The 144,179-nt window shown below is 46.5% G+C and overlaps 1 protein-coding gene across 1 annotated transcript; it reads right to left on the reverse strand.

The window, feature by feature from the left end:
• Positions 1–47,796: 47,796 nt before the first annotated feature.
• On the reverse strand, positions 47,797–114,087 carry LOC108933179 (transmembrane protein FAM155A-like). The gene is made up of 3 exons (XM_018750060.2): positions 112,301–114,087; positions 50,429–50,600; positions 47,797–49,960 (listed from the first exon to the last, which is right to left on the reverse strand). The coding sequence occupies exons 1-3, from the start codon at positions 112,973–112,975 to the stop codon at positions 49,665–49,667; spliced, it is 1,143 nt and encodes a 380-aa protein (XP_018605576.1). The 5' UTR covers positions 112,976–114,087; the 3' UTR covers positions 47,797–49,664.
• Positions 114,088–144,179: the final 30,092 nt, after the last annotated feature.

The following is a 144,179-nucleotide window of genomic DNA, read 5'->3' on the forward strand; positions in this document are numbered from 1 at the left end:
TTCAAGTGCATGAAAAGACATCAGTTCTGTTTATCACGCACTTGCTGAAGTGTTGGAGTGTGACATTCTAGTCATGGTGGAAATGGAGAACACACTTTGTTTCCAAGGAACTGAAACACTGCAATTTGTAACCTCTGTACAATTACACTGTATATCTGATCACCTTTGTGGAAATGATGGATGGATGTAAGAATACTACTTCCGCTGGAATCTGAGGATGGTTTCTCAATGCTTACTTGAATCTGGAGACCAAAGGGGGTGTGTTTGTGTCTGGGGTTAATTGTGATTCATTCTTTTCACACACACACACGCACACACACACACACACACACACACACACACACACACACACACACACACACACACACACACAGTGTCTATAACCGCTTGTCCCGAGCAGGGTCATGGCGAACTGGAGCCTAACCTGGTTACACAGGGCAAAGACTGGAGGGGGAGGGGACACACCCTGGACGGGCCGCCAATCTACTCCAAAGCACCCCAAGCAGGACTCGAACCCCAGACCCACCACAGAGCATCCCCCAGTCAAACCTGCCTTGCCACCACACCCCCATTTATCTGTTTCAATTAACTTTAAGAGCGAAATTAATATCTCACACTGACTATAGTATGATCCATTTCTAGTATATTAATATTGTCTGGTCTACTTTACAAATAATCAAAATAAGACATATCAGTCAGAAAATAATTAAAAAGGAGGAATTAAAATCAATCTGTCAATCCCTTTGAATCCCCTGCCATGTCACTTGTTAATTAGAAGGGGCTTCAGGTATTTCTACGGAGAATTGCGTATGATTAATAGCCTTACAGATGACATTCTGAACTTGTGCACAAACCCATGAAGGGGTTCGATACAAAACCCTGGAATTCTAAACATGACATTTTACATAATTATAGAAATCTCTCTGAACATGAATGCGTGCGGAAGAATAAAAAGCGGCTGGTGGTAAAATATACATTAACTGTGATACATGGTGCAAAAAGTGAATAATGGCATCAAGTCAGTAATACAGCCAGACTAACCTTGACAGATGGAACCTGAGAAGGTGCCGAAAGTGTGCATTTGCTTGTAGACCTGCACACTGTTGCATATTCTATTTGTATTCTGCCCCTGTCCTCAGACAAGGCTGCAATCTTCATCTCATAACACTAAGCGATTTCACATGCCCTCATACAGCATCCGTCCCTTGTGTTATGTTTGTAATTATCTTTGTAATGCAACAGAGAAAATGGCATAATTGCCCTTTGTAAAGCTGACACAAAATTTGCAAACAAGTAATATTCTGTTTCATGTACAAGAGAAGGAGGTTACGTAGCTGGATCATAATTGTGATATATATGACGTGTAGTGCTGAGTGGCTTTGGGTAATAGGTCACCCAGAGTTTGATGCAATTCATTAAAATTACAAAAAAAACCCTTTAATGGTACAAGCACTCAGAAGAATAGTGACTTTCTTTTTAGTCAAATTTGTGAGCATTTAACTCAAGCTTTTGAAATCTGAGCCATTAAACTGGAGAACTCAGGAGACGTGTAGAGGAAACGGGCCCTTGGTAAGTTGGAATCCATTGTTCTCATTGCCGTGGTCCCTACTGGAACAAAAACCACCATGTGAAACGTGACTTGTCGCATCTCTTTCCCCACACCCAGATCTCTCCCTTCTAGACTCTTTGTACTTAAACAGATTGTGTGTGCAGCTGTGTCAAAGCAGCACACGCTCACTGTTATTAAAGCTGGACTCAGGCATTGCTAGTGTTTAATATCCTCCCTTACAAGTCTGTCCCCCCACTGTGTCAGTGTGTGTGAGGCTATACAGTAGACTGATAATTTGATGTGCAAATGAACATACAACATAATGTGGTGAATGGCTGCTCACTCTAAAAGATGTTTTTTATTCTTGTATCAATGTAATGGTTATAAATAACTTTGTGGAATTCACTCTCCGTTGTTAGATCCCTACAAATAATCAATGAGCATCTGCTGATTTATTGTCCTGCACTGGACATGATCCTTTAACCTCTGACCAAACTATACTAGTTCTCATGGCTAAAGGTGGCAAAAAATGCTTCTCAAACCGGAAACAATATATGACAAGTTCTGTGTGGTAAAAAGGATATATCACCATATGGGAAATGACTCACCTTCCAGGATGATGCCACTAAAGAGTTTTTTTTTTAAATGCACATTCTGTTGTAACTGAAGTATGTCAGTAGGTACAGTTCCTTATCATGCACTCAAGGGTGTTTATACTTGCCTGTAACAATTTGCAGAGGAGCACTGAACACTTTTTATTACTGTTTACAATGCAATAAATATTGTTCATATATTGCGGCTGGTGTACTACTAGCTTAGTGGCCATGGGTCTAGTATAGGCTTTCGATCTCCATGGCCTTTACAAGGAAAAGTGCCTAATGAAAGTGACCGGAAAACTTTGTTTATTAAATATATTGAGAACGTTTTGTTCAGTCAGATGCCCTTCATCTAGTAGTATGCTTTGGAGGGTCAAATTAAACAAATCAAGAGGGGGGGTAAATAGTTCTTCACAGCACCTTTGCTCTTACTACCTTATACTTACAACATCTGTGTCCATTTGTGTGACTGCTGTTGATCTGGTCCTGTAATGTAGGGTCTGGTGGTGGGATTGTGGACCCTCACAATGGGAAATGAATGTTGTGCCATGGTAGTTGTAAAAGAGGGCGACCAACAGAGGAGAAGCGCCACCTAGCTTCTCATCAGTCCTCAACCACAGCATTGCCTCTATCCCTCAGCAGCGGAGAAGAATCCATTACTATGTGCTAATTATTTGGAGCAGTGTTCTTCCACAAACCTGGGTAACTGGCAGATCATCATGTGCTGCTGTCCCCATTTCACTGAACACCTGCTTCGGTTCCTATGACGAATCTGGATTGTCAGTATGATGCTGAATTTAGAAGGTGCACTTGCTACTTGATGGTTTGAAGGTGTGTTCTTCCATATATTAAGCAACCCTGAAGACCACCTACAATACCAAATAGTTCAACTTTGGGTTTTGCTTCCTTATGGAGGATCACTGTTTTAGTTACTTGAAGTTGTTGTCTTATAGCAAAGCATTCTTTAGTCTTTAAACATAATTAGACTGAAATTCCTTCTGACATGAGTGAATTGTCTTGGGCCATTGTGCTATTTTTCATTATGGTTTTACCAGGTTCTTCTTTAAGATGGATGTGTCGGTCTTGCTTTTGGAATTTTCGACATGACAAACACAGTTGTGCCAAGAATATGCCTGTTTCTATGAAACTAAAGAAACAAATAACGGCACTTCTTGACAGTTTGGTTTGTGTGTTGCTGCGAGAGAGAGAGATGGAGTGTGTCTTGGCAGATTGAAGCAACACTGACTGATTACAGCAGGTCAAACTGGCACAGTCAGAACTTCAGCACCAGGCCAAAACTCTGCTTCATCAAAACCTTCCCCAACTATCTGCTCCAGCATTTTTCTCCAAAAATTAACCAGATATTATAATTAACAAACAATAACTTAACTAGAGCTCTGCAGCATCTCTGTGCTGTTGGTGGAATGTGTGAAATGAGCGGAGTTGCCATGACAATGGCAGAAGTCGCAACTTGGTTTGTCGGAGGAGAGGGTAGTGACATAAGGGGGACAGGAAGATGGTTCTCTGCAGCATGAAATATTTTGATACAATTACATTTCCATTCATATATTTAACAGATGTATTAACTGTCATATTTTTTAAAAAAAATGACACTTGTAGAAACACACTCAACTCCCTATAGTTGTTCACCCACCTATACAGCAGAGCAATGTATAACTCACTCTCACACCTCTACACACTAGACAATTCAGAATCACTAGTTCACCTGAAACGTCTTGGGACTGTACCGGAATGAATACGAGAACATGCCAACTGCAAAATACCTGAGCTGAATTTGAATCCATGCCCAAATGCATAATCCAGGATCTGCCAACCATTGTGCCACAAACTGGTTGAAAGAAGGCATTGACTAGGAAGATGTAAAAATAGCACTTCTGTAAAATAAAAAATATTTAAAGTGAGAGCAGGGTCTGTCCTTTGAGTAGACTGGCCTTGGATTTAAAATACCATGAGCCTCAAGGTGCTGTTTACATGCACATATGAACAATTTCAGAGGACTATCCCCTGGCTCAGCTTAGCCTCCGCATTTGACTATTGTTAGAGATTGCATTTAATTTTACCACAGTTCTGCAAACACAAAAACAGCCAACAATACCAGTTAGTTGTTAGGTCTCTTCCATTGTCTTGATCATTTAGTGCATTTTATGACTCAAAGGAACTGAACTCTCTTCAGGTCTTGAATTCTGTGCCTCCCAAAATATTCCGTACATGTTAAGTGGTGCGTCCTGTTAGTTTTTTCTATTATGTCGACAGTTCCTGTTATCTCAGACTCAGTGCTACTGACCTGCACTTACCTGTAGTGATGCATTACATGTATGGAATGCTGCAATAGATGATGCCATTTACCTCTTGCATTAGAGGTGTCTATGAAATGGATATGTGAATAACAGTGTTGTCTCAATTTGATGGCAATATCCTCAACCTTTGGCATGAGTTCTAGTTGCACCTTCATGGTCTCCACCTCACCTATCCTTCATAGAAACCGTTACTTTATAGGATGTCATATATGACACAGGTCCACAGATCGAGAATAACTGTGAACGGAGAGGTCTTAACACAGATGGGGATAAAAAGCCTGCATACAAACCTGTTCTTTCTGCCTTTCTTGAGATGCTGCTGTATATCTGACCAGGTTTGAATTCATTGTGGTTGCCATGTATCCGCCTTAATTTTTAAATGTATGCTGACATCAGTAGAGACCCACAATGTCCGCAAGAAGGACACGTGCAGAATGAGAGCAGGAACCCCCCCTCTCACCTTCTGCTTCAAGTGAGATCAGTTAATGCATTTGCTTTCTTCAGGTTCATGTATGTTGTGCTGCTTGTGGCAGGCCCTAAGGCAATGTTCATATAATTCATTCTAACAAATCTATTTACCATGGATTCTTGTCAATAATTTTAGAATAGGGTGCGCCGTCTGCACAGACGACTAATTGAGTAGCAGTGCAGTTGTGCATTTTTAAAAGCCTGGGTGCAGGTATGCTGACAGGCTCCTGCGGCAATAACATGGATGAAAAATCAATTACCCCTTCCCTTCCTTGGAGTCTTGCGGAGTCTCATTTATTCATTGACATGCGGGAGCAATGACATGCTGCTCCATTTACGATCCAGACTGTCATCTCAGTTGCAGTTCAGACAACTCTGATGGGCCTGAATAACAGTTTGCTATTCAGTGTTTATGTGGTTTAAGTCTGCAGGGGGAGCATGTGTTTGGTGAGGGACGTAGCTGAAGGAAATTACTTTTCCCATACAGAGTAGGCACAAAAAAATCACTGCAATATGAGGCAAGAAGAAGTTGGCTGCTGAGGTGAATGCGGCCCAAAGCAGGAGCAGTCGTACATCTGAGGAAATGAAATAAATGACCTGATCGTTCACCCAGTGCCCAGCAGCCCAGCTGCCTGATTAATGTCTTGGTATTCTCCAGCAAGCTCCGCCGCACTGACTGAACCTGGTTGCCATGACTCCCCAATAGTAGGGTCAGAGGACAGAGGGATGAAAAACCTGAGCCAAAATCTTAGCACTTCTAATAAGCGTCATATCAACTAGCAGCTGGGTAGACATGCAGGGGAAAAAATTGTGCTGCAATTCCAATGTATTTAAGCTGATTTCAGAAGCAACTGTGCCATTGTTTGATGTGCCTCTATTTGACTGCTCCCCAATAAAGATGTTAAGGGCAGTATTCTGCTTGTACAAATTTTAAATGAATGAAAGCTTTATTAATTCCAGAGGGAAATTGCACTTGGTTGCAGCAGCTTGCAACATATACAGTATATCATGTTAGGTGATGATGGAATAAGTAAAATGACACAAATTAGGCACAACAGAAGGGGAAGAGAACTACAGTGACACAGACAACTCAGCAGCACTAGGGAAGCAAGAGGTCAGTACCATCCCAACAGTGTAAGGGCTCATTAGAGAGTGTAGTTGCTGCTGGTAGGAATGACCCCTGGTAGCAGCACAGCTGGACTAGCTCACTTTTAGATGTGCTTCTCAGTTTAATCAGCAGCTAAATATTAATAAAAGTCAAGTTTTCTAATGGTTGTTTTCCTCATGACATAATTTTTTGATGGTATTGATTTTAATGCTTCTTGACTATGGTCCCATTAGGATGGATGCTGACTTGGGTAGCACAGTGCAATAGAGCATAAAGCTGTGTCTGTTGAGTCTCTTCACACCCCCTCTACCATCAGCACCATAGCAAGAAGCTGATTGACCCCTTCCAGATGTCTGACCCCTCTGAGAGAAGGAAAGGAGCATATGGGACCTTGTCTGTCTGCTAGGGCCTGGAGGGGTGGTGCTGAATGGACAGCTCCCTGTCTCAGTTGAAGATGTTCTGCAGCCCAGTGTGATGGGAGAAATAGGCTTGTGGTGACAAAATGATTGAAAGGAGATGAAACATACACACTCACCTCTCCATTTTCGCTTGTTTCTTTCTTCATGTGGTTACTTTCATTAAGTTTGTTCCTGACCAAAAATTTTAAATTTCATTAAATCAATGTGTCATGCTTGCAGACAGGAAGAGAGGCAACGGACCCAATTGTAGGTGCACCATTTATTTGGAAGCGTGGACAGACAAGGGACAGGTGAAATAACGTAGTCAATGGACAGGCAGTAGGTCACCGAGGAGCTGATGTTGTTCCGAGGAGAATCCAAAGTCGTGGTCCAGAAATAAAGCCATGGGTCAGGATACCAGGGAGATGTAGGCATGGGGTAAAGAGACAAGGGAACAGAGACACCGGAGAGCTTTGCAGAAACTTGCTGCCGCTGAGGTTGAGATGTACTCAACTGATGTTCCGCAATCAAATGTGTTTGGTGCAGCTCTTTTAATACCCCTGCTCCCCGATCTGCTGCAGGTTTTTCTGCTTTGTGCGGTGGCATGACAGTACACCTCCATGAGTGGCACCACTCATTCTGTGGATCCTAGGATGCCCCCAAGGTCTGGGGCTGGCTGATCCAGGTACTGCCCATGGAAAGTGCAGACAAGGATAGGATCAAACACATGTACCGGCACCCAGTATTCATCAGGACCATAACTCTCCCAGTCTACCAAATACTGTAACTCCCCTTGCCTGTGGCAGGAGTCAAGTAGTTACCATACCGCAGAGGCAGGCGTGCCACTGGCCTCTACAGCGAGGGTGGGGTGGTGTCTAGGGGTTGTTGGTGTAGGGAGGTGGTGCAGGGCTTTAAGAAGGATCCATGAAACGTCGGGTTTACCCACAATTGTGGGGGCAACTGGAGTCAATAGGAGACCTGGGTGACCAGAGGATCTTGAACGGCCGTATGTATCAGAGGCTGAGTTTCTTAGCAGGCAGCTTCAGCCGGAGATCCCTAGTAGATAGACAGACCCTCTGCTCTGTCATGAAGGAGAGTGTTTGCTGGTGGCGATCTGCCTGTTGCTTAGACCTACTGATGCTCCGTAGAAATAGTCGCAAACTGCTTGCCAGGTCTCCGCACTCTCCTTGTACTTGGCATCGACCACGGGCATATCACTTGAGTTGGGGTGCCATGGGAACAATGGAGGCTGATACCCTAGGACACACTGGAAACGTGAGAGACACATGGATGTGTGAGTCAGCATGCTGTGGGCATATTTGAATACATGTAAATCTCCATTGCTTTGGAGAAAAGTGTCTGCTAAATGAATATGTGTAAATATTTTGCCCAGGGTAAGTACAGGGTCCATTGGTGGTATTTGTGTGCACAATAACCACAGAGGAAGCGGGTGATGTCCTGTTGCAGTCACTGAACTTGCCAATTGGCCTGAGGGTGATAGCCTGATGTAAGACTCACCAATACCCCCAGCTTCTGCTAAAAGGCTTTCCACACCTAGGAGGTGAACTGGTGCCCTCCCTTGAAGACGATGTCCTCTGGTAGGCCCAAGAAACAAAAGACACGGTGGAAAATAAGTCCTGTGGTCTCTGTGGCTGTGGGGATTTTGGGGAGAGAGAAAAGATGGCAAGCTTTGGAGAATGTCAATTACCATGAGCACTGTGGCCTTACCGTTTGATGGCGGGAGGTCAACAAGAAAGACCAAGGACGGGTTAGCATTGGCAGGGGTTCGAGGAACCCTGCTGGCTTTTGGGTTAGCGTCTTTGATTGGGCACAGGTAACACATGATCGGACGTAGACCCAGACCTCCACTCGGAGGGAGGGCCACCAGAACTGCTTCTGAAGGAGGGACAGCATTCTACTGAACTCTGGGTGCCCTGTCGCTGGGGAGTCATGGGCCCGCTATAGGAGTGTTGGTCACATGCGTGTCGGGACGTACTACTTCCTTGCAGGCTTCTTGGGGGATCTGGGCTGTGCTTCTTGGGCTTCCTGGAAGAATTGCCACTGTACAGGGGTGACCACACAATGCTTGGGCAGAATGAGTTCTAGGGCATCCCAGGATGGGGAGCCTTCGTATATCTGAGACAGGGCATCCGCCTTGGTGTTTTTACTGCTGAGTTTTTTAAGTCACTGTGAAGTGGAATCTAGTGAAAAAAAGTGCCCACCTGGCTTGCCTGAGGTTTAGGCGTTGAGCCATCTGGAGGTACTCCAGGTTCTTGTGGTCCGTCAGCACTACGGAGGAGTGTATAGCACCTTCTAACTAATGTCACCACCCTTCAAGTGCCAGCGTTACGGGCAGTAATTCTATTGCCAATGTTATAATTCTATTCGGCCTTGGACAGTTTTTGTGAGAAGGATGCCTGTGAATACAACTTCAAGGGGTTCCCATGTCGTTGGGATAGCATCACGCCCACCCCAATCAGTGATGCATCGACCTCCACCATGAACAATAGTGTAGGGTCTGAGTGCTGGAGGATGGGCGCTGAGATGAACTGTTTCTTCAGTGACTCAAATGCGTTCTGGGCGGAGTTGGTCCAGGCGAGATGGGGGTAGTCTTACCTGCGGTGAGAGTGGTGCAGCGATGGAACTGTAGTCCCAAATGAATCGCCTGTAGAAACCGGCAAATCCCAGGAATCTTTACAGAGCCTTCACTGCCTTCGGACAGGGCCAGTCCGTCATGGTTTGGACTTTTCCTGGGTCTGTGGCCACCCCTTCCTTGCTCAAGATGAAGCCGAGAAACGTGATCTACTCTTGGTGGAACAAGCACTTTTCGTCCTTTACAAACAGGCGGTGAGACAACAATTGTTCTGAATACTTCCCTTATCTGCTCAACGTGTTGTTCCTTGGACCTGGAATAGATCAGAATGTTGTCCAGGTACACAAGGGCACAACTGTTCACCAGGTCCCCCAACATGTGGTTTGCAAAGGCCTGGAATACACTGGGGACTTTAACCAAATTGAATGGCATCATGAGATACTCGTAGTGGCCGAGGGGGTGCTGAAGGCAGTCTTCCATTCATCAAACTTCTGGATCCGGATCAGGTTGTATGCTCTGTGGAGATCTAATTTGGTGAACATCTGGGCCTCGTGCGCCAGTTCCAGTGCTACGGTGATCAGGGGTAGAGAATGGGGATATTTGACTGTGATGCTGTTTAGGCCTCGATATCTATACACAGATAGAGTCCTCCTTCTTTCTTACCAATTTTATTTAAAAAAAAAAAAAAAAAAAAGAAAACGGAACCTGGCCAGGGAAGTGAAGGGTCGAATGATCCTAGCTGCTAGTGCTTCAGTCACAAACCGCTGCATCACCTCCTGCTCCGACAACGAGAGAGGGTACACTCAGCCTCAGTGTGGCATAGTACCAGAGAGGAGGTCGATGGGGTGTCAGCACTGCTGCCTACTCTTTACGGAAGACCTCCTAGAGGTTTTGGTAGTCCAACGGGACCTCCACCTGTTGAGGCGTACCCGAGCACTCCACCAGGGCAGCTCTGCATGGCAGGGACAGACACCTCTCACTGCACTGAGGACCCCAAGCGACCAGCTCATCTTTACTCCAACAAAACACCGGGTTGTGCAGGGATAGCCAGCGGCAACCCAGGATGACGGTGACCTCTGGAGATGCGATCAAGTAAAACCCGAGCTGTTCCTGATGGCACGCCTTTACTCTCAGGGGTAACTGTTCTGTTCAGGCTTCCACGACCCCATTTTCTAGAAGCTGTCTGTTGAGAGCGTTAACCCTTAGCATTATATCACATGCATGCTAGGACACACGGTGCACTTTGGTAAAACTGCTATCCATAAAGTAGCCTGCAGCTCCCGAATCCACCAGAGCATGTGTGCAGACCCAATCCTACCCCATGACAGGGTGATTGGAACCATGAGTTGTGTACCCATGTGGTAACCTTGGATCCTGGATGGGCTGGGGAGGCTGCTTGGCAGTGGCCGGGACCGCCACAGTACAAGCGATCCCAGAAACAGTGCTGTCTCTCCTCCAGGGTCAGATGCCTGTGCCCAATCTGCATGGGCTCCAACACCTCATCCGGGGAGTAGGAGGCAGGTGAGGGCTGCGTGTGCCGGGGGTTCCGGTTGCAAGTAGATTGTTAATGGCCACCGCTGTCTCGATGAAACGGTCCACCGTCCAGTCTCTCCTCAGTACGCAAGGTCGGCCTGTATCCAAGGGTTCAGCACATACCGAAAAACTCACCAGGAGGGATACCTCATTCCAACTGCTCTGCTCCACCAGGGGCCGAAATTTGAGGAAGTAATCAGCTATGGAGCAGTTTCCCTGTTGGAGCTCCAGTAAGTGATTGCTGGCAATGCAGGCCAACGGGGGTGCCCGAACACCATCTGGAAGCGCTTCTTGAACTCCCCGTAGGTGGTTTTGGTGCAGTCTTCCCAACTAGCGATTGCCCATTGGAGTGCCAGGCCTGTCAGCAACGTGAGAACGTAGGTGATCCTGCTTTCGTCAGATGCCTACGCATGTGGCAAACTGGCGAAGATGAGCTCACACCTCATGGGAAATCCCTGACACCAAGCACGGGAGCCATCGTAGCGTTCAGGAGTCACAGACAAAGATCCTGCTCCGGAACTGGAGGGACGGACTGGGCGGGCACAGCTGTGGCTCACTCCGTGCTGTTCTCACTCAGACAGGTCCACAGCTCCCTTCTCCTTTAATGCCTGGACGAGCCCCTGAAACACCTCCAAGAGCCGGTTGAAGGTTTGCTTGTGGGATCCCTTTAGCGTGCCCTGGGAGGCAAGGGTGCGATGTGTTAGAGCGCGTACTGCTGGGTCTGATGGTGAAGAGGAATCTTCTATCATGCTTGCAGACAGGAAGAGAGGCGACGGACCCAACTGCAGGTGCAACGTTAATTTGGAAGTGTAGGCAGACAAAGGACAGGTGAAATAACGTAGTCAATGGACAGGTCACCAAGGAGCTGATGTCATTCCAAGGAGAATCCAAAGTCAGGGTCCAGAAGCAAAGCCGTAGGTTGGGATACCAGGGCAACGTAGGCATGGGGTAAGGAGACAAGGAAACAGAGACACCGGTTGCTTCGCAGAAATGTGCTGGTGCTGAGGTGTAGTGTGATCAACTGAGGTTACAGAATCAGATGTGTTTGGTGCAGTCCTTTTATAGCCCTGCTCCCCGATCTGCTGCAGGTGCCTCTGCTTTGTGTGGGGGCAGGGGTGTGACAAAGGAAACTTTTTTGAATCCCTGGTTTGACAGTTTACATGCGTAGTCCTATGTTTTCTCATTATTCTGCATCTGAGGTTTTTGGTCTTGTCATATCGACTTGGGGACTCAGACGGACCGAACACAAGTGCAGAGCTCAGGTTTCCGGGTTTTAAGCGTAGGCAGGCGAAGGTCAGGCGATGGGCGAATGTCATACAATGGAGAACATAATACTCATGGTCAAGGAACAGGCACCAGAGGAATCCAGAGAAACAAGAGACTTACAAAGAACACACGAAGGAAGGCAGTGGTAGGTCTTTGCAGAGGTTCCGCAATATGAGAACCAGGTGTCACTGATGGGCCAGCCAATGGGGAAGCGACAGTAGCCCCCCCCGACAGGCGGCACCGGACACCTTACGCCCTGGACGATGCCCCCGAGGATGAGGCATCAGCCTCTCCGGTTTGTCCCTGTGGAAGGCAACAATGAGATCAGGGTCCAAAATGTTTCGCGCATCCACCCAAGACAGTTCCTCTGGGCCATACCCCTCCCAGTCAACCAGGTACTGCAGCCTTCTCCTCCACCGGCAATAATTGAGCAGAGCTTGGACAGCATATGCTGGGTCCCCATCGACCTGTACCGGTTGTGAGGGGTCTGTAGAAACAGCAGGTTGGTGAAGGGAGGTAACAACGGGTTTCAACATAGATACATGAAACGTAGGATGTATATGCATGTCAGGAGGCAATTGCAATTTGTACGTCACTGGGGTTACTCGTTGCTACACTTTAAACAGGCTAATGTAGTGCGGGCTCAGCTTCTTCAAGGGGAGTTTCAACTGGATTTCCATGTTGAGAGCCGGGCCCTTTGACTGGGCAAAAAGGAAAGGGTTTTACGGTGTTGATTGACCTCTCGCTTGTAGCGCTCGGTGCTGTTCTGCAGGTGTTCCTGGACGTTCCTCCAGATATTGTCACTGTCATGATGCCAACCTTCCACGGCCAGGACTTGGCTAGAGGGGGTCTGCCATGGGAACAGGACTGGTTGGTACCCCAACACACACTGAAAAGGTGACATCCCGGTGGCAGAGTGTGGCACGGTGTTGTGTTTGTATTCCACCCAGGGTAAGAGCAGGGCCCACTTGTGTTGTCTCCTAGCACAATAGGATTGCAGGTACTGGGCAATGTCCTGTTGGAGCCGCTCCACCTGGCCATTGGCTTGGGGATGATATCCAGATGTCAGACTCACCTGGATGCCCAACCGGTCCCAGAAGGCCTTCCAGACTCTTGAGGTAAACTGAGGGCCTTGATCTGAGACAATGTCCTCCGGTAAGCCGAACAGCTTGAATACCTGGTGGAATACGACCTCAGCCATCTCCAAGGCAGGTGGGAGCTTGGGAAAAGGGATTAGACAACAAGCTTTAGAGAATCTGTCTATGATGGTTAGAATTACGGTCTTTCCCTTGGAGACGGGGAGGTCCACCAGGAAATCGATCGCGATGTGGGTCTATGGACTGGAAGGCGCAGGTAGGTGTTCCAGAAGCCATTTAGGCTTCAGAGTAGGCCTCGGGAATAGAGAGTACAGGCCTCCACATAATCCCGGACATCATCTGCCAACGATGGCTATCAGAATCGCCCCTGAAGAAGTGATAGGGTTCTCCGGCTGCCAGGATGCCTGGATTCAGGGGAGTCGTGGGCCCGCTGCAACAGAGCGGACTGTAGGCAGGGAGGCATGTACTCCTTTATATTGGGTTTGTCGTGAGGAGTTAGTTCCGATGCTTGAACCGCCTGTAATTCTTGAAAAAACACCAGTGAACTGGAGCCACTATGCATCCATCAGGTAAAATACTCTCAGGGAGGTCCTGGGGAGAATCAGGGTCGTGAATCCGGGACAAGGTGTCTGCCTTGATGTTTTTTGTTCCTGGTCGGTATGAGACGGTAAAACGAAACCGGGTAAAAAACAGAGCCCATTGAGCTTGACAGGAATTCAGCTAATGACCCTTCTCATTAGGTACTTGAGGTTGCGATGGTCGGCAAGCACCAAAAACGAGTGCACCGCACCCTCACGCTAATGCCACCACTCCTCGAGTGCAAGTTTTATGGCGAGAAGCTTGCGGTTCCCAATGCTGTAGTTGCGTTCAGCCAGTGACAATTTGCGTGAGAAGTAGGCACAGGGGAATAGTTTCGGTGGGGTCCCCTGTCTTTGGGATAACACTGCTCCTACTCCTACCTGTGAAGCATCCACCTCGACACTGGGGCTGACGTGAAGCGGTCCTTCAGATCCTGGAAGGCTTTCTCTGCGGTATCGTTCCAGGGCAATCAGGGTTCCTTGGAGGCAGTCAGAGCTGTGAGTGGGGCGGCAATGGCGCCAACACCTCTGATGAAACGTCGATAAAAATTTGAAAAACCTAGGAACCGTTGGAGTGCCTTCACCGTGGTGGGTCTGGGCCAATTAGTAATGGCACTAACCTCCTGAGGGTTTATAGCCACCCCGTCTGGGCTCAGAATATATCCCAAGAAGGATTTGCGGTTTGGTGGAATTCATTTCTCACCTTTCACATATAACCAGTGGCTGAGAAGGCGATGGAGTACAGCTCGTATTTCTTTGATGTGTTCCTCTTGGGTGCGGGAGAAGACCAAGATGTCATCCAGGTACACCAGAACAAAGCAGTTGCTGAAGTCTTCTAGAACATGGTTTACAATGCCTGGAACACTGAGGGAGCATTCGATAAACCGAAAGGCATTACCAGGTATTCATAGTGTCCCAGGGAGGTGCTGAATGCAGTCTTCCACTCATCGCCCTCGTGTATGTGGATGAGATCATAATCACTCCTGAGATCAAATTTTGTGAAGGTCGTGGCTCCATGGATCCTTTCCAGGGCAGCTGTGATCAACGGTAAAGGGTGAGGATAATGGACGGTTATAGCATTCAAACCCCAATAATTGCTCCAGGGACGGAGACTCCCATCTTTCTTACTAATAAAGAAAAACCCGGCAGAGGAAGGTGAGGTTGAAGGCCTGATGATGCCTGCCTCCAGGGCCTCCTAGATGTATGCCTGCATGGCTTGCTGTTCAGGCAAGGACAGGGGATATACATGGCCCCTAGGAGGGTTGAACCTGGCAATAAGTCTATTGCACAGTCCCACAGCGGTGGTATCTCGGATACTCAAGTCTCATTGAAGACCTCCTGGAGATCCTTGTATTCCCGCAGGATCTCTACAGGAGGAAGCCCTGCGACCCGTTCTACTGATGTAGCCCAGCGTGGGAATTGCAAGCACGACTGTCGACAACTACCACCCCAGGACACCAGCTCTCTTGTACTCCATTGGAATGATGTCAGACCAGCCAGGAGAAACCTAGGATTATGGGGGTGTCTGGGGCTCTGATCAGATAAAAAAAACCAGGTCCTCATTGTGACACTCCCTGCTTGTGAACCGCAGGGGCATTGTGCAGGTATCAACCACACCGGACCCTTATGGTTGACCATCCAGGGCACTGACCCGTAGCCTAAAATCACAGTCCCGACCCGGGACATGGTTTGTCTGTGCGAACCCCATGTCCATAAAGCAGCCAGCAGCCCCTGAATCCACTAATGCACGAGTGAATATTTGACTGGCAAGTGGGGGTCAAACACCACCTCAAACTTCTTGCAAAATAGCGGTGTAGGTGGTTCTCTGCCACATGTGCCAACCCACCTTAGGCTACGTACGTGCCGGACCAGTGAGCAGTGACACCAGAAAGGCTATTTTAGCTTTATTAGACTGGTACAGGTGGGACGAGCTGTTGAACACCAGTTCGCACTGCATTAAAAACTCTTAGCAGTGCTCTGGCGTGCCATCATACCTTTCTGGCATGGTGACGTGGGGTCCCAGAGGCGGGGTACTCGGAGGTGCAACAGCAGCATTTTCTTCTGGGGAGGTGGTCGACTTGCTCACCTCCATCATCTGGAGGACTCCCCCGTCACGGAAGGCGTGGATGAACACATCCAATGTGTCCTCAATCTGCTTGAGAGTTTGGTCGTGTGCTCTGAGTAGGGTGCTCTGTGATGTGAATGCGCTGCGGATCTGGTTGAGCTCTGCTGCATCTGTGTGTAAGGCGGAACCTTCTGTCATGTCGGCTCGGGGACTCAGACGGAGCGGACACAAGTGCAGAGCTCAGGTTTTCGGGTTTTAAGGTTTCAAGGAGCAGGCAAAGGTCAGGCTATGGGCGAACGTCATACAATGGAGAACACAACACTCGTGCTCAAGGAACAGGCACCAGTCAAGGAATCCAGAGAAACAAGAGACATAGGAAGAACACATGAAGGAAGGCAGCTGTAGGTTTTTGCAGAGGTCCCGCAATGTGAGAACTTCTGGGGCTGCCTTTTATTGGCAGTTTCCCTAAGTAGCACCAGATGTCGCTGATGGCCAACCAATGGGGACGCGACAGGTCTTCATTAGGAAATGGATATCTAACATGATTGCTACTTTTTCAAAGTTTATAGGGTCAATAGGGTAGCTGCAAGCCATCTGTAGAAATTTAATTTTCATTAACAGCCCAGTGTATTATGTATTGTGACATATGTAATATAGATATATTTTTTACTTTTCCAAAGCATTCTTCATGTCCGTCTGTCCTTACATGTCCCATGATTTATTTTTCCTGCCAAAGGTAATTATTTCATGTAAGATTCTAAGTATCGATATGTGCTTTCCAGGTAATAACTGTAGTTTGTATCGAGGCATTTGACCTTGCAGAGATATCCTAAAATATAATTAGCATGTGTTTATAGCTTTCAACATGTATTTCATTACATGACTGCATTTTTTATGAAGTATAGATATATTTGGCATTTATGTTCAAATACATATACATTTTTACAACTATTTTCCACCATTTCTTTAAGAAATCACAAGATTTTTTGTCTTTTAGTAATTTTTTGGTATAACAAAAAATAAGCTCCAGAAAGATATATCCATAACTTCCACTATACGTTTAATGTGATTCATCCTAAAGTGTCTGTGTCTATTATGTGATTTGCAATAAAGGTTTTTTTAGTGAAGGAGAAAAGTATTTTAAAAATCAGAAAAATTTTTAAGAAACGCTCTATACTCAGGACTTTCTGACATTCTCTGTGCAATGAAGCCTAAGGTTGAGATACAGACTCCCCTCCACAGTTTTATCAGTTACATTTCATTTATTTATTTTAAGTAAGAATGAGGATTGAGACTTTCAAAAGGGAGCTCGTATCCAGAAAAAAGTGGCATTTGTCTCACTGTTCCTTTGTAGTCACTCAGGACCACTGTCTTAAAAGGAGAAGCAGCAGCTACAGTGGTTATATTTTGATTAAGCAATTTGTATTCTCTAACGTTTTATTCCATTAGAGCTAAAGAGCTTTCCTCAACCTGTCCATTGCTCTGCACACCTGTATCCTGAGGGATAAGTATCTAAAACAGCAGTGATATTCTGAGGTTTGTCTCGTTGATTGACCGGTTCAGGATATCTTTTCTTGCTTGTGGCACTTTTCTGTACTTCAAAAGTACATATTATGGAATGTCATCATTTAATACCAAACAGGACGTTACTCATTGGGAAGCAGAAGTACATTGTCAGGACCATTTAAAAAAAGAAAAAGTTTAGACATTAGTGCAGCACCCAGTATGACTAGACAGTAGCCCTAAACCCAATAACAGTCTTGGGCAAATCTGCCTCGGAAAGTCGGAAAATTAAGAAGCTTTTGCAAAATGCTGAAAGTGGTAAATACTGAATGTAGTCTGTGTAACTCAACAGCACTTCATCTGGGTTCTGTCCCAGACAAACAGCTGGGATGGATCCTGGTTCGGTCACAATCTACTGAGGAGAGCAGAGATGCTGCGGTAGAATGGCCGTTAGGAACCATGTAACATGAGCTCCAGTGAAACAATCTTCAAACTGTGAGAAACGGAGCAGGCGTCCATGTGCCACCCTTACTGAAGGGGTACGGAGCAGCACACGAAGCCCTGTGCACATCCTGTGTGCCAACATTTAATTTAATGTTCACTGTTCACGATCGCCTTGGGCTTCAATAAATACAGAAGGAACAGGAAGTGAGGTCAGATACACTCCGTTTCTAGGAACGGCGTCAAATTTCATCTGAAGTATTCAGATTAGTCTGTTTACATAAAGTAAAAGGGTGAGATGGGGGCTACTGGCCATGCACTCCTTGTCTTGCTTCGTTTCATTTATAGTCACAGTGGTGCTCTAAATGCATAGGGTTCTCACACAGTGCAATCAAAATAAAATTTTAATTAGAGTAATAACTCCCCCCACAGACACTCTGCCTTAACCAGGTAATTAAATTGCTTCAGTAACAGCATCCAGCTAGATGAACGGGTGAAATTTAGCATTAAGACGTGTTTGTCACTTTTGGGAAGAAGGGCTGGAAAATAAACTCTACTGCCTGCACAATCTGGAAGGTGTGGTGTTTTTTTTTTCACCTTTATTTGAGCCAGAAGACATGCCTGTCAATGACCCTTATGTGTCTGCAGGACTGAGAAATGACACAATCCTAGAAGATTTGTGAGTGGACTCTTGCATGTTTGCATGAGGGTAATCACAGTAATACCTGGCTTTTACTGCACAGTCCAGTAGATGAAGTTTAAATCAATAAGTCCCTTTGGCTTCTCCTCCTTTCTGGCAGGGTATTTTTTTTTTTTTTTTTAAAAAAAAAAACCTACATAATATGATTTTACCTAGTAAGCACTTTATCCAGGGCAACTGGAGTCCATCACGGCTGAATGCTTTTGTAAAGCTGAATAATTCCTGGAAAATGATTGGAGAAGTTTCTTACTCAAGGTCACAACATCAGCACTGCTCCAGGGATCTTCAGTATGGCTGAATTTCCCTACAATTGCTCCACTCAGTTTATCTCTCCCTCCACGCTGACAGAATGAACCAAGCTCCCTCCGTTGTCCCGTATTAGCTGCTGTGGAGGTTTTCCGTGCTTCAGTTTCTGAAACGGTCCAGAGCAATCACTCTATCGGCAACGCTGGTAATTGGATGAGAAGGGAAGCTTGAGAAGGTTTCGGTGCAGGGATAACACAATTACAGGGACCGGCAACGCTTAAATGGAACCCAACCGATTCTGTAGACTTGAGCTCTGCATCCAGGATTAAGCAGGGGGTGGAGGGCTGGCTCATATCCAGCCGCTTGTGGCCTCATACTGCTCCGTGAGGTGTGAATAGGGCTGTGTAATTCAGACCAAGGTTTAGCTGATGGAACAGTGTTTATGGATGGTGGCCTGTTTCCTGTGGAAAGGCACTTGACCCAAATTCAATTTATATGTTTCAAAGCTGCATTCTTAGGAAAGGTGAGCCAGTTCCAAGGGGCGCAGGTCACTTTGCATAGAGGAACTAACTTGCATAATGTGACGTTATGCAATGCAACCTTTTGGTCACTGGTCCAGCTGAACTTAGAGATGTGAGCAGGAGCTGCAATGAAGTTCACATAAAATTTGTTTTTGCGAGAAGACTGGGTTAAAGCAGAGCATGAGAAATGTTGCCCTTAGGTTTAAAGAAAAAAAAAAAGCAAGGGGTTCAGATTAAGTACTAACACAGCATATTCTGCAAATTATAAAACAAGATTTGGGATACTGATGCCAGCACGGTTTCCATCGGTTGGTGCTTCTCTGCCATCAACGGCTCATGTCTCTGATACTGCCCACAGTGCTTGAATGAACACATTCCGGAAGATTAATTAGCGATAGCTGAATCAGATCTGATATAGCTGGCGATCGGGATGCCAATGTGGAAGACTGGTTAGTGGCCGGGCCTTAACTCCTCCGTCAGGCACGTAGGAGGCAAAACCTCGAGTTCCAGTAGCACAGCTCTCAGTGCACATGTTCATTCTTTCATGTTATGCACTGTTTTGTTCCACAGGTCACTGCTCAGAGTTAGTATAATGGGAAACATCACATTTCTGCTGTAGGAGACTTGCATGGCCTTTTCCGCATTTCTGTATTTATGATGCTATTTAGGCGTGGGAGTAGGGTTAGGGTGAGAAAATCTATTTGTGTTTATCATTTTTCATCATCCTCCACAGGCTCCCGGTTTACCTTCTAAAGTGCCGAGAACCTCTGCATGTGGAAAGCGTGCTACTGACAAAGGCGTATAGAGGCGCCGTGTCAGACGGCCTGGTCTACTGCTATTTCATTGCGTTTACTGTGGTGGAAGATAGAAAATATACCAAGCCTCAGATGTGGTGGCCAAGGGGGGTGACCCATGAATCATTTAGAAGCTTCAACAGTCTTCTGTCTGTGTCTCTGATGTTCAGCGTGGGCAAAGCTGTACCTCTAAACCATGGAGCAGAGACCGTGTTTGTGTCTGTGTGTTTGTGTGTGTGTGTGTGTGTGCACGCACGCACATGCATGCAACAACTGAGTGTGCTTGTGTTTTCAACTATTCAGTGTGTGCACAATAGGGTAAGGTCAGAAGCTGGAGTGCTTGGCATTATTCATTCTCAAATCTTAGTTTTATATCTATGGTGAGGTGTGTGCATACACACATACACTGTATATATCTTACCCAAATAGTAGAGTATATACTGAAGCAGCTCATCTCAAGTCCCCAGCTGAAGGTCTTTGCAATAGACTCAACTCCATTTGCATGGTTACTACACCACCCGCAGATCTGCCTCTGCAGGGAAGCAGAATGAGGCGGTCAGCAGTCGATCTCGGGGCCGAGAAGGAGTCTCTGACGTTCCAGCCTTGAGTTGCTGCAGGAATCTGATGTCGTTGGAAGAACTCGAAGCTGCAGATTTGATAAAGATGGGATGAGATGTTTTCAATCTAAAACCACATTCTGGGATTAGTGGAGGGTCCATCTTCATAAGCTGCTCTGCACATACTGCCCCCAGAAGGCTTCTGGGGCGGGGAGGGGGGGGCATCTGGCAGAAATGCTGCCAGAATCAGGGCTGGAGACAATAGTGGAGGAAATGAGGGTTCGGTGTGCTGAGGGGAAAAATATGCACAGTTGTGGTGTAAATGTGAGAATCTGGATTTTATGAAGAAAATTTAAATTTTATTCCACCAACTGTTTGCGGTGAAAAATATGCCACATAGTTTTGTTCCTGACAATTGATCATGATTTGTGTCATAAAAGAAGCATGTACATCTTTCAGATGTAAAATGTTTCAAGTCAGACCTGTCAAGGCTGTGTAATATATGGGACTCATTACCGACTCCACTTGAGAGTGGCGGGACAGGACAGCGTGGGGTTCGATAAAAAGAGCCAATCGCATTTCATCACGGTGGCACATGAAACAGATAAAGAAGCAGCACCAGTTTCCCTTGGTCAATATGTTTAACTGAGTATGTCTAAACTGAGATTTCACCTTTGGGGGGAGAGAGTTGTCAAGATGAACTGCAACCAAGTCTCATCTATCTGAGACACAAGGAAGGAACTAATTCAGTGATTCATAAGGAGTCCAGTTGCAGTACCTTTACATGTAGAAGTTTACAACAGATTTTTAAGACTTTTAATCTTACTCAAATATAGAACGTTCCTTAGGAGCCTATATAATTTTGCCAACAACGGACCACACTCCACCAGAGAGATTTTGAAAATCCCTGAAGATTTTCTCATCATACTGAAGTTTTTTTATGATTTTTTTTCTATTTTAAATGTTATTTCCTCTGTCATTTTCATGAAATTCTCATTGGCTACAAACACTTTTTTTATTCCAGTGCATAAACTCTGTCATGGTTGCTCGGAGGAAAAAGGCAATGGACTCGAGCTCGGGTTCCGGGTTTTTATTGTTGTGGAGGGATTGGGGGAAAGAATAGTCAAGGGACAGGCAAAGGTCAGGCAATCGGCAAATGTCTTACATGGGGAGAAACAATACTTGTTGTCAAAGGAACAGGTAAAAGGTCAGGAAATCCAGGGAGCAGGAGACACAGGAAACAATCGATGGGAGGCAGCGGTTCTGCATGGAAGAACTTCCGGGGCTGCCTTTTATCTGTTGTTCCCTCAAGTGGCAGCAGGTGTCTTTTTTTTAAAAACAGGTTAAAGTATAGAATTCACTACATTCTTCCAGGACTAGTTTTGTTTTTCTGAGATGGTTCCCCAGTCTGCGTCTATGTTCCCAACCTCATGCAGACTTTCCCTAGTGTAGTTTCCCACCCCAGAAATGGTTTTTACCAGTGTATTTTTTGCTAGGGATAAATTTCTCAACAATCAACCAGTCTTTGGACTGTGAGAAGAAACCAGAGCAGCTGAAGGAAACCCATACAGACACAAGGAGAACATTTAGACTCCACAGAGCCAGGCCAGGAATTGAACCCATGTCCTCTCACACAACCTAGGCACTGAGAGAGAGCTATACCACCTGTCACACCATCCTTTCCATTATATGCACCCTTTCAATGTGCCGTTCCATGACACCCTTTGGGTCTGCTACACAGACTGTGTCCTCATCCTTTTCTGTCCCTCTTCAACAACTTTGTATCCCAGCATTGGCTGGCAAAAGGGATATTTGTCTTTGTTTACTCTGACAGCTCTTTCTTGCAAAATTTCTGACATATTCCACTTTTTTTTCCAGTGTTCAGTGTCAGCTATGATTAATATTTCATCTAAGTAACAGACAACTGTGCAATGGTTGTGTAACACCTCATCCATAGTACACTGGTGTACCAGCAACCCTATATGGTCACTGATGTGTTATGAGTCATGGTGAGGAGTTCTTATTATGAGCACAGCCCCCTCTGTTGGTAGGCTCTCCTAAAGCCAAATTTGCTGAAATATGTGCTGCCAGGCAATGCAGCAAATAAGTCGTACATTTCTCAAACAGGGTATTTTCCCAGTGCTAAATATAAGTTTATGATGGCCACAGATTCATCCTTCTCTTTTTCAGAATGCACTGCAATGCTGGCCCATTGTATACACTCTGCTGGTGTCAATTTAGCAAAATGCTGGGGTTCTGTACACAGTTACACATTTTGCCTAATGAGTGTGATGTATTTTCAACTCATGGCCCGATTAAGTGTATTTCAGTTCCTACTTATACATTTCGAACCCTTTCCTTTCGAGTGTTTAACTTGTTCGATTTGGTCTCCACACTATCACTGGGATCTAACCTCAAAGTGGGGCTGAATTTCATCTTCACCTTCTCCTAAAACTATTAAAACATGTTCGATCCTCGTTTGCGCAGTGTATTTGACATTAGACTCCTTCCTTCATTTCTCTGGAAGTCTATGGTTCTGCTGATGTTTGGCGTTCAGTCTCCTTCAGACTGTCCAATCTGCAGAGCAGTTTTCTGGTGCCATACCGGTCCTTTCAGGGGAAGCTGCCACCTTAATACATGCACTGTTTTCCTGATCTGCTCCTACATGTTCACCCCAGGTGACCCTTCTTTGCTGCAGGTGCCAAACTCTTCAAAGTTGCAGGCCAATGGTGGATTTCCACCGTCCGTGCATTCATTACATGTGCTTGTCTTTCCTCAGCAGATCCAAAGCTGCTTTTCTTTTTTCCCTTTCTTGCACGCTATCTACACAAACAGGAGGTTTTGCCAAAAGGTTTTCACGCTGACTGTTTACAGGCAGTTCTTCGGAGCTTAGTCCTTGGCTCCTAGCTACTTATACTATGACCTGGTCTAATTTGGTCTTAACTGTTCAAGTGCTGCAACCAAGAATTTTAGATGTACTGCTAGAAACGGTTCCCCCGACACTGTGTTGTTCACGTACCTTGCCCTTTAGAGCTCGTTTTTTAATTTGGAGAGCAATAGGTATTAAAACAGTCACCTGAGCAGCATGTCTTGAGACTGTGGGAGGAAACCAGAGCACCCAGAAAAAACCCACACAGACATGGGGAGAACATACAAACTTCACACAGACTGGGCAGGGATCAAACCCATGTTCTCTCACAGCACCTAGGTACTGTGAAACAGCAGTGCTACTTGCTGAGCCACCGTACCACCTCTGTTCTTTTAGGTGGTGTCACTAAAATTCCTCCAGTGAAATTACCCAGCTGTATAAATGGGTAAAAAACTAAATAGATTAACCTTGTAAGTCACTTTGAAGAAAAGCATCAGCTATATAAATAAATGTCAGTGACAATGTTCATTGTTTTACATCATTGTCCTGCATCGACTCCATGCCACAATAAAATGTGATTGTTGGTGTCTCCCACATCTGTGTAAAGCCTGGCTTCACTGGTAATGAAAATTGTATGCAATATTTCAGAGTGACACCACCTAATAGAACACAGATGAATGAAGCAACACACCAGTACTTACTAATAAAATTTGCCTGTCCATTTGATTATCTGCTAATGGATGTTGTAACAGAACGAAAAGATGGTGCTTATTCCAATTATTCTGTTCAGTGACATTAAATTACTTGTGAATAATGCAAAAAATGAGCATTTTGAAGGCCAGTGATTCGAATGTGTGTGTAATAGCAGGCAATGCACTTTCTTTTCCAAAACGAAATGAAAATTAACGCAGAAAAGGCACCTGCAACTGTGAGTATTACAGCAAAAAATGTCCATTGGGTAGAATAAATTTTCATGCAAAATGTGACAGCCACCCAGACATGAATGACATGAAATATTTTGTTCTCCTGGGACTCTACAGGCATACATACTTCATACCATATTATGTATAGCGATTGGTACCATGGTGGTACCACAGTGTGTACCAGCCACTGATAAGTACAAGAGGGAGACCTCAGTGAAACAGAGCACTCTGTATTTTTCTTGTCACTTTGACACATTTTCCAAAAAGGATCGCTGCCAAAACCGGCGTGTCATAAGGATTGTTGTTCTTGGTGATGTATGCCCAGAGAACGGCTCAGACGTTATGCTGTACTATACATCAGTCTTACCGTGGCTTTCCTTAATTAAGAGGATCGGCCACACGAAAAGGTATCTCCGTTTCCAGCGCGTTCTCCACCGGCTTCCGAACATCCCAGGATAAACCGCTATTTAACTGCGGCAACGTGTTCATTTGACTGTGTCATTCCAAGATGTTGTTGAAGCTCAGAGAACCAGTTAAAAACAACTGGACCTATTTCAACAACAGTGTGTGAAAGAAGGGAGTTGAAGAAGGAGGCGGGTGGGAGGCTCCGGCAGCGAAAAGCATTATTCTGTGTGTCCTTCACAAGATTTAGAGCCTAATATCCCAGTGTTGCTTGAAGTAAAAAAAGTTAGCCTTGATTTCTTCCAGAAAACACTCATATATTAGCAAAAGTATGTTTTTCTTTCTATCAGGTGCAGGATCTACAGAGAGGAGGCCTTCAATATGTCATATCTGTCTTATTACATTTCTCATCCTCACTAATACACACACATACTGGGATCCTTCCGAAGGTACCCCAACAGATTAAATCACCTCCAAACAGATAATTGCCTTTGGTTTAGCTCAACATGCTGTCCTTGTCATGGGATGACTTGTTTACATTTTTTTGCCAGTTATTTGCCGTTATGCCATTATTTTTTTTTTCAATTCGAAGCTTCCCATCGCTTTCCATTGTGTCCATTTACGATTTTTGGGTTTGATACTTTCATAATGAGGGCGCATGGTGGCGCAGTGGGTTTGGCTTGTGCTTGATCTCTAGTGGGTCCTGGGGTTCAAGTCCTGCTTGGGGTGTCCTGTGACAGACTGGTGTCCTGTCCTGGGTGAGTCCCTTACCCCTCCAGCCTTGCGCCCTGGGTTGCTGGGTTAGGCTCTGGTTTGCCGTGACCCCACTTGGGACAAGTGGTTTGTGTGTATGTATGTGTATACACTTTTATAATTGTGGTACATTTCATCTGGCTTTTTCCTGTAGCTTATGAACAGCAGTTATAAAAATAGGGACGTACAGAATATGCTTGAATCGGAGTCGATTGCTTCATATTGGTGTCATCACTGGGAAAATTCTGCAGGAATGTCCCTTGCTATTGATCTGTAAATTTCACAACTATGTCTACACACATTTCAGGCTTCCTTTTGCCTTTTTATGATTGGTTTTTGTTTATATATATGAAAAATAAAATGAATTCAAAAATACACGTTTTAATTGTTAATCATTATGGGATGAAGGGGTTCAGCGAGTGACTAGGCAGGGAATGAAGAGGGTTCATTTACATGCATTTTTACTTCTTATCCATACATGCATGCAGAAATACCTAAACAACCAGCTAGTTCTCATCCCTCAGTCACTCAGAGTAATTAATACTGCATGGTAAGGTACAGCACCTTTTGGGTCCTACAAAACTCAACATTTCCTTAAACTAAAATTACAAATTACAAAGTCCGCAATGCCAGGCCTTAAACTCTCCGTCTCTAATAACTTCACTGTTATATTTATTATTATTAATGATTATGATGGTTTATTAAGCTTTGTCAGTCTTGAGCTCTCAAGAGTATCTCGTTTGTGTCCAACCACAGACACACACACACACACACACACACACACACACACATACATTGTTGTTTATTAGTCCATCCCAGGTATGTCTGTCAGTTTGGGTGCAATCATATTTTCCACTTGCCACCTGTCTGTACCTTCCACGCTTAATTTTCGGTCATGTCCTAGCCCGTGTGTATTTAAAATTCCCACTTAGTTTGTTTTCAAAATGTTAATCCTCATGACGACCACCTCACTTGGACTATGGATGCAGAAGAGGGGGAAAGTGGAGACTAATTCACTTGAGTCAGAGCACAGAGTGCTGGATGAGTATTTTCAAGCAGCTTAACCTGGAATGTCAACCCGAATGAACACCATTCTGAAAGTTGTGAGAAACTGATTCTCAGTGGAAACTTGAGCACAGTATACCAATACACTGAGCAAGAATCCCACATTTAAATTTAACTGATGCTTTTCTCCAAAGCAACTTAGAATGTTTGGGTTACAATTATTTATGCATTTTTACAGCTGCATAATTTTAGAGGAGCAGTTTAAGGTAAGTATCTTGCTCTAAGGGAACTATAGCCAGAGGTGGGGATTGAACCTACAACCTTTGAATCAAAAGGCTTTAACACTAACCACTATGCTACCCGTTGTCCCATGAACACAACTCAGCATAGCTACAGGATACCATGTAAAGAGGTGTAAAACCACACTGTTCAATTGGTTACCTTCCCATAGTATTTGTACAATGACCTTTTTTGTCGGACAAATGGCGTCGTAATATATTTTTGCTGGGTTAGCTATCATGAGCATATTATTGTACAATCGCATGTTTTCTCTGATTGATCTCTCAGGTGGCTGGCTCTTATTGCACAAAAATACAAATGACTATCAATGAAGAATCAAGAGTGATTAAGGAAAAAATCTTCTAAAAGTGAGATTCATTGACAAGTTGCACAAGTAGGCAGGACCAGTGCTCATGAGGGAACTTTGCTGAAAACCCAGTCAGAGATCCTAGCAACAGAACTGCTGCTCTACCCTGCATCGTAATACCTGCTTGTATAAAAAGGGAAAACTATCGATCGTAAGACCTGTAAGTTGCTTAAGTTTGGAGGAAAGTGTTTGGTGAGCAAGTTTTGACAAAAGTGTCTACTAAGCATATTAATAATGTAAGAATAATGTATCGATGCCCCTCTATGTCTATCGTAACTTCATCTGGAGAGCAAGGCAGCTGGCCAAAGTGTATGAGAAATTACGGAAAATTGTTTCCATCAATAGCGACCTTAGGAAGGTCTGCAGATTCCGAGGCACAGAAAGGAATCTTCTTGGCTTTTGTACAAGGTGAACAATAAGCCTTCAGTTTTCTGCTTGTTGTAGATGCAACGTGAAAGCTGGCTGGACCATGGAAAAGGTGGCAAAAGGTGTCCCCGGTGTACCCTGTCTCCAGGAGCACTAACTGCCTGTTGTCGGAGTTAGACTTGAAACCTTGACACGGGTTGTGGTGTCTGTGGAGAGGGTGTGATCTTGTTACTGCTGCGGGGAATTCGGGGGACCTAGTGAAACAGAAGCCCTGCTTCTCAAACTCAGACGCACGGTTAACTACTTGTGAAGGTCCTGTGGTTCCCTTCTTCGGGCTCAAACACAAGGGAGACTCTTCATCCTCACCTCCATCCATTTTGCCATAGAGATGTTGGTACCTTTTCATACACTGCCAAAGGACTCTCCGACCTGGCCTTATTAGAGCTTATCCACTGGAGTAAATGGGGTCCAAGCCCACTGAAGGTCTTTCACTGTGAGTCAGCTGCAGCTTCAGCTACAATTGGACCTTTTCTTTCACGAGGGCTAAGGCTGAAGCAGCATGTGGAGCTTAGCAATCACACGGTGAAGAAGTAGGAGATGTAGATGTTGTCTTTGAACATAAATACAGTGAGCAGGCTATATCAATCTTCCTTCAATCCAGGCTCAGATGTGAAACCAAGAGCACAGAAGCAGCTCCGAATGTGGGCTGGAGGCCAGCAGTGCCGACTGGAGAAATCCTGATATCCTTCTACTGTCCATACCTGGTAAAAAAAGAAAAATGAGGAATGAATGTGAGATAGGTTGTGGAGATAGTCTGCTGGAGGTTGTGAATTGGTTAGAAACCTACATCCAGTGTCCTTTGTATGGAGCACTTATAGTGGTGGTTCAGAGCCTATCCCAGAAATATAGGATGCAAGGCTGGGCTCACCCTGGATGGGACACCAGTCTACCGCAGGGCAATTGCACACACTCCTTCACACAAACATACACACACCATAAGCAATTTATTCACAGATTATCCTGAAATGCTGGTACATAGACTGTGGGAGGAAACCAGAGCACCTGGAAGAAACCCCAACGGAGGAAAGCGACCAAAATTTGCACCCATATCTGAACCCAGAGCCCAGGAGTCATCACACCCACTCCATAGCGTGAACCGCACTATATTTAAAGCACAAAATAGCGGATCCTATGAACTCAGTTTCCTGGGGGAAATGTTTTGTATAAAGTTGCTTAAGTGAAATATTCCCTTTGTTTTTGTATATGTCCTGAAATAGGAAGTGGTTCAGAGAAGCACCTGGACTGAAGCAGTAAATAATTGAATGCATTATATTTGGTCCAGAGAGGATGAGGCCCCCCCCACTGGCTGCCAGCACAGTCTCCTGGAACAGGACCTCAGCACCTTTGGCAAAATCCAGCCAAGCTCAGCCTCTGGGCCCCGGCTCAGCACAGACTACAAGGGGCTTTGGCCGGAACTCTACCCAAGTGCAGCATGAAGAACATTCTCCGCTTTGAAACTGCGATTTTGTTTCTGAATTCTTGCACTTTTTCCCCCCCCAAAAAAAGAGGATGAGTCATTGGACACAGATGGACAGCTAGTGAGAGGAACTAGTGATTGGAACTTTAATCTGTGGATGTATTTTTGGAAAGTTCTTAAAGCTGGTAGTGTGGTGGTTAGAGATACTGTCTTTGAACTGAAAAGTTGCAGGTTTGAATGCCACCTCCAGCTGCAGTATCCCTGAACAAGTTGCTTACCCTAAATTGCTCCGGCTGCATAAATGGGTAAAACAATTGTAGGTAGATTAACAGTGTAAGTTGCTTTGAAGAAAACGATCAGCTAAATGCAAAAATGTAAATTAAATAAAATCTTATTCATACCAGAATGTGTATACATGAGACACTATTTGCAGGGAATGTCTCTCAGGGAGGATGACCCCAGGAGAACGTACACCTACGCACTTTCGCAACGCGCCAACTCGTGTCATCGGGTCTTCATGGGTGAATGCGACATTCCCTCTGTCAGCTGTTTGCCCAGGTGTGAATGTGCCAGAATGTTCCGGGGGCATTACCATCATCATCCTCCTCCTCATCATTGCTGCGGCTGACGTGTGCATCTGAAGGAGACTGCTACAGGATTTGGCCAGTGATGCAGCGAGAATGAGTCATGCCATGGAAGCACATTGGTGCAGGGGGTAGTGTCGGTGCCTCACTGATCCTGGTCTAAGGGTCTGAGTCCACTTCAGTCTGTGTGTGAGTAGCGTTGCTATTTCACAGAGCCTGGGTGGTGTGAGAGGACATGAGGTTGATCCCCGCTCAGTCTGTGTGGAGTTCACATGTTCTCCCTGTGTCTGCTTGGGTTTCCTCCGGGTGCTCCGGTTTCCTCCCACCGTCCAAAAACATGCTGTTCAGGTTCACCCACAATGTGTGAGTGACAGAGAGAGTGTGTTTCACTGATGTATGGATGAGTGACCAAGTGTAAGTAGTGTGTCTAGCAGTGCAAGTCACCTTGGTGAATAAGGTGTGTGTGTGTGAGTTCATTGGAAGTCGCTTTGGAGAAAAGCATCTGCTAAATAAATGTAAATGTGTGGTGTTTGTATGTTCTAGGGGGCGTGGTGGTGCAGTGGGTTGGACTGGGTCCTGCTTTCCAGTGGGTCTGGGGTTCGAGTCCTGCTTGGGGTGCCTGGTGACAGACTGGTGTCCTGTCCTGGGTGTGTCCCCTCCCCCTCTGGCCTTATGCCCTGTGTTACTGGGTAGGCTCTGGTTCCCTGTGACCCTGTATGGGACAAGTGGTTCTGAAAGTGTGTGTGTGTGTGTGTGTGTGTTTTCTCCCAGTGTTAACATGGGCTTCCTCCCACAGTCCAAAGACATGTGTTAAGGTGAACTGGTGGTTCTTTGTTAGCTAGTGTGTGGAGACTCCCTTTCCACAGACTTTGTAGAAGCAGAACTCTGTTTGTGTGTTAAATTAGTCTCTTGTATAGGTATTTGTAAGTAGGTTAAACTCGTCTGGCATCTTAAGCCACCATGGACAGGGGTATCAGCTAAATATACATTTATAGTAAATCCATGTGCACATTTACAAGGTGATTAATATATAAACAGTTTAGAACTGGAGGGGGGCGCAGTGGTGCAGTGGGTTGGACGGGGTCCTGCTCTCCGGTGGGTCTCGGGTTCGAGTCCCGCTTGGGGTGCCTTGTGACAGACTGGTATCCTGTTCTGGGTGTCCCCCCCCCCACCAGCCTTACGCCCTGTGTTGCCAGGTTAGGCTCTGGCTCCCCGCGACCCCAAATGGGACAAGCGGTTCAGAAAGCGTCAGTTTAGAACTGTATATTGGTTTTACTCCTTTACCTGAGAAAGGAATGTACAATTACTTGCACATTTATAGATCTGCTTGTTTTTCACTCAAGAACTTTTGCAGTGCAACTTTTTTCTTTTTTTTTCCACTAGTGATTCAGAGTTAGCACCTTGATCCAGGGTACTGCAGCAGGAGCTGGGATTTGAACCTGGGTGTCTCCTTTTTAACCCACCAATTGCAAAACCTACCTCTTTATTGTTTTTTTGGAAGCACTGATGCATTCCATCTTTTTGGTGCGTTTCTAAAATCGATAGCTGCTCCGCATCACATTTCACCACATTTTTGACCAAGACAAATTGCTGGACTGAATGAGGAATGTCGGAATGTGTGGCTAACGGAAAGGTGACTGTGGCGGCTGTGGGTGGGGCTCTGCGCCTCTGGTGTCTCGGACAGAGTTTCTGTCTCCAGGGCAACAGTGATCTCCAGAAAAGGTGCGCTAGTCCTCCTTGAAGCAAACACACTATCAGCAGAGCAGTGGCTCCGGGCAAAGGCCGTGGACACTGGAACCTAATGGTCTCTGACAGGATCCCTGGGCTTAACCCGAATGATGTGAGTGCTCGCTACATTGTACCGCCTGCCAAGCCAACGTACATTCTCCCTGGGACTCAGGAAGGGCTCCAGTGACCTCTGTTGGTCAGCTCAGGAAGCACACTGGCTGGCTCCAAAGCCAAAGGCCAGGATGGTAAACATGTCCAGAACTTGTCTTGGGATAGGACTCTCCACAAATGGGCAGAACTTTTACATTTATCTGATGTCTTCTCCAAAGCAATTTAGTGTTAATGTACTTACAACTATTTGCCCATTTATGTACTTCAGTAACTTCACTGGAGCAATTTAGGGTAAGTACCTTGTTCAAGGGTACTGCAGCTGGACGTGAGATTTAAATCCGCAACTTTTGGGTCCAAAGACGGCAGCTTTAACTACTATGCTACCAGCTGTCCCCTGAACTTTTTTTTTGTGTGGCCAAGCCTCGGGAAATTCCTCATGGAGACCGCCAAAAAGTTCTTTCACGGGTACTGTCAGACTCCTACCGACTAAAACCTCAGCCTGTTGCACAATTTTTCAACTGTGTTGTAGTGTGCAATCAGCATGCTAAAAGTGGGCTAGGTGCCCTCCCCGTTACGGGGATGACTTCCCAAAGGGTTTGGGTCACCCCCATCATGCATCCCCCCTTAGTGCCAGCAACATTTCGTTCTGGTCCACGGTAACCTGTGGTAGGCATCTTAAAAGTGTCCGCTATGACTATGCTCCCCTCCAAGGCCTTTACTTCCAAGACATATATACTTTCTTTGCTTAGTCCAGCTGTCTCATGAAAGAAGTCTAAGCTTTGCTTCCTGAGGGGTTCTCTCCAGTCCAACACCGAGGCTCCTACACTGGCTCCTTGCTCAGCACTTTCATCACCTTCCATCTGCTATGCTTTTGTTATCGCTATCTTATCGTACTTATTTTCTTTGTAGGCTTTGCTTAGCATATTGCCTAAGTGGCCATCGGCGGTAATCACACACACGCACACATTGTCTAAAACCTCTTGTCCCAAGAAGGGTTGCAGGGAGCCAGAGCCTAACCCAGCAACACAGGGTGTAAGGCTGGAGGGGGAGGGGTCACACCCAGGACAGGACACTAGTCTGTCACAAGGCACCTCAAGCAAACTTGAGCCCCAGACCCATCGGAGAGCAGGACCTGTTCCACCCCACTGCGCCACCGCGCCCCCTATCATTAGTAATAATAGTGTCAATTATGACTCTTTTATTTTTGTTGTAACATATTAAATCAGGGATTCTAATGCCAGTGCTTGATCCTATGTGGGGCTCCAGGATGGCTTGGTAACCTCTGGTTATATTTAAATCTACGAGAGCCTTGTTAATGTTCTTATGTCTAAAGACCTGTTTGTTGTGGACCCTGCTGCAGGACTGCATAATGTGGCCCAGACTTTCTGAAGCATTTCAGCCTTCGCTGCACTTGGGGGCTGGTCCTCGCCTTCTGATGATTTGCTCCTTGGTCTCATATAGGTTACCTGTTATTTTATTGCCTTGATGTAATTTTCTCCGGTTAGTAATTTTGTCTCATTACTAACTAGGGATGCAACAGATTTTAGACCTAAAGTACTGTGCAAAAGTCTTAGGCACTTAGATGTTTCACAAAATATTTGTTTTAGACGGTTATGTAATGTTTTCTGCATTAGTGTCAATGGGAAAGAGCATATTTCGCATTTCCAAGCATTCCTTTTGTAAAAAGTTACAGTATTATAGTAAGGGTTTTGCATGTTGTTAAAGAAAGAAAGTATATACACACACACACACACAGTCTGAAACCACTTATCCCCAGTGAGGTCATGGCGAACCAGAGCCTAACCAAGCAACACAGGACGCAAGGGTGGAGGGGGAGGGGACACAACCAGGAAAGGATGCCAGTCCATCGCAAGGCACCCAAGCAGGGGATGAATGGTAGATGGCATTTAGCACCGCACTGGGCCACTACGGATACTTGGACATGTCTTTTGGATTAGCAAATGCTCCTTCCAAATTCCAGGCCTTTGTGAATCATGTGCTTGGGGGCTTTAGTGAACCAATGTGTTCTAGTTTATCTCGACAACATCCTGGTGTTCTCATGCTCCATGGCTGAACATGTACTGCATGTGCAACAGGTGCTCAGTCGCCTGTTGGAGAACAGCCTTTTTGTCAAGGGGGAGAAGTGCCTGTTCCACCAGGAGCGTATGGCCTTCCTGGGCTTCATTCTTGGCATGGATGGGGTGGCAACGGACCTGACCAAGGTCCAGGCAGTGCTCGATTGGCCCCCTCCGACCTCAGTGAAGGCTCTACAGTGGTTCATAAGATTCGCAAACTTCTACTGCTAATTCATTTGTGGGTTTGGTAGTATCACCGCCCTGCTCACTTCGCTCCTCAAAGGAAAGGGGTTACCTGGCAACTGGACACCCTTGAGGCTTTCCAGAAACAACGTTTCATGACTGCTCCGGTCCTTCGGCACCCCGATCTGTTGCTTCCTTTTGTGGTTGAGGTAGATGCCTCAACAGTGGGGGTAGGGGTGGTTTTATCCCAGAGACAAGAGACTCCAGGTAAACTCCAACCACCAAGCATAACTACACACACACACACACACACACACACACACACACACACACACACACACACTTTCAGAACCGCTTGTCCCCTACGGGGTCATGGGTGAAACCGGAGCCTACCCGACAACACAGGGCGTAAGGCCGGAGGGGGAGGGGACACACCCAGGACGGGACGCCAGTCCGTCACAAGGCACCCCAAGCGGGACTCAAACCCCAGACCCACCGGAGAGCAGGACCGTGGTCCAACCCACTGCGCCACCGCGCCCCCGCGCCCCCAAGCATAACTATGATATCAGAAATAGGGAACTGTTGGCCATCAAGTTAGCATTAGAGGAGTGTAGGCACTAGCTGGAGGGAGCCACTCACCCGTTCTTGTTCCTTACGGACCACCATAACCTAGAGTACCTGAGAACAACCCATCGTCTAAACCCTAAACAAGCCCATTGCGCCCTCTTTTTTACCAGGTTCCGATTCATCGTCTCGTATCATCCAGGCTCCAAGAACACCAAGGCTAAAGCTCTGTCCCGGCTGTATGACAAGGACCCGACCCCAGACTTGCCCAAGACCATCCTGTCAAATACCTGCTTTGTGGCTCCCGTGCATCGGCAGTTCATGCAGGAGCTCCAGATGGCCCAAACAGAGGAACCCGGTCCAGCCAACACTCCCGAGGGCAAGGAGTATGTCCCTGCCAGTATGCATCCCAGCAGCTCCATTAGGTACAGGATGTCCCAGCTGCTGGCCACCCAGGTTATCAACGGACTTTCTCCCTGCTCGTGAACAGGTACTGGTGGCATTCCCTTAGGGAGAATGTGCAGGATTTTGTGGAGGCAGGCGAGGTTTGTACTCAGGTTAAGACCCTGAACCAGAAACCTGCAGGGCTATTGGAGCCACTTTCGGTGCCATTCTGGCCCTGGTCCCACGTAGCAATGGACTTCTTGGTGGACTTGCCTCCCTCTGCAGGTTATATGGTAATCTTGGTGGTGTTGGACAGATTCTCTAAGTTGTTTTGTTTGCTCCCTTTGCCCTGACTGCTCACTACCTTGGCCTAATTTCTTTTTCAGAACATGTCGCATTCCTCCACAGGCCTCACCCCTTTTCAGTGCGTCCTCGGGTACCAGCCTCCTCTGTTCCCTTGGCACCCGGGTTCCTCTGATGTCCCCGCTGTGGAACAGTGAGGTGGCTTGGCAGGAGGTGCGGGAACATCTTTGTCAAAGCATTTGCCGATATAAACAACAGGCCAACCGACACCGTCCCACCCTTCTCTTCCAACCTGGGGAAAGGGTGTGGCTGTCCACCAGAGACATCTGTCTAAGGCTGCCCCCCCAAAAAACTCAGCCCCCGATTCATTGGTCCCTACAAGATCCTCCGACATACCACTCCAGTCACATGCCTGTTACAGTTACCTCCTCACCTACGCATCTGCCCCACTTCTCATGTCTCCCTGCTTAACCCTTACAATACCTCCCTGCTCAAAACCACTCGAGGAGACCTGACACCCCTTCCAGCGGAGGTGGATGGGCCGCCAGCCTATGCCATCCGTGCCCTCCTGGACTCCAAGTGCCAGCATGGAGGCCTATTCTACCTTGTGGACTGGGAGGGGTACGGCCCATAAAAACGCAGCTAGGTGCCGGCACATCATATACTCAATCCATCTCTCATCGTTGACTTCCATTGGGAACATCCAGATAGGCCAGTACCCTGTTCCAGAGGCTGCCCCACTTCTAGGCGTCATAGGGCGGCTACAGCTGCCCATGAGGTGGGGGGTACTGTCATGTCCACACCCGCACCACAATCAACAGCACCTGACGTCGATCGAGCACCGGATGACGTCAATCGAGCACCGATCAGAGCACTCGCCTTTAAAAGACCCTCCTCAGCCCCTTCACACTCGTGGAATCTCACTGAGACAACTGTCCTCCTTTGCACTCATGTCCCAATCTCCTTCACTCCTAGTCCCTGTTTTTCATTCCCAGCTTCTGACCATTCGCCTCGTCTCCTGACTACATCCACGGATCCTTGTTCCCACTCTGACCGCCGATTGAACGGCTCTTTGCTCATCCCCGACAATGAGAAATCACCTGACCCCTCAGTTCCCAATAAACAATCCCGCACTTGGGTCCAGCCATCTCCACGTCCTCTGTTCCACGTGACAGATGTCCTCTTAGATTGCTTAGTGCACACTATCTTAACTCGTAATGTCAAAAAGTGTGCCACATTTCAGATTATTGGTGAGCCGAAGAACAAATCATGGTACTGCAGCTTGTTGAAAATTGTAAACATGGGGCAGGAACTGGTGCCCTCAATAGATAGGGATAAACTTCAGCACCTACTGCAAGCAAAGCCAGACCTGAAGCCTTAGGAAACATGTTGCATAAACTTAAGAAAGCCTCGTTAAAACCCCAACAGAGAATATTTCTGCTAAGGACTTGTGCTGTGCCAAAGATATTATACCATCTTGTGCTTGGGAAGGTCACAGCAAACTGTTAAATAAATATGGCAGTATGACCAGAGCCTTTGTAAGAACAGCACTTGGGCTGCTCCATGATACACTAAATGGGTTCTTCCATTGTAATATAACAGACGGGGGATTGGGTGTACCCAACCTAAGGACGCAGATCCCCTACCTTAGGTTGAATACAATGCAGAATCTAAAGAAGATTCTAGATATAGACACTTACAATATAAGAAACACGTACAAGTTTAACATCATACTACAGAAAGATGCCCAGCTGATGGAGCAGGGGACAACAACAGTAAATACTACGGCAGCTTATAGGGACTACTGGGCCCTACAGCTCTTTAGCAGCCAGGGCGGCTCTGGAGTTGGAAACATCACCCAGTGCCCGCAGGCCAACGCTTAGACGTCTTTGAGATGAGAGTTGTTCTGCTGTCTTCAAAATTTTCAGGAGTTGCCCTTGTTAATAAGACCCCATTAAACTAAGCCAAAGTTCATGGCTATTGATATTCTTTATGTGCTTGTTAGTTAACCCATCTGGCCCAGGGGCCTTGTTGAAGCAAATGGTTTTAACAATGGCTTCTAATTCCCCTACTGTGATTGGGTTCAGCATATCGTAGCATATGGTTTGAGGCACAATCTGAGGCTTGGGGTCAGTGATCTTTTCCCCCTTAAGTACCCTTCTCCAGAACCTGATTTTATTTTCAGCTGGTATTTTGGATTCGACCTTGTCATGTCTCCATCAACCAGCACATCGGCGACACCTGCTGTTCACTGATGGGAACAGGGATAAAAAGGGACACCGAGGAGATGGCAATTGCAGAACCTTGTTCAGCGACTTCTCTTGCATTCCTAATTGTGTTTCCTGTAACTCCTTCCGACCTCGACCTTTGCTTGTTTGTTCTTTGGCCGAGATTATCGCCTTGTCCTGTGTATCGTGTTTGCCGATCGCCCGACCTTCGCCTGTCCCCGACTTCTTTTGGATTACACCTGCCTGCTATAATAAACATCGATTTGAAGACTTCTGCACTTGAGTCTGTCATCGTGTGGACCGAAACCATGACAGAAGGTTCCGCCTTATATCCGGACTCAGCAGAACTCTCCCAGGTGCGCAACGCACTCGCCGCCCAGGGGGCGATCATCGATGCGCATGAGCAGTCACGGGCAAGACTAGAAGACACTGTCAAGCGGCTGCATCAAGCCCTGCAGACTGCAGGGATTCTCCAGTCCCCTGTAACAACCACGCCCGTGGTTCCACCCAATCCTGTACCACCCGCGCCTCCCGAGGAATCTGGACCTGATACAACCATCACCTTACCTGAGAGGTATGGTGGCTCACCCGATCAGTACTAAGACTTCCTGATGCAATGTGAATCGGTGTTTGAATGCTCCCCACACATATACCAGACCGAGGAAGCCAAAATAGCACTTGTGCTGTCTTTATTGGTGGGTCCGGCTCATGCCTGGGCAACGGCGGGGTGGCCTACCCGCCAGAAGACCACCTACACTGCTTTTCGAGAGAAATTTGAGGCAGTGTTTGACCACCCTCACGCAGCTCACTTGGATGGTGACCGTCTCTTGCACCTGAACCAAGGAAACCAGACCGTAGCTGAATATGCACTTGACTTCCGTTCCCTTGCTGCAAGGAGCAGGTGGAACGCCTGCAACAGGACATCGCTTGATACCTCCGGGCTTTATTGTTCTCAGAGACCACACCAATGGGCAAGCTACCTGTCATGGGCGGAGTACGCCCACAACTCCGCGCCACACTCATCCACAGGGATCTCACCCTTCCAGTGTATTTTAGGGTACCAGCCTGCCATATTCCCCAGGGAGACCCTGCAGATCCTGGTCCCGGCAGTAGAGTCCTGGCATCAGGAGAGCGACTGAGTGTGGCGTACAGTGCGGAACCACCTGCTCCACTGTTCCGAAAGATACAAGCGTCAGGCAGACCGACACCGGCGCACTCTATCCTTCCTGTCTGGGCAACGAGTGTGGCTTTTGACCCGGGATCTTCACCTAAAGGTCCCCTCAAGAAAACTCGGGCCCCGCTACATAGGCCCGTTCAAGGTCCTGCACCGAGTGACCCCGGTAACCTACCGTTTACAGCTGCCCCTGGATCTCCGGGTGCACCCGACCTTCCATGTGTTCCTCCTGAAGCCAGTGGGAGTATCCCTTCATCAGCCGCCAGCTGACGCAGCGCGATCCCCCCCGTTACCGATTGATGGGGACCGGACATACACAGTTCGGGCCCTGTTGGACTCGCGCCGGCGGCAGAATCAGCTGCAGTATCTGGTCGACTGGGAAGGATATGGCCCGGAGGAACGGTCCTGGGTAGCAGCAGCCGACATTGTGGACCCCTTGATCATTGCAGACTTCCACAGAGACCATCCCGAGCGTCCGGCCCCTCGCCCCAGGGGGCGCCCGCCGTCCCGGCCTTGGGCGTCCGGAGCCACCCGTCGGGGGAGGGGGGTACTGTCATGTCTCCATCAGCCAGCACCTGCTGTCCACTGATGGGAACAGGAATAGAAAGGGACGCCAAGGAGGCGGCAATTGCAGAACCTTGTTCAGCAACTTCTCTTGCATTCCTGATTGTGTTTCCTGTAACTCCTTCCGACCTCAACCTTTGCTTGTTTGTTCTTTGACCATGATTATCGCCTTGTCCTGTGTATCCTGTTTGCCGATCACCCAACCTTCGCCTGTCCCCGACTTTTCTTTTGGATTACACCTGCCTGCTATAATAAACATCGATTTGAAGACTTCTGCACTTGAGTCCATCATCGTGTGGAACAAAACCATGACAGACCTCTTTATCCTACTCACCACTGAGGATGAAGTCGGCTGCCCTCTTTCTGTTCTTCTTGTAAAAGTTTAGGATTTTCACGTATTCAATACACCTGAGGGCAATATTTCTAGTAACATTACAAGTATGCTGCCTCTTACTAGGTTTTCTACTAGAGGAATTGACCTTATTGCCTATTTTAACTTTACCACATTCTACTAGGACTGTCCTACTGAGCAGTTCCAAGCTTCACAATTCTATGTCATTAGTTATGTAATTTTTGTCCATTTTAGATTTATGCTTATATCGAGACTTAAAGGCAGGGCTTTGGTTGTCGAAGGGTGTAGAGTCCTCTACCCACTGGGTGATGTGCTTAATCTTAATGTTCTCTTCTGGCAAAATAGTAGCGGGTTCAGCTAAAGATGGAAAAAACTGTTATTCCGCTGGAATCCTAAGGCAAGGGGTCGTCTTCGCGGCTTTTGTCGACTGTTGTACCATCTTCTTGGTCGTCTTCTTTGATGGTCCCCAGTGTTTCTTTGTAATGGTTCTTCTGCCTCACTTTCTTGAAGAATTCCACTGTTCACTGGGGCCACTCCTTGTGGATCAGAACATTGATGTTACAGATTGGCTTCCCTCCATGTTGCTTTCTTATCTAGTATTGGATAGGAGCAATCTTTGACAGTTCATCATCCTCCTTGTCAAAGTGCTTCTATCTTGTCTCTGCTTCGTGCTCCTTGGACTTAACCGAATGGTAGAATTGGGCATGTTGATAACAAACGTGCAGGGAGTTTCCTGCTTTAGAAGTGAACATTCTGTTGTAGTGCTGACGCTCCATCGGAGATGGTTCAGGCACTCCTCCCATGTTTCCTTGAGGCTTTTCTGTGGACAAGCCCTCTTGAGTCTTTGAGTTCGCAATTGAGAAGAAAACCTCCTGCGGGTGATTAGCCCACAGGATTTGCAGAGCTCTTGTTAGCCCATGAGACATGATTGCCCGACTCTCTACCTCGAGGAGGTGGGGGCTGACAAAGAGAGGTGCAGTTATACTGCAGTGAAAATACTCACCTTTATAAATAGAACTAGTGGTAAACTTTAGGTGTCGGTTTTGCTCTCTTTTCTTTCTTTGTGTTTATTGTTGTTATTATTATTTGTTTCATATTTACTGCATATTTATTCACTCAACAGAAACATGTGCTTTGAAGCCAAATGGCAAAGTTTATTTTTGGTCAGCCTTGATGCTCCTCCTATCCAGCTCAGTCAGAATGGATTATTTCTGAGAATTAAAATATTAAAAATTAATATTTTAACATTATTAAATATGTAATTTTTTTGAGAATTAAAAATGCTCATGTCATGTAAGTCAGTGGTGGTAGCAGGCCAAGGTAATGGAACATGTCATTGGGGAAACTGAAACATGCACCATTATCGCGCCTTTACTGGAACGTTTACTGTGCTTGGACTCATTTCAAGGGTGGACTGGCTAACCAATCAACAACTGAGAATAATAAAATAATTGGTAAACAAAGTTAAAATCCATCTTTGAGTCCTACAGTGCAGTGCCACGCCCCCTCGAAACACCTGTTTCAGAAGTGTCAGTTTTTACAAGCAACACCTTGCACAGCTCTTAGTCCTCCTTGCTGGGGTTCAAATCCATGTAAACCCATTGTATCCTCATCTTACTCAGTGTGAGTCCGTCATTGTGAGACTGGACACACACATCTGAAAATGTGGTGCTCCTACTTCCTTGTTATCATACCTTAATTCTTCTTTCTTTGGACTCGTACTGGAGGAAGTGTAAGGGAGGGGGTCTGTGTTGTCCCCAGCTTTGTGTTCAGCAGTGGGTGTTCTCCTGACTCAGGTGAGCTTACCTGCACTCTTATCTCTCTTTCTCTCTCTCGTGCTCACACACACACGCAGTGTTGTTTCAACAAAGTCTGTGGGAAAGAAGTCTCCACACACTTCCTTCGTTGTGATCACCTCTCAGAAATGAGCTCTTATCGAGTAAGTCAGATATTTTTTTTATTTAATTAAATTAATTAATTTATTTTTTGGTTGCCAGTAAGGAAGGAGGATTTGGAAAGTGAACTGACAAAACCTGCATGCGAAATTGACATACACGCATTCATATTTGTGATGAGCCGCTGACAGTACAGCCAGTGAAGACAGCAGCAGCTGAGCTGAAGGCTGAACCCACGCCGTTCCCAACTCTGTGAGACAAGAGGACAGTTGGGGTCTCAGGGGGTTGATGGGAATCTGTCTTGACTCGACCGACTCTGCATCTTGCGGCACCAAGGCAGCGGTGCCTCCACCTGTCCTGAACAATCAATGTGTGTGTGTGTGTGTGTGTGTGTGTGTGTGTGTGTGTCTCTGCATATGTGTCACATGCTGTTAGCCTCAAACACACACTGTGGACATTCCCTTTTGGATGAGTGCGTTGAGGAAAGTCATTTATCTGAAGCATTAAGGCCTGCAGCCAAGACCACTAGCACCAGGTAGACATCGGGGTTCATTCCTTTACATGGCAAGAAGGTCCAGCTCAAGGGGCCACTGTAGTAACACCACTGCAATCATCTAAAGGCGTTGTTCCCGAACCTTGAGCTGAACGAGCATTCCGATGGGTGTTCCTGAGAGTCATGGGGGTGGTACTTTGATCGTGGTAAGCGAAAGGGAAATACACAAACCACTAAACTACCTACTGGCTAATGGTTTAAAATGCATCTCTGAATATGATGTCTCTAAGACTGTCCTGAGCTGTGCAGTCTCCTGCAGCCCTGGACTCCCTGGAAATGGACCCAGTGCCACCAGGAACTCCACTCCAGTCATGATAGAGGTAAAACAGGGTTCAAGAGGGGAGGTGAGCAGCACTTTGGCACTTTGCTGCAAGGGAACTTGTGCTGCTCACCTCCCCACTTGTGCTGCTCCACCTTAGATGAACTGCGCTGCCATTTGCACCTGGATGCATTATTAACCAGAGCACTCGCTCATTGTTTTGGTGCCGGTGACATTTGCGAGTTGTGGTACCTGCCTCCCAGCAAACTGTGTACGGGGGCGGATGGTGAGAAATCACCCCTCCCCCACCTCTAGCTGCCCCTTCCACGGGGGGGCAGAGCTTTCCAATACACGAGTCTGCTTAGCGAGACCATAGCTGCCTCCACAGAGGATTGTGGGAATGACCAGAGTCTGTAGGACGTAGCGGTCCCTCTGATTCTAGTGTCGTTCTCGGTTGCTGAGGCATGAGAGGTGACCATACAGGACAGAGGCCGTGACTGCAGTGACGGCAACCTCACAGAGGCATGCACGCTTGGTCTGTATCAGTCCTGTGGCCCCAGTTAACCGTGGAGCAGCAAGATAAAGCAGTAGGGACGACCACCCGGTCCACTGAGGACAGAGAACCGAGATCGCAGAGGTGGCACCGAAAAATGAACAGCTGACAGTTCAGATGGACTCTGGACCGTGTGGACGCCCCTCTGGACATCACCACACCTGTGAAACTGTAACCTTGAATCCTCCTCTCACACACTTGGATGTGTTTGGGTTTCTGTCCGAGTGCTGCTGTCTTGCTCATAAGTCGTGTGTCTAAGGTCAACTTCCTGCCCCAGGCCTCGGTTGCAAAACCAGCCGTACAGAGAAAGTCAGTGTCTGTGGGCTTCTCTCTCTCTCTCTCTCTCTCTCTCTCGCTCTCTCTGTCACACACACACACACACAGGTACACACACACCTTTGAAATCTGTTCCATCTGTTTGTCCACAGCTCATGCTCAGAAGTGTAATAACACTCGTTTCCTGCTTCATTTTGCTGAGTCCCACCCCTGTCCTGCTGATAACACACCTTTCCCTTTCATTTCCTCCCCGGAGAGGCATCCCTGTCTCAATCTCGACGGTGCACAAACCCCTCAAAGTAAGACGCTCTCAGCCAAAGGGCTTCAGCAACCTAAAGGGTGCACTGCCGGGCCTCGCGGCCACGGTTATGTTGCTTCAAACCCTGCCACGGGGCGAATGGAACATTAAACATGGCAGCTGCGTAACATGGCAGTGCCCGCATGGCAGTGCTCAAGGTATTGGGTGGGCATGGCCAGGGAGAGCCACGCTCCCGTTTTCTAAGGAGAACATAACAGTACCCACGATGACCTTGATGAAAGAAAGACACGGCACTGAGTCCTAACAGCAATGCCTCCTAATTACTTACTATAATTACCAATTAGCTGCTCATTTTGCTTTGAAGATACTTCTCTAAAGCACAAAAAGACTCAGGCTGCCCCATGGGCTCATTTTACCTAAGTTTAAAAATATAATTTAAAAAAAGATGAAAAGCTGGGAAATGAATATTGTATAAATATTAAATATATACAGTATATTTATAAGTGTAATCTATAAGTTGAAGGTCATTTTTTGATGACGAATACTTTCTACACTTTCCCCCAAGTCCATTAACCCTTGCAAAAAACTTCCTTTACACACTTAATAATTGCCATTGTGCCATTACCTGTGTCTTTGTAATGCACGCATTAGATTTCCTGTGAGTAAAGCGTCTGCAAAATTAATAAATGAAAATATAAATGTAATAAAAATACAAAATTACCTTCTCCTTTACCCAGGGGGTGCGGTGGCGCAGTGGGTTGGACCGCAGTCCTACTCTCCGGTGGGTCTGGGGTTCAAGTCCCGCCTGGGGTGCCTTGTGACGGACTGGCGTCCCGTCCTGGGTGTGTCCCCTTCCCCCTCTGGCCTTACGCCCTGTGTTGCCGGGTAGGCTCCGGTTCCCCGTGACCCCGTATGGGACGAGCGGTTCTGAAAATGTGTGTGTGTGTACCTTCTCCTTTACATGTATTTAGGACCTAAATGCCTAATCTTATTATAACGGGTGTATGTGCTTTAGTTTTCTTTAACATTAAATGTAAAATACAATTTCTATCTATCGCTGTATCTCTGTGATATTCTATAGTCTTGTCAGTCTTCATGGCTTATTTGATCGAGCACTTTATGCACTTTCTCCTTTGCCAGACGTGGTGTGTGACGGTGAGAACCGTGGTGAGATACCTGCCTCTGCGTTAGCGGTGTACACATCGTGTCGTATCCCTAGATGGAAGTAAATGCATTCACCGCTTGCGTCTGTGGCTGATTGAAGCCGACGAGACGCAGGGCCGCAGCCTCGTCTTTGTGGGACGTGGCGAGGGCCTCACAAAGGCTCAGCTCTAGTTGTGTCACTCTCGATTTGGCTTCCTCTGTCGCCGTGTCAGAGGTGACATTCTTTGCTTGTTTTTGGACACCGCTCAACAGTCACACCTCTCAATGGGCTTCTTTGTCACATTCGGGAGGCACGATTGAGTCCCCCCCCCCCAGGATTGGTGTAGTTCCTTAACCCTGCCGCAACATAGTTCCAAGCAGCAGGGCTGTACCCAGCTTGAAACCACGACTGGAGTAAGACTGCTCCGCAATCAGAAGTGGAGTTAATTTTTTAGTCTCTCAATGGGCTATTGGTTTTATTTTACTCATCTGAATAGAACAGCATGAGTGAAAACCGCGTGGCTCGATTAATAACGCCTTGCAGTAATGTCTTGCACAAATTGACAGTGTTGCAGTGCCTCCTACTGGTTATGTTGTGCCAGTGCAGCAAACAAGTTGTACGCATCTTCATTAGGAGTCAAGTTGGAATGCAGCAGGTCCAGTTTTTACACCCCATCCCCAATCTCCATTTATTTATTCATTTAGCAGCTGCTTTTATCCAAAGCATATTCCAGTGAACTCTATGTAGTGTTATCAGCCCACACACCTTATTCACCAAGGTGACTTACACTGCTAGATGCACTACTTACAATGGGTCACTCATCTATACATCGGTGGAACACACTCTCTGTCAAGCACACACTCTGGGGAACCTGAACATCCACGGCCGCACCTTCACTGAAGCAAAAAGTGTGGACAAGATTCACATGTTGTCTTACATATTCCAGGATCCACCTGACACCTCAAAGAAATCGATACACTGGACATCAGAAAATATAACTTAACATATTTGTATTTATTTCCATTAGAACATATTTTAATTGAAGCCATATTCCTCATACTTCTGAAAAGATCATGACTTGTGATTGTTTATAAATTATTTAGTCAAAGTTGCTTGTAAAAAAAATTAAAGATAGTTACTGAACTAAATCTTCTATCATATTACAATATACTGGTAGAATAATAATAGTGATATCTTTATATGCCTTACATTTGAATCATTGTATTCTCGCATACAACACCTCGTCCTTTTTTCAAAGGCTAAAAATCGGAGGACATTCGTGGTGGTCAGATAACATCGCTGTCAACAGTTTGAACAGAAAGCCCAACCGCGAACACTGAGGAGCACAAACATGAGTGACTGAGGGAGGGTCTCGGGGAGGCTTCCTGCGACAGGTTCACAGAGAAAAGAGACAGGAGATACAACTGCATAGATCCACGGGATTTAGAAAATAATTATCAAAAATAAAAAATCAGTACTGAAAGCACTAAGGGAACAGAGCTTAACATGAGACTGTGTGTGTTCATGTTCATGTATGAGTGCAGAGGTTTGAAAAAGCAAAAAAAAAAAGGGGGGGAAATGACTTTTGGTCATACCTTGCATTAAGTAGGAATTTTTTATTAAATTCACAGATGTAACTAGTTACTAGCACAATAAGTTACTTGGAGCCACAGAATATCAAAAATAATCCAATATGACTGTGATATAAAAAATATCATTTTCATGCAGAGAAATGCTGTGTCTGCATAAATTAGGTTGTGAGTTATGGAAATTGGGCTAAAACGCATTTCCTTGGACATAAAGTGCAGTGTGAGTGAAGACCGGCCTTTTGGCGAGGGGTGCGCAGGAGAACGAGGGCCACTGCTCCATTAATGGAAGCTGCGCGTGTGTTTGTGTGTGCGCGTGCGCGCGCACGCGCAGTTCAAGCTTTGTCCTGCTCTGTGACGGCATCTGCAGAACGTGCCATGCCTACGAGATGCTGGGAGGGGGTTCAGGTCAAAAGTCACCATGATGTTACACCAAAGTGAGTGTATGACTATAGGGAAGAACTGGTGAGGAACTGCTGCTGTTCATGGCTCGTTCTGTGGTGAAACCCAACATTGACCTTAGGACCAGGATGTAACGCGCACCGCGGTGTGTCGCACCGGGGGGTGCAGGGCGCGCTGGAGGCCTTCCGAACCTTCTCGTGTTCAAATGGCCCTTTAACACGAGCAGGCGACAGCAGGCAGACACAGCAGGGGGCACCACATTCTCCCAGGCCCTGCTCCTTCCTTGCTCACTTGCTACGGGAACCAGGTGCAGTACAGGAACACCTGGGAGTGTTTGCGGTTAAAGTCTCGCCTGTGTCTGGGGCGGTGGGGGGGCTCTGTTCAGTCTTTACATGGACTTAAATGCTTTAAAGGTCAGACACAGCAGATGGAGAGCGTTGCGGTGCTGAAAAGCGGTGATGTATCGCAGGCCCCGCCCACCGTACAGCCCACGTTCATGTTCACGCTGTCGTACAGCTGCGAGCTTCTCCAGCCTCATTGCGCCGCTCTAATCTTGCCACACGTTTCCTCCAGCGCTCATCGGAGCCCCACACGCATGAAGCCATTTATCTGCGGATTACTGTGTTTGCTCCGCCCTGTGGGGGAGGGGGATTAATTTATTGAATAATGGAGCTTCCAGTACCTTCGCCATACAGGGGGTCTAAGGACTACAGAAGGACCACGGGTTCATGGTCCCGGGGACGAGTTGGTTGCCCTGTTAACTGCATTAAACACTTATCGGTGCGGTCCAGGTTCACACATCCAGCGGACTCCTCATGTGTCTGGATCAGGGTTTTTACACTGAAATCCGTAACATCAGCCGCTTGGGACCACATGTTACCAGGGTCACAGACACACAGTCTTTGGGAAATATGTTCTGAATAATAACGGGAAAAAGGAGCTTTTTCAGGATTATTATTTTTTTTTTAGCTGTCTTGTTTAACAAGGCTGCAGAGGATGTGTAAGCTTTATGGCTCTTGATTGGGTCTTTAACGTGACAGGTATTTGGTTTAAGTTTGTTATCGGAGGGGTCGGTCCGGTCGAGGTAATGATGGGTGTGACGGTCAGAGGACAACGGAGACACTGAAGGCCCACGGAGTGGTCACTGGGCAGAGGTAGATAAAATAAATGTTGGAGGAAATGGAGGGGGCGGAATGGACAGCCAAACACAACCACTGAGAAGGGAACAAGAACGACGTGTGACTGGTCGTCTACAAAAACATGACCACAGATGTATTGCTTTGTTCCGATATCAAAGTAAAATGTAGTTCAGAACATACCATCTCTGTCTCTTAACTTATAAGGCTTTAAACATCTGGCTGTTTGTTACATTTGTTTAATATAGTCGTGTGGAGTTAGATGAGTCATAATTAAATTTTAATAATAGTCATATAATTAAACTGGGAATGGTCGGGGAGTAAAAAGTGACTCGAGCCGAAAGCCTCTTTGAATAAATGGCGGAAGTGATGAAAACTGGAGACAAAGTGAACAAACACTCCCGCCTCTGTGTTCTGCCGTTCTTCCCAGGGTTGAGCGGAGTAGTAGCTTGTAGCTCTAGGCAGGGATCAGCTCTGTGTGTGTGCATGTGTGTGTTCGTGACATCGTGTGTTACCTTCCTGAACAGTACCAAACAAATGCCATGTCTTTAAGTACCCGCCCCCCCGCCGAACCTCCAACCCACTGCATGGCGTCCCCTGTGTTCACACACGCTATGACAGGCACACCGGTGGAAAAGGAAGGAAAATGTCATTTAAAATCAGCCCTTAAATCTCCTTCCCCCCTCCCCCGCCGCGCCCTCAACCCCCGTAACCTCTTCACCCCCCCCCCCCACCACCACCACTAGCATGCTGGGTCCTGCTTCCTGGTGGCAGCAGTGGTATTTTGGGCATCTGGAAAACACCAACCCTTGCAGTCCCGTATGAGGTTTCCCTTGAAGCATGCAGCTTTACCAGACCTGTGTGTGCGTGCGTATGTGTGTGTGTGTATGTGTGTGTGTAAACACTTAAGAAGCCCTTATACTCAATGCAAGACACATTAAACACAAGAAAACACCAAGAAAAAGATCTAAAAAGGACGCCACCTTGTTCAGCTCGATGACTTATACTTTCATTTGGCCGATCGTAGGTGTCCTGGGTCATTTTCAGAGCAGCTCGTTACAGCAGCTTTTGTTCAGAGGTTGGGGAGTACTTAATAGCGGCACAAATGCAATTTCACAAAAAAGGTAAAAGAACCAATAAAACTAAAAATAAATAGTGCCGTTGACTGCTTCAGATTGATCTAAGGTAAACTGATTTAGGATTAAAAGCTGGTTCTAGGCACATGGCAACAATAAACACTACACACATAGCCCTCCTTGTTCATGTCATTAACAGACCGAATGGTTGTTTACGTATAATTTTTATTTACACCCAACAATGTTCCTTATGTATTTTTTTTAAACCAAATAATGCTTTATGATCTTTATTGTGTATTTATCGGGATACTGTGGCAGAGATTTTTCCCTCTACAATAAATACATAGAGCTAGCCCACAAATTATTTGTTGGTAAAATATGAATATAGTATATTTATCCATTCCTGCTATCTCCCAAGATCTGTCAAAAAGCAGTGGTGTAGTGTTCATTGGGTCCACGGTCCTAGCGAGGACAACAGCGAGCTCACACATTTTGAGACCTTCCACATGCAAACACTATATTATTTATCAAGGCTTTGAAGTATTTTACGTTTGTTTTGTGGATTCATCTGAACGTTGATGATATACAGGAAGCCCTGCAGTTCAGATGAGCTCTGGGGGGCAGCATTACGGTGGCTGCATTCTGTATTAGCATGACCCCGCCCTTCACAGCTGTGGCCACACCCTACACTGCAGTAACAACTTCACAGGTTGATGGGACCACATCCTTCACTACAGTTACCACGCCCTGTATTAGCATGACCACACCCTTGACAGCTGTAGCCACGCCCTTCATGGCAGTAACTGTGCCCCATCTCTCTGAGACTCGGCACGGCTGCCCCAGACATCACTAGTCATCTTGCTGGTGGTGAGAAAATGTGCACCTGCACTTCGTTTGGGTTGCTGAATCAAGGAAATCGAAGGCTGCGTGAGTGTGTGTGTGTGTGTATGTGTGTGTGTGTGTGTGTGTGTGTGTGTGTGTGTGTGTGTGTGTGTGCGCGTGTGCGTGTGCGTGAGCTTGTCAATAACATCGAACCCTTCCGTATGGCAGACTCTTAAAACAAATGTCAGTGTACAGTATTACAAATGACCCAAATTTACAGCAAACAAGCAATGGATGGACGCTAGTCTTGAATATTTAAAAGCATTCCAGTCTGACAGCGTCACCCCTTCCTGCTCCGAGGCCCTTTCCAGCGCAGTAACAAATAAACACAAGAGACAAAATGAATCCGATCCTGTAGTCATCTAGTGTGGAATCCAGACAGTAAAACGAAAAGTATAAAACAGTGTGCGAGAAGTCGGTTCGAAATAATCCTGTCTACTCAACGAAGGCTGTGGCGTCGTCCCGTCGCGGTGCTCATTTTCGTCTCTGTCCTCATCTGCTCGTTGCATGGGCCTTTCGAACCCCTGTCCTCCGTGGCTTGTGCCAAAGGAACCCCCCCCCCCCAAAAATGCTGCATGCGCAGTGACCGGTGCGCTTCCCTCCAGATGGGGGCGTTCCCAGTCATTCCTCATTGGTGGAGCTCTCCTCCACAGAGGTGATGCCCCCTAGGCTGATACCCGTGGAGTTCTGTGCTGCGGTCACCGTGACAACGGTATGTAACAGGACCAGGACGAGGAGGCAGAGCCGGAACCTGCTATTACAGAGTCTGGATGTACCGGAGGTGGTCACGGACACCCTGTGGTGGCAAGAGGGGTGAGTTCTTTTGATTGTCCCATCGGAGTGGCTGTTGGGTGGGGAGTCCCATCGGACGTCGCAGCACTCGGTCTCCACGCCGGACATGTCATTTCTTAGAAGCCCTGCAATTTAACAGCAACGTTTTAATCGACCGATATTGGAGGTCAGACACATTGGAAACCATCATCAGTGCAGCATGTATACAGCAGTAAAGAACCTTAAAGATATAAAGACTTACACAAAAGGGACAATAAAGAAATAAACAGGGGCAGGTGGTAGCATAGTCATTAGCAGTGTGCTTGAGCAAGGTACTTACCCTGAATTTCTCCAGTAAAATACCCAGCAGTATAATTAGGTAAATAAGTTGCTTTGGAATAAAACAAAATATCAGCTAAATGCATAAATGTAAATATAAGGACAATAAATAATGTAAATGAAGGCCCTTGCAGTAACTCTCCTGGCCACTAGGTGGCACTATCAATATGTCTGAATCCCTGTAAGGCTGGAACATGCGTTTACATATCCAAGTACCCCCCCGAGAGAGCGTGTGTGACATGTGACTAGTCAGTGTGCCAGAGGGCAGCGTTTACCTGAACATATAAAACTCGGGCTTCCTCCGTAAATGAGATCGTCATTGTCCGGCAATATGAACGGGCACCGCTTCTGTACCTCCAGACAGTATTGCTTGCACGGGATCTTGTCGCTGCAATTCATCTGTGTCGTCTGGAAGTACTGGGAGCAAAGCCAGGGCTTGTAGGCCATCTGCAAGACATGATGGGCAGGGTGAGAACTTGGGTCCCTGGTTGTGTTCCTTGTGCAGGCATCATTACCTCATGTGGAAGACAAAGGTGGTTCAGGTGAAATACATCACGCTTTAACCCAAATCTCCCCAAATTCCAGCAACCCACCCATGGGCAGTATTTTTAAGCCACCCGGTCATATATCATCGCAGTATTTGTCAGGTTCCCCTATGGCCTGCAGTCACATTTTGCACCCTTTCCCACCAGTCTGGCGTTGAACATGGTGGAAATGACCTGTTTAGACAATGCCTTGATGGTTACTGGTCGGAAATAACAGGTTAACACAAAACTAACCCCAACACGCGACGCCCCTTCCAGCTTGTCCTCTGTTTAAACTGCTCTTCGTGTTGTCATTCAAAAGCCACAAAGAGCCACAGTTAAATTCCCTTCAACAGACTAGTTGATTAAATAAGTAGAAAATTTTAATTACATGTTGTACCTTAGAGTGTGGGGCATTCAGTGGCTTTGCTGAGTGCACAGATGTAATAATGTATAACAGTGAAAGTGGGTGAAATACGTCTGCCAGCACAACAAATACATCAGTGCGGTACATATTCCATATATGCATGTATATATAATTGATACATCTGGACTATTCATAGGTGTAACTCCAGCCCGCACTTTGATCTGAAACCACCAATATAATTATAAGCATAATGAATAATTTGTCAGCCTGAGACGTTTGCCCCAAGCCAGCCTCTTGTGGGACTATGAAGTATGCTGTCATAGATCATGTCAATTTCCTGCGGAACCTGAAATATTCATGGGGCATTAGGAAAACTCTGCACCCCGGTAAAGCTACAGTCCCTGACATCGCCGTCCTCTCCGCCTTGTGAGCCTCTTCGATTTTACAGTGCGGGCCTTGGAGGACAAATCCATTGATGGTGGATGGGGGGGTGGCGCTTTACTGCGGTCCCCACTAAGACACCACATGGTCAAACCCGTTAATTGTTATTTATTTTACGGGATTCAGAAATAAACGAACATCACGTTTTACAAGAGCATTTGTTTCTGAGAAGAGCAACCCCCCCGCCCCCACACCTGGCAAAGTATGGGGGGAGCTTTGTCTCGGCACTGCAGTCCCGGTTCCACCTCTGAGTGCCACAAAGAAGCGACAGTAGCTGCAACCGCGGTAGCTGGTGTGAAGAGCATTTTATTGCACAGTGGAAGAGAGGTAACTGCATGAAGGGGGAGGAGCTTATTATCAGTCGTTATCTATTATTGCTTGGTTAGCTGATTCTTTTCCCAAAAGCGGCTTGCAATGTGAGTTTTAATACACTAGACTGCTTACTATGATTTACCTACGATGTCGTGGTTAGGGCCGCCACCTGCACGAATAGGCAAATCATAGAAAGTATCTTTAGCTGCCCCCTCTAGTGTTGAGTGTACCACTGTACCGTCAGATTGTGCCGTTCAGAGCGCACAGAAAGGAAGCAGGGATCACCTTTGACACGTGTGTAAAATTCGGCCATCAGCATGCCATTTCACTTCCTGCACAGCGCCATTAATTCAGGGCTTATTTCATAAAACCAATAATCTATAAAGGCTTCTCCAGGCACGCAAAGCCAGACGTTGTGTTTATCGCAGGAAATCGTCTCGCGACAAACGCTCAGCGTCACTTTGCGAATGTCAAGGCATTGTTCTCCCCTTCGAAACGGCGACATCTGCGTGTACGCGGCCCGACGCCCCGCCTTATTTGTTTCGCGCGTCTCGGCGAACGCATCCATCCTGCAAGAACAACATAATGTCACGTCAGCGTCGCGCGGAGGAAGCCGTAATGTCAAATGCTGGTGAGGGCGACGCAAAGCGGGACGCATCGACATTTTCCACGGAGTCGTCATTGAAGCCAAGGCCACACACAGACTGCGCTGCAAAACATCCTTCTACACTTTTTAAACTTCGCCGTCTTCTGATGGGATGCAAAAGTTACGGGCTTTTTCGGCGAATCTGGTTACACATGTAAATATGCGTTAGGAAAGCGGTGTGAAAATACATCGTTCTCCCCTCTTCATTGAATTGGACATCAGGAGGCGGTTCCTATAGGACACCGGTTCTGTCTCCTTTACAGCCACTTGTCTGTGTAAAGTGCAAACAAAGAGCGGTGCTCAAGTGTGTGAACCCTAGCAGGATGGCCATTATTCTTGTGTACAATATTAAAATGAACATACACAGACACCCCTCGACTTACGCAAATAGACCATTCTTCAACCCCTTACGCAAGTCAAAATTTTCGTATGTCGGATTCCCCCTCCTCCCCCACAATTCACATTCATAATTTTTCCATCTGTTAATGCACCTTGAAGCTTCTTCGTTAGTATTGTTGTTTCCATGCTAGCTGTTCCTTTCACGTGCTCCTTTATACGTACAGCATCCTTCCTGTCGTATTTATAGTCGATACAGCTAAACCTGGTTCCCATACTCAAGACGATAATCTCTGCCCACCTTCATACTTCCTTATTTTCAATTTCATCTCCAAATCGATTGCTGTACGCTTGCGAGATAGTTCTCGTTTTCCTTCGAGCGCACGTTTACCATCAGGCATTGTGAATAATGAAAAAGGTAAAAAAAAAAAAAATGTGAAAACAACACTACACTAACGAGAGGTGCTCAAGACATGTGGGAACTGCGAAGATGGAGCTTCCTGCCATGTCTGGTTATCTCGACTTGCGCTTAACGTATTTCAGATTTTTTGCAAAAGCGCTATCCGTAAATGTGTATGCTGGGAATTTTCTACGTAAATCCAGATTTACGTTAAGTAGAGGGGTGTCTGTAAAATGAGTAAGCGATTGATTTACATCCCCGATTCTACTTACCTACTTGATTTAACTGATGCAACTTGGGGTTCGCTTGTTTTCGCACCGGCAGTACTTACGTGTTTCTGGACGTTTAGCTCTATCTGCACTCACTGTGGCGACGACGATGGTGGTAGTGCTTTACTTCTCTCCAGTTTACTAACCAAATGGCCAGAAAAGTGAATGCAGAAATGTGGTACAGCTGCTAGTGTAGTGGTTAGAGCTGCTGCCTTTAGACACAAAGGTGGCAGGTTGGACTCTCACCTCCCGTGGCAGTACCTTGAGCGAAGTACTTACCTCGAATTGCTTTGCTAAAATTACCCAGCTGAACAAATGGGTAAATAATTAACATTGTACATCATGTTGGATAAAAGCATGAGCTGAATGAGTAAATGTAAGAAATACAAAGGTGTGATGGTGAACCTAGGGAAGGTAAACGGAGTCACCTACTCAGCTTGAGACAGCCTGCCTCAGTGCCACGAGGAGAACGTGCATTCTTTACTCAATTCAAAAAATTGAGACGACGTGGATTAGTGGAGCACGATTGCGGCCCTCGTGCTCCGACTGTCCGACGTTGACGTGCGGCTCCGCTGACTGCGGCATCAGTGCCAGGTTAGCACCGGAAACTCCCGCGCGATGGTCTCGGAAACGGCCCCACGAGCGGTCGCCTACGTTTATAAACAGCCCCACGCTTGTACAGGATTACGGCTGAACTGCAACCACGTCGTATGTCAGTGCTTTGTAAAGAGCCTTTAAGCAGTTCATCCGTTCTGGATGAAAGGACACGAGACTCCTGTATTTTGCCTGCCAACCCCCCCCATGCCCCACCACCACCCGTCCTTCGCTCTCATCACACACGAGGGATGCCCTGTACTCAGCGCTCACTCCAAACACCTTTCACACATTAAACTTCAGAGTAAACTTGAAAAAGCCCTTTCATAAAGGATGCTCTGTAGTCCACGTTACTTTTTCAGGAGATTCATCCCTTAGAAGCCTTTATTTCCTGAATCTGTAGTAGGTTTTCCATTGTGCAGCAGTACGTGTTCGCTGTTTGCTCGCTCTAATTAGAGTAATAACACTGTAATCTGAGGTAGGCCTTCCGGCAGCTCCTCGTATCCATCTTTGATGGCCCTGTGCGCCGTGTCGGTGCTCACACTTTGATGTTTAATCTCCCTCAAACTGCCTCTAACCATCTGAGCTCAAGCCCCGGGCATCACTGGAGCTCTGGAACTTTCCGTCTTGTCCAACGTACACTGACCAAAGGGCCGACATGAACTCAGTTTATCTGTGTTCTTCGAACTCGTCTTCTCGACCTCATTCTAACACCCCGCTATTGTTAGGCGCAATTTGTAAGGGTGTCGCATGAAAAGTTCTGTTTAAACTGTCCGTTTGGCAGCTTAATACAAATACAAATCAAACAATGGGGCACATTTCCAAGGAGCTACAACCATCTCCCTTCCGTTTCATCACATCCAATATCCTCACATGAAAGGATGGAATTTTGATGTTTTGTGTATGGAGCTTTATATTGTTCAAGGTCCATCAAAAGCAGTCCCTTGATCCCACGGTAAATTCCTCTTAATTATGCATGAAAGCATGGTATGCGAGCCCGGACCACGCAAAGCAGCAGTAGCAGCTCAGCGAAACCGTGCACGTTAATGTGCATCATCCCTGCCGGCGGAGGTGGCCATCCTGGTGTCAAGCTCACGGCAGCAAAACAAGCACTCGTGAGCTGTCAGCCAGTCGGGGGCGATCGAACGCAGTCGCAGCGGCGAGATCCCGCTCCGCAGAGCCCCGTTAAGGAAGTCGAGTGCCTCATCAGCACTAATCAATCGGGGTCAAATCAAACGGGGTTTTCTGTGGCCCTGGGTGGCAGCTCTTCACGGTCCCCCCGGGGGCAGTGCACCTCCCCACCTGCTTAAAGAAACACATGGCACTGGAGCGACATTCCTTTGGCTACTCAAAGCATCTTTAATACGTGTGAAGCTCCATTTATTCCCCATTGCACACCATAAGCTACTGTGACAGATATGTGGTTGGCTCAAGACTCGAAAGAAGGGTTAGTGCTTGTGGGTCACCTCAAATGAACTCTGGAGAGTGAGGTCATGTTTTTGGATGATCTTACATAGGGTTGTATGGCCATCCCTGCAAAATACTACAACCCCTTGACTCTTACTGAGTTGTATGTACCTGAATCTCTTTGCATTTGCTCAGTGTATAGACTATCGCAATACAGAACAAAGAAACAGGTGGATAGGTGGACCAATGGGTGGACAGACTGACGTATAGAGAAATCCAGACAGGCACATGGGTAAACAGATAATAGTAATACAAAAATTAATAAATAACATGTTATATTAATAATTATTTAACACATACATACATACGCACAACAGACTGTATTTGTCCACTGACACCCCAGGACTAACATTAACTCTCTGAACATTGCTGTAATAAATATTTTTTAAACTCTGGGCCTCAGTACTGGAATTGCTGCCACAACTGTGCAGTGTTTTATGACTTTGGTAGGATTGCGTCTGCCATCCCAGGAGTTGGATGGTCAGGGTGGAAGACAGGTAGGTGTCATAATGGGAGATGTGCCATGTTGGTGTGTGATCGGTTCCAGAGTGGCAAAAAGCAGGTGTTGTGGCAAGGATGTGGTTGTCTGCTCTCTTTCCTCCTCCTTTCCTGTCACTCAGGGGACAGAACTTGAGTGTCACATCAGTGCCACCACCCATTTCCTAGTCAGTCCTTTTACAGAGACCAGCCCCCGCAGGTCTGCTCCACCTGTGCCTTCTCTCTCTCTCTCTCTCTCTCTCTCTCTCTCTCTCTCTCTCTCTCTCTCTCTCTCTCTCACACACACACACACACACACACACACACACACACACACACACACACACACAGTGAAAACCAAATTGTTTATGCTGAGCCACATGCACTTCAGGACCCTGGACAGCACCTGTAAAGCTTCGCTCAACTGAGGGGCCTTTTGAGACATGGACAGATCCTCAAGGAGCTTTTACCTTTGAAGGCCCTTGAAATCAACGTGGAAATGAACAACACAAGTACAGATTAAAATTCTCAACTGAGTCAAATCAGTGATCATTTAGTGTCTCCAGAGATAGGAACAGCTGATCTGGTTATAAATGAAAAGGGAGGCTCGGTCTGTTTAAAATCACCTTCGCTGTCATTCCCAAGCCCTTGGCATGTGGTGCCAGGCTAATCTTGGGCAATAAAGGAATCATGTATCAAGATTACAGGCGGTCCCCTCTCCTCCCCCCCGGCTTGGGCCCACTGCTGATCGATACTTGGTAGGCCTTAGAATGACAAGATAAGACAGACGTTTGGAGATTATGTCCCAACCAGCACAGGACTAACGTCCTGTGAAGAAGACGTTTAGAGAGACATCAAGAAGGTCTTTGACCATACATAGAGGGATATGAGGTGTTGTCCTTTCTATTCACACAAAGTACTACACCTCCCAGAATGCCCTTGCTCCCGAACAATGATGTCTCCTGGCTACATAATATCGAGACAGAAGCACACCCCTGCTGATATCATGTATAATCTCTATTTGGCTATGTAAATGGGAAAAGTCTGAGCACTGTCAGTGAGGGTTGTCTCTAGCTTGCTTTTAGTATTACTAAAGTAACTTAACACCTATTTCCAAAAAACTGAAACTTTCAGGGGGGTGTGGTGGCACAGTGGGTTGGACCACAGTCCTGCTCTCCGGTGGGTCTGGGGTTCGAGTCCCCCTTGGGGTGCCTTGCGACGGACTGGCGTCCCCTCCGGCCTTACGCCCTGTGTTGCCGGGTTGGCTCCGGTTCCCCCGTGACCCCGTATGGAACAAGCAGTTCTGAAAATGTGTGTGTGTGAAACTTTCAGGAGCAGAATCACAACAGCGAATATTATTTTTCTGAACCATGGAAGAATTGGTTGAGGTTCCTCTGGAATGCATTATTGAGATATACATTTTTTTCTGAGGATACATGCTCCTTTCTGCAAGAGTGAGCCAAGAACAAGGTGAACACTTCCTCACCAGAACTTAAATCCTTCAGAAGTTTAAACGGTTTCACTCTCCTCAGCCGGCAGCACTCCAAAGCCGTAGCACATTAAATATTTACTCAACTGCACGGTGCAGTTTGAAAGAAGACAACAGCTGGCTCCCCATCTAATACACAAACTGTTCTTTAAAACAAGGCAACCTGATTATGTGGGACAAATATGATCAATTTCACCCGAGCAACAGTGCCAATAATAAACCGTAACTTTAAGATGCAGCACTTTGCATGATACAGGTTCTAGAACACACTGGTTTGTCTACTTTCACTTGCAGTGTCCACAAATAAAGGCACTGGAGCTGTGTAAATGCTCACAAATGTCATAATAATCTTCAATTATTTTCACAATTCCATAACGGTAGCTGTAAGTGAAGGACAGAATGGTCTCCTGTGTTAAGCATGCAGTTTTTTCCACACTTTCCATTATGTATATCACTCTGAGTTGTGCGGCACAGGAGGAGGCAGGGTGATCACGGCGTGACTGCCGGAGGAGAAGGTCGGTTGGTCAGTCGTTTTTGGATGGAGGGGGAGCGCTGCAGCACCATCTGGAGGGATGGCTCCTGTTTCGCTGCAGTGGCCAGTGCAGAAGGCAGAAGACAGATTACCCAGGAAAGCCCTCCTCTGGGGGACATCACTTTAAAAAAAAAAAAAGAAAAAAGTTTATTTTGTTTCTGTAATTTCTGCGGGGAAAAATTGTCTGCAACGTGGGAGAACAGTGGGATGGGGATGGCAGAGAGATTACGAGGGCTGATCGAAGGTCACGGGAAGCATCTCCCATGAGGGACGACCTTCCACTCTACCTGACAACGACGACGCTTCTCTATGGCACTGGCAATGATAAGGTGAGGGTGGCAGTGCTGCCAAATTCACTTCACTTGTTCTGCATGTCTGTACACGACGACTTTGGGCGGGAACACCTTAAACATCTCCTAATAGTGATGTGAAAGAGAAAGCACTCCCTCTTTTACTTCTGTAGATTTACATATTAGGACATAACTGATCCCCAACCAGTCCTCACCAAGGCTAGCAGGAGACTAATCTAACCTGCGCTGACACTGAGTCAAATTCGGATTACTGAAGACTAAGGTTTGTAACATTCATTCAGAAATTCCATAACATTTCATCTCCGCCTGGATGTTTTGAGGTATTCAGCAGTCTTTTAGTTTGGGGTGGGGAGACCTCAGGAAATATCTGGGGATGTCAATGGAACTACCATTATGGTCCCCTATTGCTCCAAGTCCAGATCTCTCCTTGACAATCAGACCTATTGGCTAGATGTCCAAAGGGGTAGCGGACATGTATTTAGTGCTGACGAAACAGCGGATAAGGTTCTGCCATCTGAGAAATAACGAACACTGGTTAATCAATCTATCACTGATTTCTATGAACACTTATAGTTGAAATGTATGGGAGCCCTTGAAAAGAAAACAGATTACAGTCATACTTAACTATAGTTGCAAACAGCTTAGCTCTCCAGGCAGTTCCAGGGGTATGAACTCCACGCTATACACTGATTTATAAGGAGTTGGTATCTGTTCTTACGATGCATTTGGGGGTGGGACACGAGAGCACAGCCTTCACTTCTTTTCAGTGACAATGAGCGCTTTCCTATATGTGAAGAACTTCACGCCCATTCACACAATGTACCTTGCTGTAGTGTCTCTTCATAGGATATTTCTGGAACATCGCTGTATTTTAAACGCAAGACTCTTCCTGGTACTTTATATTTATTGTGAGAAGGCAGTAGGACAAGAACTTACAGGAATGGTGTTCATTTTACTATCCAAACAGCCTGTATTCCTGTGAAGCCACAACCCAAATGGTGTTTTGGTTGAAGTAACAGAATGTAGGTTGATTACTCTTCCATGTTTGGTTAAAAAAAATACAGAAATAAAATAACAAATGTTAGTGATATCAATACATAAAACCATAGAAATAGAAGGCTGTACATTTTCACGTCATTGTCTACTACATCTTTGTATACTTTTTTCCTCTGTCGGCAGCTTTCAGCTTAATCTCAACCACCGTTGTGCTGTTACATAAACATAAAGTGCTTCAGGACATATGCAGGTATGACGTTTTTGACATAAACATGTGGCAAATGAATAAATTTTTAGTTGGACCCACAACCCTGGAACTGCAAGCACAACGCTGTTCAAAGAGCAGTAGGAGTTTCGCTTGTTCTGCTGTCAGTCAGACAAATTTTATTAAGCACAGCGTTTGGTCTTAATGAAAAATTATTCACCGGAAATTTTTACACTGATGATTCAAATCTAATTACAGCTCTTCCCAAGCCCATTAGCAAAAAAGAAAGGTGCACCGCCTTCTGAAGATCACAGGGATGCAGCAGTTGGTTACCATGTGGCTTATCATTACTTTACAAGAGCAGTGCAGTATGTTCAGCGCGGTTCCGTTGAGTTAACTGCACAGCGTTTATGGTAAACATGGGATTTTTATGACTGCTTACTTTTTTACATTTTTGAAGATGAATACTGACTTTGGAAGATAGTAGGCTGTCACGGTATAGTGTCTGAAAGGATTGTCACGAGTCAGATGGTTCGAATGAAAGTTCCGCTGTGGCTTATTCTCCTCGCTGCAAGGGGCTTCTATGAGTGACAGTAATACCACTGTGGGGGGGTGGGGGATTGACGGTACCTCGTCCACCGGAGATGTTTTCGTTTCCGTGGGCTGCTGAACCTTGATACTTTAACACCAAAACTGTCAGCACATCCAAGCAGGGACTCATAAAAGCAGTGGGTGAAAATGGGTAAGAAACCGCACTGGTCTGGATACTGCATAGATAATTCCACTGGCTCCTGATCTCATATGGGCTCAATATGTGTTGTGGGTCTCGATACCAGATACGACATCTTTCACGGTTTATCTGAACTCAGAGTTGGTTTTTGCTTTGTTCACATGCGTCCTTTAGACGGAGGGCTGCCACAGACCTGACCCGTGATGGGGAAGTCACTCATCTTCCCTAACAGACATCTCACTAGCTACACACAAGACAGCATCACTAAGGTACATCTCGTAGCAGCCATTTGATCAAGCCCTCGGCATCCTAAATACACATGTAAAAGTGCACACAAGATACACTGTACAGGTCAAAAGTTTGAGTACACCCGTGTCGTTTTTCTATGAGGTGAACTATACATGGAAGTGAAAGCAAAGCAACTGACAAGTGTAATACAGCTCTGTGAATTCCTGCAGAGGAGCTGGGAAGTCATGGTGCATCATTTCGTGATCAAACTTGTTCACCAAATGCCTCATTGGGGGGAAATATAGCTGTTACGTGGAACTGAGGGAACCGGGGCGGCTGGACCCAAGTGCAGAGTCGTTCGTCTGGATTCAAGGAATCAGGCAAGTTCTCAGTGTCAGGGACAGGAGAAGGGTCAGTCGATCGGCGGTCGGAGTGAGAGCAAGGATCCATGGGCGTGGTCAGGGGACGAAGCGAAGGGTCGGTTGATCAACGGTAGGCATTGGAACGAAGATTCGTGAACGTGGTCAGGAAACAAAGCGAAGGGTCGAAAACCAAAGGACGAGAACTGAGAACAAGGGTTGCGTGTGAACTGGACGTCACAAAGGAGGGCGGTTGTCTCTGACGAGATTCCCCAAAGGTATGGGAGCTGAGGAGGGTTTTTTTAAAGGGTAAGCAATTAGTCAGGTGCTAGACTGGAGTCAGGTGCTGTCGACTGAGTTGTGGGCGTGAATGTGACAATAGTTTTCATCACATGTACTGTTTTCACTGGTACTACACATGACCTGGAAATTGTACAGAAGGATAGTATAATTTTTCCCCCACAAGATACACCATCGTGACTGAAGTTAAATGCAGAATATGCACTCCAGGAAGTAGGGGGTGCGGTGGCGCAGTGGGTTGAACCACAGTCCTGCTTTCCGGTGGGTCTGGGGTTCGAGTCCCGCTTGGGGTGCCTTGCGACGGACTGGCGTCCCGTCCTGGGTGTGTCCCCTCCCCCTCCGGCCTTACGCCCTGTGTTGTCGGGTTAGGCTCCGGTTACCCGTGACCCCGTATGGGACAAGCGGTTCTGAAAGTGTGTGTGCACTCCAGGAAATGTTTTTGTACGACAGAAATAAACTTAATACAAAGCCATAAATCCTTTTAAAACAAAAAAAATTTGTGCTGCATGGAGCGATGAGGTTTAGCGACACTGTCCTTTAAGAGTTCAGTGTCAGAAAAATAGATGTAAAATTAAAATGTTCATCTATTTCTAGATGATGAACAGTTTAGAACGTTGAAATCTAAACACAGTACAATGGTTTGCCTGTACTTAAACTGTTACATTGGCTCCCGTTGCATTTAGAGTTCATTATAAAATCCTGCTTTTGACCTATAAGACAGTACATGACATTGCTCCAGCTTACCTTTGTGAGATTATTAAATCTTATATCCCAGGACAGTATCTTCGTTCATTGGATGCAGGTTACATTAAAGTACCTGTGATCAATAAGACCTCAGTAGGAGGTCGTGCCTTTAGTTATAGAGCACCTAAACTGTGGAATTTTCTACCAGTTACTGTCAGAAATGCCCTGTCTTCAAATCCAGACTAAAGACTTTCATGTTCACTCAGGCATTCCACCTCGAAATGTAATTCTACTTACCTGTGTTTTTTTTTTACCACCTTTATACAAATGCATAGTAAATTGACTTGTTTAAGTTACAAGTTGCAAATGAATTACTAACTCTGTTCTTTCTTCTTCTTGAGCAACACCTGGCTACATAAGACTTGAGGAGGCCGGCTGGTGGTGACAGATGAATTCCATGCTGACTGAAGATGATGACCAACTGCCATGATGGACGAGACGTTCCATGCTGAGCTGGAGATTCAAGATACCATATAGCAACAATATCATTCTTACTTCTTAACTAGCTTAGAATTGTTACTTAATCTAGAATGCCCAGGAGGGGTGGGCAACCACTGGTCCTTGGACCCCCAGAGGTTTTTTTTTTCCCTCAACTTTCAATTGGGAGTTTTTGTTCCTTTCCTCCGTGGCCACTAGGCATACTTATAGCTGTATAAAAGTACTATATTATGATAGTCAGTAGTCAACTGTCTTCTTTGTTTCTTATCTGATGTATTTGTTTTTCTTGCGTTATGGCTGTGTTAAAGCACTCTGTGTCACTGCGTGAGAAGAGCCCTCTATAAGAATAAATTGAATTGAATTGAATTGTGTAGGGCTGTGTGACTGGATGGTAGCAAAATGCAATGACGTAACTGGGAAGTCACCAGCACTAATCTTGAGCACCTGAGCTAGCCTTTGTAGGCCTCTGAAAAGTAGCTTCCCTCAAAGGAACTATGGCTCTGATAAAAGAAGGTGTTTAATTAAGACCTTAATAAAAAGAGAGATCACGGTACGATGAACTCTGGTATCTCAACTTTCCACAGAAGCCCAGAGAATACGAAATTTGCTCAGAAATCACACTTTCACGTATTAAATGGCTCTTGTAGAAACAGGATGGGTAACCAGTGGATTTACATACTAGTACATATGAGAACAGGCTGAAACGTGCACTTCTAAGCACTGAGAGACAGATGATGTAGACAGATGGCAAAAGGCAGAACTGTTTTGTTCATCTTTCTCCATCCATCACATATACATAGAAACATCTATGTTCCCTATAGATCCTGTCTCTGTTCCCTTGTGGATGTGACAATCAAGGAAAATTTAAATCTTTGGGTATCTGACTGTACGAAACTGTTATTCTTCCATACCATTCGGAGCAGAGGGAATAGGAGCTTCACAACAGCTAAGTCACCAGAAAAGTCTCTATTATCTACAGTGCTGTTAGTTCCATTGGGTAAAGAATCAGCTGAGACAGAATGGGAGCGTGGCATGGTTGGTGGTCCACACATGTCACTGAAAAGGTGTGAGGAGGGTGCCCAAGTGCCTTGGACACCGGGGGAGAAAAAGAGAAATGACTCTCCTTTGGACACGAGGTAATGCATCTTCACAGCCAAGTCCTAGAAATTAGAGAAAAATCAATGGGACCCCTAGTTTAATTAGCAGCCGAATAACTCCTGGCTGGAGAAGGATATTAATAATGAAATTTCTCCAGTACAGGCCACCTCCAACACCTCTGGCTAATGTGTCTCTTTCAAGAAGAGTGTGAAGGTTCTGAACTTCTGCAGGCATGAGTACACCTATTCGACTTTGCCTTCAGGTTACTGTCCTTGGCTCTTGCTTCTGAGTAACTCTCAATGTGTTACTCAGGTTACTATCCTTGGCTCATACTCTTGAGTATCATGGTAAATATGCTTCGCAGGTTACTCTCCAAGATTTATATTTCTGAGAGCCGCTGTAAATCTTTTTCTGTTAATCTGAGAGTAGGACTTGCTTTAAAATTTTTTTTTTTCTGCAGTGAAAGAAGTGTAAAGGACAGTGTAATTGCACAGAGGAGAACCACGAATGGGAGTCTGCTGCCTTGGGGCTTGACCCTCATGACAACAGACATCCCCTTCCAGTCCGTGTCCCCGTCACCTCCCAACCCGGCTGATGAGCCAACGGAGGAATGGGAGTTAATTACACGTAAGCCTCTTGAGTTCAGCTCAGTGGTGCCCTTTCTCTGGCTTCTACCACTTCTCTCCATACATTCATCTTTGTTGCCTTGAACCAAATCTCTGGCAAATGACATAAGAGGAATTGACACCCTGAAATCCACATCAACCATTTAATGTTTATGTCATCAGCTAATATGTGCCATTTGGCTTCTGTCTGACACTCTACCATCACAGAATCTCAGAGAGATGTCTGAGCATCTTCATTCACAGTTAGTCATCCAGACAGAGCTCGTTACCATCAGATGACCTGGGATGCACAGCTACTGGTTAAGGCACCTACCACTTCTCATTTTCTATTCTGTAAACTCGATATTCGTCCCAGGGACACTGACCCCACCCTGATCCACCACCATCCGGCTTGTTGGTCAGGCTGCTCTTCTAGGAAAACTGGCTGGAATAGTTGGGGTGCAGGTTCAGCCCCCCCAGTCAGTCATGTCACAGTTCCAAAATGACATCAGTGCCCATGTGCAGAGCCCAGTAATGAAGGTTGAATGCCTTCATTCTATTCTAATGATCAAATCAGCACGGAGTCTGGCCAGAAGCACTGGGACGGGTATTGATTACAGTGTGATGGGCACATGAGTTTGCAGCCACTCAGTGGGCGTTTGTTTCACAACGCATGGAGCTTTGTGTGCCCACAAAGCATTCTGTAGAGAGCCGCAGTGCCGGACTTTGCTGCGCAAGGGTGGGGGACGGTGGTCATTACCTATTGAGTGATGGTCATTCCTCATGCTGGTAGGGACCGTTTACCCCTCACCGAGCACCTGCCGCCTTGCTGGGTTATAAAACACTCCATTAACTACCATTGCGTCAGTGCCTTTCACAGCTCTTACTCATCCCCAGATATCCAAGGATGAACAGCCTTCCTGTTCCTTCCTGGGTAAAAGGCTGTCGCACACAGTCAACCACATAGGCGCTGACTTCACGCCTTCATTACGACACCGATCACCCTGGGGAGACATGCTGCGACCTGACAAGACTGCAGATGAACACAGCAACATTTCCGTCAATGTGGTTTCTCCATTCCTGCTGAATATACATTCCAAAGGACAAAAACTCATTTGCTCCACTGCTGGTCACCTGCCAACTATGTAAGGGGTCTCACACCCACTCCATGTTAATCTGACTATAATTTGTCTATACGCTGAGCGTCCTGTCAGTGATCTTCTGTAATATCCATCCATGTTTGTTACATTTCTCGTGTAATGCATACTGGTTAATATGGTGTTATGACACAAACTGACTGCACTTGAGTCACTTGTCTGCATTCAGATCTCTCCTGCATTTGGTGTAATGAACTTTTTGTCTCGGAGATCTATGTTGCTTTGGAGAAAAACCTCTGTTAAATGAATACATGTAAAAGTAACTGCTTGTCCTGATCAGGGTCTTGGGGGTCCAGAAGCTATCCCAGAATCACTGGGCAGAAAGAGGAGGGGGGTATGCCCTGGACGGCACTCCAGTCTATTGCAGTGATCGTTTCCAATATTGGACAGAAAAACATTACAGTTTACGTCAAAGCTCAATTAATTTAATTTTATGTAATTGCATGAAGGACAATAAGTGATAAATAAAATAACTTCTCCAGTCCAAAGTTTTTTTTTTTTTTTTTTGGAATTTGCTCAAGGACAGTGTATGCACACAGAGGGGGGTGGACAGGCAGCAGCGGGCACTGAACTGCTGGATTCCACCACCTTTCCTGCTAGCTCGGCACAGTGAGAGCACCGTCGAAATGTTCTTTTCTGAACGTGAGATCTCGAGCTCGGTGCCCTTCGTGTGGGTTTGGGAGAGATAGCCTTAGGGTATATCATAAAGTTCATAACACTTTTAGATTCACTTTAGATTCTGCCCCCCCCGCCAACCAGCACCAACTGGTGAATGAAACTGTTGGTTCCAATGGAAAAGCTGCTAAAAATTCATATTTTACATTGAAAGGCAAACACTGTGAATATTTAGTATTGTTTTGTCATTGACAATGTACAGCGATTTATGTAAAGACAGAGAAACAAACCACCTGTTCTGTTTCTCACATCATACATGCCGTTTCAACTCTTTTTCACAAGTTTCCTGTGAGTGTCATCGATTTAAAAGCTTTCCGAGTCCAGAAACATGACAGATTAGACAACATCTCATTTCAACACTAAGGACTAACGCTTTCAAGTTCCAGTTCAGGCTTGTTCGGCAAACAACTGCTATGTTGACATGTTTAATTGATGGCAATTATTGGCTTGTTTGCTTATCAAACTGGAAATGGCTTGTTTGTGTTTACAAGCCTGGTCTTGCACCATAGTGAGATGGAGATTGCTTCTCATGGAGTTCCCAAAGCACAGACGACATTTTGCATCGTCTTGAGTTTCCCAGAGAGCTGTCGGATGGGGCCGGCCGATGGCAAACCCACAGCTGTTGTCTAACTGCCCCTCCCTCTTCCTGTTTCCCTCCGTCTCCAAACAACAAAGTCAAACTCAAAATGGAGTCTGTTTAGCACAGCATGAGTCGAAGAAATTAACTGTTCCGACAAAAGGAAAATTAAAAAAAAAAAAAATCATCTTCTTGTACACAAGCCTCAGAGCCGGGGACATAATTAAAAATCAAAGAAAATGACACAGCTCTAGAATTAAGCAAGGCGTTTAAGGCAACTGTGAGCCAGTGAGTGCACATGTTGAATGTTTTACCCTGTTTTTTTTTTTTAGATGGGAAAAAGCAGCGCCTGTTATGGACATGGCATAATACAAGGCCTGGTTTCCTGTTCTGTTTCATCAGGCCATATATTAACATACACACACACACTTTCTGAACCGCTTGTCCCATACAGGGTCGCTGGGAACCGGAGCCTACCCGGCAACACAGGGCATATAGGGCCGGAGGGGGAGGGGACACACCCAGGACAGGACACCAGTCCATCGCAAGGCACCCCAAGCGGGACTTGAACCCCAGACCCACCGGAGAGCAGGACCCGGTCCAACCCACTGCGCCACTGCACCCCCCTTATTAACATACATTGAGTCCTCAATTTATGAACACAACTGAACTGAAAGTCTGTTTATAACTCAGATTACTTTGACTGTGTCACAATTAATAAAAGTTGAGAAACACACATCCGTCCTTTTTTTTAATGGCTTTGGTTCTGTGAACACGTTCGACAAAGCTATAATTTAAAAAAACTTTTAATGCCTCCATCCTTCAGTTATCAAAAATTGCTAGTCTGTCTATAGCCAATTTCAATTCCAAAGCAAATGACATGAGACAGGGACAGCTCCCGTAAACACTGTGGAAGTACATGGAATGAAGGTGGTCCTTTATCTCCACTGTGTTCCAGTACCTTCTGAGCGTGTTTTGCTGCCAACTAATGGTGGCAATTGGAATTACAGGTGATTTTCCCTCCGCAACTGACATATCAAAAAATAGCTCAAGAAAATGCAAGACAAAATAAACTGGGCAACATTCACATCTTTAAAAATTCATAACTATCTCCAAAACAAGGTCTCAGTGTGTTTCACTGCATTTAGAGATGCTAAAAGAATATTTACATGGTCAAAAGATCTTGCGTATGGTGGCGCAACGGGTAATGCTGTTACCTCATAGCGCCTGGGCTGTTGGGCCGTAGATTCTAATGAGGCTCAGCCTGTGTGGAGTCTGCATGTTCTCCTCATGTCTGTGAGGGTTTCCTCCATGTGCTCTGGTTTCTTCACACAGTCCAAAGACACTAAAATGCTAAGTGAACAGAGATGTTGCAGATATTGATTGTAGAGTCTGACCGGCATTTTCTAAACGGTGACAGCTGTTGTATTTGCAGGAAGAGTGTAAACAGAGAGCTGGTGTCCTGTAGCCAAAGCCTTAGTGTAGTACAGAAAGCCATTACAGGGCCATGGAATGATCCAGAGTCTTTTAAGAGGATGTTGACCTCACTGAACCAGCCAAAGAATGACTGGTTGTCATCAAACCTTGCTTCCCCTCCTCAAAAAGCATGTGCCTTTTCATCCAGGCCAGTGTTCTGTTTCTGTTCCTCTAGGCTCACTGTGAACCAGGACACTTGCCACCCTCCTCACGCTGCCCCATACCATATGGTGTCAGCACCCACGCACCGTCACCCCGCACTCGCTGCTCCCCTCGGCATGATGTCACCCTCCACTGGAGTGTGCTGTTTCAGCATCACTAGGCAGCACAGAGATGCCAATGACATTTTATTTCGGTGTAAGCAGGAGTAAAGCATGTGCTGCGCACAGTGACTGCATGGGCAGGGAAAATGTGGGGACGTCACATACTGACCTCCCTGACGTGGAGGAGGATAACTTCAGATTGCCTGGAGGAGAGAGCTAGTGGCCAGAGACACTTGGCCCTCATTGGCAGGCCCTTAAATTCAGGGGACATCACCAGCGAAACATTCCCATTACACCGCGGGAGGGGGTCTCTCTTCACAGGCAGACTGATGGACCCCGCAGCAGCGGCACTCGACAGTGAACGTTGTGAAATGTGCAACCAGCAGTGTAATGAAGTTGTGCCTGTGAGTCACTGCGTTATATACAACTGCGACTTTCTTGCCTTATTTTAGAGGGGCAATGGTGTGTGATTTGCGGTCAAGCACAGGCATGACCCAAATAAATCCGTGCCGAATATGTTACTAAAAATGTAATATACTAGAAATTTCTTTATTACAAGCCCACTGTATTACATTTTTTTTTAATATATGCACTCAGCATAGTATTTTGTGACAGATGGTGGAATGTTTAATTTACATTTATTCATTTAAGCTGACACTTTTCTCCAAAGCGGCTGACAGTATTAAGCTACTGAAAATCATTTGCACAGCTGAACAATTTTACTGGAGTAGTTCAGGGTAAGTACCTTGCTCAAGGGTATGACAGCTAGACGCAAGACTTGAATCTGCAACCTAGGGGTCCAAAGGCAGCACTGCTAACCACTACTCGACAGTTGTCTCATATTCAGCATCAAACATAATTCCATAGAATTATGCCCCATTTCATAATTCTCATGAAATGAAACCAATGTACTACTGGTGCATGTCACGGAAAAAAGGTAAACACAAATTATTTGTTGAAATACAGATTGCACATAAGGCATCCATTTAGCTGACACTTTCAAAAGCATCTTCCAGTCTTCCAGATTAGGAACCTTTCCTGCCTCATGGTGATATCTTTTACATGGATCACCATCTTTGCTAACAAGGGGTTAAATAAAGCTTGTGATAGTCGCAATCTGCACAGAATGCAGAAACTTTTCGTATCCTTTTTAAAGTCTTGAATGTCTTCATTACGTATGCATTTACTTGTCAAAGGAAAAACACCCAAATCTGTATGTTTCCAAGCAGAGAATTTACATTAGAACTAATTAACAACCTTCAGTGCAAAGGGTGAATTCTAAAAGCTGCTAAATTCAAATTCATTGATACCGATATATGGGTGAGGGGGTGTGGTGGCGCAGTGGGTTGGACCAGAGTCCTGCTCTCCGGTGGGTCTGGGGTTCGAGTCACGCTTGGGGTGCCTTGCGATGGACTGGTGTCCCGTCCTGGGTGTGTCCCCTTCCCCTCTGGCCTTACGCCCTGTGTTGCCGGGTAGGCTCCGGATCCCTGCGACCCTGTATGGGACAAGCGGTTCTGAAAATGTGTGTGTGTGTGTGTGTGTGTGTGTGTGAGAGATACTGATATGCTTTGCAAAATGATATCATTGAACAGCTGGTAGTGTAGTGGTTAGAGGTACTACCATTGGACCCAAAGGTCAGAAGTTTGAATCCCACCTCTATCTGTAGAACCCTTGAATGAGGTACTTATCCTTAATTGCTCCATTAACATTACCCAGCTGTATAAATGGGTTAATAACTGTAAATACCTTAACACTGTAAGTTGCTTTGGAGAAAAGCCTCAGTGAAATGAATACATGTAAATGATGCTAAAAGGTAGTTTAATAAATTAACAAAATCCTAATGAATGAGTGCCTGTGAATATTCATGTACACTTAGGAGAGCAGGCAGGCTGCTGGAGTTGTGTGCATGTTTCGCTTTGTTTCCCCTGCAAACATCATCACCGCAATTTGTTAGTTATAATATAGATGTGAAACATTCATTAGGTATAAGTCAGTGCTGCGTAATGTCATTCGTTAGCCTTGTCAGCGAGAGCGCTGTCCCAATCGGACGCTGTGATTTATATGCGGGCTGCGCGTTCCAATAAGGGCAAACGAGGACTCGGAGATGCAGGCTCCTTCAGGAGTGACGAGAGGCCGCCGCTGCATCGATGACTCGTTGCAGCGCAGAGGAAAGCTGCCCATGTTGGTCCACATTTGCAGTTAAATCAAGGAGCGAAACATACGGTGACCGTAGACCTCCACCAGGGCCTCTGCTGTGTCGGACTGTGCAGAAGGCATTTTTCTCCGGAACTCCTCTATGATAACCCACCGCCAAGGTGAGAGTGGGGCCTTACACCACAGCGCTCGCTCCCTGTGTGGCTGTGCAGTGATCAGAATGACCATAATATTTCACTGCACTACTTTGGCATGTTTTTAGTTCATTTTTTCTTCCTCGCTGAGATCTGTTCCGCATTTTGGTGGGTGAGGGTTTGGGGCACGTTTCTGGAAAGGGCCTTGCTTGGTCCAACTCATGCCGAGGGTTTGGCATGGGCTGTGTGGACCACAAGGGGTTTAGAAACACTAAGGGAATGGATCTGGCAGCTTCACAAAGTGTCATACCACTGCAGTAAACCAGGGCCTAATGCTGCAGTGAGAGTGTCATGAGTGGCAGTGGATGAAAAAACAAGCGGTAGTGAAGAGTTTTGTATTGCTCAATAAAATGAGGGGAAAAAACGCCGTTACGGTACCTTCAGAACCTGATCACTCACTGTGGCCCAGCCAGACCGCTCCACTTCTGCACCTCTTGCTGGTTGCACACATAAGGGAGCCAAAATCAAAAGCCCAAAGGTCCTCAGTTCCGGCTCTGAAACGGTGGAATAAGTTCCTTCTCTCACTCAAAACTGCCGAATCCCTCTCAGCATTCGAGCAGGATCTCAAAACACACGTCCTTCTGATCCACTTATCTCACAGTCTTCTACATGCACCATAAACCTGCACATTATTTAAAAAAAAAGTACTCCCTATCAATTCTATATGCAGCTACTCATGTGATGCATGCTGGCGAAAACAGCTGATGAACTATGTGGCCGTATTTCGAGAGTCTGCACCTGCATCTCTGCCTGTTGGCGAAATGCGTTCCTGTTTTACTCTGAGTTGCGCATCACTGAAGAAAAGCGTCCGCTGAAAGAATAAACGGAAGACTAAACGAAAGCACAGTCCACACAACAGCACGGTGTCCGAGCGCCCAGCTTCGGCGTAACCTGCTCTTCTCTCAAGGTTCGGTAGCTTTGTGGTTGAGTGCTGCATCTGTCAGCAAGGTATGAGAGCAATGGATGCTTGAGGCATAGCCTGGGGTGGCTGCTTGTTCGTTGCATTGAATCCTTTGCTGGAACAACCCCGAGACATGACCTCTCCCACATCTAGGGCCTTTGGATGTGTTATCTGTGCACCTTCCAATGTCCATAAGCCGCTTCCTCTCTCAGGTGGCTGTTTTACAGATGATTCTGAGCACCTGCTATTTTCTGAACTTCCTGAACCCTAAATCCAGTTACCTTTGAGCCTGAATTTTGGTTATTAAGATGTTTATTTACATAAATGTGTCCTAACATCTCAGCAAACTAAGTACTTTTCAAGTACAGCCTGGGTGTGTAGAGGGTCTTTTGGGGCGCATGAGGTAGGCACAGTGTAACGGTGTCAGGTACGCATTAATCTTGTTGGACTTGGGAAATGTTCCTGCAGAGCTCTGCTTTTGCCTGCAGGTGCTCATTTTTCACTGCTTCTTGTCAGGTTAAAAAAAGCAGTTAGAGGGAAGCAGCGTTGCTTTCAGAACAATCCGTATCTTGCTGCCGAGCAGTAGGACCCTGTCATTGCTGACTGGTATCGCAATCTTACCCAAGGCATCACGCTACTAGGGTCCGTGCCAGGGTGAAAGGACCGGACAATCCGGCACTGCAGGACAGAGCCATTAGCTCCAAAATAGTTACCGTGGAAGGGCGTGCGTGCAGATAGATCGAGGGTGTGTCCCCTGCGCCCATCTCACTTCCACCTCAACCACTGTAATAACAGGTTTTATGGAACTGGGGAGATTCCAGCCATCGGGGGTCTTATTTCATTTATGTTACAGCATATAAAGGCAGGCTCACCGAGCTGAAGGACCTTTTGGAGTTGACCCGGTTCCACTAAGTATGACAGCCACTACCTGTCATTCTATTGCCAGTCCTCAAGCAGGTGGGTTTAAAACCAATTAATTAGCAACTGCAGCATTGATACTAAGGTGAAATGTATTTTTCATTAAGATCCATTGTGAGATTGAACTCTTCCTTCTCTTATCACCGGGTGTAATTAATTTTAGCTGTGCATGGTACTCCATTAGTGTGTGATTCTTTCACAACGGTTATGGTATTTAAATCAACATTGCCCTTCCCGGCTGCCCTGGTGTAAATGCAAAGGAACACCCCAGGCAGCAGTACATATAAGGAGAAAGGGCATAAACAACCCCGTAGGGTCAGTGGATCATGGGGCTTTTAGCGACGATCCATCTCCTTTGAAATGGTCTCAATGTGTGTAGTATTTGAGGCGCTTATTAGAGCTGTAAAACTGAACTGGACACATCAGGTATTGCAGAAGTGCGTCGGGCAAGAGTGGACTGACCGTACACTGACCATTCCGTTTATACGTATCCAGGTGTGTTTATCGCACGTGTGTGCGCACATTAATACTGGGTACCTGCTGATACATAGTAGTTTGTACAGTGTCCAAGACAATTAAAGGAGAATATAAAGAAATAATAAGAAAATTTATTCAAAAAATGCACAAACAAGGTACACTGGATTCTCACAATCACTCAGTCACTCGGTATTCATAACCACTTATCCAAGACAGGGCTGCAGTGGTCCAGAGGCTATCCTAGGAACTACAGGGTACAACCCGGGTGGGATGGTAGTCTATCATAGGGTACCCACACTCACACAATAACACGCTCATGCACACGCCAGCAACAACTCACCATTTACCTGAAAGACATGTTTTTGCACTGTGAGAGGAAACCAGAGCACCTAGAGGAAACCCACAGAGCCATGGGGAAAACACGCAAATTCCACACAAATTGAATGGGCTTCAAATGCTTGCCCAATCGCCCTGCAGCGGTGCAACCTGCTACAGCACCATGCTGCATAGAAGCTCCAAATAAAACACCAAAACGGAGAAGACTGGGAACCAGATCCACGGCCAAACCGGGAGCAAAGACGGGATTGTCTAAACCCAGCAAATGACAGACATGAAAGCAAAGAAAGCATTTGTGTCTCAATCTCCAAGTCATGTGTGCATCCAGTCTCCTGCCAGCTGCTTCACGGTACCCAGGGACACCCTTTGGGTTCCTACATGCCAGATGGGCAGCTGCCTCGTGTGTGTGGGGGGGCTTATGGAGATTAGAACCAGCACAGAAACCCCTTCTCCTTGGCATGTGACACACTGGCTCTTTAAGGCATTGAATGATTTGCTATGATGACAGTGTTGCTTAAAGAACATTGCATCACATCATCGAGAGATGTGTCTCATCGATTATGTCACTGAGCCGCCAGCATGACTTCACGGGGAGATAAGCACTATGCCGCCCAGTCGGTACCGCGCACACCACTGATGATGATGTGTGACATCACAGAGGGCCCTATGACAGCTACAGCAGTAGACATGTAGGAAACAACAACCTCCAGAAGCCACATGCATGGTAAAAATTTAATGACAAAATTTGAAATATTAATGGAGTGAAAGCAGCACAAAATGTAACGCTAATCGCTGTGGCCCAAAGCCAGCCGCCGCCGCCTGTACTGTACAACTCCCACACGGGTGGCTTTGACGTTGCAAATTGAGGGTGTCTGTCTTTGGTTGGTGCTCAGACAGGCGTAATCGAGACCTGATGTTCTACTGGAGTGGGGGTGGAGGGGGTGCTGCTCGTGTGGTTCAGCTGTTCAAGAACATAAACAGCGAGAGGGGGATAATGAGAATTTTTGCCACTCGCAGGGAGAAGAGCAGTGGTGGGGGGGGGTGGGGGGTACCTTCATACGGCACAGACAATGGAGCAGACAGAAGTCCAGAATATCAATGGGCGGCAGAGCAAGGCCTCGAATGCACAGAGGGAGACACATTGAGAGGGAGATTCCGGGATGGAGGGACAGTGAAGAACCACAAGACCTAAAAACAGCCGGACAGTTGAGTTACACAGTGAGCTGAGAACACACACATACACACACACGGAAGAAAAGGAATGCATGTAGGCACTTCTTGGTGGGCTCAGTGTATGAAGTTGTGATAGAGCTTCACTCCAGGAATGCACGCTAGAAGAAACGCGCTATTTAGTGGTGAAGTAATGAATGTTGAAGAAACATCATTACAGATTCTGGTCCAATATTCCACAACTCAACACAAACAATCACATTCACAATCACATTCCTCATTCTTGATGGACTTTCTGCCTTTTTGGGAAACTGACTGGTGTTGGGTTAACGCTCCTTATCAAAGCCAAGTGGAAGCCAACTGTCAGATACCTTGTAATACGGTGAAGTGTCGCTCCATTCCCACAAAGCCCACTCTTCTCCATGATTTTTCTTCACTACGTTTACATTTGCATTTCTTCATTTAGCAGACGCTTTTCTCACTCTTGAGTACATCCGAGTGAACAAAAGTGCATCTCACCAACAGATGAAGAGCTTTAGATGCAGACACGTGATTGTCATCGCACAGTGTCCCTGTCCGGTATCGCCATTTCTGATGGCAGATGTTACATGAGCAGCTGTCTACACCACCGATAACAGATGCAAAGGTGATCATGAAAGATGACGAGTTTATGGAGCAACTGAAAGATCGGGAGAGCGATGGGTGTGAGAGAGATGTGTTTCGAGACCCGTCTCGAACGTCGAAATCAATTCGTCGGCTCTGAGGGAGAGAGATAGCTCATTGCGCCACACTGGATTCAAAAACAATAGGAAAGTGGCTGGGAGTGGTGGAGTGTGGCAGTCAATCTGGGGTGCGGGGGGGCGACCAGGAGGATTTGCTAGACGGGAGTACCACCGTTTGACCGACCGTTAATAGGAAACTGCTGCGGAGCTTTATACTCTTAGTGAGCTCTAGACACTGGACCATGTGGGCCAGAGGCTCCACATTTACATTTATTCATTTATCTGACACTTTCTCTCCAAAGCTACTTACAATTATTTACCCATTTGTACAGCTGGGTAATTTTACTGGAGCAATTTAGGCTAAGTACCTTGCTCAAGGAAGCTGCAGCTGGAGGGGGGATTCGAACTTGACTTTACATCTATCGCGGCCGAATCTCCTTTTTCTCCATATGATGGGTGTCGCTACTACATTTATACAGTGGAGATGCTGTGCGAAGCAGGTGTGCGCGCCGCGCGTCCGCATTTCCAACGCATTGCGGTTGCTTAAAATGGAAGTGAATGACCCAGCCGTGTAGTATTCTGCAGCACATTTTGACCGCTTTAACTTTTTTTGATGCCTGTCGCATCACAGCCCGTCGTCGTAAAAGCGAGCCGTTTGCGTACGCCGGTCCGCTCGTATTACTCGTATTTCACGACGACCCGAGTCGACCCGAGCTCTCCGTGTCGCTGAGAAACACGGTAAGTGGACGCCAGTCTCCACCACATTAATACAACCTGCTCTCCGGGGCCGGGGAATAATGCATGAGAGTAATTTCCCGTGTCCTTGGCGCACGTTACCCGCGCTGCTGTAATTATCCTAATGCTGAAATGACAAAATGGAGAAGCAGGCCACAGCCTGGAGGCTCCAGCTTTTGTCACTGACAAATTAATAGACAGAGATGGATTCATACCTGACCGATACCTTGTTAACTACATGCTGAGACCCAGGATCCGGTACAGATGCAGTTCAAAGATGAAGACCAGGGCCTCTAGGTTGTGACAGCACGGTCACTGAACCCGGGTCCCATAGCTTAGGATAGGCGTCTTACTGAACCTACATCCATGACTGTGTTGTATTATCAGCCATACTCCTCTGTAATTATAAGTGAAAGGAAAATTCTTTATTTAGCAGATGCTTTTCTCTAAAGTGACTTCCAATGAACTCTGTGTAGTGTTACCAGCCCACACACCGTATTCACCGTGGTGACTTACACTGCTAGATACACTACTTACACTGGGTCACTCATCCATACATTAATGAAACACACTCCCTCTGTGTCACTCACACGCTATGGGGGAACCTCAACAGCATGTCTTTGGGCTGTTGGTGGAAACCTACGCAAACATGGGAAGAACACGCAAACTCCGCAAAGAACAGGCAAGGATCGAGCCCATGTTTTCTCCCACCGCCCTGGCCCTGTGAGACAGGAGCACTACTTGCTGCGCCACCATGCCGTTCAAATTATAAGTGAAAGGAAAATTCTTTATACATGTCAACATGTTCAATTAATCAGGAGCAAAAGCTTTTAGTACAAGAAACACAACCCCCACAAGTTAGTGGGGTGTCACTCTGTGTACGTACACCAAACCCACGCAGAGAGTCTGAAATCACTTGTCCCAAGCAGGGTTGTGGTGAACTGGAGCCCAACCCAGCAACACAGGGCATAAGGCTGGAGGGGGAGGGGAAACATCCAGGCCATCACAAGGCACCCCCAGCAGGACTTGAACCCCAGAACCACCAGAGAACAGGACACAGCCAAACCCATTGCGCCACCGCACCCCCGTCTACACTCTAACCCAAATTGAATAAAGGACCTAGCAGCATCCCAACAGCCCTGTAAACAGCCTCATGTTAGAAGTAAAATACTGTACGCAGAGCACTGAGAAACCATATGAATGTCACCTTGCAGTCCATTGGTCCCCAGTTCAAATCACATCACCAGCTGCAGTGCCCTTAATCAAGGTATGCACCCTGAGTCGATACAGTAAAAATAACCTGCTGGATTTGGATAAATCGTTGTAAAATGGGTAAATTGTTGTAAATTTCTTTAAATAACTTGGACTTGGGCAATGGTGTCAGCAGTAATGCGTTTTCCCAATTTCTAATTTCGCTTTCTGTTCTTCACCTGCCACGCGACAGGCATCCGGGAACTCCGTTTGCATTTCGCACTCAGTGCCGTGTGTTTCTCTGTTATCGGGTATGATGAGCAACCCCCACGCCCGCCCCCAATCCCACCCGCGAGTCAGGAAGGAGTCGGACATACAGACACGCTGCAGTGTGCCGAGAGGTCCGGCGCAGAGCGGCACACCGGCGCTGATTTATCGCCCTCGCCATAGTGCCGGGTTGGGTAGGGATAGCGGTGCATTACAGTGGCTGGAGGACAAGCGTTCGTTTGATGCTCGACTGAAGCAAACCATCATTCAGACTTTGCAACACCTTCGCAGAGGTCACTTTGCACTGGCGCAATGCGGGGTAGATATCCACTAGAATCACACTCTCACAGTACCGCCAAAGCTCCTCTTCTCCCTGTAACAGTGACATCTAAACAATGCATTGCATACACATTTCTAGCTGGTGTGTCGTTATATTCCCATATAGTTATTTATAAGTCTACTGTAATTTATTTCCATACGAGCAGTGGACTGGAAAGATAAAAACACACACGTGCATATGTATCCATGCAGAAATAAGCTGACCTGTAAACTCGTGTCTACCTGTCCTGTACCCAAATTCTGGTGGCTGTAAAAACTGTATTACAATTACAGTACAGTCTTCCTGACCTTCGTGGTAATGATCCTGTTCCTCTCTCTCTCTCTCTCTCTCTCTCTCTCTCTCTCTCTCGCTCTCACTCTCTCCCACACACACACACACACACACACACACACACACACACACATTACATTTATTCATTTAGCTGATGCTTTTCTCCAAAGCGACTTCCAATGTTAATCTACTTACAGTCATTTACCCATTTATAGAGCTGGTTAATTGGCAGTAGCTCTAACCACTACACTACCAGCTGCCCCAACACACACACACACACACACACACACACACACATACACTCACACAAAGGCTGGTTCAGCACAACTACAGCAATAATCCTCATTTCTTTCTCGGTCACAGTCCTACTTTCACACACTTCAACCGCTGTGTTGAAGATGGGACGTAGGGAGAATCCACAACAAAACTCCCCGTTTGTTCTCAGTCCTTCAACTTGCAGAGCTATTAGGAACCTTTATGTTTAGTTATTCCTTGTACATGTTAATTCTAGCTATTAGAACCACATTACAGGCATTGGATAATTTGAGACCACCATAGCTTCAGGGTGATATCTGTTCCCCAGACCCCAGGCCGCTTTTCATAATCACAGCTAGGCACTCAACAGATTGTAGCCCCAGGGGGGAGTCCATCAAGAGCTCATTTCTTCTCTAACCTATCTCCATCACCCTGTCCCCCAGAACTGAAAAGAAACCCTCCGCTTTTATGCTGCATACTCAGGTTTCCCGTTACCTAACCTGGACTGGTCTGTTGCTGGTTCAAGTTGACGGTGAATTACGAGTTCTGTTTTAGTCAAGGATCCTCATCAACAGCAAACAGTTGACCTGGAGCTGACATCTGTTAATGTACTGCAGCGGTGTTAAAATGAGGGACAATGGCGTGTAAGAGGGGCATGCTGACATGCTGAAGGGATCGGAGAAAGAAGACCAAGGAAAATAGTAGAAGTCCATGCTGCCTTGGTAGTGTTCCTCCACACTTTTCCGTGGTTTCGTTTTGTCCGCTTCTGCTCACGCTCCAGGAGGAAAACCTTTTTTTTTAGGGCAGATTGAATTATAGCTGTTTGAAGCACGAAGGAATGGGCCTCTGCTGCATCCAACTGGTTTAAGATCAGTTTTAAGATCAGGTATTTCATTGCAGAACATCTTTGGCCCATAGTGGCCTTTATCCATCCCCGATCAGCAGTTCGGACCGGCTCTATTATTGACTGTTATCTGTCCTTCGGCACCCACATGTTTCTCTTCTTCCTCCGTAAATCATGGAGGAAACATTCTTTGCTTCATAAATAGCAGGAATGAAACATCTTTGCAATCTGTGTCTCGCCCAGGAGCCCTCAATTCCATATGAGCAAATGGAGTTTCCTTTCGGTGTGGGGAGAAACACAAAATCTGTAAACCATACCACATTTTCAAACTTTTTTTCCCCATTATTTCAACAGAAAAGCCTCTTTAAACATATATACATACACCCACACGGTATACTGTATAAATACGTTTTGCTGTTTATTTATATTCATTCATTTAGCTGATGCTTTCCTCAAAAGAGACTTACAATGTTATGCTACTTAAAAACATTTAGCCATTTATGTAACTTCTACTGTATCAGTTTAGGGTAAGTTCCCTGTTTGCATCCAAGTGTAAGGCAGCAGCTCTATCCACCATACTATCTGCTGCTCCTTCTGGCCTCTCATCCTTCTGCAGGAGCTAGAAAAATGTAATCCTTTAATGCCTTTAACATACTTCACATTTAAAAGTTGTTAAAAAAAAAAGGTTTTGAAAATCGAGAGGTCGCTCATTTAGCACACCTCTCTAATGTGAGCTACTTCAGTTTTTTCCACAGACCAATCAAAATTCGATGTGACGTGGAACCAACAAGGTGTTCCGAGCGAACTCCAGGTATGAGGACTCAGGGCAAGTTAGCCGGCAGTGCATCTCTTTCCTGAATAGTTCCGTCACAAAGTGTGACCGAACCGACATTAGGAGGCAGGTCCTGAGACTGCAGTGAGCCGACTTCACTGCCATGTTCACAAAACCGTTGCTGAATCACCCGATTCTTGTGCCGTGGAGCTCGATCTCGCCAGCGGTTTGGAGATGAATAGACTGGTTCCACCAATGGCAGCACCTGATCAGCAATACCGTTCCGATACCCTATGGGGTGCTTCCCAATTAAGGGATCCCGAGTGCACAGTAAAAACAAAGCAGCCCAACAACGTTCTGTGCATGGCCGATGTATACAGACTGGGCTCCTCTGGCTGCTTAACGGTTTTCCGGTCTACCAGGGTACCCCATGTGTGCAAATGCCCCACCGCAAATGCGCTTTTGTATGTTTAGCTGATGGGGCTGGAACTCAGCTGTGTCATTGGCTACTATACCCTACGCAAAACATCATGCAGGTGTTGTGTTCTGATACGGGTCTTTCATCGCCACTGTCGCACTTTACTGTTAGTCAAATGACGGTAGCCCATCTGTTACCCTGCAATGTCAGCTTTCATCAGCAAGCTGTTTCCACCCATTGGCTGGATGTTGTATTTATTTCCGTGGTGGACCGCTCTCGATATATCCATGCGAGCGCTTTGTGTGAAAGCCCCATAAGGGTTGCTGTTTTAGAAATGCTCATACTGGGGTGTCTGCCACAAATCTGCTGTGCTTCCTTCAAAGGCACTTAAATCTTTTCTCTTGCCCATTTTCCTCTGAATTTCACACACAGAATCCCCAGGCACCAAGCTACCTGCTTTAAATATCTCAGTCTGAACATGTGATGCCGTCGCCGACTGTGTAGCCTATTCCAGGGAAACTGATGGTTGTCATAAACTCTGCATTACTGGAAATCACAATCTTAACTTCAGATACAAGAAATATGTGTTTTTTTTTTTTTAATTTGGGAAGGGGGCTGGGCACTTACAAGCATGCATCAAGAGTGGCTCATCCCTAATATCATGGCAGACCGATACAACATCAGCAAAAGCCAGGCAGTACCCTAGGTGGTATCAAAACCTTACGTACTTTTGAAACCAACTTTTAAAGGGCCTCTGCATATGTTTGCATACTTGCAATTTGTTTATTTATGTTGTTATTCCTGCGTTATTCATAGCACGGGGGAGCCTGCCAACTTCTCAGTGTCACAGTGCCGAACGGGAGAGGTGACATCATCATCATCCAAAACCACAGTGACACTTCTGGCACGTAGATACTCTGCCAACTGTTGCATTATGTCCTCCCACGCGCAAAGTCATTCACATTGTATTCTGTAAATAAACACACTACTGATACTGGAAATGGGACTCGGAACAATCTAGCAAGCGCTGCCAGCATCAACTTTATGGCTCTCGCACTCAGTCCCTGAAGGACTACGTTCATGGAGGCTTACACTGCTATTTGTGTGTCTGAATTTCTTTTATTTTCTTGCTTTTATATTTATGACCAAATGTGGACTTGCATTTTACAGTCCTGGTTGGAGCCCTGCTGTTGGAACTTTGAGTATAGTACTTAGCCTGTATAGCATCAGTAATGGTATTCAGCTTCATAAACAAAGAGCAGTGTGATCATAAGCTGTCAAAGTTCCTCTGGACACATATCTATGTTGGGTATGATAGTCATGTAAAGCAGTCCACCAGCCATGAAAAACTACAAGAGAACAGAAGCACTGAAGCAGTCTGGGAGGTGTCCCTTGAACAGTTAAGAGACATGATGGCACATTTTTCCAGTGTCGTGCATCATGGCAGGCAAAACATTGCTTTACTAAGGACGCGCAATATATCCGTGAGGTCGACCTGCATCACACTCGACGTACAGGTCCACAAACTTCCCAAAGCAGTCAAATTGGTTTCTGCAGAAAGAGTAACGGCAGAACCAGTTCTTCGCCTGAAAGATGGCCAGCACTGAACAAAATGAACTTTCAAAAATGTGAAATTCAAAATGACCCGCTAAGTCCCTGGAGCCGTTTCTGAAGCCACAGTTCTGCTGATGGATTGGCAGAGCCATTCCTGCCAGCTTGCTAGATAAATACACCATGGCATGTTCTATATGTAGTGCCAAAGACTCAATAAATGTGCTGGCATTGGAGAAAGGAACTTCATATGCTTTCCCAACAGAGATGGAATTCAAAACCCTTGAACCCTCTGAAGACATGGCAGAACTCAGAAAACATTCCTGCCAAGGGTTTTACTGTTCAATCTGAAGCTTTTTGTCATTGCACCAAATTTCCAGCCAGTTCCTCCACTAGTGCTGAGATACAGGTCCTTTGCCCTTCTTCAGCTGACTTGCTTTTCTGCATGACAGTGGAAGTAGGACATCAGGAGGCACATTTGGACATAATTTTCAAGACTATTTCTTTCATTATTATTTGTTAATTTGGGTGACATTCTACTCCGAAGCAGCTTGCAATATTTGCTTTATATACGAAGCTACATTTACATTTATTCATTTAGTTGACGCTTTTCTCCAAAGTGACTTACAGTGCTAAGCTACCGATGATTATTTACCGATTTATACAGCTGACGAACTTTTACTTGAGCAATTGAGGCTAAGTACTTTGTTCAAAGGTTCTACAGCTAGAGGTGGGATTCAAACTTGTGACCTATGGGTTCAAATGCAGCAGCTCTGACCTCTACAGTACCAGCTGCCCTGAAGAATGATCTGCTCATTTAAACTGCTGAGTAATTTTTTTACTGTAACAATTAAGGGTGAGCACCTTTCTCAAGAGCACCGTAGCAGTAGCAGACTCAAAACTGGGTCCTTTGCCTGCAAGCCAATGGTCTTAACCACTATGCCACCCACTGCCCTATACGTACTCAGCGAACTCTGGGTGAGAAAAAACTCCAGCACTAGTACTGCCGAAGGTTGTTATTCACATAATCGTTGAATAAGACATTGATTTCATACTCAGTAACACCTCAATCCAGAACCGTATCATTCCATGTTGGTGTAGGAGGTCAATCACAGTCTCAACATATATTGTTTTTGAGTTGAGAGAGTCCTCAAATTAAGGTTAAATTCTTACGTTTTCATACTAAATCTCCCAAGTTGCAGTAAACATGGTCTCAGAACTGGCTTTGACCAAGCACCCTGTTGGATGGGTTTCAACACACTCTTAAATGAGTTTTGGGCCATGTTCAGCCCAGACACCACAGAGAGACACTTCTAGCAAACTGGCAGCTCAACAAAAGCTTTCACTGTGCTCTCTTCAAAATGAGTTACTTCCCCTTCTTGGATCTCCTGTGTGTTTACTTCTCCTGCTTTATACCTGCCAACAAGACAGAAGAAAGAGAAAAACTCCTTCTGAACACACACAGTAGTCGGCCGCGTTAAAAAAACATCCATTTGGTAGACTTATGAACTAAAAACCTTCCAGCAGAGTTAGCCTTATTCTGCCAGCCAGCTTCCTCTGACAATGTAAAAAGTGTATATGTTTTCCCCCGATTCGTTCACAGTGTTAGTGAGCGACACATTGGGGCCACACGAGAAGCTCCATGCATTTCATGTTGCTGATATCTAAAGATAGCAGCCAAGATTCAAAGGCTCTTGTTACACTGCTTAGCCAGGACCGTCCAGGCAGGAACGGGAAACGACCCAGTTACGGCAACTAAGGTGGCCATCCCGGGCACTCAGTCCCGCCCCATTTTCCCAGGAGGCTCTTCACAGAGCAAGCAGAGTGCAGGCATATAGCATTATCTGACAAACAGATGACTAGCCAGAGATACAGAAGGCAACGGTGTGACCTTCGGAAAGGCCATGTGCCAGACAAGAAGTTGCAGAGGACGACGAACTAAGAATACCAGCATAGGCAGATTTTTTTTTTCTCTGACAACAAAATTAATTCTGAAAGAAAAAAGATGTCATCTTAAAATTCACAATGTATCCATAACTCTAACCCCCAATAATACTGAACAAAATTACTGAGTCCTAATGGCTACTAACCACAGTCATTCCACTTAACTCTATCGTACACTGTTGGATATTAGCTGATAGACCTGGGCTGATGTAATTCATGTATCTCTTTTATTTTTCTGCCACATGTAGCAGGTAGATCTATAGGAGATGTTTGTCAATGTGAGTCCCATAGCCCAAATAAAACTGAAGAAATTTCACTATTCTGTTAGCTATTAGTAAAAGCAACAGAGTGTATAACTACCTCGACTACAACACTGTTATTAGTGAGTGCAACGCAGCTCACGTGTCTATGAATAGATACAAGACATCAACCCCAAAGCTTCTCACAAATAGGTTGCTGTGTGCCACATCTTGCACGGGTATGTATGCATTTCCATTTACGTTTATTCATTTAGCAGACGCCTTTCTCCAAAACGACGTACATCTCATAGAAAGTAGGTTTATTCATGAACAAGTGGCTGGCAGAATACCGGCCACATTTAATCCCTGGGATCACAACAGAAAAACAGAAACTGAGTACCATATTATCACATCACATTAAATTTGAACTTCTCAAGACAAAAAATCTTGTGCTTTCAGTTACTGGCAGGAGAGAAGACACTAATTTTGAGAGCACAGATGGCAATGGCTTTGCATAGTCAAAGGGAAGTACAGCACAGCAGTGCCGATTCTTTACTGTTATTACTGCAGTTTTTATTATTATGCCTGATCTTATTTACAAAGATAACTGCAGTTATGAAGGCAGGTCCTGCAGCGAGTGACGTATTTAATTAAGTGCCAATAGTGTGTTTGTTTGAATACGTACTTGTTCGGTGAGCTTGAATGTTTTTCCGTGACACTTTGGTCATGATGTTGCTGTTCCTCATATAGTCATATAGTCCATAGTGGTGGTCCAGGAGCACATGTCTAACTGGTTTTCACCCATCCTGTTTAGCAACTCTTTCATCGTCCCTGCTTGTCGTAATGAAATAGGAATAATAGTTGAAACAAACAGGTTTACCTGTGAGCCCTAATTAACACAGAGGATGAAGTTTCTGCATATCTCTTTTAATTCTTTTTTGGCCCATTTTTAAATTAATTTTATTCTTTCACATTTTATACTCTAATAGTTTTTTCTGTACGTCTCAGACTCCTCATGAAAACAGGTAGCATAAACTTAATTTACAACAAGGGTGCGTTAGGACACAAAAGCCCTTATCCTTTTAGAAAAACAAATGTTCTGATGAGACTGCGGCTTGATAACCATTAGTAATTGTACCTTTGTAAGTGCAAGCATGTTTGAAATTTGTAAAAAGAATATTGACTATTCATTTTTTTTCTCTCTACATCTGTTGAATTGATTGGCAGGTTAGGATGACATGTTTCATTTTATCTCCATACGGATCTTGCACCGATTCACTGTCGGTCTATGATGGTAATACACACACACACACACACTTTCTGAACCGCTTGTCCTATACGGGGTTGCGGGGAACCGGAGCCTAACCCAGCAACTCGGGCCGTAAGGCCGGAGGGGGAGGGGACACACCCAGGACGGGATGCCAGTCCATCACAAATGGGCTCGAACCCCAGACCCGCCGGAGAGCAGGACCGGGCCGCCACCGCGCCCTCCTCCGATTGTAATACAAAGAACTAAAAAAAAAATAAGCCGTGATGAGCAATTGCTTGAAATGCAGGGAGGGAGAATAAACCTATCTGTGGTTACACACTGACACACATGTGACTGATTTCTCATTATTTGCAGGAGATTAATTACTTTTTTACATGTAACAACATAAAGCCAATGTTGAACATGGTAAAATGTCAGTGGAAAAAAAATGAGATGCTCCCTGTGTGATCCCGTGTTATACAGCTAGACCGTTTTGGTGTACTGGAAGCACAGAGAAAAAGTGATACAGAGATGCTGCGACCCGTCGTCTGCTCACTTAGAACCCAGTGGTTTCTCCCGTTTTCCTGCATATGGGCCATCAGCCACGTATATGCAAGAAAAACATGGGTAAAATCAACGTGTCTCTGAGAATGTAAATGCCAGGGCTGGAATGATGCCTCAGGCAGGTTGCAAATCAATTTACCTCACAGCCAGGCGCGCACACATTCATACACAGAAGCAGAGCATGGCACAGCCTGACCGCATGGGAAACGGTTTGCTTGCGGAGGAGAAAATGCTGGACGGCAACAGTTGGAGTCAGGAGTCAACTGTTGACATTTCATTGCTACTATTAATGTACAGCACCAGTGATTTCAAGGGCTTCTCCATTATACAGATAAATACACCTCTGTGCTTTATGTAAATGTGACAGGACAACAGATTATGAATACACCAGGGCTATAATACACACCCTCATGTGCTGTAGGACAGTGAATGTGGAGAATCGTGTCCTCTGATTACAGGTTTGCTTTCATTCTCTGTTTCTAAGTTGTATATCTCAAACCAAGACACGCACAGTTCCTGTTGTGGCGGAGTGGCCCCAAGAAAGAGCATTAAACCACCCATGTCTTTAGGGTATCAAAGACTAAGGAAGCAGGGCCAAGAGCATTGAACGACTACCATTCCCCTCCCCTCCGCCACCTGGTAAACAAAGTGACATCCCGTGACTCGCAGAGCCAGGATCTAATATTGCAGCACAATTTCACAATGGAAAGCAAAATGACACATGGAGTCATTCTGAGAGCGAATAGATTATTGCGCTTTTCAGTTACAGAACCGAAGAAAGAAATTATGATGAACCTGCACGTTGCACAGCCACTGAAAGGTTATCAGAAATTGTACTATATAATTAAATTCAAACTCGTCTCCCCCGAATTTTTTTTCTCCCTGCAAATAATGGTTAAATGCATGGTATACAGGTTGAAAAATATGAAGATGAACATGTCGAAGACCCTTTCTAAGCTGTATTCAAAAAATTCTGAATGATCCTGCTTCTGAAGACACTTTTAAAAATTTGTTTCTTAGCAGTTGCTTTGTCTCATATTATACAACTTCCAGTTACGCGCCCAATCACATATCTCCAGACGAGTGATGCTGATAGTGCATAAATTCATCATAGATACATGATAGATAAGAGAAAACTAAAAAAAAAAATGATGTGAAAGCCTGTGAGGTCATTTAGAGGCGCTGTAGTAGGAGGATGTCCAGCACCATGGACAGGGCCACGCCCAGGACCCTGGACAGTAATTTAACATCAGCTGTAACTGGGGCAGGTGCGGCCACTCCAAAGGGCCATGTTTAGCACCACGGACAGTACTTCTCCCCCCCGCCGCCCCCACTTTATCTGGGACAGGTTGAGCAGCAAAAACAGACAGTGGTCTCCTTCACTCTGCACATCACACCTGGAACGGAAGAAGCAGCAGCTCAGATGCTTTCCGCTGTTTAAGCAAACCATGTAACCACTAATCATCTAGTCCATCTAAGCCTTTGATCATTTGACATCTAAGCAGTCCATCTGATCATCTAACATGTGCATTATTATATTTTAGATCCAAAATGTTCGTCAATTTAAAAAAAGGTCACTGGACCGGTTGCTATATCATGCATTATAGCTTGCTTATGATTTTCATAACACAACAGAACTTAAATAGGTGTTATATCAGCAGACCACAACACTTCTGTAACCAACCCTTGTTTCCTTCTGCGATGCCCTCTCCCTCCAATGGAGAGGAAAGGCTTAAGGCCTATAGAAAAGGGAAGGCCTCACAAGTTCACCAACTCCATTCTAGTAAAAAAGACCACAACATGTCATTAACAGAGAAAAGTCAACAGTTTGTTGTTTTGATCAAATTCTATGGCTTTCCATCGTGATGAACATTTAACATGTCTTGCTAACCCGTTAGCAGAATATGCAGACATTTTTCACATTTAGAATCTGTCTCAAGTAGAGGTACATGTCTAAGACTTTTAGCTGTAGTTTTTCATATTGCGTAGACTTGAGTTTATGATTATGAAAATATTTACTTTTAATGATTCACAAAACTTAAGTTTCTTTACCCTTCATTAATAATTCTGGTATGTATAGTTTCGGCGATATTGGAGACGTCTGGTGACAATCTGACACTAATCGGACACTGTGGAATAGCAGGAGGAAATTAAAACACTTTTCACATGTTTGCTAGGTCAACTGTTGGAAGTGATGAGACAGAGGCTGTACATGGGACGACGATGGTTTTTTTGTCCCCTTCTCTCAGCATCACCCAAGCGTTGTCGTCCTCCTCCTCGTGATGTGCTGGTGCTCACTGGAACACTTGCTCTGTGCATGAGAATTTATAATATAAATGCACATGTACCGCAAGACTGTGCCTTGTTTAAAAAAATCTACTTTCCTTAAGGCTCAGAGCTCACCGTGTTGTTAAAGATTTGCTTGCAATGTTTGTGCTGCAGGGGGTGCGGTGGTGCAGTGGGTTGGACCGGGTCCTGCTCTCCGGTGGGTCTGGGGTTCGAGTCCCACTTGGGGTGCCTTGCGACGGACTGGCGTCCCATCCTGGGTGTGTCCCCTCCCCCTCTAGCCTTACGCCTTGAGTTGCCGGGTAGGCTCTGGTTCCCCGAGACCCCGTATGGGACGAGCGGTTCTGAAAATGTGTGTGTGTGTGTGTGTCTACTGACCTCAGGACAACAATGCAAGCTCTCTCAGGACCCCTTCCATGTGATAGCTTTGTTTTCTGTAACCGCTATCTGCGTGAGCACAGCGGGGGTGGGCACATCTGCAGAGCTGTGACATTGCTGAGCTGAGACGTGCAAACCGCGGAACAAACCGTGACTGGTAAAGACCACTCTTCATCCTCTTAAATGAAAAAACAAGGTGCTGAATCAGGTGAGCGTGTCCACGGCACGGATTCGGTGCATTCTCTAATGCGGCCCCCCCCCAGCCCGTCGTACCCGCAAGTTCCGCGCCTTGCTTCTCATCTCCAGCTCTGCACAACACAAGGCTGATCAACGGCCTTTGTCTTCACGCTGCAAATTTTTCTTACGTCCACATACGTTCCGAACCTTTCGCTTCCTAAACGAACCGCAACAAAACGTAAACTGGAGATCATTCGAACCCAAGTCCCTGACACTTGGCATGCGAACCTTTCTAAAACGAGGGAAAACATCCAGGCGGTAAACAGCACTCTGAGCTGTGTCCCAGTCAGCCTCAGCCTGCGAGGGGTTTCCTCCAGCTCACACTGCCACTACGCTCTACCGCCTGTGTACCGAAACCAGTAAAAGATGGTTCTGCCAACTGTAATAATAATTAAACCCTCCAGCTAAGGTTTTTGGTCCCAGAAAACCCTGCACAAGTTAATTAGTGAATGAAATATTAAAAGCCCATCCCCAATGCTCACTACATTGCCGTGGAAACAGATTGTGTCTCTCTGTATTGTGCTCACAAGGCTGCAAATCCCATCATTTCAGACCCTGAAAGCAGTCCATTATGTCCCGATTTCCCGGCCATCATATATTTATGTGGCTGTGCTGTACTCTTTTTTTTTTTTTCCCTTCCCTGAATTATGGCTTTCCCTGCTCTCAGGCAACTGTGCAATTCTGTGTTTCTTTTTTTTTTTTTTTTGACTTATGAATGGGAATTGTTTTTGCGTAAGAAAAACCACGGTTGTTTTTTCGCAGCCAGCTGGATGTATTCTGTGCTGGAGGAACCAGTGTTTGCACACACAAAGGTTTTACAGCAACCACATTCACGGTCCTACAAAAGGTGGCCTTATTACAGTCATCCCCATCTCCTTGCACAAATTGATCTCTTGGAGGCAAGGCCTTTTCACGACATCGCCCTACAACACAACAGATGAGCTTTTTAGCATTATGTATTCATATGTTTCTCTGTATCGACAAAAGGGGGGATGTTGGGACTTTGAGAAATTTAGAAACTGATGTACAGTATTCATAACAAAAGCAGGGAGATGCTCCGCCCAGTGACATGACAGACGTGGAGCAGCAGTAATGCTGCGCCGTCAGCGCTTGTATGATGGCTTCCCCTGACTACAGCCTGCTCTTACGTGGTCCTTTGGGACTAGCTGCTCTGGAACGGACCGCTCTGGGAATGGTCCCTCCCGGATAGGTAATCCAGCAGTCAACCGTGGGAAGGGTCATACCAGGATGTACCACGGCATCATGAATCCGAGCCGCAGCGCAGAAGCTCCTGCAGATGTTCTGCTCTTTGCTCCAGATTCTACCGAGAAGTATTTTTAAAACAAAGCGCACAGCTGAGACGTGTTCTCCTCCTTGCGTGTACATGCGTTTCTCACCCCCTTCGAAAGAACACGCACCCCTTGGAAAGTATACAGGCAGATAAGGAATAATAGATAAGATGAATAATCAATACATTTACATTTATTCATTTAGCAGATGCTCTTCTCCAAAGCGACGTACATCGAATAGTTTGTCGGCTTAATATGTACGCGTGACATATAAGCGGTGTGCATTGCAGGGAGAACGCTGCAACTTTTAGAGTGCTCGACTAATGGCGCCATGTGAGCGAGAGGCACGATGGCTCAATGTGCAAGCGAGAGACCCAGCGGCTCGTTGTGTAAGTGAGATGAGCTGGAATTGAATTGAACAGTCAAGAAGTGCAAACAAAAGGTCCTGTTTAATTCCTCGAATTAATATTCAGGGCACGGCAGCGATGATGTCCCTCCCTCCAGCTCAACTGGCAGGCAGGCTGGGGTCAGGGAGCCGGAAAGCCCTGGGAAGGCTTGGGGGGGTGGCGGTGGTGGGAGGCTGTGTGGCAGAGGGCAGAGGAAGGCCCCGCGGTAGCTAATTAACACTTGCTACCGCTCCGTTATTCACACCTAATAGTTCCCAGGGTTGCTGACGCCTCACATGTCCGTGCCTCCCCCTCCCGGAACAGCGGACGGGACGTGACGGCGCGCTGAACGTGTCCTCTCAGCACATCTGTAATGGTGTCAGAGGTTTTGGAGGGGGAAAAAAAAAAAAAAACATAGGCAGTGTAGCAATTTCACAGGTTGTCCTTGCCATTTCTCAGGGTGAAAAATAAAATCAGTTATCTAGCACAGACCATGGAGCAAAATATGGCACGGTGAGCATAAGAGTGTAGTGGAGCATGTGGACACCTTTCCCAAGGGGGTCACCGGGCACCGCGGTACTGAACCTGTCAGTAACTCCACACCTAGACCCTTTAACCCTTTAAGGCTGGGGGTCTTTCACGAGGGCTATTTTAAGGCTCATTTCCGACGAGTCTGGCTTCCGCTGGGGGGGTTGCCGCCTTACAGGAGGCCTCCATACTCTCAGAGGTGAGAGAACTTTGCTAACGCCCTAATGGGAGGTGACTGCTTAGGGAGTGCGCCGGGTGAGATGCTGCTGAATGTTTGATGTGATGAATGGTGGGTCTGATGGCGGTCGAACGGCACGCGTCGGCTACCAGCCTGCAGAAGAGCAGCCCCAGGCATGCAATTTGAACATGCTAGGGAGCAAACAGACTTTCATCACCTTGGAGGGACGTCTTGCTTCAAAAGCATAGCCATTATGTGCTGCTCCATCCCGTGCACTCTAACATCCAACACTTTCAACTCAAGTCACACACCGTCCGTCTCACATCTCGCCAGAGAACCAACCTGGTCTCAGTTGGCTGTCTTCGTTCTGGTTTTTAGGAAACCGGCCACGTCGGAAGGACCCGCACCTTCGGAAGAGTCAAAGAGCAATCATTGAGCTGAACTCTTACCTGACCCTACTCGGCCCACTTTGACCAGGTGTCCTCAGTGACTGTTCACCTATATGTCCCTCAGAACTCTCCTTTCCATATGGGTGCCGGCACTTAGTTGGGTCCAGTGGGTCGGTCTGACACCATTAAAAATAACGTGGACATTAAACATTTCTGACTGAAGATTTGTACCCGGCTCTCTGGGGTAACGAGTACAGCTCGGCCTCCATTAAAGCCACTGCGGGCTCACTGCGGCGGCCACATTATTCCCATTAATGGTCCCTAACAGCAGGTAATGGACAGGGCACAGGGGCACAGCACAGCCTGGACATCAGACCTCCAGATTGGGCATTACAGCAGCAACATGGCCTTGATCTAGTTCTCTGCCTTTACTGTCCTCCACTCAGGCTCTCAGTGGAACGGAACAGCACATTTCACTGTTCACCCAAAGTGCTGTACAACTAACACACTTACGTAGAGTAGATCCCAAATCTGCATTTACACTAAGATACATACGCAGACAATTTAAGCCGGGCTCAATAGCAGTGTCACTTACCCCCCCATTGACCTTTAGGGTAACTACAAAAATCTTCACCGCTGATCTCCGCAACCACGAGTCATTCCACCGTTTGTAACAGCTGCAGTATATTTCTAGGAAGGGAAAGATGACGGGCACCTCTCCTCCTACCATGACATGCTAACCCTCTGCATGAATGCAGCAGCTATCTGACAATGTGGAAATAGCCCCCTCTTTGGAAGGCGTTCTGCCTGAGCATTCGTGATGTTTAACTGGCGCACGGGACCCTGTATGTTGATCTTGCCATCCTGTGGGAAATGAGATATTTCCCCTGGTTGGAAGTTGGTCAGAGACAGGCTGCTGAAGTTTTTACTGAATACATATGAGAGTGTCGTCAAAGTCATGGGCTGTCGGCAAGGAACTCGCTCCACCGTCACAGCATTGGCACCAGGCTACCGGGACTCGTACGGAATGGCAGGATGGAGGCAGAGAAGCTTCACTTTGCCTTTGGCTACTCCGCTTGTTTGGCCTCGAAAAGCCCGTTAATGCTGTGTAAAGCACTTTGTGTGCTGATGTGCTTAAGAGTGTGAGGTTAAAACGGCTAACCATTTGTAAGGCCTTCGGCTGAGCCCAAAATACAGCGGCACAGCAGCAAAGAGCCCATTGGACCTACTTATCTCATCATTTGTAGCCGCAGCTCAACACCACAGTGTAACTGCTGGTTGCCTCAGTGGAACACGGTACAGAAAAAAAGTTCATATTTTCCATTTTTCTCTATAATTACATTTGATAACTGATGCTTAAGCTTGAAGTATGATGTTGTTCTTTGCAATTCCACATTTTTTAACAATTTCATATTTAAACTGCTGTGTTGGCCTGGAGCCTACCCAAAAACTGTTGAAATATGAGGCAGGGTATACCCTGGACAGGACACACACACACACACACACACACACACACAAACACAACATGCAACAAACATAAAATAACATGCCTTTGCAGACTTTGAGAACTCAGTTCTAAAATTATATTTTTAAGCACACATCTCAATTAACAGTAAAAAGAAAATAAAAATACTTTTGACGAGTAACACCTTGACAGTAACTATAACAATTACTAGCTCCAGTGTTGTAACCTCGTTTCTCTGCACTGGCTTCCTAGAGCTGCCCGGATCAAATTTAAAACCCTGGTTATTGCCTACAAATGCATCAGTGGAACTGCTCCGAGCTATTTACAAGACTTGATCAACCGCTAAACCCCAGCCAGACCGTTTCGCTCTTCTACTTCTGCCCGCTTGCTGGTCCTGCACATGAAAGGTAAAGCACAGAGGTTCTCAGTTCCGTCCCGGCACAAGGTTGCGGAATCTTGAAACGCCCTGGCTTGCGAATTTAGCGTTTCATCCCTTGCATCCTGTTCCTCGTTCTTGTGTTTACCTGGCTTTCGACCTCTGCTTGCTTTCCCTTGTTCTAAGTACTGTCTTGCCCTCTAAACGACATTTGCACCTCGATTGACCGACGCCTGTCCCTGACCACCGATTTCGTCTGCCTCGTGTGTTTTGGATCCGAGATGACCTCACCCGCACTTGGGTCCGAACCTCCTACCTCCTGCCTCCTGTCCCTGACTGTGACACTCCCCCTCTCACTCAGAACTGCTGAAACTCTGTCCACATTTAAGAAGGGTCTGAAAACTCACTTCTTCCAGACTCACTTCGCCCATGATCTCTCAAGCTCAAGTAAGGTGTAGATGTTCATGCACCATAACTTTATGATCATGCCCAGACAAACCTTTACACAGCGGCTACTCCTGTATTGTACGTAAATATTTGTGTACCTTTAAAAAAAAATAAAAATTGTAGGAAGGTGATCAGGATTAGTCTATCCTGAGTTTTGTGCACCTACTCATGTGATGAACATCGGTGCATGAAGTGGAAGGTAACAAACTAGGTTTACTTAAGAATCACATGTCTGCAACTCATTCTCCTAATGTAATGCACACACTGTATTTTCTTGAGATGTACGTCGCTTTGGAAGAAAGCGTCTGCTAAATGAATAAATGTAAATGTAAACCTGCATAGGTTTTTTGCAGTTCTTTTCAAAGTCTTGCCTTCTGTTAACATTGCTTGAATTCACATTCTATTTCTGTATTCATATATATAACAGAAAAAATTGATAACTGCAGACATCTGATTTCCAACTGACTACTGTTCCCTCAACTGGTGTAGAACAGTATATAATGGGGTCTGTCAACATAAAGTGACAATACAACTACCACGAATCATTGGGTTACTTCACTCCATCATCCGTGTTCTTGCATCTGTAGCACGGCAACACACACAATGACTACATGAATCAGTACATAATGCATCTCCTGCTTGGTAGTACGGTTGAAAAATTTAAGACCTCAGGGTAAGAATCCAGTCCTGTTGCAGTGATGACTGTTTAGTCAAGTCATCCCCTTGTGAACAGACTGACTGACATGAGACATGACCAACCACACAAAACAGTCCCCTAAAATGACAAGTGCCGTCATGTTCTTGCACTGCATCTAACCACACGGCTGCTCTTCCTCTGCACAGAACTGCACCGATGAAAAAAATACATAGTGCATGTTGAAGGCTTTTACAGTGTATTCATAGCACGCACTTTTAAAATGTACCAGAAATCCTTACAACTAATATTTACTTCTGGTGGAGGAATAATCCTGTTTGAAACTAACACGCTGAAACAGGTCAGTTCAGTGTCATGGGCAAAATAGTTCGACAGGTTTATTGATAGGTGGTTTTATTCTGCTTCGTCCTGCTTCCTGCATCTAGACATACGGCATGTGAATGAGTGTCTCAGTAACGGTTTCGCATTCCGTGTCCCACTTTTATTGTGCTTTGTTTCATGCGGTTCGAGAAAGCAACTGTCGGCAAAGGAAACGGGGGAGATCGCCCTCACTCCACTAACCAGACTCTCTCCAGACAGAGTTTACACATCTCTGCAGGTACACATTCAGGAAGCGGCTGCACCTTTGTCTTTAAATCCCTGAAGGTAAATCTGTCAGGCTCACTGCCCTCAACCAAATTTCTATCCTTGATCCAAAAGAGAAAATATCACCTGAAACTTATCACTGGAGAAGTGCTGGAATAACAGAGCAGAAAGAGAGCAAGACAATGAGATTTTATCAATACAATGTGGGGGAGGAAAGGAGTGCAGAGGTTCAAGACTCTGTCTTGCATTCAGAAAACCCAGGTATGAATGCCATTCCTGCTCTAGAGCCCTTGCTCAAGGTATTTGCCACGCCCACGTCGTCGGCATGACAAGGCACACCTGGGGCTCGACAGAGACGGAGGCTTAAAAGGCAGAGGCGGAACAAAGTCAGATGCGTAACCTTGTTCGCCAAACCGCTCACTCACCTCGAGTCAGCCTTCGCCTTTCTCTTCGCCCTTGTCTTCATCCCGTGTCCCCTTCCTGAACCCAGATCAGCCTTCTTGTGTTTTGACCTCATGCCCGTTTCCTCGACCACGTTTCTGGATTGTCCTTGTGCACGACGTTTGCCGATCGAAGACCTGCGCCTGTCCCTGACCACGCTTCCTGTTCCTCCTTGTAATAAACTACTGTTCGCTCTGCAATTGAGTCCGACAGATCCTTCCGGAACGAACCATGTCAGAATTATCATGAATTACTCCGGTAAAAATTGCTTAGTTGTATAAATGGGTAATAAATTGAGCAGCTTAGTCTACAAACCTAATACTGTAAATTATGTTGGTAAAAGCCTCAGCTAAACAAGTAATAATATTAATTATTTAGGAACTTACAGGCTTAGATGATAATAATAATCTGTACAAGGATTTACCCATTTATAAACAAGGTACTGGGAGGACACCACAGCAGGGAGGAGATTAGAACTGGAGACCTTCAGGTTGTAAGGTGACAGCCCTTAACACCACACTACCTGATGCCTGAGGTACAGTAGACCTACATGGAATAAGTCAGCATGGTAAAAATACCAACCTACTGCAGTGTGTTACCGCTGCACCGCAACCCCCCAGTGACTTTAAGCATAACCTCAATCAAAGGAAGCAATACAGTGTAAATATTTATGGTAAGCCGTGTTTTGGATCAAAGTGTCTGCTCAGTAATACACGATATGAAAAACAAGGTAGAGACATGGCATGGTGGGGGTAGGATAGCTACACCACGGTTTCCACCCTTTTATTTTCAAAATGCTTCTTTTTTTCCTTTCCATGTCTCACGCACCTTACATGTTCACCGTCACCTGGGTGATTGTGCCACCCTCAGCAAAAGCTTGACATTGAACACACAACACATTGTTATTGACGTAGTTGCTATGGCAACACCCCCCCCCCCCCCTCTCTGCGTCTACACACATTTTTTCACAAGCACAGAGGTACTCATCTGCAAGGTGAGAATTAAAAGCAGTCCCGCCTCCCAATATCACGGTAAAAATGCTGTAGAGAAAAAGAGGGCTGCCCCTTTAATTCTTATTATTCCTGGATTTGATCTGAGTTCAGAACACAGCTTTAAACCTCTCACCTCCAACTTCACAGGGGGTGATATTTGTTAGCTCGCAGGGACTCATCCGCAGTCCTACCCATCCGCAGCAAGGCTGCAGTACGTTGATGGATAAGACTCGGCAAAATGAACGCAGCCCCGCCTGATGAAAGAGGTCCGAAGCGCACGTACAGTACATCCCTCTACAGGACACACGTTAACCGCATTAACATTCACACAGTCGAAGCGCATTAACATTTATATGGTCAGGCTGTGTTGGCTTTCTGATGGAATCGCCGTGACATGCGTCAGCCTGCGCCTGGACGGAACCCAAGCCCGCCAGCTGTCCTGTCCACGTGGTAAACTCACACTGCCCGAGCTTCGATTTTCTGCAGGACTAACACACTGACACTGGACTCTGTCATCGCACACTTGGCGACCTCTGGAGTTTTTTTGTTTTTTTTTTTTTAATTTTCCGCTTGTAATGTTATTTCTTCTTACATTTCCAGTGGCTTTCGCTAAATCTCTACCACTGTCTAATCCTGTTAATATTGGATCTCTCTGTAACATTTTAAACTGGAACATTTTACTTGCATTGCAGCTATAGCTAAGGTTATATAGCATATGGGAATCATTTTGCCTATATGGGGCTGAACGGCGGCATAATGGTTAGTGCTGCTGCTGCCTCACATGCCCTGGGCTGTTTGGGTGTAGGTTTGAATCCTGTTCAGTCCGCATGGAATTTGCATGAGTTTCCTCGGTTTGCTTTGTTTTCCCGTGGATTAGTGACTCTAAATTGCCCATAGCGTGCGTATGTGCACATGGTTACCTTGTAATGCTCTGGCATCGTGTCCATGCTGTCCTCTTACTAGCCTGGCACCCTGTAGACCTGGACAAGCGGTTAATAATAGTAGGTCATTTAGTCTATATATTACACATGGAGATCCCCTCAAGTTCAAGTGTGTGTTCAGTGTGCGTACACTCCATTGTAAGTTTGTGCTATTTATTTTGTGGCTCATGAGACATGACCTTGATGTCAACGCGGGGGGAAATTCGATTAACGGAAGAGGGAAGGAAGGTGATAAGAGGAGCAAAGGGGTGGCGGGAGGGCAGAGGTCCCCGAGCGGGTCTCTAGGGCGACGAACAATACGGGGGCCGAAGGGCCGCGACAGACGCGCTCGGCTGCACTCATTAATTCCGTGAGGCTCTGGGCCGAACACAGCCCTCCCTGGAGCGAAGGCAGTTCCGTTATTCTTACCAGTTCCTGCAGAAAATGCTCGCCGCAATGTTTGTGCTCAGTTTGCGCTCGGTTTGCGCTGTGCGGCGTGGGGGGAAAGGCCTTTTTAAAAAAGTCAGCTAAAGGTCAACCCCTCCCTGCGTGCACTGTATTCGAGAAGAGCGCCGTGCCCTCAGAGAAGGCGCCCCCATCTCTCATCGCTGAGCTCCTTCCAGGCCATCGCGTTTTGAACTCAACTGCGCTGAAATGTGGGTGGTCGGAAAAAAAAAAAATTCCTTCGCATTAAAAAAGCAAACTACTTTGGAATGGACTATTTACCGTGCGCGTTACCCAATCCTGAAGTGCGTCGGAAAGTGCTCGAGAGATTCTTTAAAATATGAATTTTAATTTTTCTATCCACTTATTTATTTTATGTACGTCTTTTGCGGGCCTGGTCTGACAGACCCAACCAGCTACTGCAAAAAGCTTGCTTTCTTTCCATCCAGCACATCGCAGGACTCCTTAGCGAGTTGGACGGACCCCCGTTCCACGGAGGGCCCTCAGGCCGCACGACCCACACCGACCTGGGTCCGATTGGCTCCGGTCTTCGGAGAGCACTTGTGTACCGAGCTCGAGTTGGCACAGAGCCACAGGAGAGCACACGGTCCTAAAGATGCGTAGAGACACACATATTTCATAATCCACACGTGTTCGTACTCATCTGATTAAAATCAACTGGATGGGGTAAACATGACCTAGTAAATAAAACTTTGTTATGAAATTGAGGTGAAATGGAGGTGACCTTGCAACCACTGTCGTATTTGACCAGGTCACTGTCAGCAGCTGGCTGGATGGAAGTGGGGTCATCCAGACACCTTCCCCTGTCCCGCAGAACCTCTCGAACGCTTCTTTGTTGTACAAATACAACCGCTTGTTTTGCCAGCACACAAAAACTGCATTTAAAAAAAAAAAAAAAAAAATCAGCTGAATGAGAAAATGAAGCACCAACAGATGGAATGTGAAGAGAAAATGATAAAGGATCTAATCCCTCTTCTTAGTTGAGCTGCCTGCTTCTCTCTCTCCCTGTCCCTTGCTCATTTAAAACACCCCCCCCACGCAGACACACACACAATCGCTATTCTGCTCTCCTGCTATTAGCTGGCTCTCAAGTGGAAGCTGGATACATAGCAACCTGGATAAGTGCCTACTCATGGAGATGTATAATAGCCGCGTGAACATCTTAATTGTCAACTCACTAAAAATCCCAAGTGCAAAAACAGTGCTTTGTGCAGCTCCACACTGTTCTAGGGGTAAATGCTAATCTGCTTACAACTCATATCCTAATAATTCATCTGAGTTATTAGTTCTTTGAAACGCCACATGAGATGTCCTAGAAAAAAGCAACTAAAATGCTTTCAGTCTATGACCTAAGATAAGCTCAATACAGGGTCTGTGCTTCTCCAAGTTCGAACCCCGATACGCAGCCGTTCCAGTCCAGATTTTCACGGACAGTGTTTTTAAAGGTCTTCGGCCGTTGAAGCCAAGAATCGCCCTTTAATGTCTGAAGGCATTGCTTTCGGACGGGACAGCGGTGAAATTGGCGATGCCATCGTCTCCCACGCTGAGCCGGGACAAGAAGCACATCCGTCAGACGTGCGCCATCAGGAGCGCGGTGACACGTATGACCTTCCAGCTATGTGGCGGGAAATGAGGACGGCGTCGAGGTTCAGTGCAGATGATCTGAACAATTTGCAAGGTGTGGACAGTCACGCTCCACCAAACCAAATGTGCCTTTACATGTCAGCGCACTGCAGCGGCTCTCACTTTCCTTTTTTTCACTGTTACAGCCGGAAGTGCGGTGGTTAGAGCTGCTGCCTTTGGACCCGAAGGTTGCAGATTCAGATCTCCAGCTGTAGAGCCTTTGAGCAAAGTACTTACCCTCAATTGTTCCAGCAAAATTACCCTGCTGTATAAATGGGTAAATAATTGTAAGTAACTTAACATTGTAAGTCAGTTTGGAGACAAGAATCAGCTAAATGCATTATTCCACTTCTAGCTTCATCCAGCAATATTCACTTTTTTTGTAATTGTAAATGGTGGCTAATGGAGTCATCCACCTATAACTGCCCGAAGCAGATATTTATTGTTATTCATATTATTAGTTTTTTTTTCTCTCCAGTCTCCCTCCGAGATTTTTACCTCTTTTCCATCTCCTTCTTCTACTTCTTAAAGAGAGATTCCTTTAATAAAGCAATACTACTGTGATTCGGCCTGAAATTATACGCAGTGAGAACACTGTGATTCCACTTCTCGTTTCATCTAACAATATACACATTTTTTTAAATACCCCACAAAAACTGGATTTGTCCCATTGTGTCAATGGAAAAAACACGGAATCTGACTCTTGGTTCAGAGCTGTGATGCACATCCACATGAGGATGTCAACTCCATTGAGATTCTGTGTGAGGACACTCATACCAGCTCTTTAAGGTCGTGCTATTATTTTCATCCTTCATACTTCACAGCTGATTAGCGTGATTGACGAGTACGTTGAAGGTATGTAATGTGAAATTCTTTCGGTGTAGGAGAACCCAGTTAGAACAAGATGCCCTGTTCAACACCTCTTCGGAGGAACACTTCTCTGCAGTCGCAACAAAATGGATGTTACCAAAATAAAACAACGTTTGAGAAAATATCCGCCGGAACACCCAAAAGGGAGTACAAACAATCATATCTGCTGTACCAACGAAAAGTGAAAAGCCTTCAGGCTACAGTTAAAGGCTAAAATTGGCTTCCATGATGACGCATTTGTTTACCAAGATCAGCCTGATGCTGTAAACATGTTGTCCCGCGTCAAGGCTGCTGTTCGCTCGCAAGTCTGTGCCATTTCTGAACACTCCTTTGGCAAATCCGCACACTGCGTATACATAATGTGACAATATGTGTAAGACCAACCCTGCAAGAGAAGGCCTCCAAAAGGAAATGTGACCTTTGTTTTTGCTCCTGTGGTGTAAATGAATTGATGTTCATTTTAACTCCCCGTTCCGCCAATTAGTCACATAATAGGCAAACAGTTGCGGAGATGCGGATCTGCGGATCTGCTCCCTCCGCCTGGAGCTACGCGGGTCTTTTACGCTGTCACCTGGGCTGAGGAGCTGCTTTCCATCTTTACACCACCACCAAACCGTCACCAACGGTACAGCGGTGTCATTTCAGTAACTTTTCAGTAATGTTTCAGTAACCGGTGCTGTGAGCTTTTCGCCGATGGTGCTCCAAGACCTTCAGAAAGCAGCGTCCTCAGATGTGCGGTGACTGATGCCACGCTCTTCGGCGACCGATAACGTGAGAGTTATCCGGTCAGTCGAGAGTCCTGCCTTGGCTCAAAGTGAATTAATATGCAAGTTCTCAAGATGTTCTGTCAGCGAGATCTCTGGATAAATATATGGGAAAATGGGAAAGAGGACATTAGCAGCCCGTGTTGGACACTCCCTGGATCAAACTTTTCACAGGGGGTCATTTGCTTAGGAAGGCAACAGGGACCTTGTTTGCTCTGGCAAATAAATGGTCTTGGGATGCTGGCAAATATTCAGTTAATGAGAATTATGATTGATTTTTATTTGTTAAAGCTGATACTGGAGGTTCAAGGGCACTCCCTGGTGTGGACCACAGGCTACAGGGCAACTCAGTTCTGAAACCTTTGTGGAACACCATTCAAAATGAGCAGTGTGTGTTCAAACATGGTAAAGTTACTTTTATTTATTTATACAATGCATTCCTCCACTTTGTTATTTACCCATTTATACAGCTGGGTAGTTTTTACTGCAGCAGGACAAATACCTTGCCGAAGTGTACTGCAGCAGGAGGTGGGATTCAAACTGGGGTACTTTCAGTGGAACGCAGCAGACCCAACCACTACGCCACCTGTTGCCCCTATTTATACCGTTTATTAACAGTCGACAGAATGTTTGTACATTTTTTTTTTCCAAACAAACATCTTCATTCCACAAAGTCCAAATATCCCCGAAGTGCTGTGTGGAGATTCCCCTGAATCACACCACATTCGTCTGAGAGCCAACCCTTTCCCATTGCATTATACATGAGCACATTCATAGGAACACCTGTAAAAGTGCCTTCCCACCCCCCGCGGACACGGTGATCGCGGCCGTCTGAAAAATCAACATTGCTCTGTGTGAGTCCGACTCCCCCCGGAGAGGAGAGGGAGCGGCAGCCTGAACCACTGCTCTCGGAGGGGAAGGGGAGACACGGGCAGCACCACTGCTCTCAAAGCGTAGGACACGGAGACATGAGCTATTCCAATCCTCTCAAGGTGTAGGACACACACATTGTAGAGGACAGGCCTGCACTACTCCCTCGAAGGGGTGGCAACGCCATGAGCTGTACCTTTCGCCTTCGAGAGCGAAGGGAGACATGGGCAGTACCATTCTTCTGCAGGGGAGGGGCAAACAGCAGCGAGGAGAGCGCAGTGGAGTGGAGCAAAGCAGACTGTGGGGGTGGAGGGGAGTGTGTGAGCACCACCTCCTGCCAGGACACATGCGCCTTCACGTAGCGTTCAACAGACACCAAAGACAACGGGACGCAATGGCAAAGCCGTTCATTCAGTCGCTTTGCCGTGCCAAGGAGGAGACGCCACCGCCGTTTTCGGGGTGATGGGGTGTGGGAGGGTAACATGAAGCACAAATGCAGGTTGTTCTCAGATGACTTCTCACTGGTTGCAGAACATATTTTCTGCTAAGAGACAGTTATATAATTCTTTCTCTACTTCCCTAAGCTCATATGGGCACTGATTCCCACGTAGGTTTTTTTACTATATTGCTCTCATTATTAATACGAATCCCCACCCGTCTTTCAAAAATAATATAATATAATTTATTCGTATGGAGCGCTCAGGCTGAGTGTGCTTACAGGACCAGAGATGACGCAAAAGACAAAGCACTGCATATGATACAAATTTCACACACACACACCTGCTGAAACCATTTGTCCCATGTGGAGTCGCAGCAAGCCGGAGCCTAACCCAGCAACACAGGGCGTAAAGCTGGAGGGGGAGGGGACACACCCAGGACGGGACACCAGTCCGTCACAAGGCACCCCAAGCGGGACTCGAACCTCAAACCCACCAGAGAGCAGACCTGGCCAAGCCCACTGCGCTACCGTGCCCCCGAAACAAATTCACGTAAGACATTACATAGGAAAATGACAGGAACAATTCCAATATGCAATATCAATTCCACATGTTGCTTTAGAGGAAATCATGTGTGCAGGAGAAACATGTAGGTGCAATTTACAAGTAATGCAGGTGCAAAAATAAGTGAACCCCAAGCTGCATTGGTTAAACCAAGGAGGTAAGTAGAGTTAGCTGGGTACATCAAAATCATTTATTCATTTTATAGGTTTATTGCAAGATTTTATACAGGAATAATAACCATGCCTATAGGGGTTCACATACTTTACAGCAGCACTATCAATATAAACAGAAACAGAAATAGAAATACTGTCATGCTATTCCCCCGGCGCGGTTGCGTCGGACCCAAGTGCGGGGCACAGGAAGCTTGGTCAAGGGGCGGTTCAGTAGACATTGTCAGGGAACAGGCAAAGGGTTACCGATGTACAAACTGAATCCAAAGGGGCAAATCCAAGAACCGTAATCCAAGAAACAGGCGAGTGATCAGGCAAACCAGTGAGTCGGCGACGAGGAGCAGGGCGAGGAGCGTGGAGCATGGAGCAGGGCGAGGAACGAGGATCGAGGAGCAAGACTAGGAGCGAGAGTGAGCAATAAGGCTGAACAAGGTTCCGCATCGGGCCGTGTTCCGCAGCCCCTTTTTAAGCTTGTGCTTGCTAATTCGAAGCAGGTGTTCCCTGTTGCGCAGCCGTGGGGGGCGTGACAAATACAGCCAAACCGCATCGCTAAGGAGCCACAGGAAATGGGAGTGCTGGACTGTCCAATGTCCATTACTGTGACTCCTAGGGTCACGGGAACAGCGTCCTTCCATCTATCCAAAGCACAGATAAATATGAATTCAAGTTTCCTTTCATGTCGATATCATCGCACCAGACTGCGTCCTAACAAGGGTTAAAGGAACATCCTTCCTTCCTTTTCCACCGCACCGGGAGAAGCACGTGGTGCGTATTGTTCATAAATGCGTACTACGAGGGAAGGCATTTACTGCCTTTGTCGCCGTTGCTGTGACAATACCAGCTCAGATCTTTACATCAGCAGTCATAGCTGGTGACCAATGCTGCAACACTGCTCTAACCCTCGTCCCCTGCAGACCTGGAAGGTGTCACCCTCACAACAGAAGGAAATAAAGCATTAAATAAGCCCCCCAACCGCCCCCCAGCGTGCAGAAGGTTCAGTTTTATAAGGCTCTGGAGGGGGTTTGCCGCAGATGCAGGTGCTGCACCTCCCCCAGCCTGTGACCTCAGGCTGCCTTGAACAGCAGTCAGCACGCAGCTCCGATTCGGGTTTTGTCAATGAGTTGGGTTATGTAACAAGCCCCACCCCACCCCATCCCCTCGCGCACGTAAAGCCGGCCTCTGGGCCTTCGCGTGGCACGCAAACAAAGACGTTATGAAACAGGCCGCGATCATAATCCCTGCAAGAAGAGACAACATGCTGGGGTGCTTCGGAGATGAAGCGACGTCCAGCGCAGACCCCTGTCTCTGCCCAAACCCATACCCAGCTCTCTTGCATCACGGTGCCTCGCGTATCAGCGCTTCTTACATGTGCACTTTTAAAATCATGTTCCCCCAGCTGCTATATTTAGCCCCAGCATTCCATCCCACTGTTGCGCATTACCAACTCCCACCCTGCCCACTAAAACGCCGCTGGATTAAATTTACCTTAAAAACTGACCTGGCCCCCTGTCAGTGGTGGCACGACCGTGCATTCGCCCCGTTTAATCCCCGTACCGCAGAATCCAACTCGAGTCCCGACGTGGGGATATGATCTGCCTCCATAACCCCGCTTCATCTTCTAAATGTACTGCTGCTATTATGCTGATTATCATAACCAGTGGCTTCCTAATGTCATCGTTGCCATAGAGCCCTGTCATCTGGACCAAGACAGAGCAAAACTTATCATTAGCCTGTTATGAGCATAAAAGCCAAAGGGACACATCCCCTGCCTGTTTTTTGTCTTTGGTTTTTAGACGACCACCACAGTAAAACCCGAAGTATTAAATGGTCCTCCAAATCCTCTCACTCACAATTTAATTAGTCCCAGCACATGTCTGCAGGTGTGTGCAGGCGTTTGTCTGTGCAGGTGTGTGGTTGCGTGCATGTGTGCATGTGTGTGTGTGTTGAGTGTGTGTCTCACTGGCACTCTTGAGCGCATGCAGGTCCCAGGCTGTGTGAGACCTGATTCGGTCGCAGCAGATAGCAGCGCAAGGGAATGAGTCACCTGCTCTGGGGGAGGGGGTGTTTGCCCTCACGTGTGTCCCTGAAGGAAGCGAATATAAGCTAATGAAATGTAGTTAGTAAATGCACTACATGGACACTGAGAGGCGTGGGCTCAGAACGTATTCTTGCTCTCTCTCTCCTTCCTTGGTCTGTCTCCCTCTCCCCTTCTTTCCGTTGCTCGCTATCCCTCTTTTTTTCTCTTCCTCCATAGAATGACAAACAAAGCTTATCAACATGTACCTACATAACAAACAGCTCCCAAAATGAGGACAGCCAGAAGGCAAAGGAGAAGGTCCTGCTGCCCTTTCCCTGAATCGCTGCCCTAGGGGGACGTGTCCCAGGTTGTGGGTGTTGAACCATCTCCAGGAGACCCAATTCTCCAGGCTCTTGTGGATGGCCTCCAGGTCACATGTCTCGCCATCCAGCCACAAGTACGCACACAAGTGATGGTTTGGAAGAGAACTAGTAGAGTGCACTGACTGTGACGACTTGGGAATCCATTAGCCGAAAGAGACTGAGGCTACGCCTGCTGCTCGTCCCACAAAAGGAGGGAGATGACACAGTTAAAAGGAAGTGTAATCCACAGCAGGAGCACCTTGTCTACTGAGCTCCACAAAGGGAATGTGCTTATTCTCCACCCCATGGATAAAGACCTGCCCAAACAGAGCCCAGAAACACCGGAACCCACTGCACGGCATATAAAACTTGAGCCAAGTCTTTGGTGAGAATATGTGGTTTACATTAGCAGCAGGTAGTGACTAGGGCTGTCACCTTACCATCCAGAAGGCCCGTGGTTTGCATCCCGTTCCAGCTGCAGTATCCTAGATCAAGATAACTACTCTCAGTGATACAATACCCTGCTGTATAAATGGGTAAATCATTGTGAAATTGATTATCTAACACTGAAATTCACCTTGGAAAAAGATTTCAGCTAAATAAATAATAATGAAGAATAAAATGTTAAATGTACCTATGTGATAGTCTGAAATAAATATTACATAATCAAAGTGCTATTTTTTGCTGGAACACCAACATATTTCTGTTTCAATGTAGTCTTGTTCAAGTGACGATCTTTGGTCTGTTTAACTGTTATGTCCTCAATGCAGCGTTATTAAGAACTGGGAATGACTGACTGATCAGTGCAGGACATGAGTGTAAATAATGGAGAGTTCCAGTGTGTTTACATAGCGAGAGCTGATGATGGTTAGGCTCCATCTCATCAAGCATCATCACAGCCAGCCCTCTCAGGTATTCACCACCCCCCCCACCCACTGACTGCATTTGGCTCCATACATATGCATGAGGTTTCTTGCATTCCAGCCTGCCTCTTAGAGTGCATTCCCGCATACTCATGGGTCAAGTGGACACAGCCGTCCGTCTAAAAACGCAACCATCGCTGCACTTCTGAGGAACAATAGCATGATGGAAAGGGGTTTTGGAAAGGGAAAAAATGGAAGACGATTCTTTTGCTGAAACTGAATTTCACTTTCATGAGGAGAAGTTATCAAACTGACATTCAGCGAGTCAAACACAAAGTGCTGTTCTTAGAGAAAGGTCAAACTAACAGGAGAACAGATTAGTGATTTTGCTTGTGTCAAATACCTGTCAACTCCAGGTCCTTATTTAATTACAAATTGCTCCATTTCAGTTGCATGGTGAGGGACATAAGGATATAAAGTTCATACCTCTTGTATCTATGTCCTCTTATGTAAGAACAAGATGAAACGACACACGTGATGTCGTCTTTTTTTTTCCTCGGCTCTTATAAAGAATATTTAATCAATAAAACACACTTCACACAGAAAATATAGAAACACGGCAGGTTTTATCAATAAGCTTTCTGCAACAACAAAAAAAATCAATCTACAGTTGCGCACAAGCTGCATCCCCATCAGAAACTTGAGCAAAGGTCAATGCTTGTACACCCAGTCATAATCTTCAGGCCTTGCTAAGGGTTCCACTATGAAACACTTTCCATTACAACAAGAACTTAATCATTTCCACTTAATTTATCAGTAACCGTGAAAAGCGCAAACTGAGCCACGTTTTAAATCCCTGGCTTCACTGACATGACACCAGTGACGTGCTTGGAAGACATTTGAAAATATCCATTGATTTATTGCGTAAAATTAATCTTGTGCACAAAAGACGAAACCCAAAGGCCAACCTGGTTCTCTTCCCCCCGACCTTGAGACATGACCCCGTGGGGAACCTTGCTGTGTTGTTGCTTCCTGTCCTGTGGACGTGTAAGAGACTGATATACTGGCGTTCAGGGCCCTGAGGCCAAGCAAACCGGGGGTCTCTGCACCTGCGAATTGCTGGATCGCAACCCCACAAACAGACCAACATTAACACATTGAGTAGGGTGAAAGGGAGCCGCAGGGAGCCGTGCCACAAAACAATGTGCTGCAGGAGGATCTGCTGACAAGCTCCAACATGCAAAGCCTTATTGAGCAGTGCAGGCCACTCTCATCAGACTGTTCCTGGTTGTCAGACTCGCGTGTTTAGCACGTCATAACCTGCAACCCGCCAAAGGCTTCCTTTGTGGCTATGTTTGTAAAACTCCGGAAATCGAAAGAATAACAAAAACATTTACTTGGAACTCAGGGAAACGTAATACTGCGATGGATGGACATCCCATCCAGGGTGTACTCTGACAAGCAGAGTGCCCCATGCTTCTGGGATAGGCTCTCTACCACCATATCCCCTTTTTGGAATAAGCAACAATGGATACTGGAGTCAGAGAGTGAGCAAATGTTACTCCTTACCCCACAGAACAGAAACAAAAGTCTTCTCCCAGTTTATGAAGGTAATGGCAAAAATTTGTATGGGTTCCAGAGCCCCAGAATCGACACCCCATTTATACCAAAATATCACAAGAGTCCTAGTAAAACAGACATCACTTCTTCTAAAGTTAACATTAATTATAACACAAGGGGGTTTCCCTTCATTTATTACTCTATAATAATTTCATAGCTATTACACACCGTACACTAACATTAATAAATAAAACATACATACATACGATACTCGTGTTTAAGACCGAAGTGAATACAAAAGAAATCAATGAAAACAATGCAAATATGCTGACATTCACCAAACAAGCTGACATTGTTTGGCTTGTTCAAACACCAGTGGTGTTTACCAAGATTATAAGAGTGAAAAGCCAGTAAAGAAAGACAGTGCATGAGTAAAAAATACCTGCCAAGAAGAAGACAGTGCTGCTGCTCCCTGGTCATTCACACGGTAGCAATGATATGTCGTCACAGAGCCTGGGCTGTACAGCTCGACGTGGGTTCAACCCCTGCTCAATCTGTGTGTTTTCATGTTCTCCCCATGTCTATGTGGGTTTCCTCCCAAACACACACCTTTCAGGTGGATTGGTGATGCTAAATTAGTAGTAGCAGTGTGTGAGTGTGTCGATGTGCCAATGATTTTAGGGAGTTTAGTGCAATGTATCTAACACTACTCATCGCCTTGGATGAAGGCATCAGCAAAACACTACTGAATGATCACTGTAGGTTGTTTTCGAGGAAAGCATCTGCTAAATGAATGAAATGTAAACATGTCGCCCCTCTCAGCTGACGCACCAAATCTGCAAGTTCGAACCTCGCAAATGAGAACAAATGCATCATGAGCATTTGAAAGGGGTCGGGTTTTTAAAAGAAACTCTGCGAAAAGTCCGGTTTTCATAACCTGAATAGGGGGAACCCCAGGGTATGAGCGCTCGGGGCCGCAATAAGGAGTAACGTATTAGAGCACCTTCCCAAAAGAAAGACGCAGTGTGGCAGGATGGCAAGGACAAGAGCAACAACAGAAAACAGGGCTAAAGGGCAAAATGGAAAGTAACGGAGGAAGGCAGTGGTGGAGAACAGTGAGAAGGACGGACAGCAGGGAAAGAGCAGGGGCAGAGGGCAGAGACACAGGGCAAGAAGAGAGAGTGTGGATGAAGAGCAGCTCAGAGGGCATATAGAGGAAGAAAAACGTCTCCACGGCAGTGTGCTTCCTGCAGCAGCTGTGTCCCCTGTCTGCGATGGGTTGGGTGTCCAGCAGTGCTGAATGGGAAGTGACAGGCCCCCGGCTCCCCCGAGGCTGCAGACCCCGTCCGAGACCCTCGCCCAGCTTCCTGGGGTCTGAATCACCAGCCCTCCAGGAAAGGGTACTGGCAGGATGCACCCGCGCAAACAGGGAGTAACACACACACACACACACACACCGCACACGTGTCTTGCCACCTGCAGTTATAGTCCAGAACTTGTGCCAATGGCTGTCTCAGCAAATAGTGTGATTACTGCATTTTTGCTGCTGTTTTGTTATTTATTTTGAATTATGATGACATAACCAGTCACATGATCCCTGTATTAGATATATGTCTGCTTACGTAACATACATGCAGGCTGATGAAGGCATTCTGCCGAAACATGTATGTGTTGCGCAAATTAAAAACCAGCTGCATTAAGCTCGTGTGTGCTCTCACATCATTTTTTTCTTTTTTTTTTCCCCCTTAGTTGTCTTGGGAAATAGGAAATCAAATGTTTCAAGCCATTATTGTTTGATCGGTCCGTTTTTTTCTTTTTTAACTAACAGGACTTGGGTAAAGTCAAAACATGAAAATAACTTAATTATGTTGCAGCACGCCAAGGCGGCCTGGGGAGGGGGCGGAGACGGGGGGCAAAGCAGCCACAGCTGGGGCTGATTTCACTCCATATTTCTTCCCCGGTGCCCAGGAGTCGAAAGAAGAGACTGAGGAGGAGAACGAGACAGAGGCAAACCCGAACCCGATCCCCGAGACGACGCCCGCGTTCCGACCGACCCGACTCTCCCAGCCCCCCTGACCCGCATGAAGCCTCTCCCTACCTCTTCCCTGGTCCCCCTTTCCCATCTCCTTCCTTCTCCCCTGTCTAAGGGCAAATAAATGCCCACAGCAACGGGCAACTGCATCGCTTGTCTCCTGCCTCGTCTCTTACATATGTTTTCTGTTCCAATTTCATACATGCAATTTTGAAGGAACAAATTAAAATACACTACTGCATGGCTCTCAAGAAATCTGGTACTGCAGCAACTGACTGCATGTGGTCCAGCCACCCATTATCGACTGCCTGTGCTATAACTGGGTCGTGGTGGTCTGTAGCCTATCCTGGAAGCATAGGGTGTGAGGCAGGGCACACTCTGGATGGGATGCAAATCTATCGCAGCACAATCACATACACATTACACTACAGGCAATTTAAAGTCACAGGTTGACCTAAAACACGTGTCTTCAGACTGTGGCCAGAAACCAGAGCATGGGAAGGAAACCCAGGCAAACACATGGAAAACATGCAAACTACACAAAGACTGATCCAAATTCAAACCCACACCCTGAGCTGAGGTACCGGCATTACCTGCTGCACCATGATGCCACCAACTTTCCAGTCATCTGATTTAAGTAGCGCGAAAGGCTGACAGGTATGTGATGAAGGAAGCAGACTGTTTCGGTTAGTAGAACCCGAAGCCACACCAGAGAGCTGCAATGCTGAAACTGCATAAGGCACACGACTGAAAAGACTGAACTCAGTCCTTTTTTTTTTGCCCAGTTTTTGTCACCAGCCTTCACAGGAATTGGTTGTCAGCTCTGCTTTGCACACTTTAAATGGCTGTTGCTGGTCTTTTGGTTTCGGTACCATCAGGCAGGCAGGGCTATGCTTGGCTCCTTCTTTCAGCACCACGGACAGCGGGCAAACTTCACTCCCGCAGACCACGGGATTTCGCCACGGACGGGACGAACTGCCGCTCCACCGCAAAATCACAGTAACGAGTGCTTCAGGAACATGGTGTTTTCTAAGACAAAATGGGGTTGTGCCACTTTTAAGAATACAGAGAGAGGAGCAGAATATGTAATCACTGCTCAGAGTTGAAACCGCAATGCGCGCCACCAAGTTCAAAACAACGAGCCATGTTTACACCATGTTATTCGCTCTTTTTTCTAATTTAATGTATCGCTCCCATTTTGCATCTGTTCTCATTCCAGTGACTATTAAAAAGCAATCGTCTGCACAGCAGCAAGCAGTGAGAACGAGGGAAAAATGAAGGACGGAATAGCTTCTCTGAGGATTAGGTGGGAAATTCGCAGGTGGGCTCTTCACCTCGTTGAAAGGCTCCTTATGAGCTGCTCCATACCTGTCCTGTCAGAAACACCTGCGGTCATCATGCGTTCTGCTTGCAGTGGCACTGACCTGCATCCCGCAAAGGGTGAAGGAACTACACTTGTATGGGTAATGAAACTGAGGACCTTGTTCCTCACATCCCTGGGCATTACCCTCCCTATTGACACACTGCAGCCTGTAGAGAGACACAAGACAACCTGAGTAAATGTACTGGATTGTATGTAACTTCCATCTTACTTGGGAAGTTTATGTATAAATCTGTCCACTTTTCAACACGACATACGGAAATGTATTATTTTTTGTTTAAGAGAGAACTTTTACACTTCTTATTCAGCATTGGACGAATGAAGTATCTATACATACTGAACCTACTTTTGAGGAACAGTGACGATGACCGCTCTCATGGTCACTCACTGTGCTCTTTACTCTTCCTTTTCTGAAACAGCTCAACTTCAGTTTGGTCCTGACTTGTTTTGTTTTCCATCCTCCCGAGTCCTACAGTGACGTCGTGTAGGGGAACCACATGTCATCCAGGACCGTCATCATCTGACAGCTGCCCTCTGCACTTCCATACAAACATGGTAATCTGTGCTGTGAGAATGCGTCAGTTAAAAAAAAAAAAAAAAAAACCCAAGGGAGCTTTGCAATGTAGGTGACTGCTCCTTTTGAATGATCTGTGTAGCATCACTGAAATACCATGGTGTGTGTCAGCACCGAAGGTAGCAACTAACCCTAGTGCGTGTCCTCACAGAACCCATTCAAAGAAAAACAGCCACACCTGCATAGCAGAGGGGAAACCAAGGAAGGTGCACCTGCAATTAAGTTAACGAAGATCGGTTACCATGACAACTAAAGTACCCAACTCGTGTTATCCTTTATTTAGCCGACGCCTTTGACCAGGGCGAGTTGCAGCGTTAGGTAATCAACTTTGCAATGACTTGGCCGTGAATGCAGCCAGCAGCTGCTGTTGCTGTGTCAGTCCTGGCCTGGGTGAGCCCTCTGATGAATGCGGAGGCTGGAACCAAGAACCTTCAGGTGACAGGACTGCTCGGTTCCAACCCGCACAGCGGCGCGCTCTGCGCAGCGGTGCTCCGGGCATCGAGCGCGTCGCCCTACCTTGCACTCGTCCATGCACGTCCTCACGGAGTACACATCCGTCTCGTATTTCTCAATGAGCAGCTCGAACTCCTCGTACTTCTCCTGCGCGTGCTGGTCGTAGCGCTGGAACTCCTCCACGCAGCGGGTGCACGCCCGCGAATTCCCCCCCATCATGACCGCGTCCAGGCTGCAGTTCAGGTTGTCCGGACTCCACGACCCGTAGAACAAATCCAAAAGGGAATAGGTGTTACAAAAAGCAAGGTACAAATGACTTAAGTTGAAGTCCACGGCGCGCGTCCCCGCGGGCTCCTCCGACACTGACAGTGACAGGGCCCTGCACACGGCGGGCTCCGCGTCCTCGAACGCGAAGCAGCTCTCAGACAAACTGTCCGGGGGACACGTCTCCGGGCGCCACGACGAGCGCTCCGTGGAATTCCCTGCAAAAGCCGCGTCTCGGCGCTCGCCCGCCGCGTCCGTCCACGCGAACCTGTCCCGGGTCTGCGTCCGCGTCGCTTCGGCACAAAACCACAGGTGATCAGAGAGGAGGACGGTGAGGAAGAGGAGCGCTGCCAGGGACAGGCGCCATTTCTGGGCCCTCTCCGGGTCGACGAAGGGCTTGTCGTGCTGCCGGGGTGCGAACCAGATGTTTAATCCGTCATCTTGCTGCCCGCACATCCAAGCACCCCTGGTCATATTTCGGCAAAGCGCAGCGCTGGCCGTCTCCACCGTGGGGGGGTCTTTGCCACAATACTACTCATTGACGTGGGGCTCGTGCGCCGGCGTGATTCTCCTCCTGAACCGTGGGACGGACGCGCTCCTCTTCCCATCCACTCAGTGCACTCGCAGTCGCAGGCAGCGTGGCGCGCGCTGGCTCGTCCCCGCTCCCCGCGGCTCTCGGGAGAACGGCCGGGCTCCGCGCGCCGACATGCCGCCGCGCGCTCCTCTCTCCTCCCCTCCCGCGTCCGTGGAAGCGCTGCGGAGACGCCTCTCTTTACGAAAGGGGGGACGGATCTTTCGGCCGGGGGATCGTCCGCTCCCTGTCTGGGTCTGGGCAGAGCGCCTTCACTGAACGCTTTCGCAGCACCACAGTCATCTTGGTCCTGCGCTACGTTGCCGCCATCTTCGTCTTGAAAACACTTTTTTTGGGAAGCTGGGTCATTTGCGTCATCGGCCGCGCGGAGAGCGCGCTCCGTCCTCGCGCCGCGCTGCGGATCCGGTCACGGGCCATTGATACGCATTGATTCGCACGGGCGGACCCGCGAGCGCTCGTACTGCTCGCTACGCTCCTCGAGGCGCGCGTGGCAGGCAGCGAGGCCCCTCTCGGGAGCCATGCGGGAGGCATGCATGTTGGAGACGTGCGTGGTCGACGTGTGTTTAATGCGTCTTGAAGGCACGATGCGGGATGCATGTTGCGCGCATGTTGAAGGCATGACGACGACGGAGGCGCGTTGCTGTAGGTCTGAGAAGCAACTGCGCACTTGTGACTGAGTGAGGAGCTTCACTGTAAACATGGGAAGTTCATGAGCTGAGAAATATTGTAGGAAAGAACGCGTTTAGAATCTTAGTAGGATAAGTATTCAGTCGAGAGTAATAGATCTGGGGTCCTTTAATATATCTGTATACAGTATTATATATCAGAACAGTATATGATCAGTATATATATAATATGCCTGTGTCTGTGTGTTTTCTCTATTGTTTTCAGTCTATGAAGGTTAAAAACTATAAAGCGCAATTCTCCCCGAACAAGCTGATCTGAGAAATATTTTTTTTATAAGGCCAGCGAGAACCTATCAAGTGAAAAGGGACGACGGAAAACAGGCGAGGAAACATAACGTCGACCACGGGGAGCGCGCGCTCTGGTCCCGTGCTCTCGGTTGCCGTCTCGCGCCTGTCCGCGCGCTCACTGCACGTGACGTGCGAGCTGTATTTGTACGCGGGGGTACTCGAGGGGCGCGCGTTAGCGGGGTGTGTGTCTGTGTGACCTCGTGTGGAGAACCTCTGTCCTTCTCTCGTGACCCCCACGCTCCCCCCCGCCCCTCTCCTTCGCTTGACGCGCAGCACGCGACCAGAGTGTCTGAGGTGTGTGGCGAAGGGAGCACGCCGAGCATTACAGTACCGAGTCATTTCGCGGAATGGAGACATGTAAGACTACAAAGAATGTGTTTCTGGAGTGTAAGAAAAATCATGGCATTTTGTTTTGGTCCGTTTATGCATTTGAAACAAAATATCAGAACACGTAACAGTTAATAACCCTTCAGTAGCAAAACAAGTCTTCAAGTGCGGACAACCTGTTCACACACACTTTTGGAACCACTTGTCCCGTATGGGGTTGCAGGGAACCGGAGCCTACCCGGCAACACAGAGCGTAAGGCGGGAGGGGACACACCCAGGACGGGACGTCAGTCCGTCACAAGGCACCCCAAGCGGGACTCGAACCCCAGACCCACTGGAGAGCAGGACCCGGTCCAACCCACTGCACTACCGCACCCCCTATACAACCTGTTCATTTTTTACAAAATTAAGACAGAAGGTCTTGTTACAGAACCAAGGGTATGGCTGTGTGATGGGCGTGTGTATGTCTGTTTTGAACAGAAGTACTACTATTATCAAAAATCTTCCCTGAACATCATTCCCTAACACTTATAATATTCCCTCGGTTTGTGTGGAGTTCATGAATGTTCTCTTCACATGGCTTCCTCTGAGTGCTCTGGTTTCCTCCCACTGTCCGTGAGCATGCATTTCAGGTTAATAGTTGACTCTAATTTACTCTGATTGTGTATGTGTGACTGAGTGAGTGTGTGTGCCTGACCTATAATGGACTGGATAGGCTCTGGACAAGTTTGGTCTGGTGCTGGGCAACTAGTTGATTGATGTATATATAACTCATTAATCGATGAACACAGTAATCATTTTACTGTGGTGAAAGTATAGAAAAAGGTACAGGACAATGGTAAATTGAATTTTCTGACTCTTACAATGGTAATATAAAGAAAAGGCCTTAAATGAGCCTTAATTTTAATAGGTTTAATAACATTTACATCAGTTTAAACACAAACTGGGACACATGCTAAATTTAATTTGGAATACATAATGAATGCAGAAATTCGGATAATTTAAGCACTCACCAATTTTGGAAAAGTTTCATAATTAAAATGATGGACAAAAATATACCCAGGTGTAAATTAATTTCTGAACGTGTCAAATCGAAGAAGCTTTGTGTAAATTTAAACCCCAAATCAAGGTAAAAATAGTTAATTACGTGACATTTTTCACACCACTAGGACTCTCTCTGGGTTTGTTTGAGCTAAGTGGCTAGGTGCTACTGCGCATGGTAAAGTTTAATGTTGTATTTGTCATACAGCACAGCAGCAGCTGTAGTCCATCCATCTATCCGTCCAATTTCAGTAACTGCTTGTCCTGAGCAGTTTCGCGGTGAACCGGAGCCTATCTTGGAAGCCCTGGACACAAGGCTGGGGGGGGGGTACAACCCTGGGTGGGACTCCAGTCTATCACAGGGTAGCAACAGCAGCACAAACCGAACTTCAGCAGCATGTTTAACCCAGTTAAAATTTAATTCACTCTCAGTTTCTCTTTCAAAGGGGCTACACATGCGCAGGGGGTTCAGTTGGGCAGGTTACCTTCCAGGCACACACACGTGGCACCGTTAGTTACGAAACACTGGAGACGGACGTTCCTCGGCCCATAATCAAACCTGTTTCTTAATTAGATTAACAAATTAAGCATGCGGGAGCATTTGGGGGATATGTTATGGCTTCATTTAACTTACATGCATGACCGAGGGGATGCGTCTCACCAATGTTCAAGCAAGCCTAATGTGTCCCCTCAGATATTTGTATATAACTCAAAACTGAGCACTGTTGCTGATTCCCTCTTCCGTTCCTCCAATACCCAAGCAGTTATTGCTCCCCAGTTTTAGTCGTAGGTAGGTTACTGCATTCTGAATTGCCTTTGACAATGTCCTCCCGGATCTCCTGACATGTACTACTGGTTTGAACAGTAATTCTGCATTATTAGGGCAGCACAGGACACTGAAATCCCCCATGTATCCAGACATTGCAGAGTGCTGATTTTTAAAAAGATGAGAATAATTCGGCGAACATTAAACCCCTGGTCGGCCACTTGTTCGCCATATGGCAGAAGAGCAATATAAATGTGGATAACTGAATGTGAACACCAGGCAAAGACAGAATTCACCGTTCTAATTCTTATTTTTTCCATTCCAATTCTTATTTATTTACTCACTTACTTACTTACTTACTTATTTGGCTGTATCAAGTGTTTTTTCTGCTGCTGTTTTTCTGAGGGTTGCCGTACAGAATTTCATTGTATTGTATACGGTGACAATAAAGTGTCTTATCTATCTATCTATCTATCTATCTATCTATCTATCTTAAAAAGAAAATTTTATATTGTTTATGCTACTTCCTCGTATTCCATCATTTAAATCTTTATGCAAATAAAAGAAGACAATACATTCTTGAGTGGAAAAAGCACTTGCAACATGTTTCCATTTCCTAACTGTCATGAAAGCTCAGATGGAAGATTCAGACCTAGGAAATTCCCACATGATTTTAGCTGCTTCGTTCAGGAAAGCACTGGAATCCTTTTCTTCAATAACTCTGATCTTTTTAAAATAAGATTTCCAGTTCAGGAAAGGCACTTATCTATGTTTTGAAATGTCTTGTTTTGTCAGAATTGCATCTGAATATACATACACTTCCTGAACTGCCTGTCCCATGCAGGGTTGCAGGGAGTCAGGGCCTAACCTGGCAACACAGGGCATGAGGCTGGAGGTGGACACACCCAGGACAGGACGCCAGTCCATCACAAGGCACCCCAAGCGGGACTTGAACCCCAGACCCACTGGAGAGCAGGACCCAGTCCAACCCACTGCGCCACCGCACCACCACGCCCCTCTTGGGTCTGAATAAAGTTTTGATAGTTTTGTTTACTTAAGGAATTGAAGCAGAATTTATGTAACCAAATTTGATGAATTTCATATTACATTTGCTGCATTTCTGACTTTAGTATTAATTCCTGTTGCTGACCCAGGCACTAGACAAATTTCTAAACACTATTATAGTATTGGATGTGTATGTTTAAACAAAGGAAACATCTAGATAACTGTATTCCTGTAATGAAATTCTACCCAGCAGTCATTGCTACCAATGTGTCCAGCTCCAGTTGCTCCACTTTGCCCAAGGAAGCCTGCAGAATTAGGCTGGGAAAGTAAAGCTCTCAGCTCTAGGCAGCACCTCTATCGGTGCCATGTACTTGCGAAAAGATGTTTAAAGGTGTTAATGTGGAGACCATCCTCGCTGAGCACTTTGGCTCTGGCTGTCAGGCTCCCACCCAGCATGGCTCACTGCCCATCGGGGAACAGTAACAGGGAGAGGCTCAGGGGGGCTGCCTTGGCAAGCTTTCACCTACAGTAAGCAGGTGTCCCCCTTTGTCTGCTTGCCCCCAGGTGCTTGCCTCTACGTCGTGGCCCCGCCCCCAAGCCACGGAATCATGCCAGACATATGGAGTGGATCTGTGCCCGTTGCCCCGCCCCGCCTCCACACCCCTGATGCATCACCCTGGCACCTGACACCTGAGAGGTGGCTAATCAACAGCATATGTGCTCTCCCTGGCCAGAGTGCCTTTTTAATTAACAGCCTGGTGTTTATCGGCCTGGTGGAGAACAAGGCCATGCGTACGACCCATCGCCAGCGCAACAACCTGGGACAAGATTCCAGCCTTCTAAAGGGCGGACGTAACTGCTTGGGACTTTCGGTTACTACCCTGACGGGAGAGAGGTGTAGCTCGGCCCCTGTGTATCCAATGAGCCTCAGGCTCGGTCTGCTGTCATGACGGAGCACCTGCTTTCTACATGTGCTGTTCTGTATTTTGAACCAATGTGGCCCGTACCAGTGCGCATTCTTCGAAATTAACTCAATCTATTAGCCTTAAGGCCTTTCTCTCCTCCGTTGAGTGATCAGCAGTTTATTTTATTTTTTAAATGCAGTTTTCATTGGGAACAGGCCTGGACCGAGTTCTCGCTTCTTTGTGCTTCAGCTCCGCCGTTAAACGACTGCATCTGAAATGTGTTGCATTGCTTCCGGCAATCTTTTTTCCTCTCTTCCGTATTCTTGAGGAGTAAATGTTTCATGAGTCCAGCCTTCATAATCTGCTTTTGGAGTCTGGAGGGAAAGTTGAAAAGATTACTTTGTGAGCTGACAGAGGCCCCCGCGAAACACTCTGCGCGCTCTGTCTGTGCACAGCTGGCTTTTATGGGGTGTCAGCCAAACAGGAGGCGTGCAGACCTCCCACAATGCGGAGTTGGCCCTGCAGACGGAACCGCTGTATACTGTACGTTCTGTACGTTGACAGACAGCATTACACCCTGTGGTAGGTAGCAGCAAAGTGTTATAAGAATGAGGGTGTATGTACCCTCAGGTTTTAGTCCCTGTTAAAAGGTGCTTTTTATTCCACTTGAGGCCAAACACTACAACGATATCTGCATGCAGATGTATATATGTCAAATATGGAATTATATAACCAGGTAACCTGTACTTTGTAGGGACCTGAGATGCCTCGCTGCATTACCTTTTACTCGCCACTCTCTGCGAAACACAGCCTGCCTCTGCATGGGTGAGTGTGTGTATGTGCCAGACTGTCAGGTGATCACTGTTGGAGGGCAAGTCTGACAGTATCCCTCGCTGGCATCTGTCACCTGTTCTCGCAGTCAGGGTGACAGTTTCCCTTATACACACCGCCTCGTGCGCTCTGGTGCGGCATGTTTTCCTGGGGACGAGATGGGAGTTTGCTCGGTCTTGAAGGGTATTCCTGCGTCGCACCCGCAGACTTTATTTTCTCCTACTGCTCTTTATGAATGTTTATATGTATCCAAAGATTTCACCTGCATTTAGACTGCACCCTCAGGAAGTGCAGCTGGTGTAGGGCAGACATATTATCACTTGCCACGATAATTTAATGGCATCTATCCTAAGCTGCAGATCAATACGTTAGAACTATTATCTATAATGCCTCTATTACACATTTTCCTGCTGATAGTATAAATCACGAGCAGGGAACCAATGACAAAATGTCTGTTTCATGTCATTTTCATTATAAAAATGATATCATCATCCCTGTCACAGAACATTAGTATACCTGTTTAGACTTCACGGTGATGTAATATTTAATGTTGACTGAACATTTCTAAAGGGGGTGCGGTGGTGCAGTGGGTTGTACCGGGTCCTGCTTTCTGGTGGGTCTGGGGTTCGAGTCCCACTTGGGGTGCCTTGTGACAGACTGGTGTCCCGTCCTGGGTGCATCCTCTCCCCCTCCAGCCTTATGCCCTGAGTTGCCGGGTTAGGCTCCGGTTCCCTGCGGCCGCATATGGGACAAGCGGTTCAGAAAGTGTGTGTGTGTGTGTGTGGATGGGTGGACATTTCTAAGTCCTTAGTAGCAGAAATAAGACATGTTGGGATTCATGGACGGGAACAAACTGAGGTCACAAGAAATGTTGCTAAGCTTGGTGGTTGCTAAGATACCATTGTTAATATCTAGAAAGGTATGTTTCTATCAATATTTGTCTACATGAATAGGCCTGGCTTATTGGCACTGATGCAACCACTGCACGTGCAAAAGCCGCTGTCTTCCGTTGACTATACCACTGATACAGTGACTGTTCCTTTGTGTGTTTCCTTTGCACCTGTTGTGTTTTACCTTTTCATGCTTTGTGACAGATTATTAGAGACTAAGTAACACAAAGAACATGTGGTGAACTTAGTGCGAGGACACGGAGGGCCAGGAACAGTGTGTCAGCGGACAGGTGTGTCTCTCTTGTCAGGTGATAGTAGGTGCACTCGCTCTTCACGCGTATCCCTGGAGTGCACCGAACATCTTGGAAGATGTACACTCTCAGGTGATTTTGCCAAAGGAGGGTAGGGAGGTGAGCTTTGACTTTCCAGTTTGCAGGTCTATTTAAGGAAGTGTAGCTGGTTGCTTGTGAGCCTGAATTGTATTGATTTTATCTCGCTCTAATTTTCCCCCTCAATTATATTCCTTCATTATCAATAATTACTGGTCCAGTGCAGGGTCTTGGTGGTTTGGAGCCTATTCTGGAAGCAAAGGTCCCGGGACAGGGTACTTCCTAGATGGGACACTACGAGGCACCAGCACTACCTGATGTGCCACCATGCCACCCCACCTCTATGCTGTAAATTCATTCAGTATTCTTTACTTCACATCCAATGCATTGTAGGGTTTATCTCCTCCTGTGTACAAAAGATTTCAGGTCAGGGCAATAAAGCAGGGAGTAGCAGATTGACTGAAGGATGCGACCGCCTGGCGGAGTTTGCATTCTGTAGAAGGCGAGCTTCACTCTTCCTATGGGGCTGGCTGACAGTTCAGCTCACCTTTCAGACTTTCAGTCAAGGGGCTTTGTCCTCTTGTCTTCAGCATCAGAGAGGGGGGTCCCTGCCATGCCTTACACATTTTATTACACAAAAGTGCGGAATCACAAGCTGGGCAGAAGGGGTTGCGTTCTAAACCTAGCCTGATGCTTCACTGCAGCTGCAACAGGACTGTTTTCTCCAGGACATGCAGTTCCATGTAGTTTTTTGTACCTTCATACAAAACGTTTCATGAATGGGTGGATGGGGAGGTGGGTTGCGTCGTGACTGAAGCTTCTTGGAACCCCCATCGACCCCCGTAGCGGTCCGTTCTCTCTCTCAGCAGTCTGTGATGACTTTGTTGGCCATATGAGATGCCTGGTCACATTTTCACCCAGAAGGGCTGCGGTATAAGCTACAGACAGCCTAAGCTCCCAAGGCTTGCATCCTGCCAGTCGTGCTCCCCAGCAGTGAGGGTCTGGATCCCAGCCCAGACCCGCATCCTGAACCTCATGCTTTGCTGGAGGAATATGCACACAGAGCAGGAGCACCTGCGCAAAGTGATGCGGTAGAAACAGTGGGGCGCTGAGTACAGAATGCAGGAGACATAGACAGCCAGAAGAATTAAAAGATGACGAACCAGCCATTTATAAAAACGTAAAAAAAAAAAAAATGGTTTAGTTGTCTGAATAAATATGATACGGCGCGTTAAATTCTGGATTCAAAGGCAGTATGCCAAGGTAAATTTTTGTTAAAATGTGAAAATCTGGAACAAACAATGACGTGCATCTCATTGTTTAATATATTCTGACTCCATTTACTCCTTTTTTTCTCAAAAATAATGAACGGAGCACATATCCCTCGTTCCAACAAGCAACGTCTTTCAAGAACTGGGAGCCTTGTCAATTCCATTGGCACAATAACTTGAACAGCCACAGGAATTACCCTCATCCAATTACTACCAATTCACGCTTATTAAGATGGACTTGATTTACACGCATTGCTGCAGGCAGCCTGTCTGTAGGCAAACAAATGTATCCAGGCTCTGCCTCTCGTTCTCCTTCCCTGAGGTTGGACTCAGCCGACAGAGGGAGGTGGGTCACCTCCCGGACCCGTGGGCTGGATGGGCTGCTGAGCGCCGCTCAAAGCAACTGCAATGCAGGCACATTCCTCATAATGCCAACGCTGTCCTCATAAATCCCCCAGGCATACCGGAGCTTCCCACATATATCTCCTCAACCTGGATGCAGACTAATACATGTCTTACGTACTTAAAATGTATGTAAATCTTGGAGGGTGAGGAAAGCCTGTTTACCATCTATTAGCACTCACTGGAACCGGTCCAGGTTCAGCAGCACAGACAGCGGTTTGGTACCGGAGGCAAACGGTCTGTTCTTGTCTGGCTCTCATTGCGGGGGGAAAAAAAGCAACACGTTTATCTGCAATGCATTTCTAACCATTTCAACAGCCTCGGCAGATGTTTGGATGCTGACCTTTTGACAGTAACCAGGGGGTCTGTAAAGCGAGCGAGGTCCTGGAATGGGAACTCTTGCTGAACGTGGCAAACCTGAAACCGGATACGTTTGCCGCGTCACAGGTAGAACAGTGAGAATTACTGGCAGTAATCCCAGAATAAATACGGAATGAAGAGATCTTTATGAAATAGGAGACATTCCTCCTGTTAAATGATTTTTATGTTTTCTCTGCCTGCTCTAAATAGCTATTCTTTAAACAGTGAACGAATATCTTTTTCACATTGTCTCGCTCAAAGCAGTGAACCAATATCAGTATGAAGAAGAAGAATATGCTACTGATAAAAAATTCCCCAGCTTTATTTCTTCTGCCCCATGGCAACTGTAGCACTGGTTTTTTCTTTGCACCGAAGACATCCTTGGTATAAACACTGTAGGTATTTTTCCTTCTTAGTCACAGGAGTCTTCAGTATGACCTCATCCATTTGCTAAACAAATTTCTCCTCTGGCGCTTGGGCAGACATTTGGTAAATACACAATCCTGACAGAGTAAAGTTTGAAGAAAGGTCAAAAGTGATAAATCATCTCTGCATTTGATTTTATCCTCAGCTAAACGGTACATCTTGGGTGCAGTGGTGTGATCATTCATGAGCTATCCAATCCAATGAATTAAATGTGATTAGAAGAGCCAGTCTGAAATCAGTTGGACAAAACGGATACTTGTGAGCATATCAGATGATGACTTGCCGGTCAATGAAGAGGTAAAGTGCACTGTGGAATGTACTAAGGCACCTTGGTGAATAAGGTGCGTGGGCTGATAACACCACACAGTTCATTGGAAGGCGCTTTGGAGAAAAGTGTCTGCTACATAAATAAATGTAAATATAACTGCCGCTGAGGTCTGTTTGTAAGGAAATCATCCCGAGTCTTTAGCAATTCACAGAATATGATTGCATGCAAGGCTTTGTCCCTTTCTTTATGTGAGATGCATGAGATTAAAGTTTATATGGAATTTTATTTACCCTGTGATAGAGTTCCGTCCCACCCGGGATGTACCTTAGCTAGTCTAAAGCCCAGTGCTACCTGGACAGGCTCTGGACCATCATGACCCTGCTTTAAGGTGCGAGATTATTGATACTGAGTGAGTGAGCGGGTGAAAATAAAAACGTATTTTTCTGCATAGAAAAGAAAAACACTGTGTTTCTTTATGTTGTTTTGCTCCACTTTTATATTACATGTATGGATGCTTTCTTCTCAGTGGGAGACTTGCCTCAGATTATGGCAACCTGAGCTCTTTGTGTACAATAAGTCACACCCACACACACTGCCTGAAACCGCGTGTCGCGGTGAGCCGGAGCCTAGCCCGGCAACACAGGGCGCAAGGCTGGAGGGTGAGGGACACACCCAGGACGGGACGCCAGTCCGTCACAAGGCACCCGAAGTGGGACTTGATCCAGAGAGCAAGACCCAGCCAAACCCGCTGCACCACCGTGCAACTGCACCCCCCCATAGGGTAAGTCGCTGCTGTGAATTGCATGATTTACGTGGCTGAAACGAGTCACGGACTCGCTGGTGTGGCTTTCGTAATCAGGAAGAGTCCAAAGAGAGGGAGGTGTTGGAAATTATGGTTCAACCTGCACTCTTTACTACAAGGATAAAACAGCTGGAGGGATTGACTGTCATGCAAACAGGGATTCTGCACAGATTCTGAAAGTATCAAATGTTTTAGGCTACTCTATAAAGTGGTTTTTAGAGTGTTTTTAATTCTGAGGCAGTTAAAGGGACCTGCTTGTTGTCTTGGAACACAGTGCAATGTGACCGTCCGTGGTACTGTCAGTGACAGGAGTGTGAAGGCTGTGAGAGGGGACCGCCTGAAGGCCAGGGTGTCTCCTCGACCAAAAAAAGGAGCTACCCTCCCAGCGGCTTTCACGGGAGAGCCCGACCTCAGTCCCATGGGCTGTGATGCCCCAACACAAGGGCACGAGGGGAGATTGATTCCGGGTCGGACAGACGGTTTAATAGGGGGAAGGGGGCACTTGTAAAGTAATGCAATTTGGCCTGAAGTGTGACCACTTCTGCCATGGAACGGTGGCAGACATTTTCATTACTGCTAATTCCCATTTGGCTGCACCATACATCATGCTGAAAAGTGGGTGAAACGACTTCCTGGGGACCAATCTGTCTCAGGCTGGCAAGCAGCCGGGGAGGTGTCCGTCGATACACGGCATCCTGGAAGGGTAGGAGACAGGGTGGAATGGATAGGCTCCATCCGTCTTCTTGCCATCGCCCTGCCCATGACCAGTGGAAGCACTTAATGTTTAACCCAACACCTGAGCACTTATAAAGACACGTGTGAACACACATGAACATACAAACATGAATGAAAATAGATATGCAAACAGAACAGAAGAATTCACTGCTTGTCCAGCTGTGTAAGAGGTGTAGGATACAATGAAAAGGGCAATGGGTGTCTCAGGGCTGGAAAGTAATTTCTTTACATATGATTTTATGGCATCATTAATAGAACAGATTTTTTTTTATGTAGTAGAACAAAAAAAGTGCCTTTCAATGTCTTTAATTAAAAAAAGTGTCAAAATGATATTGGTAATTCTGCAAAATTTGACTGGGAGGCTCTTGTTCCCTTGTAGGTTTGCCATGTTCGTTCCAGCATCAGTTACTTCTCTTTACCCTGTGCAAGACGTTTTGATTTTTGTTGGACCTGTGGTGACATAATTTCTCATACTTTTTGCTTTTTTTACCTCGCACGTACTGGACACATATCATACACCGTTTCAAATTAATACAAGTAAATGTGTCCTGTTCAGTTACAGAGTAAGTAATGCAGCTTGCTATTTGGCACTTCACCAATTTATAACACAATTTACAGTAACTTTTACAGCAACTTTCACGGTACCCTTTATAGTGAGTTGTACGGTCACATTTACAGTAATTTTATAGTATCATTTATGATTACTTTGACAACGTTTATACGAAAACCACATATACTATAACATTTAATGTACATAAATGGAACCTTTTACAGTATATTTATTATATTTTATAAGTTGCATTTTTCACTAGATTTACAGTGCTATGTTTCTCGTCTTCTGCAGTTTCCTACCGGGGAGGTTCTGTTGACTCGTTACAAACGGTAGCGCAGTGTTTTCTCTTTCCCCGTTTTCTCTCCTGCGCACGAAGGCTGCAAAGTTTACCCTCGGAGGACCGTGTGTTCCCCACGTGTTTGTTTAAATCAGGCAAACCGGTAATGGTGGTCTGGATCTGCTACGTAGAAATAAACACACTTCAGCCAAATCTAAGCTTTCTGATGCTCCCAGCTGGTGGCTCAGATGGTCCAGAAATATTGTGGTCATTGTTATGCACAGACTGGTAGTGGGGCTTCATTGCCAACTATGGCACTGTACTCAACCGGAGAGAGTCCATGTGTTGAAGGAAATGTCACAAAGCATGGGTGATCCGCATGGTTGCCTGTAGCACACATGGGATAATAGTGATTACCAGGCACTCATATACACACATTTATTCATTTAGCTGATGCTTTTCTCCAAAGTGACTTACAATGTTAAGGCTACAATTATTGCAGTTATTTACCCATTTATACAGCTGGCTAATTTTACTGGCGCAATTTAGGGTAAGTACCTCGGTCAGAAAAAGCTGACCTCAGATAGTGAGTCTGTATATTTTCTCCTTTGTCTGCTGAGGCTACATTTAGGTTTATTCACTTAGCAGATGCTTTTCTCCAAAGCAGCTTCCAATTAACTCTGTGTAGTGTTATCAGTCCACACACCTTATTCACCAAGGTGACTTACACTGCTAGATATACTACTTACACTGGGTCACTCATCCAGCAGGACACACTCTCTCTGTGTCACTCACACACTATGGGTGAACATGAACAGCATGTCTTTGGACTGTGGGCGGAAACCAAAGCACCCAGAAACCCACACAGGGAGAACATGCAAACTCCGCACAGAGTGGGGACCAAACCCATGCCCTCTCACACCACCCAGCCGCTCTAAGACAGCAGCGTTACTCACTGTGCCACCTTGTCACCCTGAAGCTGCATAATTCATTTCAGGGGTGAAAAGAGTGAAACAAAAGTGAAATGTATTTGCATACACTTGTCTTAAGCATAACTATTATGTGTTTTCCTATTAGGCATGATATTGACTGATATTGCCGCTGCAGAAAGTTTGGTATTTTGAAGTTTCCTCTTTAAATCATAGAGACTGCAAGGTTAAAGTCATTAACCTGACTTATCACTGGGCAGAGGAGGGTGAATGTGTGTTGCTGGGTGATACACCACCATGACCACCAGCTGCTTGTGGACTTACCATTTTTCTCTTCTGTGTTAGCTCAAGGCATGATGTGCATTAAACATGCCCCCCCAGCACCCTGTGGCTGTCTTGCAGGAGGGGTCCAGTGATAGGAGCAGGGCTGCTCATTGCCCCCCTCCTGCAACTTGCTGCTGTGGATCCCTGCGTTCTCACATGTTTGTGTTTCATTAGCTTAACACCATTGGATCAGAAAGCCGCTGCCATCCGTCCTCCCCCGCCCCCCGCCAGCCAAGCTCGAGGTCATCACCATCACAACAACTTTACATTGTACAGAAACACATTCTATTATATTTACATTAACATTTATTTATTTAGCAGACATTTTTCTTCAACGCAACGTGCATCTCGGCGACATACATTTTGCCATTGGATGGGAATACAAAGCAAGAAACCGAAACAAACGATTCATTATTTAAATGCATTTTCAAAAAAATTACTTCGCTGATAAACAACTGTACGCAACACCCACACAAAAGCCAAACACACCTGCCAAGTGCAACACTTTCTTTACACACTACAAATAAACCTGTGCAGCAACTTGCTGCAAGATACATTTTTACAGTTACTCATTAAAAGGATCCTACATATTCGACTGTGCTACATTTGTAGCTGTCCAAAAAGAAAACAAAAGATTTTTTGGGGGAGTTAAAGAATCAAGGGGGGGGGGGGGGGGGGGCGTGGTGGCGCAGTGACGCAGTGACGCAGTGGGTTGGACTTGTTCCTGCTCTCCGGTGGGTCTGGGGTTTGAATCCTGCTTGGGGTGCCTTGTGACGGACTGGCATCCCGTCCTGGGTATCTGGGTATGTCCTCTGCCCCTCCTGCCTTTCGCCCTGTGTTGCCGGGTTAGGCTCTGGCTCCCCGCGACCTCCTATGGGACAAGCAGTTCAGACAGTGTGTGTGTGTGTGTGTGTGTGTGTGAGTGGGTTAAAGCATGAGTTAATGAGGAACAGTGATGACTTGGCATGGGCTCAATAGTGTTAAACTTCACTCTGTTCTGTCTCCAGCATCATGATCCACAACATGCTGCAAACATGCAGGCTGATGTTTGTTGACATTTATTTAGCTGACAATTTTCTCCAAAGCAACTTACAATGTTAAGTTACTTACAATTATTTACCCGTTTATATAATTGGGTAATTTTGCTGGAGCAATGTAGGGTAAGGACCTTGCTCAAGGGTACTGAGTTTGGAGGTGACATTCACACCTGCAACATTTTGGACCAAAGCAGAAGCTCTAACCACTATACCCGCAGCTGTGTCAATGATGGCATTGCAGAATTCTCCTATGGTGTGTTTGACCTATTCACAAACACTCTCTCTCATGACTGAATGAGTGTGCTTTTGAAAAACTAATAGCAAGCAGAATTGTTTTTCTTTAATGTAAAGGAGCATGACCTTCAAGAAGCTTCCCAAAGACCTTTTCCCTACCCTGAGAACACACACACACACACACAACACCACACTACTCCCTACAGAGACGAACACCATGTTTGCAGGTTAATCCCCCCAGCAAAATGTTCTTAAATAATCAATGAGATTTGTTGGTTTCCTAAATGGATTGACAACTACTTAAAGTTTTAACATTTACAGTTTTAATGGTTAATCACTGCTTTTGGTCATGACAGAATTTACAGCATAAACAGTTTAATATTTATAATATTCATAGAATTTATTCACGATGGGCTCAGGTAGTCTCTAATAGTGATAATCACACTCCAAACTGCCCAAAGCTGCACTGACATGACCTGAAGTGGACACCCGTGGTTTATAGTTCTAAAGAACCCATGAGAACAGAATTACCGCAGCAGTGCAAATGCTGAAGATGGGTGTGATGTCATCTGGAATGATGTGAGCTTCCTCCACGAAGCACGTCAAATCTCCATCGCTGACACAGGCGCTTTGCTCTCAGTGGAATCAAGAGTATATGCTCCCTGCCCATGAACATGGGTTCTTTCTCACCTTACGCTGTATACCTTTCCCTTGTTTCACGAGCGTGTCAGCAGAGCCAAGAGAAGTATGACCTAAGATTGTAGGATATGGTAGTAATTCAATATTTATTTCAAGGCCTTGACTCATGACCTGTGGTATTCAGCTTTGTGAGTTTGGGCTTTTCAGTTCTGTGAGGGAGTCCTCCTCCAAGAAGTTAAGATAATGACAGATATATGTTTATCAGTGCAGAAGGGAAAATACATGCTCATTTGCAAGTGAAATGTACCCTTTATTAGCGTAAGTCTGTAGCTTTCCCGTAGGGGGGCTCTAATTGCAGCTGCAGTCAGTGCCAATATCCTGCCAATTTATTCTAGCTGGGCTCTACAAGACAACCAGCTTCACCTCTTCGAGTGGTGCATCCAGCTCTTACTTTCAGCTAATGACGTTTTAGTGATGAGGTTAGATTACAACATTTAGGATCTGCGGGACACTTATTTAGACAAGGAGTGCAGTTGAGCACTTGAGCTTTTGGAACAAAGATCACTTGATTTTCAGAAAACTTCTGTTCCTTCACTTTGAAGTCTGAAAAGTGGCTAAAGTACTTGTGTAACAAACGTTTGGGTCTTACTACACAACAGCAGCCTGGCTAGCGCTTCACCAAGACCAGCCTCATGGGCAGATTACAGTAATTATCCTTTCTTCTGCCCTTCATTACTTAATTAACCAGCATGAGCAAAATAATCTAATAATATACTTAGAGAATACACAAAGACATGAAAATACAGACTCTCCTTTTAAACTGATCACATTTTAATGACCAAATAAGCAAAAGGCAAAAAATCTTTTTCTCTATGAAAATAATCTCCAGTAAACAAATGATAAAATATACAGTATATATTTATGTATTTGTTTCAGTTGTTTCCCAAAGAGGCAACACATGTGTAGTGCCTTTATAAAAATCACCGAAAATAACTGGCAGTCAACCATCATTAAGCAGACATTACATAACAGCAGCGCAGTACTTTTATCAAAACCCACTGAGACATTTTCAGAATTTGCCATTACCTACAAGTCAGTGATTTTGAAGGATTTTAATAAAAGCACAACAGTGCTGAAGATATTTATCAGAAAAGGTCTTTGTCTCTTTATATTTCAGTACCTTTGCAACATCATCTTTATATACATTTATTCACATAGCTGACACTTTTCTCCAAAGCAGCTTCCAATGTTAAGCTACTTACAGTTATTTACCCATTTATACAACTGGTTAATTTCACTGGAGCAATTTAGGGTAAGTACCTTGCTCAAGGGTACTACAACAATAGGTCGGATTCAGACCTGAGGGTCTAAAGGCAGCAGCTCTAACCACTATGCTACCAGCTGTCCATACTTGTTTTATGTTTTGTTTTATCATTTTTATGATTTTGTCCAATTCAGAAGATTAATTTGTTTAGCGTAACCAATGATGTCCTTTACATAATGAGTCTAATTTGGTCCTGATTTCAATTTTCTTAAAACAAACACATATTTACAATTGTTTTAATTTGGAAAAACGCATTCTTGTGTAGCAGAAAAAAAAATTCACGACTAAGTCTGAAATATAAGAATTACTCTGGACACCTTTAAATCCAGTCTTAACATTGACATCTTCAATAGCTTATGTGTATATTTTGAGTTTTTTAAAACAAAATTTCAAGAGGGAAGTGTTAGTCCCTCTTGTCTAGACCATGTCCAGTTGCCAATCATATACAATGCATATGTAGTCCCTGTCACGCTCTCCACCTCGGCGCAACGAGGAACACCTGCAGCAGATCAGGGGACAAGTGTATAAAAAGAAAGCGCGGAGCGCAGACAACCACGGAACCTTGTTCAGCCTTGTTACTCACTCGCATTTCTTGCCTTAGCCCTCCTGACTTCCCTGATTCCTCGTCCTCCTCGCCTGAGTCCTCATCCTCACCCTCGTCCTCTTCCTTGTTTCCCTGTGCCCTCTCCTGTATCTCCACAACTTCCTGGCTTACCACAATTTCTCGCCTGTTTACCGAATTGCGACTCTCAGATTCTCCCTTCGGATTTCATTCGCACATCGGTGACCATTTGCCTGTTTATTCGACCCCGTCTTTTGGATTACCCCTTGAGAAACCTTCCTGTGCTCCGCACTTGGGTCCGGTGCTTCCGCTCCGGGGGGATACCGTGACAGAAGGTTCCGCCTCACATTCGGACCAAGCGGAGTCAGAGCGCCTTCAGCGCACACTCGCTTCCCATGAAACGTTGCTGGAAGCGCACAAACAGGCACTCATTCGCCTGCATGACATCCTGAAGAATCTAATCAGCGTGTTCTAGTACGAGGGGAGATTGCCACATACTGAGCGCTCCCCGCACGCACCCCCTTCTGCCCTTCCGCGCTAGCGCTCCAACAAGATCCGCGACTGGCCACCCCCGCCAGGTGTGATGGCATCCCTGCATGCTGTGCTGGTTTTCTGCTGCAATGCAAGCTCATCTTTTCCAGTTTGCCCCAGGTGTACCGCTCTGATCAAAGCCAGATTACTTACTTGGTTTATCTCCTGACTGGTCGAGCACTAGACTGGGCCACCGCCGCATAGGGGCACTGTTCCCGGTCCTCCCATGAAGACTTCAAAGGCCACTTCCAGGCGGTGTTTGGGCTTCCCCGCACTGACCAGGCTGCCAGCGAACACCTCATAGACCTGACACAAGGTGATCGCTTGGCAGCAGATTATGTGATGAAGTTCAGGACTCTTGCAGAGAGCAGTGGCTGGGGCCAGACCGCCCTGCTCGCCTGTTTTCGGCGCGGACTGAATCTCAGGCTATGAAAGGAACTGGCATTCCTGGATGAGAAATGGACACTAGATCGATTCATGAAAACTGCCATCATGCTGGACAGCCTCGCCCGAGATAGAGAGCCCTGTTTGCGACAGGTTCCAGATGGACAACTCTGTCCACATGAGAAGGTCGCCTCCATGCAGTTCGGACATGGCTGCCTCACCACCACCGAATGGCTGGTCACCTCTGCCTCTACTGTGGGGAACTGGGCCACCTCCGAGTCCAATGCCCTATTTGCCCTGAGCCCCAGGTGAGTGGAATGCTCCATTGCAACCGTGTCACCGTACCCATGGTTCTCTCCTGGGGGCCATACTCAGTTGAAACTGAAGCTTTGGTAGACTCGGGAGCTGCTAGTTGTTTTATGGATGTAGGGTTCACCAAGGCGCACCACTTGCCCCATCACCCCTGTAGAGTTCAGATGAAAGTAATTGCACTGGACGGACAGCCTTTGGGAAGGGGGTATGTCAAAACCCAGACTGAACCCCTCCACTTGAGAGTGGGGGCCTACCACAGGCAACAGCTGCAGTTCTATCTTATTTCTGCCCTTGAGACCCCAGTAATTCTTGGTTTTCCATGGCTCACCCTGCATGACCCTGTCTTGAAGTGGAGTACGGGTGACTTGGTGTCTTGGGGACCGCAATGTGGGTGGACATGTCCATGGATCCCATGCAGGGCCACGTCGGTCAAGTGTTCAGGCTCTCCCCCACATGTGCACATACTTCCCGAGTATGAAGACCTGGGTCTACCCTCTCGCCATACCTGAGCAACATGCCATGCAGCAGTACATCACAGAAGCCCTTGCGGCGGAAATCATTCAACCGTCCACCTCACCTGCTAGGGCTGGGTTCATTTTTGTCGAGAAGAAGGATGGGGCCTCCGCCCCGCATTGATTATTGATGCTTGAACAGCATCACGGTAAAGTACCCTCACCCCTTGCCACTAATTACAGGAGCCCTGGAACATGTCCACCGAGCTCAGTAGTTCACCAAGCTGGCACTTCGCACTGCTTAGAACCTGGTAAGGATACGTGAGGGGGATGAGTGGAAGACCGCTTTTAGCACCGTCCTCGGACACTATGAATATCTGGTCATGCCCTTCGGTCTCGCTAATGCTCCTAGTGTCTTCCAGGCCTTTGTGAACCATGTCCGCGGGGACCTCATCAACTGTGGGGTTCTGGTTTACCTGGATCACATTCTGATCTTTTCCATGTCTATGGAAGAGGCCCTGGTCCGACAGGTTCTTCAGCGGCTGCCGCAGAATTGTCTTTTCGTCATGGGGGAAAGTGCCACTTCCACCAGAAGCAAGTCTCATTTTTGGGGTTCATTCTCAGCAAAGATGGAATGGCTATGGACCCTGAAAAGGTAAGGGCAGTACTCCAATGCCCGTGGCCGGCCACGGTAAAAGCCCTCCAGCGATTCCTAGGCTTTGCTAATTTTTATCACCGGTTCATTCAGGCTTTCAGTACTCTGGCTGGCCCTTTGACAGCCCTAATCTCTTCTAAGAAAGTAAGACTCACCTGGATTGATGAGGCACAACGTTCCTTCGCCGCCCTAAAGGAAAGGTTCATGACAGCACCCATTCTCCGCCATCCAGATCCCGATGCTCCCTTTGTGGTGGAGGTGGATGCTTCAGGAACAGGGGTAGGGGCCGTCCTATCCCAACACCAGGGAGAGCCACCTAAATTATACCTATGCGCCTTCTTCTTGAGGAAGATGTCCCAGGCCAAGAGGAACTACGACATAGGGAATCGAGAGCTCCTGGTGGTGAAGATGGCTCTCGAAGGATGGTGACACTGGCGAGGGGGCTCGTCATCCTTTTGTCGTCCTCATGGACCACAAGAACCTGGAGTATCTGCAGATGGCGAAGAGCCCCTGCCCCCGACAAGCCAGGTGGGCTCTCTTTTTTTACCCATTTTAACTTTACTGTTACTTATCGGCCTGGCAGTAAGAACACCAAGGCTGATGCCCTCTCACGCATGCACGACCGGAAACCCCTAGAATGAGACCCCGAGTACATCCTGCTTCGTGTCTTCAGTGCAGTGGGATTTCAGCCAGAACTTCGTCAGAGCCCAGGCCAAAGAACCAGAACCTCCAGGTAAGCCCACTGGCAAACAATACGTTCCCCTGGGATGAGAGCCACAATCCTGCAGTGGGCGCACGACTATCCCACAGCCAGCCACCCAGGGTACAGCAAGACCCAGGCCCTCCTCCAGAAGCATTTCTGATGGCCGTCACTGCCAGAGGACACACAAGACTATGTTTGGGCATGCCAGGTATGTGCACAAGTCAAGCCCTAGAACCAGAAGCCTATGCGACTCCTGGAACCCCCGCCGGTACCAAACCACCATGGTCCCACATAGTGCTGGATTTCTTAGTGGACCTGCCTGCCTTGGATGTTAAGACCACCATAATGACCGTCATTGATCACTTTTCTAAAGCTTGCCATCTGGTACCTCTCTTCAAGCTCCTGACGGCCCTATAAATCACAGAGCTCCTATTCCTCCACGTTTCACCTCTTTGATTTACCAGAAAACATTGTGTCGGACCGGGGGCCCCAGTTCACCTCTCAGCTGTGGAAGGCGTTCTGGCAGAAGCTGGGCGTGTCAGTCAGTCTGACGTCGGGGTACAATCTGCAGGCAAACGGGCAAGTGGAGAGACTCCAGCAGGATGTAAGCTGGTTCCTACACAGTTACTGCATAGAGAAGCCTCGGCAGTGGATAAGGTACTTACCGTGGGCCGAATACGCACATAATGCCCTACCTAACTGGTCCATTGAATGCTCTCCATTTCAGTGTATGTTTGGTACCAGCCCCCATTGTTCCCCTGGCAACCTGCATCCAGTGATGTGCTGTGGTGGATGCATGGTACCAGGCCAGTGCCGAAGTCTGGCAGACCGTTCGGCGGTATCTCCTTCACAGCCAGGCCCAGGTGAAACAACAGGCAGACTGCCGGAGGCGTCTGTTCGCCTTTTTGCCCAGGCAGAGAGTCTGGCTATCCACCAGGGGACTCCGGGGGGTTACCTATCCAAGAAGCTCAGCCCCTGGTACATCGGGCCGTTCAAAGTTCTCCGCCATGTCACCCCGGTCTCCTATCGTCTCCAGCTGCCTCCTCACCTGAGGATCCACCCAACTTTCCACGCATCGTTCCTCAAGCCCTATGCCATGTCCCTGCATCAACTGCCACTGGACTTGCCTCCTCCAATTCCCTTGCAGGATGGAGGCGCCCCCGCCTACACTGCGCGGGCGTTGCTAGATTCCCGCCAACGAGGGGGCGTCCTACAGTACCTTGTTGATTGGGAGGGCTATGAGCCCGAGGAACAATGCTGGGTGGTTGCTCAAGACATCCTGGACCCTGACCTGCTCGCAGCTTTCTACAGAGACCATCCGGACTGTCCCATGCCCAGGCCCTGGAGGCGTCCTCCAGGTCGTCGCCAAGCGGCGAGGGCCATGCGTGGAGGGGCAATGAGGAACACCTGCGGCAGATCAGGGGACGAGTGTATAAAGGGAAAGCGCTGAGCACAAACAATCGCGGAACCTTGTTCAGCCTTGTTACTTACTCGCGTTTCTTGCCTTAGCCCTCCTGACTTCCCTGATTCCTCGTCCTCATTCTCCTCGCTCTCATGCTCATCCTCACCCTTGTCCTCTTCCTTGTTTCCCTGTGCCCTCTCCTGTATCTCCAGGACTTCTCGCCTGTTTACCGGATTACAACTCTTGAATTCTCCCTTCGGATTTTGTTCGCACATCGGTGACCATTTGCCTGTCTATTCGACCATGTCTTTTGGATTACCCCTTGAGAAACCTTCCTGTGCTCCGCACTTGGGTCCAGCTCTTCCTCTCTGGGGGGACACCGTGACAGCCCTGAAGTGCTACTAGTTTGTTTGTTTGTTTATTTTTTTTAAGAGTGTAGGTAAAGTTTCAGGATTTCAACATATAGTTTGGTTGAAGCCGTGCCAACACATACTGGGAGTTACAACTGACGTGTGATGTTGTCATTTTTGTATTTATTGCATATTGACTGGGTTTTGGTTTAAGGAAAACCATGTAGAGAAAAGAGGGATGGACCAGACGGGGGAAAAGCTTCGAGACACTTCTAGAAGATGGCGAAAGTGTGTTTGAGGTGTGAGGAGAGGAGTTCATATTTTCTGGTTGCTCTGAAGCAACCAAAGAAAGAAAATATTGTTTTATTTTGATTGTGTTGGTTGAAGATAAGTTCCTGCTTGTCCTCATTGTGTCCAGTGAGACAAATTGTTTTAGGAATCTGCTAGTTTTCAGCCCGTCAGGTCGAGCAGCCACGGAGCCAAGGAGAAGAACCTGATACCGGTAATGCGCGAAGTTCCTCAGGCCTCGTGGGAGTGTTCATGTGCTCTTGAACCGCGAGTGGACAATCCCGACTTTCTTTGTGATTGCTTGGACAGCAGACGAGGTAAACTGTGGGGTTTTTTTGTCCTTGCTCATGTTATGAGAGTGAAGCGGACATTCATTGTACTTTATTCTCACAACGCGCACCAGCTTTGATCAGGCCTCCAACATGGGGATGTTTTATTTAAAATACTCTGCAGTGTTCTAGACACTAGTTATTGTGGTTCAGAGTGGGAAGGTTCTCTAAGAAACTTCAAGAATCTGTTGCGTAAAAGTGTAAAAGCGGGGTTACTCGTTGTTTATAATATTGTGGCAAGTGGCACTCTGGGTTTCGATGGGGCGAAGAAGGATGCAGAGGCAGCGTTCATCTCAAATGTTTTATTTGAACACCAGCACACAGAAAAATAATGTTCTTAGTCCAAGGACACGTTTCCTTAAAGACCTACACACCAAGCCAGCCTGCTCAGCTCCTTCAGGCTTTCTTCCTCTTCCCTCTGGCAAATATGGTCACCCCATCATTTCCCCCAGAAGTGCCCCCAGTGGTTGAACACGTTATTTACAATTTACCCATAGTCCAACTATTTACAATAAACAAATCTACCTGCCCAAACACACAGTAGAGGGGGTCGTTACAATATTTAAGTACTTGTTGTAAAGTTTTTTTTTTTTTTTTAATTTCATGTTGTTGTTTCCATTTATTTATTTTAATAATCCGTTGAAGATGCTTTGGGTTAACATTGGTGTATTGAACAACAATCCTATAGGGTGACTATTTCTTTGGTTTCTCTATTTTTTTTACCAGTTTCGGAAAATTAATAAATCAGTTGTTTGTTCTGTTACTGAGCTATATTTGCATTTTGGGTTGTAACATTTTACTTCTTAGAACAGAACCCAGGGCACCGCCCTCATAGTCAGGTTAATGGAGGGTGGCGCTACACATATACTGTAAATCATGCCCATGAACCTCAGTCTGTACTTTCATGCCTTGTTTCCTTGAAACTCACTCCACCTCCGTCACTTTTTGGTCTAAACGTGTCTCAAAGGATGAGCTTAACAACCTCACGCAGCAGCAGGTGTGAGCCCTCCAGCAGGCTCATGAAGGAGCCAAGATGGAAAGTACACTAAGCATTCTCCAAACTCAAAGCTTTTACCGTAAGTCTGTCTCCAAAGAGAGAGACTTACGGTAAAAGGTGTTTAGTGATACAGTCGAGCAAAGGATGAACAGTCCTAGAGGTTTGTGAAAAGAAATGGATCTTCAAAAGACAACAGAAGGCGAGGAAGCTAGGAGAGTCACAACCATCATCTGCTCTTGACTTTACCTGGCCATTTTTGGGGGATTTTTCTTTTAAGCTCTAAAGATTCTCACTAAGGTACAATTTTAACCAACCTTTAAATTCTTAAACAGCTCAGGTTTTTTTCATAAATATGCCCTGAGCTTATCTGTAGCCACTGGCAGACTTAACCATACCTCAGATATTACAGTCAGTGTCTTAATAATAAGGTGTGATGGCACCTTTAGAAGGAAAGAATGTCATGAAAAAAGAAAAACTCAAAAACCCTCTCATCATTTAAATTTGCAGAGCTGGAATGTATGAAAGGGGAACGCAGTGGCGCAGTGGGTTGGCCTGGGTCCTGCTCTCCTCTGGGTCTGGGGTTCAAGTCCTGCTTGGGGTGCCTTGTGACAAACTGGCGTCCCATCTTGGGTGTGTCCCTTCACCCTCCTGCATTGCCGAGTTAGGCTCTGGCTCCCTGTGACCCCATATAGCACAAGCGGTTCAGATAGTGTGTGTGTGTGTGTGTGTGTGTGTAATGTATGAAATGAACTGTCCATTTCAGCAGATGCTTGTGTGAAGGAAGTAGGCTTTTTTTTTTAACCAGGCCTCACCCAGAAAGATAGTAAAGGTCAAATTAGTCAAAATTTCTTCTCAGTTTGCTCCCAATGGTGCCTGTGAGTTGAGGAAAAGGACCAAATAAGCCCTAGCAGTTCACTTTGTCCCACACCTGTGAGAACCCAAGGAGCACAAAACAAGTGGATGGAGAAAGCAAAGGTGATGTTTGGACCACAGGCTGCGTTAGATTGTTGAGCAGACGGCTTGGTGGTGCCGCTTGTCAGACTCTCTCAGATAACTAATTCTGAAGACCGAAAAGGGGTGATGAGTGAATGTGAATGTTGGCGTCCTCCCATCTCTCTCTCCACATGTGCTGTCATTTTCAGTGTAAAATTCCATCTGGAACTCCTGAGGTAGCCATCAGCACACCTCCTTGCCTCCTGCTGCAGCTTCTCCCTCCAAGGACAGTCTATCCACCCGTTTCAAAGGTGTTTTGTCCTCCCGTTACCCAGGAGAGACTCGAGGGACCCCTGCTCATGAGGGTGTACGCTTAATGACTACAGGTGTGTACATATCATTTTTACCGGTACACTTATATTAATTTTTAATTTTTTTCAGCTTCCAGAACGTTTGCCTGTATTTTTGCCCCTCATCATTCGTTCAAATTGCTTCCTTAGGAATCCCTCATTATTACTAAATTTTTATACTTGCTAAAATGTTTGTTTCCATGGGCTTCCATGATCATTCCCTGCACTAAAGCTATTGGTGGAGGTTCTGCCTCAAGACTCCTGAACCACGTAACTTTGTCATTCACTTGCACTGAGCACCTCTGTCCAAAAAACATAGTTTTCAGTTATACACAAAAAAGCGAAGTTGGGATTTATTCAGAATATAATATTTTAAAATGATATTTATTATGGATTTTTCATGGGGTGTTTAGAAGCACCAGCTATTGGTTATTGCAGCTTAGTTGCCACCAGAATAAAGGTTCCATTATACATCCTTTACATTATTGTTGAGGCTTTTAGTCCATCTCTGCACAATGCCCTGAACCCATAACCTAAAACGGCAAAAACTGAATACATCCTCATAGCGTCTTGTTTCTTCCTCACCACCATCTCTATTTTCAGAACAAGTGGGGCTACACTGGTCATATCAAAACCCCTTTCATGTACTCAGAAGCAGTTTGCTACCCTAACAACCTATGTCCAAAGACATGCTGTTCAGGTTCACCCATAGTGTGTGAGTGACAGAGAGAGTGTGTTCCACTGATGTATGGATGAGTGACCCAGTGTAAGTAGTGTATCTAGCAGTGTAAGTCACCTTGTTGAATAAGGTGTGTGGGCTCATAACACTACGCAGTGTCCATTGTAAGCTGCTTTGGAAAAAGTGTCTGTTAATTAAAAAAATGTAAATATCACCCTGTAAAACTGTCTGAGACAAACAGAAGAAAATGTGAGTGTAATTAAAGTGTGCTGAGACATCCACGTGTGGGTTTGCTAATGCAGTGAAATCATCAAAGTGTCACTGTGTTCTTGTGTTGCCCAAGGACAGCATGGTAGCCTCTGTGGGTGAACCAAGAATACAGGGCAATCCATCAATTTTACTCTGCCATTATATGTACGTAGTTAATAATAGCATACAGTGCCCCCTAGAGGTTTCTACTGGAATTATTGCCAATGCACATCAGAGCCCTGCTGTTGTTGTCGTAAAAGCCCCCCCAGTCAGGTAATAGCACACAGAGTACCAGGTGAAGGCTATTGCCTTGCATGGTGTCAGGTATATTCTGCTTCATGATCTTTCCGTGTCTTTTGAAGGAGAAACCACTTAAAAACACAAACACTCCTTCGGGGTGCACCCAGAGGTTTCGGCAGAAGGATGAGCTGTGTTTTCGTGGTTTCCTGCTGTGTTTCACACTGACACACATGTCCTCTCTCTCTTTCTGCCTAGGCCTGCGGTGTAATAATCTGCTTTACTGACAGGTTGATTTCTGTGCTACAGCATGTATCCGCCTGGTTAGGACTGTCACCTTGCGGTTTCAACGGTCCCAGTTCGAATCCACCTCCTGCTGTGTTACCCTTGATCAAGACACTTACCCTGAATTGACGCAGTAAAAATAACCTGCTGTATAAATGAGTAAATCGATAGGAGCTGCTAAGGCCAACGTCGTAAGTTGCCTTAGACAAATGTGTCAGCTCAATAAAGATCGATACTGAAACAACTTCTTTGCCCTTTATTTGTTTAGCAACATACAAATTTAACTATTTTATTTTTACACACCTTCTGTATAACCAAATGGTACTGATAATTTAACTTTTTCAGGGAAATGCTGTAAAGACCACAGGTGTGAATATTACTTCTGTGTTAGTATCATAATTTTGCAAAAACAGTGGAGTATTATTCAGAAAAAATACTAATGACAAACACTCCTGTGTAGCTTTTTATTGTATTTAATGTTTTGTGCATAAAATTCATCACAATAATAAAGAGAAAGTACATAGACAAAAAATGATCCGTGGCCATGGAACAAGTTAGTTTAAAGTTATGAAGTAAATGTTAAGGTTATAAGGAGTGAAGTTACTGAGGTTATGAAATTATGGGGGTGTAATTATTTTCCTACATTGCAGAGTAAAGGGGCTGCCTGGGAGTCCTTTCAGGAACAAATTCAATCGGTGTTTTATGACACATTGGATTTTGTGCATTTTTTTGGTTAGTGTATGTGCTTTTTGAGAGAGTCTGAGTTTAGGAATATTTCATTTTATTTTTATAGAGCAGGGGGACATGGTGGCTCAGTGGGTTTGACCAGGTCCTGCTCTCTGGTGGGTCTTGGGGTCAAGTCCTGCTTGGGGTGCCTTGCGATGGACTGGTGTCCCATCCTGGGTTTGTCCGCTCCTCCTCCAGCCTTGCACCCTGTGTTGCTGGGTTAGGCTCCAGCTCCCTGCAACCCCATTAGTACCATAACATTAAAGAGTATTACTGGTCTAAAAAAAGGATATGCTTATAAATAAGTGGGATTTTGCTTTCACTTTTTAAAAGTTAACAGAGGACTATGTCAAGAAAAAGCATGGTTTTGTTGCCATAATTATGTCACGCGGAACACAGGGAGCCAAGATGGCTGAACCCAAGTGTAGCGTTGTTTGTCCGGAGATGAGGGATGAGGCAAGTTTCCGGTGTCGGGGACAGGCGAAGCATCGGTCAATCGGCGGTCGGGGTCAGAGCGAAGATCCATGGACGAGGTCGGGAGACGTAGCGAAAGGTCTGTTGAAGGGCGAACAGGACAGGAATGAGGATCCATGGGCGTGGTTGGGAAATGAAGCGAAGAGTCAAAAACTGAAGGACGTGAACGAAGAGCTAGCGATGCTTCTGCACGAAGTGTCACGGGAAAGGGCGGTTGTCCCTGACGAGATTCCGCAGGGGTACAGGAGCTGAAGAGGGTCTTTATACGGTGAGTGATTACTCGTGAGTTAGTGCGGAGTCAGGTGCTTGTGCTGTGGGCGTGGACGTGACAGTACCCCCCTCCCCACGAGCTGCTTCAGCCGCCCTGTGGCGCCTGGAAGGAGGGTGACCCCCGAGGACGAGGCACTGGTTTATCAGGATGTGCTTGGTGGAACTCGGCGATGAGTCCAGGATGTCTCGGGCTGGCACCCAGCTACGTTCTTCAGGGCCATACTCCTCCCAGTCTACCAGATAGTACAGTCCCCCACGCCTGCGTTGGGAATCAAGGAGGGTGCGAACGGTGTAGGTGTCCTCCTCATCCACGTCCGGTGAGGGAGGAGTAGGTTCACCTTGGGTGTCCTGGAGAACGGAAGTACTGTAGGGCTTGAGAAGAGAAACATGAAATGTGGGGTGGATGTGCAGGTGTGGGGGCAATTGTAACCGGTACGTGACTGGGGAGATTTTCCGCAATATTTTATAGGGACCGATGAACCAGGGACTGAGTTTCTTGGAGGGCAATCGAAGGCGGATGTCCCTCATGGACAACCACACCCGTTGCCCCGACTGGAAGGATAAGGTGCGGCGGTGTCGATCCGCCTGTTCTTTATGCCGGCGGACGCTTTCTTGGAGATGGTCTTTCACCGCCCGCCAGGCCACCTCGCTTTGCAGGTACCAGGAATCCACAGCCGGAACCTCTGAGGATGCAGGTTGCCAAGGGAACAAGGGAGGCTGATAACCAAGGACGCAAGGATCTGACTCCTGACTCGCCAGAGCCCGTCCTGTCTAGCGCCTGCTTCGTGGCTCCCGTTCAGTGGCAATTCACACAGGATCTCAACCAGGCCCAACGAGAGGAACCCAACCTGGTCAACACCCTCGAAGGCAAAGAGTATGTTCCTCCCAGGATGCTTTCCCAGCTACTCCACTGGGCTCATGACACTCCAGCCACAGATCACCCGGGGGCCCAACGGACTGGGGCCCTCCTTGAGAAGATGTATTGGTGGCCTTCTCTACGGGAGGATGTACAAGAATTTTGGAGGCCTGTGAGGTATGTGCCCAGTCCAGGACTCCAAATCAGAAACAGGCAGGACTGTTGGAGCCTCTTCCGGTCCCAGCTAGGCCTTGGTCTCATGTGGCGGTGGACTTCGTCATGGACCTGCCACCTTCAGACGGTAACACGGTAATCCTTGTTGTCCTGGACCTATTGTCCAAGTCATGTCATCTGCTTCCTTTGCCCCTACTTCCCACTGCCATGACCACGGCTGAGCTGCTTTTTCAGAATGTCTTTCGGCTCTTCGGGTTACCCGAGGATATTGTCTCCAACCAGGGCCCTCAGTTTGTGTCCAGGGTCTGGAAGGCATTCTGGCAGAAACTCAGAGTGGCCGTAAGCCTCACATCCGGGTACCATCCACAAGCCAATGGACAAGTCGAGCAGTTGAACCAGGACCTCGGCCGGTTTCTGAGGAGCTACTGTGGGAAGGAACAAGGCCAGTGGTCGCGTTTCCTGCCCTGGGCTGAATATTCCCATAACTCCCTTTCTCACTCCTCTACAGGCCTGTCTCCTTTCCAGTAGAGACGAGACAAGGCGTCCGCTTTGGTGTTCTTGGACCCTGGGTGGTAGGAGACGGTGGACTGGAACCTAGTAAAGAAGAGAGCCCACCGGGCTTGACAAGGGTTAAGCCTACGGGCAGCCTTTAGGTACTCCAGATTCCTATGGTCTGTGAAGACCAAGAGCGGATGAGTAGCCTCCTTCAACCAGTGTCTCCACTCTTCTAAGGCCAGTTTAATGGCCAACAGTCCCGTTATCAATGTCATAATTCTGTTCTGCTGGTGACAACTTACAGGAAAAGTATAACAAACGGCAACGTTGGGTCTGGATGTTTCAGTATCGGGGCGGTGGTAAACCAGTGCTTAAGGTCTTGGAAGGCCGTGCTGACTTCTTGGGATCAGGAGAGATGGGACTGTTTGCCCTTGAGTAATGCGGTGAGAGGTGCGGCAATACTGCTAAACCCACGAATAAACCCCCCGTAAAAGTTAGCAAACCCCATGAACCATTGAAGAGCCTTTACCGTGGTTGGCCGGGGCCAATCCAGCACTGCCTGGACCTTATTTGGGTCCCTCTCTACCCCGTAAGGGCCAAGAACAAAGCCTAAGAAAGAAACCCGTTCTTGGTGGAACAGACACTTCTCGGCTTTATCAAAGAGACCATTATCTAGGAGACGTCTGAGGACCTGTCTTACATAGTCTATGTGTTCGGCCATTGATGGCGAGAACACCAGGATATCATTGAGATACACTAGGACACACTGATTAACTAAATCACCGAAAACATGATTGACATGGCTTGAAACACCGAGGGGACATTGGCAAGTCCAAAGGGCATGACCAGGTACTCGTAGTGACCTAGTGTGTACTAAACGCAGTCTTCCACTCATCCCCCTCTCGTATCCGGATGAGGTTATATGCACTTCGTAGATCCAGCTTGGTAAACACCTGTGCGCCATGTACCTGTTCGAGTGCAGCAGTGATCAGAGGCAGGGGATGCGGATACTTGATAGTGATGTCATTGAGGCCGTGATAATCTATGCAAGGGCGAAGACTGCCATCCTTCTTTCCTACAAAAAAAAACCCGGCAGAGGCAGGAGAAGTGGATGGCCTGATAATACCTGAATCTAGAGCCTCGCTTATATACATCTCCATGGCCTTCTGCTCGGGTAAAGACAGCGGATAGACCCGGCCCCGGGGAGGAGTCGTCCCTGGCAGAAGGTCAATGGCACAGTCCCATGGACGGTGCGGAGGCAGGGCGGATGCCTGAGCCTTGCTAAATACCTCAGTGAGGTCAGCATAAGGCTCTGGTACTGTCAGGGGCCGTGACGAGTCAGGGCTCTTGACAGACATAGCTCAGCAAGGCATCAGAAGACAAGAGGAAGAGCATTGCTTTCCCCACGACACCAGTACCCCGGAACTCCAGGAACACAGGGTCGTGCTTGGACAGCCAAATGTAACCAAGAATCACCGGAATGTCAGGGGCCTGAATCAGAAAAAAGGAGATGGTGTCCATATGACAGGCTCCTGTCCGGAGGCCAATCTCCATCGTTTTGGTGTCGACTACCCCGGTCCCTGGTGGTTGACCATCTAGCGCTTTCACACGTAACGTGACGTCACAGCTCTGCATGGGAAGGTCGTGAGCTTCCGCAAAAGCGACATCCATAAAACAGCTAACTGCGCCTGAGTCTACAAGTGCGTGCGCAACAACCTGACGTGACTCCCATGTCAGGACAATA

The sequence above is a fragment of the Scleropages formosus genome, chromosome 1 (assembly GCF_900964775.1).
Source record: "Scleropages formosus chromosome 1, fSclFor1.1, whole genome shotgun sequence".
Lineage (NCBI taxonomy): Eukaryota > Metazoa > Chordata > Actinopteri > Osteoglossiformes > Osteoglossidae > Scleropages > Scleropages formosus.

Bases quoted from the DNA above. Each gene is read 5' to 3' on its own strand.
- LOC108933179 (XM_018750060.2), bottom strand. From the start codon at position 112,975: ATGACCAGGGGTGCTTGGATGTGCGGGCAGCAAGATGACGGATTAAAC. The intron at 50,601-112,300 runs GTAGGGCGACGC...CATGTCTTGCAG, and splicing joins CGTGCATGGACGAGTGCAAG to ATGGCCTACAAGCCCTGGCT. The intron at 49,961-50,428 runs GTAAACGCTGCC...GTTAAATTGCAG, and splicing joins CCCGAGTTTTATATGTTCAG to GGCTTCTAAGAAATGACATG.